Genomic DNA, 144,179 nt, shown 5'->3' with positions numbered 1-144,179 from the left:
CCATACAACTGAATCCAAGCAGAGAGCCAATGATGTTATCACCTTCATGCCTTCTACAGCTGGTGATGACATTGACTATGAAGCTGGTGGATCTGAAGAGTTTTTGGGATATGAAGATGATAATGAAGGAGAATCAATGAACATAGGGGGAGAAGAAGGCCCCGGCTTCAAATCTGGCCTGCCTTCCTGGGCATTTTCCAAGGACTGTGATGTTCAATACTTCAAGACCACTCTCATCCATCAAATTCAAGAGACACATAATGCTCTTCAATCCACTACAAATGCTAGCACCAAGAAGCTCTTACAGGAACATCTCAACTCTCTACAATTATATCAAATCCAAGCTCTTCAACACAATCAGGAAGTCACTTTTATCAAAACTGAGATTGACCAAGTAAAGAAGGATGTCTCTGAAAGATTGGAGCTAAACTTCTAGATGCAATAATGCCTGACATTAAAAGATAACTAAATAAGAATTCTGATCTTGTCACTAAAGTGAATTCCCTGGATGCAAGGCTAACTGTAATAGAAGCATCTCTCACAGGTATCCAGCTATATCAAGCACATCAAACTCAGTTGCTGCAAAAGCTGGTGGCTGTAAAAACTTCCACCTCCACTCTACTTGATGATAACAAAAAGGGGGAGAAAGATTCAACAATCCAAGTCAATCAAGCATAGCCAAACAGTGAGGGGGAGCATGTGGTAAATGTTCAAATCAATCAAGTAATTGTTCCAGAAATTACTCTGCCAAAGCCACCAGTATTGGACAACATTGATCTGATCCAAATAGCAGCTGCAAAACTTGATTCAAAGACAAATCCCAAGATGTTTGATGTTGCAGCTGTTGAGAAGGAACTAGATGAAAAATGGAAGAAGATTGATGCAGCTATTCAGGAGAAATTTGGTCATCTACAGAAGCCAGATAAGATCTTTCATCACCATTCTCAAGTCAAACAAATCTCAGGGCATGAAATGAGTCTGGGCAACTTGGAAAAAGGCCAAACCTCATGCATCAAATCTCCAAAAACAAATCTAATCTTGGAGCCTAAAAGAAACTACTCAAAGTTTTCAGACAAAAATCATGTGGATCTTGTGTTTGAGACACCTAGGCCAGATGAGAAGAAGCTGTTGGCTAGGTCAATTGCATTTTTCAAAGATCCAACTGATTCAGTACTTAAAAGAAGGATAGCCAAAACTTACAGAAATGGTAAGGAAATCTGTGTGGTGGTTGGACACCCTCACTTTGTAGAAGCTAAGAAGGAAGAGAAGGAAAGAATCAGGAAAGAAAAGAAGCAGGCTGCCTTAGATGCTAAGAAGCTTAAACAAAAGAAGGAGCAAGCTGCTATCTTGGCCAAACTTCAAGCTGTGAAGACTACAACTGAGATTTTTGCACAACCATCTGTGATTACTGAACCTCAAGATCAGAAAATGCATCAGGATCCACAACAGAAAAGAAGATTCAGATAGCTCCATTCCAAAAGAAAGTTGGACTTTAGTGATGAGGAAATGGAAGACTACATTCCCAAAAAGTCTACAACTTCAACTCAGACATCCAAGCCCTCAGTGGTATATGAAGAATTCAAGGTGGATTAAACAAAGAATTTTCATGGTGAGCCTATAATTCCAAAGGATGAGCCAATGGACTGGGATTGTTTGCCAAATCCTGAACTAAATATACCTATCTTTAATAAGCCAAAGAAAACAAAGATAAGAGCAACCAAGAAAAGCAAGCATGTAACTGTCAGAACCAATACCTTAACCAAATCTAAATCTATAGTCAACAAGGAAGAACTTTTATATATCTATGATATCAAGGAGTTTTTAGATCTAAACCTCTACTTGGATGAACTGGAAGAAGTAAGAGGAATTGATGCTCACAGAAATCTTCCTGAAAGATTGGTGTTTAAGTACAAGGCAGGGATAGAAATCTCATGGCCTCTTCACAGGATTCTAGAAAAAAGCTATTCTGTATTAATAAAGATCTACTCATCTTTTAAAAAGAACTTTGGATTTAATGTGACTGCAAGAAGATTGGTTCTAAAGAAGATTGAAGAGCTAAGGAGTAATAAAGCCAAAGATGTACTTCCAAAAACTCTTTCAATTCCCTTCACAGGAAAGAGAGTGCATTTGAGGCCTTATTGGCTGATGGAATTCATGGATGATAAGGGAGTTAGAAGATTCTTCAGACTGGATGACCAATTGAGTATCTCTAGCAATGAGACTCTATTAGAAATGCAAGAAATGTTGGATCTATCTGAAGCTGATGAACTTGAATTCCACAGACAACTCCAGAATCAAATAGAAGAAAATAACAGGAAGCTTGGGAAGAAATCAAGACAATCAAGGAAATAGAATTATCTACTCAGACTAGAGGAGCACCTTGATAATGATTGTGAGAACTCTTTGTACGCTTTGTTTTATTCAATTTTCAATAAAACTTGCAGCACTTATCAGTTTTATCTACTACTATTTAATCTGTATTTTTAGGGTATTTTGTTACCATCAAGTTTCTCTTAATTTATGGCTACAATTCCAGTATACATAAATTGGGGGAGATTGTTAGGAATATGTTATGAACTTGATGATAAGTTAAACAAAACACCTTAGTAGATTTAACTTAGTGAATTTTGTAGCACTCGACGGATGATCTAATATAGTCCCAACGGATGAACTTTATAGTCTCGACGGATGACAGATTAACATCCATCGAGTGAGTAGCTTATGTAACAAATAAGTTCTGTAGCACATTTCTGCAAACAACATGTTTTAGTCAAGTAGATTGTGTAGGGTTCTCTAAGTCATGTTGACTACTAGATTGATATTCAGAATAGGTTGACTAATTGTAAATATGAGATGTTTTATAATTTTATATAAGTGAAATAGAGTCAAATGGCAAATAGACTCCCGACGGATGATCTGCAAGACTCCCGACGGATGATCAACAAAGCTCCCGACGGATGACAAACATAGTCCCAACGGATGATCAAATTCAAATAGTTGTTGACAGTGACAACACAGTCACATGCATTAGGTGTTTGCAAAAGGAATGTGGTAGTCTGTTAAACAAGATTTCGAGAACATAGAAGCATTACAATTTCCATGCTAATGTGAAGATATTCAAAGATGCCGGAATAAAGTAGTGAAGTAGCATGGAGTTAGACTAGATATATTTTATTTTATTATCTTGTCTTACTGTCATGTAAACTTGGTGATATATAAACCAAGTATAGCAAGTAGAACGATTAACTAAGCAAATATAATTTTTCAGAGAAATATAGAGTATGATAAATTTTGGGTGGTAAGCATTTAGTTTTGTTTTGTGAGTTGATTATTCATTTTTTTTATATTGTTTCATTCACTATTATTATTCTGCTTCATTCAGATATTCAGTTTCTTAGCCTCGTCATCTTTTAATCTTTAAGCATTCTGGAAAGGTCTCGGAATTTCCTACGACTTTCGTGTTTCGTACTTTTTCAGTTGACTTCATCTTTAAGCAGTAATTTGACATTGTTTGAAACTGATCAGATTTGAGCTTATCAATAATTAATGATTTGTTATGTTATTTTGTTTTGTGATGTTGGGTTTTTAAAGTTTCCCATATCTTCCTATCTGAATTGATGATAACAGCTCATAATCCTACCTTTTCTGATTTTGTGTCAATTTCCGCATCCACAAAAAGTGCACCACCATGATTTTCTATTACCACAGAGCCCGTAAGAGATGTCTCCCCTGGAAAAAGTCACATTCTGATCATGTGCATTTTTTATTTCATCATGATACAATACTAACAATATTTTATTTGTAGGGGTTTTTTGTTTCTGCCCATGAGTCACCTTATTTTTTTTTCTATCCATAGTCCCCAAGCTATAATAAGAAGATTAGCGAATTCTTCTCTTATTAGAAGCTCAGATGTGTTTAACAGCACCCCTTTAAAAGATATATCTACTTTATTGCCCACTACAAAAGGGTAATCCATTAACTCTCATACCTTTTGTGAGATCGGACATCAAAACACTATGTGCATTGGAGTCTTCCCCGAAGCCATATAGCGGACAGTTACTATGGGAAGAAACATTTATGCGTTATATTCCTCTCAATGTAGGCAAAATTACATGGTATCCTCTCCATGCGAACATCAAAGTTTTCTTTGGGACATTAGTTTCCCAAAGGGCTTTCCACCATAATGAAATCACGTCAGATGACGTTGATGGGCCTGAAATCTCAATTTTCATTGCCAAGTTATATACACTTATGAGCAATCAAGTAAATACCATTGCCAAAGCCATGAACCAAAGTGATTGAAAGGACCTAAATGAATTGATAAAATGAGCTGGTAATTAGGAATTAGATAATTTTGTTGAATGAGTTCTTTATTCCACTTACCCGGTTGTTATATGAATCTGAAACCATCATACTTTGACTTAAACTTCGTGTATTGGGTTAAAAGAAGGTGGTCTTGGCAGCCAAGGATATTTAGTGCATTTGTATTTTGTCCGTTTCCAATTTGTCTTCTCAAACCCCCAACAAGCAAGCTTTTTCCCCAAACTATACTCCTCCAAGTCAGAGATGGACAACTCACCTCTTTTGCCTCTAGAAAATAATAATTTGTGAAATACTTGGCTCTTAGTACTTGTGAAAGAAGAGATGTCGGTATCATTAAAATTCTCCATGCTTGTTTGGCTAGTAAGGCTTGATTTTATCGGACTAAGTCACTAAAGCCTAATCCCCCTCATCTTTCGGTATGCTAATCTTCTTTCATGTCCTTCAATAGATTTTATGTTTTGAATTAATAGACCCCATCCAAAAACGTGCCATTAGTTTCTCAATTTCCTCAAATTGACCTTGAAGAATTTTAAAACAAGACATAAGGTATGTCGGCATGGCTTGGATTACATCTTTCAAAAGTATCTATTTTCCTCCCTGTGAGAAAAAATCAGGTCTCAACGAGTATAGTGTTCCCTATATCTTATCCTTTATAGAAAAGAATAATTCTTTCTTATCCCTCCTAACATTGGCAAACATAAGTAGGTCTCATAGCCTCAGTCTTTCTCATTTCCAAAATGCCCTCATACACCGATTTAATGTCTTCTGGAGTGTTCAGAGAGAATTATTGTTGTACAAAATATGCATGTACTTTAACAAGACTAAAACAATTTGTCAACCCTAGGTAAGTTGTATTGTTATCTTAATTTGTATTTTATACTTGTAACACTTAAAGTCTGTAAAAATGTCAAAAGAGCATACTTGACTCTATTTCTATAAACAGTATCAAGACTAAGAATTCTATCTGGAAGAAGATCAAGAAGATCATGCCTCAGAAGAATTATGAAGAAGTTTGGAGTTGAATAAATCTGTTTTAGGAAAAATATTCTAAGTCAAGATCTCTGTAAGTCACAGATTTATTGTTATAGAGAAGTCAGGAAAGGCACTAGAGAACTCACAGAGATATCGACAAGCCAAATTGAAGACATGGAGATATAAGATATCGACAAGTCATTTCTTCACTAGAGAACTCAGAGTTATCGACAAGTCAACATTCATTAGAGAATTCTGAGTTATCGATAAGTCAAATTCCACTAGAGAACTCAGAGATATCGAATAAGACAAAATTCACTAGAGAACTCTGAGTTATCGACAAGTCAAATTTGACTAGAGAACTCTGAGTTATCGATAAGTCAATAAACCATTAGAGAACTCAGAGATATCGATAAGTCAAAGTGAAGATATGAAAACTAGAGATCTCTACAAGCCAGATTCTCTTATAGAGAACTCAGAGACCTCTACAAGTCAAATTTACTATGGAGTATTAGAGATCTCGATAAGTCAATATACTTATCGAGAAGTCAAGTTCTCTATAGACCAAATGAAGATCTCGAGGTAAAATCTCAAAGTACAGAATTGCAGATCAGTTCAATATCCAAGATCAACAATCAACATACAATCCAAACAGCTGGATTGACAAGTCTACAAAAAGCAGCTTGAAGGATGTGCAAGATTAATGGTGAAGATTAACTGACAAAGGAAGATCAAGATGATCACAGGATGCTAAAGATATGCTAAGCCAGAAATAGAAGATATATTTTTCTATAAATGGAAATGACAAGTGACTATCTATAAAAGCTAATAGCATGTCTTAAGCTTTCGTGTAACAACCCAAATCCGGGGTCAAGATTTGGTGTCACAAAACAATCTTTACATAAAATAAAAGAATATTCAATTAACCCCTTGAATACGGATCGTTTACAGGTTATGGTATGAAATAAGAATCTAACCTTCTACAATTCACAACAACTACCATACCAGTGTAAAACTGTAAATGCCTTTATGTTAATGCTCTTGTCTCATTTTTCTACCATCTTCGTCCTCTCGCAGCGGAGATCTCTCTAACTTCTGCTATCTACCAAAGGCTATTTACTTTTATCATTATCTGCTTCTGGAAGAAATAAGAGTTATAAAGCAAGAGTGAGCCAAAAATGCCCAGCAAGTATATAATTTTGAGTTTCAAACATTAATATTAAAGGAAAATTTCCGGACAAAAGCTTTAAATAATTTTAAACAATTATATTTATTTAAGGGAGTTGAGCGAATAACATCGGCTGTTACCAACCTTTAATTAGAAATCCAAAAGTGACAAGCAATTCCCAAATTCTTCTCCAGAATCAGGGTTTTGTCCGGTTTTTGGAATCATAAAACTTTCGAGAAAGAATGTCGTTAATGGCGATCAACAACAAATTAGACTGGATACTAGTTCGCATCTATATCCTGCTGATCAGTCAGGATACAGTGCAGATCTATACCTACCTGTATAGATCCAGTCGGATATCTAGGCTCTACGGCCCATCTCAAGGCACCGGTTATGTCCCGGTCCTTAGGATTAAGTAAAACTTAATCCACAAAATATCACTATCCAGCCCATGGAGTATTTTGATGTCAAATCATTTTGAATTCAAAACATCCCAACTCAGGGTTCGCAAATAACCCAAAAGAATGGGTATTTGCTCAAGAGAGCAATCGAATTATAGGAACAATAATGAAAAGAATATGCATAATAAGAGTAATTACAGCGAAATGTAAAACATTTAACTGTTCTGAACTTAGAATAGGAACGAATAAATATTTGCAGTATTTTAAAAGAAAAACCAGGAATACTTGCCTTAATAAGCTTTAATCGTTATTATTGGTTGACTTTGGTTCGACTTGAACGTTCGGCTTTATCGTCAAACTAATATCCCATTTTGGATACGATCCCAACACTCAGGCCCTTCGATTGGAACTTCGTTGATCTCGACGTCTAATCACTAGATCATTCCTAGTCCGATGATGATACTCGGGTTTTTCGTCTAGGACCTACAGGGTTGAAATACCCTAATTCAGATAATCGCTTAAACTTAACATCAAATCGCTATCATTCCTACCCATATGATTTCATAACCCGATTCGTATTTATATGTATTACTGAAATACACATAGCAATTATGGTCCACATCTTTGAAACTTGGTTCGGTATTTATTTTCGGAAAATATGTATACTCTTCGTTTTGAAAACCAGGGCAATCGATTATTTATAAATTATTTTGTCTCAATCGTACTTAGGTTCATATAATATAATTATATATGGTTATTCGACGTCTCCGATAATTTCGGGTTACACTCCCATATTTTCGAAATCAATTTCCCGAAAATCGGGCAGCGTCTTCTTTGTTTATCGGCCTACCCGTCGAGCAATTCGACGTCAATCACAACAACAAACGCAATACAATACAATTCACAATCCACTTCATCAATCCCGTCCACCAATACGAATTTACTTTATTAATTATTATTATTCATTTTCATTCCAAAATTTATTTTACAACTAATTTTATTTCATTTATAAACGTAGGACTCAGATAAAAATTATCATTGTCCACCGTCGGCTCGCCGAGGTTCATCGCCGACGGCGGCAAAATTTATTGGTGCCCGATAATATTCGGGTTTCCAAATAAATTCCGTCGATTACTAAAATTTCCCGCAGAAAATGAATTTATTTATATCACTAAACATTAATCAATAAATCCTGCAGAGAATTAAAAATAATTTAAATTACTAAAATTTTCCATAAAAACTAAAAGTTCAGTTCGAGTGAAACAACCCGAATTAAACAATCAACACAACGATTACGCGCCAACGCGCTGCGGTACCAGAGGTCACCTCACCGGAAAATTCGGCGGCAACCAGAATAAATCGAAGCACAGAAACAACCCAGGATAAAACGCACACACGCACAGAGATATACACCATACACACACACGCCAACACATACAAACACACACACACCAACACACAAACACACACACACACACCGATTATAAGCAGGAACAGGTCGGAGAATACAGGGCGGCTCGCCGGAATTACGTGGTGACAGAAACACGGGAGGAGCAGAAGAAGAAAAAAAACGGAGAGAAAAGGGAAAGAGAAGAATAAAGAGAGGGAAGGCAGAGAGAGGTGAGAGAGGTAGAGAAGATCGAGAAAAGGAGATTGAGAGATTGCAGAGAAATTGAAAATAAGGCGGTGGTGAGGCGGCGTGTGTTTTTATTACTAAATAACTAATTCTTATTCTCATAACACGTGTCCAATAAAATCGTTTTATATCGTTTCCAGTTTATTAACAGTATAATATCGTAAATAAATATCAATCAAAATAATTGTAAAATAATCTTAAAATTCTCGAAATATTCAAAATTAATAAAATAAATTTTTTATGATTTTAGTAATATTTTGGAATTAAATAATAATTTTACAATTTAATGAAGTCAGAAAATCATTTAAAATTAAATAATTAATAAAATATTGATTTCTAAATTTTATAAACCCCTAAAAATAATAAATAAAATTATAGAACAACAAAAATAATTTTAGAAATAATTTTAGCATTTATAAGAATAAATATTCAATAAAATCTCTTTAAAAATGAATTCAGTTCATACAGCTCGATAATTAATTACAAAATTAATCTCCGCATCCAACAAATCATAAAAAATTAATACTGCAGCGACACATAGCTGACAGAACCAACACATATTTTATTTGTTTAATAATTCAATAATTATATTTACATATCAGGTCCGAAAATAGGTTACTTAGCCGCTAAGAAACTAAAAAGACGATACGATTTTAATACCAGATTTGGATAATTATCAAAACAGAGCTTCCTATAAAACACTTTATATGAAAACAAGGTAATAATATCTCGCCTTCTAAGAATACGAATTTTTATTGGTCTATAAAATGATTAGCGTATTGAAAATTTCACGCCGGGACTCGCACAGGTCAAACCGTACCCCGGATTGAAAAAGTCAAAACACGAAAAGTGTTCGGAATTATCAAATTCGGTTAGGAAAGAGTTTTCGGAAGAGTTTCGGGTTGTAAAAACGCAAAAACGGTTGAAGTGGGACGATTTCTGATTCTAAAAAAAAATTTATAATCACGTAAAAATAATCATTATTGATTCTATAAATCCTTATAAAACACATAACAGCTCCTAGTCCTACCTTTTCTGATTTTATGTCAATTTCCGCATCCACAAAAAGTGCACCACCATGATTTTCTATTACCACAGAGCCCGTACGAGATTTCTCCCCTGAAAAAAGTCACATTCTAATCATGTGCATTTTTTATTTCATCATCATACAATACTAACCAATTTATGAAATCGGACATCAAAAGATATATTTTCTTTATTGCCCACTACAAAAGGGTAATCCATTAACTCTCATACCTTTTGTGAGATCGGACATCAAAATACTATGTGCATTGGAGTCTTCCCCGAAGCCATATAGCGGACAGTTACTATGGGAAGAAACATTTATGCGTTATAGTCATCTCAATATGGGCAAAATTACATGGTATCATGCGAACATCAAAGTTTTCTTTGGGACATTAGTTTCCCAAAGGGATTTCCACCATAATAAAATCACGTCAAATGACGTTGATGGGCCTGAAATCTCAATTTTAATTGCCAAGTTATATACACTTGTAAGTAAGCAAGTAAATACCATTTCCAAACCCATGAATCAAAGTGATTGAAAGGACCTAAATGAATTGATAAAATGAGTTGGTAATCAGGAATTAGATAATTTTGCAGAATGAGTTCTTTATTCCACCTACCCGGTTGTAATATGAGATCTGAAACCATCATACTTTGACTTAAACCTCGTGTATTGGTTTAAAACAAGGTGGTCGTGGCAGCCAAGGATATTTAATGCATTTGTATTTTGTCCATTTCCAATTTGTCTTCTGAAACCCCCCAACAAGCAAGCTTTTTCCCCAAACTATACTCCTCTAAGTCAGAGATGGACAACTCACCTCTTTTGCCTCTAGAAAATCAGAATTTGTGAAATACTTGGCTCTTAGTACTTGTGAAAGAAGAGATGTCGGTATCATTAAAATTCTCCATGCCTGTTTGGCTAGTAAGGCTTGATTTTATCGGACTAAGTCACTAAAGCCTAATCCCTCCTCATCTTTCGGTATGCTAATCTTCTTCCATATCCTTCAATGGATTTTATGTTTTGAATTAATAGACCCCCCCCCGCGCCATAAACGTGCCATTAGTTTCTCAATTTCCTAGCATTGCCTTTGAAGAATTTTAAAACAAGACATAAGGTATGTCGGCATGGCTTGGATTACAGCTTTCAAAAGTATCTCTTTTCCTCCCTGTGAGAAAAAATCAGGTCTCAACGAGTACACTGTTCCCTATATCTTATCCTTTAAGTATATCTTATCCTTTATAGAAAAGAATAATTATTTCTTATCTCCCCTAACATTGGCAAACATTAGTAGGTCTCAATAGCCTTAGTCGTTCTCATTTTCAATCTGCCCTCATACACCGATTTTATGTCTTCTGGAGTGTTCAGAGAGAATTATAGAATGGATTTATTAAAGTTGATCATTTGAAAACAAAAATGTAAAACGTCATTAATTAATACTCTACTATCTTCATATAATTAACCAAACTTATTCTAACTAAATTAGTAGTCAAATAAATTCTACAAAAGCACCTTATTATTTTTGAAAATAAATAACTAGTGTGATTATATAAGATAAGCCATCTCTTAATTGGAGCTTAAAAACAACGAGAAATAAATATATTTACCTGCCCTGAACAAAGGGAGCCCCGGTCCCCGCCAACTCCGGAATAATCCTAAAATTTTAATATAAAATTTTCAAATTTACTAAGAATTTTTCGTTCGGTCCCCCTAAATGAAGGGTTTCGTGCACATAAACGCAACAGAAACAATGTAAGATTAAATTAAAATCAGAATAAAATTGAAACCCTACGCAGGATCCATGCAAAAATAGATATTTAATTCATAGTAAGAATCTTTAACTTAAAGAAGCTTTAAGAGTTCATTAATGGAAAATTAATGGAGTTCCAAACCTTGTCGAATCACCACGTATCCCGCTCTCGCGATCTACACTCTACGGTATCCACACGAACACTTTTTTTGAAGGATTGATGTGTACTAGCACCCAAAAACTCCATCTCTACCTCTCTTCCTCTTTCTCCTTGAACAGCTAGGGTTTTGTAAACCATGTATATTTTAAGATAAATCAGCTCTCAAAGAGTTCATATAGAGAGAATAATGAGTTTTCTAATTATAATCTAATTATAATTAATACTAATCTGAAATCTCAATTTATTATTTAATTAAGTCATACTTAATTAATTAATAACTTATTTCAAAATTAGTTTAAGTAATTTCTTATTTTTTTTATTTAATTAATTAAATCATACTTAATTAATATCATAAATAAAATATATTACTTATTTAATTTAAATTCATAATTTAAATTATTTCTCCATCAAGCGTTCTTTGTATGTTACCCTGTAAGTTATTATTACGTTGGCAATAATTTTATTATCGCATATTAAAATTATAAACAATGAGCGGCATCTAGTAATATATCATTGTTGCCCAAGTAATAATAATTAAATCGGTGATTTGATTAAACCTTTCGTGATAATTTACAATGTAATATAATCCCTTTAATCAAATATTATAGATTAAACTAGAGGCATGTAATGTCTCATCCTCATCATAGTTTAATCCAAGTTTTCTTGATCAATGAGTAGACTATCATATCAAATCAACATTTGAGCGGGGCCACGCATTTCATAGTCTAGCTCACACAAGAGGCCAATAATATCACTCCTAAAATATGAGGGTTAAATCCCATCTAGATCATTCATATTTCTCATACGATTCATAATATACCTAATGTCCACTTTTATCATTACCCGGTCAAGGATAACTTTTAATGGAATCAAAGTATATTAATTCTCGTATAGAAATATAATAACTTCAGGTCTAAGAACCATTACATCATTATCACTGTGAGAATAACTTATGACACTATAAACATGTAGTATCTCACAACGGGTCAATCCAGCACCATGTATCTAATACATGTGCCTGTGTTTTGACTTTAGTATCACCATACATATGATCAATAAGATGTGATCATCAGTCAACAAACATACTAGTATTAATGCTTTATTATTGTCCCCAATAATAATACTCGACTATGGACCTTTAGGAATATTGATACTATTCTCATGATCTCATTTCTAAGTCACGTACTTAGAGATATAGAATTGCATATCATATTCCAAGGATATTTACTAATCTAACATTTATATCGCATTAAATTAGGAATTAATAAATTAGAAAAGGAAAATTGATAGAACATAAATATTAATAATTCAAATGTCTTCAAACTAAAACATCATAGTGTTGTCTCTACGGCACAAACACTAACAACATCCCACTTGCACTAGAGACAATCACCCGTAGATCTAATACTCATGGAACTAGTATGACCATCGTCCTTACCATTCATGCCGGTTTTCTTCCTGAAAAACCTCTTGCACCCTATATGTGTTACCCATTCGGGGGGATCAACTAAAGTCAATACTTTATTTTGATACATGGATTCCATCTCGGATTTCATGGCCTCCAGCCATCTCTCAGAGTCTGGATTGTTCATAACATCTTGGAAGGTGAGATGCTCATCATTATCCGTAAGCATCACATCACCATCTTAAGTCAAGATAAATCAATAATTTCTCTCGGGCTTATGGTGAATCCTACTAGATCTACGAACAACCTGTGTTTTCTGAACATGATTACTTTCAACATTTTGATGTACATCCTGACTTGTTCCAACTCTAGTTCAATGTTATCATGTGGTTCTCGATCTTCATCGAGGTGTATCGTCAACCCACTGGTTTTCTGATAAAGTAGATCTCCCTCAAGAAATACAGCGGTCTGAACAATAAACACTTTATTCTCGGAAGGATTATAAAAACTATACCTTTTAGTTTCACTTGGGTATCCCACAAAATAGCATCCATCTAATTTTGGTCCAAGCTTGTTAAAGGCTAAACGTTTCACAAACGCTTCACGTCCCCAAATTTTCATAAATGACATGCTATGACATTTCCCAGTCCATATCTCATATGGAGCCTTTTGAACCACTTTTGTCGAAACTCGGTTAGGTGTATATGCAGCCATTTCTAGAGCATAACCCCAGAAACTGATTGAAAGATCTGCTTGACTCATCATCGATCGCACCATGTCCAACAAGTTATGGTTTCTCCTCTTAGAATCGCTATTCCGTTGAGGTGCTCCAGAAGGAGTAAGTTGTGATACAATATCACACTCTTTCAAGAAACTCTTGAATTTGAAACTTAAGTATTATCCTCCACGATCAGATCGTAAAACTTTTATAATTTTACCTGTTTGCTTTTCTAATTCGGACTTATATTCTTTAAATATTACAAAAGAACTGGTTTTGTTTTTCATAAGAACCACATATCCATATCTACTGAAATTATCAGTAAATGTTATGAAGTAGTATAAGCCACCCCTTGCCATAATACGCATTCAACCACATTCATTATTATGTATAAGTCCTAATTGTTCGGTGGCCCGTTCACCTGATCAGGTAAAAGAGGGTTTAGTCATTTTTCCAATGAGGCAAAGTTTGCATCTTTTGTATGATCAAAATCCAACTTATCCAAGTATCCATCTGTATGTAACTCAAAAATGCGTTTCTCATTAATATGGCCTAAATGACAATGCTGGAGGTAATGTTTGATTTGAGTCATCGTAGAACATATAAATTGTTAACTAATTGTGCAACATTACAAGTCTTATCATAGAAATAGAATAAATAATTATTGTTTATTTATTAAAATGAAATACATTTCTTGTCCTGACAAGAAATTGATATATGTTTCCGCTAAAAGAAGGTATGTAATAACAATTTACCAAGTTCTCAACTTCGCCTAATGAGCAAAATAAGGCACCGAGTTCCTCCAACTAGAGCAACAACTTTTGCTCCAATTCTAACCCGGATACATGAAGTTTGAACATCACTGGTCTTCTTCTCCAGATCTTCCAAACAAGCTCGACAATTTAACTTCCAATCATCCAGTTATTTCCACAGAAATGACAATTATCTCCTTTAGCAACACCACTATCAGGCTTCAAAATCCCTTTGGGATTAGACTTTAGTTTGGCACTGAATAATATCAAATATTCACCATGCATGTCCATTATCCTCTCTCATTTGCATTCCATGTGTACACCATCAATATGGACGTAGTTCATGCCTTTACCAGGTTATTTTCAGCAGTTCTAAAATGCCTAACAACTCAGTGGTATTTTATCTATCTCATTCATTTTGTTCACAACAAACTGGGAATAGAAGTTGTTCAAAGATTGTTTGATTAAATCAAACTGAGTCTCTAGATCAATCTTGAAACCCAAAATATCAAGGTACGTATACCTATCATCTTTAGAACATGTGGTCCAACCTGATATCATTCTCCCATTAATACAAAATTATAATGCCTTATTATTGTCAAAATATTTCTGACAAACCTATCCTTTAAACATCCTTTGAATGTGCTCAATCACATCATAAGCATCATTATGCTCTTGTTGCTTCTAAGGCTCAGCACTTATAATTGCAAGCATGAGATATGAAACATCAGTTGCATAATCAATTTGCTTCTGGTAAGCATTTTGTTCATTACATGTTTCAGTCTAAGCTAGAAGAACTTAGGGAGGGGATTGAGTGACATCCTTAAACCTGAGGACAATCCTCAAGTTCCCATGTCAGTCGAGGAAATTATTTCATGTCAGCTTGTTCTTCTCAAGGACTATTTCATAGAGAAGTTATATGTGTTATTTATCATTTGATATCTACAATATTAAAGTACATAAAATGAATTAGTCTACAAATGATCATTAAATTATGTTCAAGTGATTATTCATATATATTCATAATATATATCTCCCATTATTTTTATCAAATAAATAGTCCTAACTATTAATTCGGAAAGAATATCTTCTATATCCTTTCTAGTGAGCCAAGATCCATATTTCACCATGCATTAGGTCAGCTTTGGCTTTTCTCCTAAAACATGATTATTTAGGTAGACAACATTTGTTCATATTTATCTAATAAATCTCACCAAAATTTATGCGTCTAAGTTCACAATCCTATTGTCGTAACTTTAAGTCAAACCAAATAGTCAAAAAGTATCAATATACTTCAACACATCTCCCACGATAGATGGGATTACTTCGCTTTGGAGAACCCACTCCTTATCGATCTAGGAGTTAACGCATTAGACTCATTGGAAGGCATCTGATCAACTTAATATTAACTTTAGGATTTTGTTAATTTTAAAACGATCATGATCCCTTCATAAAGAGATTCCCAATTTTTCCTTGAATAAAATACTTCAAATATATATTCGTCAATGGTTTGATTTTCAGGTAGTGAGGGAGTCACAACGGTCTCGCTTAAAACCCACAACCTTACAAGTTCAATGAACTCGCTTTTAACAAAATCGCCCCATGTCGGAAATAAAGAAGATTAGTATTTTATTTCGTGTTTCATAAACACGAGAATCTCATAATCGTTTGTTCATTTTAAAATCTTGAATCATTACAGATGTTATCTTGTTTAGCAAGCATGACATGAGTGTTGTATCTAATACATACATCCTTAGTATAATTAAACATGCATCATTAAACTACTCTACACATACATTCATCATATGAGCATATATATGTAAAGTGCAATAAAGTAAACGTGGTTGGTTATGGATTTATCCTATGTGATCTTCATCAAGCTAATGACAGAGATCTATGTCAATCTAAGGTGGAAAATAAATACAAGCTAATATTACATGTCTTCTTTCTTGAGTTATCTCTTCCTTGGATGACCTTCATGTGAGATTCCCTTTCCTTGATATTAAATCTTCATGTCTTCATGTACATGTTAGGGCGAAAACACGCGCTAATATTCACGCAAGTATACGCGTTCGCAAGTAATATAGAATACTTTCTAGTTCGTTCCCACAGAGACTCAGACTAATTATGTTCAATTAAACTCACTCACCAATGTATGATTACTTCTCAATGTTAAGACAATAGCACTTTGATTTAAGTAACTAATTATTAACTACAATTAACTACTAAAATTTATCACTTAATTAACACTTCGAACTAACAATATTAAAACACTCATGAGATCACAACTTCATTACTACTTCCTTCAATAGTCATTGTTATTACCCTTAGCATGCAACAGTGATGATATTAATCAAATAACACGAAACTGATAAAAGCCAACTTTCATTGTACTAATACCATTCTACCAAATATCCACAATTAAGATAGAAGTTGAATAGGCATGTTGAGTCCTTATATGTCTACAGAAATTGACAACATAATGATTTAAGAACAAGTTATTCATTTTGATTACACAGGGCGAATAAAATGGTTAGAGTTACCCACTAATCATGCAGACTCGTACATGAACCTATGCTAGCATGGCAAGTTCTAAATCTTGAGATCCACCGTCGCTTCACAAGAGATTAACACCCTATCTTATATGTTCGTGACGCACATAAGACGAATACGCACAACCAATACTAGAAATCATACAATCATCACACACTAAGGTATTAAACAACTAACTAAAGAATTCCATAGTAAATCCGTTACGACCCCATGATCACGATTAGCCCATGCTAGTACTTATCGTCATCATGGGTTCATATGAAAACATGATAAATAAACACAAAAGAATAATAACTAAACTAATTATATTAAACCAGAGTACGTCACAAGAGTAAATAGGTTTAAGGCAAAGAAAACTAGCATCCAACGTTACAACAAAATAAAGAATCTCAAGAAAATATGCTTCCTCTTCATTGCGGTGTGCTAAAACGGTCTTCTTCCTTATCTCCTTCGCTCCTTGATTAATGCAATGATCCAACACACGTGAAACGTCTCTGAAATCTACTTATATAGGAGTCCCATAAAACTCAGATTACTTAGAAGTTGGAAGCCAAACATAAATAGGAGTCTAAAATAATAAATCTAATTTTCCGTCCCTGCGCGGCCGCTCAGCTGGCCGCTCAGCATAGCTGAGCGGGCGCTCAGCTTCCTGCGCGACCGCTCAGCATAGCTGAGTGGGCGCTCAGACCCCTACTGGAAAATGGTCTGTTTTTGCTCCGTTTCTTCGCTGTAATCTGCTCCTCTCTTCCCTCTTGCAATGTTAGACACATGCCAAGGCTTATTTTTGATGAATTCTCCCCCGAAATGCAACTAATACCCTGAAATGCACAAACACTAGAAAAATGCATCAAATACACAAAATATTTGATTTCAAGACACCAATTTAAGCTATTATAAGACGTTCTAAGTGGTATAAAATGCCACTTATCATACCCCTAAACTTAAATCGATGCTTGTCCTCAAGTGTCACAGACTCAAAAATAAAATAAAAACATGCATGAATGCAATCTATATGAAATGCAGCGATCCCCCTTACTACGACCAAACCAACCAACTTACGATATCTCAACAAATGCAATTAAGCGACTAAAGATCAATCAAATCATGCAAACTAACATACAGCCAGAAACGTGGTGTGTGCAGATGCTTAACAGATATACTTCGGAACTAGATCAATTATTATGACTCAACTATCATCAAGGCAATCACATGATTATACAAAGAATAAAAATTATAGGCACAAAGTGACTTATAACACTACAAGAATCCTGGAGCTTATTACGGAATCATGCTTTTTATTCATAACAATAATGCTTATTTGACTGTGCAATGAGTGAGGTCCACAAAAGACTTATACAATGGTATCCATGTAGCGAGCGTTAGGTTAGCGGATCCCAGACTCTAAAAGCCTTAGGTCACTAGGCACAAAGTCCCCTAAGAACTTAATAACTCGAATACCAAAGAGCCCACTCGTGATCAATTATGCATTAACTCTTTATCTTTCTTCTTTTTTTTTCTTCTTCTTTTTTTTTTCTTTTCTTCTTTTTTTCTCTTTTTTTTTCAAAATTTCCGAGCAAGTGCGTTTCGCTCCATCTTGCTCAACCCTAGACTACTCGCATAAACATACGAGCCGGCTACTAGCCATTTGACGCCTAGCCATAATTAGCAACGAATTCCATTTTTTACTCCATTTTTTTTTCTTTTCATGCCTTTATCACTAAGAACCTATTATAAATTTCTAAGCATAATAAATAGAATATCCTCGAAAATAATCAGACCATAACAACAATCCAGTCCTTAAGCATTCTCTAAGACTTAGTGAAAATACAAGTGTTTCTAGCATGCATATCAACCTACACGACTCAACATCACTTTAATGCTATCACTACACTCGCATCAACATCACAAATCAGTCGGCAAATCATCGCAAAAGGGATCATGGCATATGCATGAGCTACATGACATGATAAACAAATAAAGCTATAAATAAAAAAAAACTATATGGCAAAAATTATGCAATTATATGAACTAAACTATCATGAATATGCAACTATATGACACACACACAAAATATTCCTTAACTACCACCCCCAAACTTAAAATCTTCACTGTCCCCAGTGAAGGTAGTAGAAAAGAACACAGGGTATACCTACTCGGAGAGATCATCATCATCATAACCCTCAGTGGGTGGTGTATCAAGAGGCGGATATGCAGAGTCCTTACCAAAAACTGGCCACTGGATGTCAGCTTCAAGGCCTCGAAAAGCGGTCCCTAGCGCAAGGGTGAGCTCCTGAGAAAACCTGCTCTGCGTCTCGTACATAGCATCCATCCTCCGTGACAGCCTCCTATACTGGGCATCAGCCATCCCAGCACCCTCCTGAGCTTTAGAAGAACCAGCCTCATCACGCCTTGGCCTCGCCATAGTAGCACCTCGTGCTGGACGCCCTCGTGGAAGATGATAACCCATCCCATGCTCCTCGGGCTCACCACCGGTCCACTCCTGCATCGCATTCAGAGTCCCGCAATCAATAGGAGCGGCCAGCAACTGCAACTGCTCATGAGGCGGCCACTGAACTCCCACCGCTCGGCAAAGCTTAGTAACCGTGGATGCATAAGGGATGTTCATGTGCTTATCTCCCCTCAAAAACTTCAGAATTCCTTGGTAGATGAACTCACCAAGGTCTACATAGTACTCCTTATTCAAAATTCCCCACAACAACTGTGCTTTCTCAACTGTGATTTCATGTGCATGCGAAGAAGGCAGAATATTAGCACAAATAAATGCATTCCATGCACGGGCATACCTGTTTATCGCAATCGCCGGAAAGTGATGATACTCATTATGTCCAGTCTTGAAAGTCCATACTGTGCCCGGCCTACAGAGAGTAGCACAAATCAAATCCAAGTCAAAATCCTCAGCAGTCTTCTCGTTCTAGTTCTCCTCCGTGGGCTTCTTTTCGGCCTTCGCGTTCGCATAAAACTCGCGAACCACGCTCATCGGCACTACTTCAGGCGACTCACAAAAAGCTATCCACCCCTTCTCAGCAATCATAGGCAACAACTCACCATCCCTCCCCGATGGTAAAAATCCCCTCTCCTTCAGAATCGGCTTCCCCACAAGCCTAGTGTACTCCTCCTCAGCAGCCCTATCATTCAAACGAGGCCTCGCAGCGGTACCCCTCGAATAATCAGCAGTAGGGATAGTGCTGCTGCTATCAATAGTCCTTGCTCTCTTGGGTGCCATCGAATCTGAATAAAAGTGCTTGAGATTTGTGTTTTTGTGTTTGGGAGAGAGTTGAAGTGTAGAAAGTGTGTGGGAGATATATGGGATAGGTGTATGTATATATAGGATATGGATTAGGGTAGAATTTGATTAGGAGTGGGTTTAAGGGTTGAAATCATGGGATAATGGGGAATAGGTCGTGGGTTTATGGGCTGTATTTTTTTTTCTGATTTTTTTTTGGATTTTTATTGAACTAAAAAAAAATTTCTCCCAGCCGACCCCTGAGCGGTCGCTCAGCTTACTGAGCGAGCGCTCCAGAGGCTACTGAAAAAAAAAATTCTAGCCCGGTTTTTCTGACTTTTTTTGTGGTTTTGGATAGGTTATTAACTTCTAAGGGTTCCTGTAACAATAAATCATGGGTTTCCTCCCACGAAGCGCTTCTTTTTCGTCATTAGCTTGACGTTGCGTACCTTCCTCAAGTTGACAATAAAACGGCACTAACCACTTCTCGGTTTGCCGTGTCCCCATAGTAGTGCTTCAAACGCTGACCATTAACCTTGAATGCTTGGTCCGGATCATTCTCAAAAATCTCCACCGCTCCATGTGGAAACACATTTTTGACAATAAAAGGTCCAGACCACCTTGATTTCAACTTCCCAGGAAAAAGTCGGAGACGAGAGTTGAATAAGAGAACTTGTTGCCCCGGCACGAATAACTTAGGATGTAGCTTCCTATCGTGCCACCTTTTCACCTTTTCCTTGTACATTTTGTTGTTCCGTACGCTTGGAGTCGAAATTCATCAAGTTCATTAAGCTGAAGCATTCGCTTCTTTCCAGCTGCATCTAGATCTAGGTTCAACTTTTTCAACGCCCAATAGGCCTTATGCTCAAGCTCCGCAGGTAAATGACATCCCTTACCATACACCAGTTGAAACGGGGACATACCAAGTGGAGTTTTGTATGTTGTTCTGTAAGCCCAAACAGCTTCATCGAGCTTTAAAGACCAATCCTTCCTTGACGGACAAACAACCTTCTCTAGAATGCGCTTGATCTCTCTGTTAGACACTTCCGCTTGACCATTTGTTTGCGGATGATAGGAAGTAGCAACTCGATGATTCACATTATAATGCTGCATCATAGAAGTGAATTTACGGTTGCAGAAATGTGACCCTTCATCACTTATGATTACTCGTGGCGTTCCAAACCTTGTAAAAATCTGCTTATGAAGAAAATTCAACACTGCCTTTGCATCATTTATTGGTAGAGCTTTGACTTCTACCCATTTTGAGACATAATCGACTGCCAGCAAGATGTACTGATTGTTGCAGGACGAGACAAAAGGCCCCATGAAATCGATTCCCCAAACATCAAAGACCTAGACTTCAAGCATCACATTTAACGGCATCTCATCCTTTCTCGTCAAATTTCCCACTCTTTGGTAACGATCACACCTTAAAACAAACTGATGAGCATCCTTAAACAAAGTAGGCCAGAAAAAACTTGCTTACAGGATACGAGCTGATGTCTTCTCACCACCATAGTGTCCTCTATAAACTGTGGAGTGGCAGTCTCGTAATATCCCCTCCGTCTCACAGAATGGGATACATCTCCTGATGATCTGGTCAGCTCCCTGTCTAAACAAATACGGTTCATCCCACATATACCACTTCACCTCATGCAGAAACTTCTTCTTTTGAGCAGTGGTCAAATTAGGAGGCATTATATTGCTGACAAGATAATTCACAATATCTGCGAACCATGGCTCTTCCTCCTGAACTGCGAATAACTGCTCATCCAGAAAAGATTCCTTGATCAACGTCTTATCATGTGAAGTAGACTCGGGATTCTCCAATCTAGAGAGATGGTCAGCTACTTGATTCTTAGTACCTTTTCGATCCTTGATCTCTAACTCAAATTCCTATAGTAAGAGCACCCAACGAATGAGTCTCGGCTTCGAATCCTTCTTGGAAACCAAATAGCGAATGGCCGCATGATCAGTGAATACTGTCACTTTTGTCTCAAGCAGATAAGATCGAAATTTCTCGAAACCAAAGACTATAGCCAAGAGCTCCTTCTCAGTAGTGGTGTAGTTCATTTGGGCCCCATTTAAGGTCTTGCTAGCATAGTAGACCACATGAAAGAGATTATTCTTGCGCTGCCCAAGAACTGCGCCTACCGCATAATCACTCGCATCACACATCATCTCAAAAGGCTCTGTACAATCCGGTGCTGTAATAACTGGTGCAGTGATTAAACTCTTCTTAAGAGTCTCGAATGCCGTCAAACATTCATCATCAAATTTGAAAGGCACATCCTTCTCAAGCAAGTTGCACAGCGGCTTAGATATCTTCGAAAAGTCCTTGATGAAATGCTGATAAAAACCCGCATGACCAAGAAAACTACGGATTCCTTTCACAGAAATAGGTGGTGGAAGATTTTTAATGACTCCCACCTTGGCTTTATCCACCTCAAGACCCTTGCTAGAGACCTTATGCCCAAGAATAATGCCTTCACGCACCATAAAATGACATTTTTCCCAATTGAGCACCAAATTAGTTTCCACACACCTTTTGAGCACGGCACGAGGATTATTCAAACATTCATCATACGAATGTCCAAAGACGAAGAAGTCGTCCATGAACACCTCGACATTACTCCCAATCATGTCAGAGAATATAGCCATCATACATCTCTGAAAAGTAGCCGGTACACCACATAACCCAAACGAAACTCTGCGAAAAGCAAACGTGCCAAATGGACAAGTGAAGGTAGTCTTTTCTTGATCCTCTGGTGCAATACAAATCTGATTATACCCCGAGTAGCCATCCAGAAGACAATAATACTCATGACCAGCCAACTTGTCAAGCATCTGATCAATAAACGGAAGAGGGAAGTGATCCTTCCTCATGGCCTTGTTCAACTTTCGGTAGTTCATGCATACTCTCCATCATGTGACTGTTCGAGTGGGGATGAGCTCGTTCTTCTTATTTGCTACCACGGTAATACCTCCTTTCTTAGGCACACATTGCACGGGGCTCACCCAAAAACTGTCAGAAATAGGGTAAATGATTCCTGCATCCAGCCACTTCAGAATTTCTTTCTTCACCACCTCTTTCATGATAGGATTAAGTCTGCGATGTTGCTCAATAGTTGGCTTACTACCTTCCTCTAGCAGAATCTTATGCATGCAATATGAAGGGCTGATCCCCTTGATATCTGCTATGGTCCATCCAATAGCCGATTTAAATTCTCTCAAAATCCTTAAGAGTTTGTCCTCCTCACTACCTGAAAGGTCAGATGCAATAATAACAGGTAATATAGATGCATCACCTAAAAAAGCATACCTCAAGTGTTCAGGCAATGGCTTAAGCTCCAAGGTGGGTGCCTCCTCAATTGATGGTTTGAGCTTTCCATCAGCATTTTTGAGGTCAGAAGTACCAAGAGATTCAAACGGCATGTCCAGCTTTTGCCTCCAGGGAGAAGCATTAAGATATTGTAATTGCTCGTTGCCATCTTCATCATCACTGTCAAAATCTCCCACTAATGCATCAGACATTAGCATATGATCGAGTTCTGAAGTAACCGCGAAATCAATCGCATCCACTTTTAAGCACTCCTAGTCTTCTGTAGGGAATTTCATTGCTTTGAATACATTAAAGGTCACATCCTGATCCTGCACCCGCATTGTAAGTTCACATTTCTACACATCTATCAAGGTACGGCCAGTGGCCAAGAAAGGTCTTCCCAAGATTATGGGAATCTTCTTATCTTCCTCGAAATTCAGAATAACAAAGTCTGCAGGAAAGAAGAGCTTATCCACCTTGACTAGCACATCCTCCACTATGCCTCTTGGGTAAGTAATAGAACGATCAGCCAATTGTAGAGACATGTAGGTGGGCTTTGGATCAGGCAAATCCAACTTTTTAAAGATCGACAACGGCATCATATTTATGCTTGCTCCCAAATCGTAAAGGCACTTGTCAAAAGACAACTTGCCAATGGTGCAAGGAATAGTGAAGTTACCTGGATCTTTAAGCTTTGGAGGTAACTTTTGTCGCAGCACAGCACTGCATTCTTCGGTTAGAGCAATGGTCTCAAGGTCATCCAGTTTCACCTTCCTTGAAAGAATACTCTTCATAAACTTCGCATAATTAGGCATTTGCTCCAGAGCCTCAGCGAAAGGTATATTGATATGAAGTTTCTTGAACACCTCCAGAAACTTATCGAACTGCTTATCCAGCTTTTGTTGTTGCAATCTCTTAGGGAAAGGTGGAGGAGGATAGAGCTGTTTCTCCCCTGTATTACTCTCAGGCAGAGTGTGTTCAACAGTAGTCTTCCTTGGTTCCGCCGCTTTCTCCTTTTGCTTAGCTTCTTCATCTCCAACTTTAGCTTCTCCTTCTTTTGCCTTTTCAGCATCAGCAACTTTCCCAGACCTTAAGGTAATAGCCATAACTTGCTCTTTAGCTTCCTTCCTGCCTGGCACTTCCGTGTCACTGGGAAGTGTGCCAGGTTGACGATTGAGCACTACATTGGCTATTTGACCGATTTGATTTTCCAAGGTCTTGATCGACACCGCCCGACTCTTGCAAAACAGCTTAAGTTCTTCAAAATCAGCACTAGTGGGTGCAGCTGCACCTCCCTGTTGAGGATATGATTGCCTTTGAGCATATTGTTGTGGTTGCTGGAATCCAGGTGGATTGAACTGTTTACTCACACCTTGCTGATATGGTGGCTGAATAGCATTCTGATTATTACCCCAGCTGAAATTTGGATGATTTCTGTTGTTAGGATGATAAGTAGTTGGCACAGGCTGTTGTTGTCGCTGATAATTGTTCACATACTGAACAGATTCATTAACAAGAGAACACTGATCCGTAGCATGAGAACCTGCATAAAGCTCACAGACCATAGCTATTTGATTGACTCCATAGGTAGCTAGAGAATCGACCTTCATAGACAGCGCTTGGAGCTGCGCTGCAATAGCGGTGGCTGTATCGACTTCCAGAATACCTGCTACCTTCCCAAACATCATCCTTTGAGTTGGGTTTTGATGCTCATTTACAGCCATAGTCTCAATAAGATTATAAGCCTCAGTATAGCTTTTGGCCCACAAGGTGCCTCCAGCTGCTGAATCGAGCATGGGTCGAGATTGGGCCCCTAAACCATTATAGAAACCAGTGATCACCATCCAATCAGGCATTCCATGATGTGGACACTTTCTCAACATTTCCTTGTAGCACTCCCAAGCTTCGCACATAGATTCTGTAGGTTGCTGCGCAAATTGAGTAAGAGCACTCCTCATAGCAGCAGTCTTTGCCATTGGATAAAACTTCACCAGAAACTTTTGCGCAAGATCTTGCCAAGTAGTGATGGACCCAGCTGGTTCAGAATGTAACCAGTCCTTAGCTTTATCCCTCAGTGAGAATGGGAAAAGCCTCAGCTTGATAGCCTCATCAGTCACACCATTATATTTGAAAGTACTGCAGATCTCGACAAAATTCCTTATGTGCATGTTGGGGTCTTCAGTCGCAGCTCCTCCGAAAGAAACAGAGTTATGCACCATCTGAATAGTGCCCGGCTTGATTTCAAAGGTGTTAGCTTGGATAGCCGGATGAAGAATGCTTGACTGAATGTCATCAATTTTAGGCCGAGAAAAGTCCATAAGAGCTGGATCTGCCAGAACAATACGATCACCCATGATTACTGGCTCCTTCTGCTCACTTCCTGAATCCGAATCTTCAAAATCTATCTTCTCCGGAATATCAAGAACTTAGTCTGACTCCTCAGCTGTATCTAAAGTCCTCTTGCGAGTACGAGAACGAGTTTGCATAAACGCTCGCTAAAGTACCTGAAACACAACCGAAAACAATAAGTAACACGTCTTAATCACTGAGTCCTAACGACCAATGATGGTAAGTACATAAACTAAACAAATACGCTGAGTCCCTGGAAGCGGCGCCAAAAACTTGTTAGGGCAAAAACACACGCTAATATTCACGCAAGTATACGCGTTCACAAGTAATATAGAATACTTTCTAGTTCGTTCCCATAGAGACTCAGACTAATTATGTTCAATTAAACTCACTCACCAATGTATGATTACTTCTCAATGTTAAGACAATAACACTTAGATTTAAGTAACTAATTATTAACTACAATTAACTACTAAAATTTATCACTTAATTAACACTTCGAATTAACAATATTAAAACACTCATGAGATCACAACTTCATTACTATTTCCTTCAATAGTCATTGTTATTACCCTTAGCATGCAACAGTGATGATATTAATCGAATAACACGAAACTGATAAAAGCCAACTTTCATTGTACTAATACCATTCTACCAAATATCCACAATTAAGATAGAAGTTGAATAGGAATCAATTATGTTGAGTCCCTATATGTCTACAGAAATTGACAACATAATGATTTAAGAACAAGTTATTCTTTTTGATTACACGGGGCGAATAAAACGGTTAGAGTTACCCACTAATCATGCAGACTCGTACATGAACCTATGCTAGCATGGCAAGTTCTAAATCTCGAGATCCACCATCGCTTCACAAGAGATTAACACCCTATCTTATATGTTCGCGACGCACATAAGACGAATACGCACAACCAATACTAGATATCATACAATCATCACACACTAAGGTATTAAACAACTAACTAAAGAATTCCATAGTAAATCCGTTACGACCCCATGATCACGATTAGCCCATGCTAGCACTTATCGTCATCATGGGTTCATATGAAAACATGATAAATAAACACAAAAGAATAATAACTAAATTAATTATATTAAACCAGAGTACGTCACAAGAGTAAATAGGTTCAAAGCAAAGAAAACTAGCATCCAACGTTACAACGAAATAAAGAATCTCAAGAAAATATGCTTCCTCTTCGTTGCGGTGTGCTAAAACGGTCTTCTTCCTTATCTCCTTCGCTCCTTGATTAATACAACGATCCAACACACGTGAAACGTCTCTGAAATCTACTTATATAGGAGTCCCATAAAACTTAGATTACTCAGAAGTTGGAAGCCAAACAGAAATAGGAGTATAAAATAATAAATCTGATTTCCCGTCCCTGCGCGGCCGCTCAGCATAGCTGAGCGGGCGTTCAGCTTCCTGCGCGACCGCTCAGCATAGCTGAGCGGGCGCTCAGACCCCTACTGGAAAATGGTCTGTTTTTGCTCCGTTTCATCGCTGTAATCTGCTCCTCTCTTCCCTCTTGCAATGCTAGACACATGCCAAGGCTTATTTTTGATGAATTCTCCCCCGAAATGCAACTATTACCCTGAAATGCACAAACACTAGAAAAACGCATCAAATACACAAAATATTTGATTTCAAGACACCAATTTAAACTATTATAAGACATTCTAAGTGGTATAAAATGCCACTTATCAGTATATTACAAGAATAGAATATAAAAACTAATCTAATAAAATTACAAGAAGAACTCGAGTTACATTCGAGATTTATAATTACAAGATCAAACGACATGCAAGCTGTATTTAATGAGCCATAACCATTTACCATGCTCAATTAACACATAAGAACATGTTAGAACATATAATATGATCTTAACATATCATACCCATCATGATCTAATCATAAAAACAAAATATAAAAAAATCAGAAAAATCAGAATCAAATTATGAAAACATTAAATAGTTGTTTACATGCATTAAACGACATTAAACGCCAGACCCAGATTTCAGAGAATCTGCAACATCTGATTCAGAATTCGTATCTAATACGATTCTCATAAGAAAAATAAATATAAATCATGTATATATCAGTATACATACAGATTATATAATCATCGAATGATTATACAACTCACATGAATATCGTATATTCAAACCATACATATAAAAATATATTGTATCAACATCAAAACATGGCAAATCACGTACATATTTGTATATCAAAAATAGTTAAACACATAAATGAAATAAACACTTTCGCAAGTAGATTTGATGTCATTGAAGGGTTTCGTGGACATAAACGCAACGGAAATGATGTAAAATTAAATTAAAGTCATAATAAAATCGAAACCCTACGCAAGATCCATGCGAAAATAGATATTTAATTCGTAGTAAGAATCTTAACTTTAAAGAAACTTTAAGAGTTCATTAATGAAAAATTAATGGAGTTCCAAACCTTGTTGAATCACCACTTATCCCGCTCTCGCGATCTACGCTCTATGGTATCCACACAAACGCTTTTCTTGAAGGATTGATGTGTACTAACACCCGAAAACTCCATCTCTACCTCTCTTCCTCTTTCTCCTTGAACGGCCAGGGTCTTGTAAACCATGTATATTATTATATAAATCATCCCTCAAAGAGTTTATATATAGATAAGAATGACTTTTCTAATTATAATCTAATTATAATTAATACTAATCCGAAATTCCAATTTATTATTTAGTTAAGTCATACTTAATTAATTAATAACTTATTTCAGAATTAGCATAAGTAATTTCTTTATTTATTTATTTATTTAATTAAGTCATACTAAATTAATACCGTAAATAAAACAAATTACCTATTTAATTTAAATTCATAATTTAAATTATTTCTCTTTCAATCGTTCTTTGTGTGTGACCCTGTAGGTTATTATTATGTAGGCATAATTTTAATATCTCATATTAAAATTATAAACAATGAGCGACATCTAGTAATACATCATTGCTACCCAAGTAATAATAATTAAATCAGTGATTCGATTAAACCTTTCGTGATAATGACAATGTAATATAATCCATTTAACCAAATATTATATATTAAACTAGAGATATGTAATGTGTCATCCTCATTATAGTTTAATCCAAGTTTTCTTGATCAATGAGTAGACTATCATATAAAATCAGCATTTGAGCGTGGCCACACATTTCATAGTCTAGCTCACACAAGAGGCCAATAATATCACTCCTAAAATAGGAGAGTTAAATCTCATCTAGATCATTCATATTTCTCATACGATTCATAATATACCTAATGTCCACTTTTATCATTACCCGGTCAAGGATAACTTTTAATGACATAAAAGTATATTAATTTTCATACAGAAATATAATAACTTCAGGTATAAGGACCATTACATCATTATCACTGTGAGAATAACTTATGATACTATAAACATGTAGTATCTCACAACGGGTCAATCCAGCACCATGTATCTAATACATGTACCTGTGTTTTGACTTTAGTATCACCATACCTATGATCAATGAGATGTGATCATCAGTCAACAAACATACTAGTCTTGATGCAATTATTGTCCCCTATAATAATACTCGACTAGGGACATTTAGGAATATTGATACTATTCTCATAATCTCATTTCTAAGTCACGTACTTAGAGATATAGAATTACATATCATATTCCAAGGATAGTTATTAATCTAATATTTATATCGCAGTAAATTAAGAATTAATAAATTATAAGAGGAATAATCGATAGAACATAAATATTAATAATCCAAATGTCTTAAACTAAAATATCATAGTGTTGTCTCTAGGACACAAACATTTACACTAAATATAAAAAAAATTGAAATTGAGAATTGGCTAAATAAATTTTGTTGATTTTTTTAAATATTTTATCTAAAATGATATGGGTTAGATGAAAATTAGTGAATTTATTCATTTGATCTTAATTACTTAATAGTAAATAAAATAAACATGTAACATAGTACAATTTGAGACAAAAAAATATATCGATTAAGTATCAAAAATAAAACACCTGCTTTGAACCCAAAAATCCCTAATAGACACGTATTTACAATTCCTAATTTCACCTATGTATCTCTTCTCTCCCTTTGAATCTCATCAGTAAATATGAGCAACAGAAAAAAACACTTCATATTTTCAACCCAAGAAGAAGCAAACTATTTGCGAAAATGAAGCACAGCCTACTCCTACTGCTGTCTCGATTGAAGTCACTAGATATGGAGATCATGGAGTCGAGCCTCAAACTTTTGCTCGGACAAACAACAACTCTGAGTAATATGATGTTAATAAAGGTATTGATTCTAAGAATATTGATGAAAGTATTGATTTTAGTTCATTAATACGTGATCCTGGTTTGCGAAAACAAATTGAGACTTATGATCCAAATAAAAAAGCTTTAGTTAGGAGGGCATATATTGATCTTGGTCCATATCAACCTGTGCAAATTTATCCTTTCTCGGGTCCAGAACATCATCCCCGTCAATTTCAAAAATGTTGGTTTGAGAAATTTCCTTGGTCAGAGTACTCACCAAAAAAAGATGCATCGTATTGTTTTTATTATTTTCTTTTTGCTAAAAATCCATTAGGAAGGTGTGGTTCCAATACATTTACTGTCAAGGGGTTTAACACTTGGAGGAAAGTAAATAATGGAAAAAATTGTGCTTTTAGATGTCATGTTGGGAAATGAAATGGTTCTAATTCAGCTCATAATTTTGCGACCAAATGTTATTATAATCTCAAAAATCAGTCATGTCAGTTGGAGAAGATAGCGAAGAAAAAAAGTGCAGAAAAAATCAAACGAAATCGAATGTATCTTAAAACTTCAATAAATGCAATCAAGTGTTTGACATTCCAAGATTGTGCATTCAGAGGGCATGATGAAAGGTGCAACTCAAAGAATCAAGGTAATTTTCTTGAGATGTTAAAACTTTTGATGGCTTCTTATAATCCTCAAGTAGAAGAAATTATTTTAGACAAAGCCCTAAAAAATGCCAAATATACTTCATCAAAAATCCAAAAAGAACTTTTACATGTTTTTGACAGAAAAGTGCAAAGTTTAATTCGTGGAAAAATTGATGATGCCAAATATTGTTTGATTGTGGAAAGATATCTCTAAAAGGGAGCAAATGGCCATAATTGTTAGATTTGTTGATAAAAGTGATTTTGTGAGGGAGCGTTTTTTGGATTTAGTCCATGTTAAAGAGACAACTTCTTTAACATTAAAGACCGAAATTTGTGTTGTTTTGTCTCATCATAATCTTAGTGTCCAGAATATAAGAGGTCAGAGATATGACGGCGCCAGTAATATACATGGTGAGTGGAACAGGCTGTAAGCATTATTTCTTAAAGATTGCCCGGATGCCTATTACATTCATTGCCTGGCACACCAATTACAGTTAACACTTGTGGCTGCAACTAGAGAAGTATCTTACATTCATACTTTCTTTCAAAATCTGGTTTTTGTTATCAATGCAGTTACTAGTTATTCTAAACAACATGATGAGTTGCAAGCTAATCAAATTGTTGAAATTAAACATTTAAAGGAAATAGAAGAGATTCAAGCGGATAAAGGTCTCAATCAAATTTGAACATTGCAACGTCATGTAGATACTAGATGGAGTTCATATTTAACTAATATATGTAGTTTGATAAGAATGTACGGTGCTACTCAAATAGACCGGTATATTTTTTACTTTTAACAATTTGATCCCTCACGTTAGATTCGTGGTTCCGCCCCTGACCGTAACCGAACTGTTTAGACGGGTTTTTTCGGTTCGATTAACGGTAAATCGGTTTCGGAATTACTTCACCGTAAACATGTCCATTACTTTCAAAGGCAAAACACACGGAAGTGACACATTTTTATCGACTCATTTTTTTTAACTCGGTTTATTCCTCAAAATTTCTTTTGTTTATAAATTTGGTTTTAAAGGGACCTTACACTAGAGTTAACTTTATCCTTTTTTTTGAATTATCAAAAGAAAAAATTTATCCTCTTTTTTTTAGTGGTGTAATTTTTTTGTGCAATGCACAATTCTTTTTATTATTAACTAGTCAAATAATTAATCAAATAAATCGTGCCTTGTGGTAATCATATAAATTTTTAAAAAAAATCTATAAATTTATATAAATCGAATATATATATATAATAAATGAATTATTTACATATTTTAATTATATTAATTGATGTCTTTTTTGGACCGACACTTGTTGTAATATTATTAATATTGTTTTAATCTTTCTTTGGCCGACACGGATTAAAATATATAAATATTCATATTTTTGAATTATATATATATATACAAACAATAACCCTATTGATAGGGATAAATAAATTATGATTGTATAATACTGCATTAATTGTACAAGCTGTGGGCTGCTAGGCCCAATAAAAAGATATATGAAACTCAGACCAGAAAGGTTAAGCCTGATGGACCAGATCAGGCCTGATGGAATAAAAAAGGCCCAAAAGCCCTAATTATTAATTAATTTCGTAATTAATTAATAAGGGAAAAATCAGCTATTGAGAAGAGTCCCGATAAGGATATAAATCCTTATAGATTAGCCTCAAGGGGACCTAAAAGGATAAGGAATCAGCTTCCTACTTCCTAGGACTCCTAAGTCTATCCTAATTCAGAGGCTTGTCCACCAAGTCTCCTATACCAAGTCCAATTCAAGGACTCCCACATCTATATAAGGGGCCTCACCCCACAAATCAGAACTACGTTTTTTGGCTTGATTCTCTAATTCACAGAGATACGTAGGCATCTCGTAAAGGCAGATTGAGTCACGAAACACGAGAGCAGCCATTAAAGGCCTTGAGCTCCCGAATCTTAGTATTAAATACAGCAAGTAATAACCTTGATTTTTTATCCATAACATTTGGCGCCGTCTGTGGGAACGCAATAACAACCATGGCGAGAACACGGAGAACAATTGGAGCTCTAGAGAAAGGAACACCATCAGAGACAACCCAGGTGATTTCATCAACCGTGGAGGTTCCTCCCCATTCAACTTATGCATCTACTCAGGGGGAAGCCCAGACAGGGGCAACTCAACCTCAGCCACAAGGGACAACTCCCCCGACTATTCAAGGTACGAATCCTCAAGTTCAGCAAGTACATATACCTGTGAATTCTCGACCCGTCGGGTATGAATATTCAACTGTTGTTACTACTAACCCCCCTTATGGGATGCCCCTTCACCCTGAGGTTGGAGGAAGCGGATATGCTGGGCGAAGCGAAGCACGAGGGCGGTCGCCCCCCTATATACGAGGTTTGGATCCTATCCCTGAGGATCGGGAATTTTCTGGTCCATACACTGAGAGAGACTCCGAATCTTCGGATGATGAAGTGGCCCCGAGAAGGAGGCGCCCTGGAAAAGAGCCAATAGCCGATGGAAGGCAACGCCCCCAAAGCACCCCAGGGGCGAATCCCCAAGAAGTGCAGGAAAAGATCAGGGCTCATGAGGCTGAAATCCAAAGGCTGAGGCGTGATTTGGAGGCTCACCAAGCCACCAGACCCCACATACCTCCTAGGGGGAGAAATCCTCCCCCTATCATAGACCTGGATGGTCCGGTAAGAAGAAGGGCTGCTGTCCCAAGAACTGATCCGAGCAATCTCCTTCCCCTTGGAGATCCTGATGATCCAACTCCACCCTTCACAGAAGAGATAATGAATGCCCATGTCTCAAGGAAATTCAAGATGCCCACTATCAAAGCCTATGATGGCACGGGAGACCCCGCTAATCATGTTAGGACATTCTCTAATGCACTGCTGCTGCAACCCGTGAATGATGCTATAAAATGTCGGGCCTTCCCTCAAACCCTGTCGGGTATGGCTCAAAGATGGTACAGTCGCCTACCCCCAAATTCTATTGGATCATTCAGAGAACTAAGTCAGGCTTTTATTAAGCAATTCATCAGTGGAAGAGTCCATGAGAAAAGTTCAGCATCTCTTATGAGTCTTGTGCAAGGAGCTAAGGAATCCTTAAGAGATTACCTGAATCGTTTTACAAAGGAGGCTTTAAAAGTCCCAGATCTTGATGATAAGGTAGCCATGATAGCATTGCAACAAGGAACTAGGGATGAGTTTTTTAAGATGTCTTTGGCCAAATGACCCCCTGAGAGCATGTTGCAGCTCCAAGAGAGGGCAGGGAAGTATATCAAGGTTGAAGAAAGTATGAGGAAGACCGTAGTAAGTAATGAGCCCACTGGAGGCAAGAAACGAAAAACTGATTTGGAGTATATCGCTAAGGACAAATATCCTAGAACCGAACAAAACCCTGATTCAACCCCCAAGAAGGGAGGACCTGGGCAAAAGTTCACTGAATATGCTAAGCTGAATGCTCCCAGAAGTCAGATTTTGATGGAGATTGAGAAAGACAGAGATATTCGCTGGCCTAAGCCCTTGAAGGCTGATCCCGCCAAGCTAGATAGGGGCAAGTATTGCAGGTTTCACAAAGATATTGGCCATGACACCGATGAGTGTAGGCAATTGAAAGATGAAATTGAGTTTTTGATTCGAAAAGGAAGATTGAATAAGTATACTGGAGATGGAGGGGACAGAAATAATAATGGAAGGAAGAACTTTGAAGATCGTAGGAGGGACCAAGATGATCAGGGGCGGAATCCCCAACCTAGAGGACCAGTTATAAACACCATTTATGGAGGGCCGAGACCTCAAGGGCCTGTGATAAACACGATCTTTGGAGGTCCAACTGCTGCTGAATTGTCCAAAAATTCCAGAAAGGCATATACTAGAGAGGTTATGCATATTGTTGGAGAAGCCCCGAAGAGGGCCAGGACAGAAGTAACATTGGCTTTTGATGATTCCGACCTAGAGGGTGTGAAGTTTCCACATGACGACCCGCTGGTCATAACACCAATAATAGGAAATAGCCCGGTTAAGAGGGTCCTTGTGGATAATGGTGCTTCTGTGGATATCTTGCTCCACGACACCTTTCTAAGGATGGGGTATAACGACTCCCAGTTAACACCAACCGACATGCCGATATATGGATTTGCTGGAGTAGAATGTCCTGTGGAAGGGATAATCAAGTTGCCAACCACCATAGGTACGGAGCCAAGGCAAGCAACGCAGATGCTGGATTTCGTAGTGGTAAAGGCCAGTTCAACTTATAATGCTATCATGGGGAGAACAGGGATACATGCCTTCAAGGCAGTCCCCTCTTCCTACCATTCAGTCATGAAGTTTCCCACCCGAAACGGGATTGGAGAAGAGAGAGGAGATCAAAAAATGGCTAGAAGCTGTTATGTGGCCTCTTTGAGGGCAGATGGAGTCGGGGGGCAGGTTCTTTCTATTGAAGATATGGATGTTCGAGAAAATGATGAGAATAGAGGAAGGCCAGCAGAAGAATTGGTTTCGGTTCCTTTAGATCCCAAGAATCCTGAGAGGATGACTTTCATTGGAGCCACATTAGAGGAGCCCCTTAGAGGGAAGTTAGTGAAATTTTTGCAAGAAAATAGTGATGTGTTTGCATGGTCAGCAGCTGATATGCCAGGCATAGACCCGGAGTTAATTACTCACAAGCTAAACGTGGATCCAAGTCGGAAGACAGTGAAACAAAAGAAAAGAAATTTTGCCCCGGAAAGACAAGAGGCTATAAAGCAGGAAGTGGAAAAGCTCTTAGAGGCTGGTTTCATTGAGGAGATTCAATTTCCGGAGTGGTTAGCAAACCCTGTAATGGTGAAGAAGGCTAATGGAAAGTGGAGGATGTGTATAGACTTCACCGATCTGAATGATGCATGCCCCAAAGACTGTTTTCTGCTGCCTAGAATTGATACTTTGATTGATGCCACCGCTGGACATGAGATGCTGAGTTTCATGGATGGGTTTAGCGGATACAACCAGATCAAAATGCATAAGGATGACATTCCCAAGGTATCATTTATCACTGACTTTGGTGTTTATTGTTATCTTGTTATGGCGTTTGGTCTCAAGAATGCAGGAGCCACCTATCAAAGGTTGGTGAATAAAATTTTTAAGGATCTTATTGGGAAGACTATGGAAGTCTATGTTGATGACATGCTAGTCAAGAGTCTAGTAAAGACTGATCATATAACCCATTTGAGGGAAGCTTTTGAGGTCCTGAGGTACCACAAGATGATGTTGAATCTCACGAAGTGTGCTTTCGGAGTAGGATCTGGAAAATTCTTGGGATTGATGGTCTCAAAGAGGGGAATTGAGGCTAACCCCGATAAAATAAAGGCAATCCTGGACATGGAACCCCCAAAAACTGTCAAGGATGTTCAGAAACTCACAGGAAGGGTTGTTGCGCTAGGACGATTCATCTCCAAGTCAGGAGACAAGTGCTTGTCATTCTTCAAGTCATTAAAGAACATTAAAGACTTTGTATGGAGTGAGGAAAATCAGAAGGCATTTGAAGAGTTAAAGAAGTATATGGGCCAGGCCCCGTTGTTGGCCAAGCCAGTTCTGAGTGAAGTTTTATTCTTGTACTTGGCTGTTTCAGAAAGCGCCTTGAGCGCGGTGTTGGTTAAGGAGGAACTGAAAGTCCAGAAACCCGTATACTATGTCAGCAAAATTTTGCATGGTGCTGAGTTGAATTATTCAGCCATTGAGAAATTCGCTTTAGCCTTGGTAATGGCTTCAAGAAAGCTGCGTCCTTATTTTCAAGCTCACCAAATTGAAGTGCTAACAAATCAGCCACTGAGAAATATCATTCACAGTCCCAAGGCAAGTGGGAGACTGATTAAGTGGGCAATAGAGTTGGGAGAGTTCGATCTCAAGTATAAGCCACGTACGGCCATAAAAGCCCAGGCACTAGCTGACTTCGTGGTGGAATGTACCATACCCAACCAAGAAGTCGGGGGGCAGGAAGATACCATACCTCAAGACAAGGGAGTCGACAATGGGGACAAGGAGAAAGAATATTGGGTTCTCTATTTTGATGGAGCATCAAAAACAAATTCCAGTGGAGCAGGGTTGGTTTTACAAAGCCCTGATGGATTCTTAATTGAGTATGCCATGAAGCTAGACTTCCCAACCACAAACAATGAGGCAGAGTATGAAGCCCTGATTGCTGGCCTTGGTCTAGCTGGGACACTTAGAGTCAAAAACTTAAAGGTCCGTGGAGACTCGAAGCTGATCATATCCCAGGTAAAGGGAGAATTTGAGGCGAGAGATGATACGATGGCTAAATATGTTCGCCTAGTAAGGGCTGTGATGACCCAATTTAATGAATGCCATGTTGAACACATTCCAAGGGAAGAAAATGCTAAAGCAGATGCGCTATCAAAGTTTGCTTCATCTGAGATTAAAGAAAGTTCAGGGAGTGTGTACTTCCGTGTTTTGAAGACACGAAGCATAGATGTTAAGCTTGTGGCTCCCGTAGGCTTGGGGACGTCATGGATTGATCCCATCAAGGCTCACATTCAGACCGGTTGGTTGCCAAATGATGCAACTGAAGCACGGAAGTTAACTGTTCGGGCACTAAGGTACTCTTTGATAGATGGGATTCGTTACAAAAGATCTTTCGTGGTTCCCTACTTGAGGTGTCTCAGGCCCGATGAGGCACGCTTGGCTCTTGAAGAAGTGCATGAAGGTATTTGTGGACAACACTTGGGGGGCAGGGCCTTGGCTCATAAGATAACCCGTTTAGGCTTCTATTGGCCAGAAATGATGGCTGATGCCAAAGAATATGTAAAGAAGTGTGATCGCTGTCAGAAACATGCACCAGTGGCCAGACAACCCCCCGAGATGCTGACCTCTATCAACTCACCTATTCCCTTTGCTATGTGGGGGATGGATATTCTAGGGCCTTTTCCTATGGCCACAGCACAAAGGAAGTTTCTGATTGTAGCCATTGATTATTTCACTAAGTGGATTGAAGCCAAGCCCTTGGCCAAAATCACAACTAAACAGGTTACACAATTCCTGTGGGAAAACATTATGTGCCGATATGGAATTCCCCGTATCCTCGTCACTGACAATGGAACACAATTCAACAACGAGGAATTCAAGAAGTATTGCGAAGAAAATGAAATTGAGTTACGGTTCACCTCTGTGGCTCACCCGCAAGCCAATGGGCAAGCGGAGGTAGCAAATCGGATAATCCTGGATGGACTAAAGAAGAGAATCGAAAAGTCAAGAAATAATTGGGTGGATGAGATACTTCCCATATTATGGGCCTATAGGACTACCTGTAGAGTCACGACAAATGCAACTCCTTTCATGTTGGCATATGGGGCAGAAGCAGTAGTTCCCGTGGAGATATCACATTCCTCTCCAAGGATTCGGGCTTTTGATGAAAAAGAAAATGAGGAAGGGCAGAAGTTAGCCCTGGATTTAATCGATGAAGTGCGAGATAAAGCACACGCAAAGATAGTAGAATATCAGAAAAAGGCTTCATTCTACTACAACCTAAGGGTTAAAGAGAGGTTTTTCAAACAAGGTGACCTAGTCTTGAGAAAAATAGAGGCTTCTGGTGTCGGACAGAAAGGAAAGCTTGCCCCAAATTGGGAAGGGCCGTATAGAGTCAAGAGCGTTCAGGGTAGAGGAACCTACAAGCTGGAGACTATGGATGGTTTTGAAGTCCCGAGAACCTGGCACGCACAAAACCTGAAGGTTTACTACGTGTAAGATGGTCGAAGTACGATTCTCACTTGTCATTATGACAAGTAGGTTTAAAAGCACCTTGAAGCTTTGTTTGCATAGTATTTTTCTTTTTTAGCTATTATAGATCAGGGTCGAACCCATATTATGTAAGGTTTTGGAAAACCAGACTTGAAATTGAAGAGTTCGAAATTATTTCAACCTATGGATGTTTGAGTTGTGATAATACTTGTGTGGCCCATTAAGCCAAGTTTGAATATTAAAGTATCGGAAAAATGAAGGAGAGAATGCAAATAAGGAAAGTAGCATAGCCCCGCAGGGTAATAAGTTTTAATACAAACAAAAGTCCAGACATAAATTAAGGATAAAATTACAAAATAGAAAAACTACTCCTCCATGCGGGAGCCTTCATTCTCTTTCTCCTTATCAGCGCCTTCAGCGTCCTTCGCAGGGGAAGCGGGAGGAGAAGCAGTGTTAGGATCCAAGATGCGATCATCTGGCTGAGGAGAGTCGAAGAGGGCATCTATGCTGTCCTCTGACTCAGCCTGCTCAGGACTTATAAAGTCCTTAGGGTCGACTAAGCCCGGGTACTTCTCAGAAACAGCCTTCACGGCCGCATCCCATCCCTGAGTGAACTGTAGGGAGTAAAGACCCTCATCATGAATCTCCATGAGATTCTTAAACTTGTCAGAATCCATGTAGTCATCAATGAGCTTATCCTTATCGCTCCTAAGTTTCACCAGCTCGGAATGAGCCTTAGCCAGCTCCTCTTTCTTCGTGTCTAGCTTCTTCTCTAGGACCTTGGCTCTCTCCTCCCACTTCTTCATCTCCTTTTCAAAAACATCAGAGTTACCCTTCCAAGATCTAGCCTGATGTAGGGCCGCCTGGAAATAGGTATTACTCTGCAAAGAAATATGTATGAGTTGGCGCAAATTTATTGGGATACAAGAAAAGTTGAAATTCACAAAAGGAAGAGAAGAAAAAAGAAAATTACCGCAGCTTGGGCTTGAGAGCCCAGAAGCTCAATAGTCTCGACATCACTCCCCGTAACAATGTCAGTGAAATCATGGGGAGTGATGGAATGGTACGACCAATCCTTGGCATGTTTGGTGGATCCAACCACCGTATCGCTCCTCCTGAAGCCCCAGTTAGGCCTGAAGGAATGTGCCTTAAGTGGAGGATCCACATCGTCCCCCAGCTCGACCACCGGGACGTGGGGCTTAAGGAAAGTAGGACCGTCAGGTTTGCTCCTGGGATCCCTGTTTAACTTGGCCCTCTTCTGGCGGCCAGATTCCCCCTCCTTGGGCCTATTGACGTTATTAATAGCCTCACAAGCTGAAAGGAAAAGCAGAAGGAATATTAAAATCCAGAAAAAAGAAAAAGTACGGTTAAAGAGAAGGAAAAATAATTTCGCAGGTATAAGTTTACCCTTATCACTGGCCTGGGAGAGACCAACTTTCTTCAAGGAAAACTCCTCTAAAAGGGTCCAGGTGTCTGTTTTCCCATCGTCTGAAATTAAGGCTTGGTAGGCCACCTCCTCCTCATCAGTTAATCTGATGCTACCAGGACTACCATCTGATACTTTGCAAAATGGCCTACGGAAGAGTGTGGCCCAATCACCCCCAGCCCAGGTCAGCCTAACAAACTCATCCCTCCATTTAGGGTTGTTCTCGACTATAGAGTTACTATCAAAGATATGGGGAATTTTGGGCCGTTGGCGAATTAAAACCCAGCCCGGCTGACTCATGGAACTATTATAGAATTGGAAAACTTTCCTAAAGACTGCTACGGAAAGAGGAAAGCTATTCCTGAGACAAAGGACCATAAAACAGATAATGTTCCTCCAGGCGTTAGGAGGGAGTTGACAAGGGTTGATTCGTACATCGGCTAGTAAACGAGGAATAAATTCGTGAAATGGGAACCTAAGACCTGCGGTCAGGGCTCCTCGATAAATGAACAGGGTATCCCCCTCCCAATTACAAGTCCTATCCCCAGGGGCGGCTGGAGTGATCCTAAGGTGGGGTGGAAGTCTGTACAGGGTATTCATAGACTCTATCCTACCATCTAACTCATGAAAAGTGTTACCATGATTATACGAATCTAACTCAGACAGAGAAGGATATTCATCACCTCTCGAGTTAATCATATCAATGAGGGAAGTATATGGAGATTGAATTTGGATGTTTGTACCTCTCTTAGAGACATTCATCTTCTGCAAACGAGCTAGGTCACGGTCCGCCATTAATATGCTTCGGTTGAAGGCTTGAAACCCAGAAATACTTGAGAATGGAGGAGCTGCGGTGGCTTTGGTCGCCGGAAATCGCCTTCAAAAGGGAGAACTTTAGAGAAAAATGTGAGATGAAATGAGAAGTGGGAAGTGAAGTGAGGATTCTCACTCCACACTACACTTATATAGGCGAAAAGCTCGGAATACGAGGCGTTTTTAGGCCCATTTAGCCAGGCCCAACCTAAAGGCCCATCTACAAGAAGTATCAGGAACAATCTAGAAGCTCCTGTGGAATTTAAAAAGTCAAAAATCGACCAGAACCTTAATATGGTTCGATCAGAGTCCTGATCGATGCAAAAGAGAGTCCTGATCGATGCAAAAGAGAGTCCTGATCGATATCTTATTCGAACAGGAGGGAAGAAATCCCCTAAGATCGATCAGAGTCCTGATCGACAGAGAAGAGAGTCCTGATCGATATCTTATTCGAACAGGAGGGAAGAAATCTCCTAAGATCGATCAGAGTCCTGATCGACAGAGAAGAGAGTCCTGATTGATATGCTATTCGAACAGGAGGGAAGAAATCCCCTAAGATCGATCAGAGTCCTGATCGACACAGAAGAGAGTCTTGATCGATATCTTATTCGAACAGGAGGGAAGAAATCCCCTAAGATCGATCAGAGTCCTGATCGACGGAGAACAGAGTCCTGATCGATATTCCATTCGATCAGAATGGTCGAGAGCCATTTAATTCGTTCAGAGTCCTGATCGAAATCGATCAGGAATCCTGGTCGATTAAGCCCGTGTAGCAATCGACTAGGGTGTCACTTTGAAGGCCAATTCGGTCAGAATCCTGATCGAAATCGATCAGGAATCCTGTCGACCAGAGTGTAAGATCCTGAGCTAATTCGATCAGGATCCTGATCGATTTTGGCTGCATCCTGATCGATTTTGTCTGCATCCTGATCGATTTCGAATGCATTCTGATCGATTTTAAGCCAGAAAATTAAGGATAAGTCCCGGGAAATTAGGGAAAAATCCAGAAAATTAAGGATAAGTCCCGGGAAATTAGGGAAAAATCCAGAAAATTAAGGATAAGTCCCGGGAAATTAGGGAAAAATCCAGAAAATTAAGGATAAGTCCCGGGAAATTAGGGAAAAATCCAGAAAATTAAGGATAAGTCTCGGGAAATTAGGGAAAAATCCAGAAAATTAAGGATAAGTCCTGGGAAATTAGGGAAAAATCCAGAAAATTAAGGATAAGTCCCGGGAAATTAGGAAAAAATCCAGAAAATTAAGGATAAGTCCCGGGAAATTAGGGAAAAATCCAGAAAATTAAGGATAAGACCCGGGAAATAAGGGAAAAATCCCAGAAAATTAGGGAAAAATCCAGAAAATAAGGAAAAAATCCCGGAAATAAGGGAAAAATTCCTGGAAATTAAGATAATTCCTGAATAAAAGGAAAAATTCATTGTAAATGTGTAGGTCGCTCCACACTTTACGGAAAAACGAAACCCTGTAAGGGAACAAATAGACTTAACTTCTGCGAAACCTAATCAATGTTTCCCAAAAGTTGGGGGGCAAATGATAGGGATAAATAAATTATGATTGTATAATACTGCATTAATTGTACAAGCTGTGGGCTGCTAGGCCCAATAAAAAGATATATGAAACTCAGACCAGAAAGGTTAAGCCTGATGGACCAGATCAGGCCTGATGGAATAAAAAAGGCCCAAAAGCCCTAATTATTAATTAATTTTGTAATTAATTAATAAGGGAAAAATCAGCTATTGAGAAGAGTCCCGATAAGGATATAAATCCTTATAGATTAGCCTCAAGGGGACCTAAAAGGATAAGGAATCAGCTTCCTACTTCCTAGGACTCCTAAGTCTATCCTAATTCAGAGGCTTGTCCACCAAGTCTCCTATACCAAGTCCAATTCAAGGACTCCCACATCTATATAAGGGGCCTCACCCCACAAATCAGAACTACGTTTTTTGGCTTGATTCTCTAATTCACAGAGATACGTAGGCATCTCGTAAAGGCAGATTGAGTCACGAAACACGAGAGCAGCCATTAAAGGCCTTGAGCTCCCGAATCTTAGTATTAAATACAGCAAGTAATAACCTTGATTTCTTATCCATAACACCTATGTAATAAGCAATATTTATATGAAAATATGTTTAAGATCGATAGAAGAATTTTATTCAATTAATACGATTCGTTCTGATTCAATTATATTTCATCGAACCAAAACTTTTGAATTTTAATAATTTTTTAACCCGAAAGTAAGAAATTAAAAAATTAATATAACATATATCTGTCTATATTTTAGAAAAATATTCAGATGTTAAGTTGTATTAAGAAGCACTATATCATCGTTCTCGTGTTCTCCTTAACTTCAAAAAAAAATTAGCCAAATATATACCTGACAAAAAAAAATCGTCCAAATATATACCTGACAAAAAAAATCGGCCAAATATATACATCCAGATTAAAGTTAAAAATACCACTTGAAACTTTGAAGCTATTAAGTTGCAATTTTTGTTCCTAGTAACTTTATAAAATTTAATCACACGAGCATGGAAAATCTTATTCAGGTTATATTGTTTTTTTAAATAAATAACTGGTTATCACAATCAATCAAGATAATTTCATTTGAAAATTAGTTTTGAGATTTTAGCAACTATCTTCACCGTTCATTTGTACGAATACATATACAGCTAATTCTTTCAAAAATTAATATTTTGTAGCCTACTGGCTTTATGAGTTGAATTTTCGATTCAGTATCAAAGTTTGGAAGTACTAGTGTGTGCATGAAATCAGTTCAAAAAAAAGTATGCGGAAGGTATAATCATAATTGGACTGACAAATAAACACTCTCTTGAAGCATTCACAGGTTAATTATTCCATCCGTAATACATTTGGGGGACTAGCACCCAGTAAAAAAAAAAAAAAAAACTGAATACAGACCGAGACACTGTTGCCACTACAATCTCTTCCTCAACCCAAAGCATACATTAACTTGTTAACTTAAACACGTGAAATGATTCCCGGGAAAATCTTAATGCATGAATGGTTGGTGCTAAATGGTAAACTCAATCTGGCGCCACAAGTTCACATACAAAACGAATTACATAATGCACACAGATCATTTGATTAGAGCAATCTTTATAGACAGGCCTATATCCAGATGCATGAATTATCGATGAAAGGGTAAGGCCATTAGCATCTGTATGGAACATCGGTATATCTAATACACTGGTATCAGCAACAACATCGGCAAGATAAAATATTCAAGCATGTGTAGGGTCTTGACTTTTCTTCAAGTTCCTGTGCTGTTGGTAGTCGTTCCATTCCATATAGGTTGTTTCTACTGCAACAGAAATTGTACAAATTTCTGCAAATCCCTTTACTAAATGGGTACACCCTACCAGGAATTCCTCTGCAGATGATAGGAAACGTGTGGAACCCAAAATGGAGATTAAAATCGGAAAAGCATAGATATTTAATTTTTACTATATCATTGGCTACATTATGTCCCCCAGCCAGTTCGGTATATCAAAGTAATAATGCCCGCGGAGCAAATTATTTTCACCATTCCCAGCCTTGTTCTATTATTTAAAAATTCATCAGTATAAATGTCTCATGCACTGAGAACAGTTAACACACTACAGTGAAAGGACTTGTCGTTTAATAATTTCTTCGACTGAAACAAATTTTTTGGTGCATCTTACATTTTAATGTGATACATAAAATTTAGGGTCCACAGTCAATGCTATTTTTCATATACTTCAAACTTTAAAAACAGTACTGAAAAAATATAATAAAGGCTTTCAGGTTATTTAACATACTCGCATACATATGGAGCAATTACTCTCTACATGCATCACTTTTTAAACCATCAATCTCTTCAATATAAGGGCGAGGACGGCCATTGGCAGTTATCACACACCTACCTTTATATGTATAGTATGTACTGGAAAAGAAAATTCCTGTGTACCATATTTATATACACGCAAGACTTGCTGCATTTTAGAAGAAAGAGGAATTTTGGACATTTTACAGTGGTATACCGTATATTGCAAGGCACAATACAGCGAGTTAGTGACTAACCTCAAGTAAGCGATACGCCTTCGCCTAACAAGCTCGAAAGTAGTTTGATTTGTCAAGATAAGGTAGCTAGAGAAGAGGAAGAGAAAAATAAAAGGGGCAACCAAGAGATAAGAAGGTCAGTATAACTTGTTATAATGCAAGACATTCATGTTCCATTTACAAATTTACAATGGGAGAAGCATATCCACAAGAAATACAAGCACCACAAGAAATACAAGCACCACAAAAAACAAGACCATTCATAAAATACTTGGGAGTCTTGGACAAAAGGTTACTTCTTTTTCTGTAAACATAACTTAAAGCCACATACTCACAATATTAAGCACGAAATAGTTTTAAATCTGCTTAAATCATCATTAAAAAGCGATAATGTCCACACTATGATTGTAAGCGTCGGTAATGTATGTTGACTTCACTATACAAAGAGTTCATTTGGAAAGAACTACATTCCAAATTTGTATGCCATGGTAAATACGTTCATCTCATATACATATACACAATTTCCGAACCAAGTATGTGATCTTATACTGGAACCATGATGAGTCTTTCCCTTGATGAGCCGGAGATAGAAACCATGATTTTCCAAGATTATTGATGTCTTATGTCTTATTTTTATTTGATGAACTTGTGTATTTGACTATTTGGTTTAACTTTTTTTTTGAATGGTACTCTTGGTTTTGTTATTTAATTACATAATATATATATTAACGATATTTTTAATGTCGTGCCTGATGCGGAACGAAAGATTAGAATATTGATTTGTATTTATTTTATATTATTAGTTATAAATAGGTTTAATGGTAATTTAATATACAGTATGATATATATATATAAGTATTAGTAGGAATATTCTATATTATGGTAGAGAATAAGAAAAGGATTTGTGTCCTTTATTAAGAAGATTTTACTTGGTGGTCAAGGTTTAGGAGTTTATATAAACAATTGTAATCTGATTTATTGAATAGAATTGATTATTATTGAATTGAGATTGTTCTCTCTCTTGTTATGGGTTGCGATCCTAACAAACTTCTCTTCTGCGGTTGAGAAATCCTAGGGGTGGTGATTTTTCTTCGGTTGGATCAATTTAGGCGTGAGTTTTCTGCGGTTAATCGACAAACATCTATCCTTTTACTTGTTTTTAATACCTGTCCTGCATCAGTACCCCCCCCCCCCCCCCGGGCACCTGAATCCCATATTCATTTTTCCAAATTGTCGTATCCCCATTTTCTAGTTTAGGTGTTTCTAACTAAGAACTAAGAAGCCAATAATATTCTGCTATTTCATTAGTCAAAAATATATAAGTATTTAATAAAGACAGGCTTATTTGAAAACACTTATTATGATACCAAGAGGTATTTAGTTCACTAAGATCTCTTGTGCAGTAGAGACGCTAGCCAGTAGTGAAGCTAAATTCTTTGTAACATTGTTCAAGCTAAGATTCTAAATTCCTAATAGGGTTAGGACTTGGGAGTTTCAAGGGGGAATATAAATCTTTTCCTTTTCCAAATTGTATCAAGGACTTTTGAATAAAATATTATGCATTAATGTGCTAAAATAATAATCGTGAAAACTATACTCAATCTTTCACTTAATGTGTAGATAAAAAAAATTAAGAATTCTCTTAGCCCCCAAGGAAATGATGGTTCGTACCTATGGAAAAAAAGGAGGAGGAGCAGGAAAATGAGCAAAATCAACAAAATAGCTAGCAGCACAATCATGATTACATCTACCCACCTGAGAAAGAACCACATGTGAACCAATCTATTAGCTTGCAAGAAGGGTTAATGCTGAAGGGAAAACTAGACAACACTAGTCACACGATGAGAATTTGTCAATCAGGTCACATCCTGTTTGATTTCTCGTATTTTTGTATTCCTACCAATTAGTTACTCTCTAACAGTGTTTCTAACAGAATCAATATAATAACCTCCAAATCCCTATTAATTTAGTGAATGAACCCACATAATCAGGACAAAGGGCCCAATCTGTAAAAACCAAGCACATTGTAATTCAGGATCCTCTATATAAGGTAGGAAACATAGGAAGTAGACGTACCATGACTTTAAGATATTAGCTTGTAGACATTGAATGTACAAGATGCAAGTCCATAGACACAATGTCGTTTCTTCACATATGTACCACCTGGTAATGAAAAAGGATAACTCGAAAAATTATGACTTCTTTACATGATGAGGAATATGGATTTAAGCAAGAAAGGATGTAAATGATGACTTATCTACATCCCATGTATATAAGTCTGAGGGTAACATCATACTAAAAAGAGCAAGCATATTAAAAGAAAAAGAAAAAAACAACACAACTGGAACAACAAAAAATGAGATTATAAGGTAATATATACAAGAATGTCTATCTCAAAGTTACTTTTCTTCATTAATACGCTTATCTTAAACAACTGACAGATTTAGCTTAGACCCGGAGTCACGCATGAAAAAAAAAATTCACTAATTTCAACTCAATTTACGCTGCTAGTGATCATTCTATGCCTATATAACTCCAAAATATTAGAATATTACAAAGGATTTCATATATATACACACACACACACATAACTAGAAACTAATCTAGCTCACTCATTTTTAATATTACATTAAATCCTAACCACTAATATAACACATATTTATTTCTATTATTGAATCATTTTTTACACTACATCCTTCACTCCCGGATCTAGTTTCTTCCCATCTGATCCATTTGTCACTACTGATCTACTCTCTCTCCCCCCTCTTTCTCCCTCTCTTGCCCCCTTCCTCAACCCCATCCACTTCTTTCCTTATACCCCCATCCATGCCTGCATATACATAAAAACGTGTATGTATATCATTTGTACAAGTAGAAATCTTGATATCAAACATTATTAATTTAAAGCTATCACGATTTTTTCAATGGTGACTGTGTAAATTAGATGTGTTTACTGAATGAACTGTTTTATTTTTGATTTTTTTAATTTTAAGAATTAGAAGTTACAACTGGAGACCGTGATTTTAATTGAAGACGATTATTGTTGTTGATGCAATAGTGGCGGTAGTAGGAAATCAAAGGTCAATGATGGTGAGGCAGAAAGTGTTAGTGATTTTATTATTAGGAATTACTGAGTTTTGTAACATGTATTAGTGATTTTTGTAATACGAATTAGTAATTGAATTTAAAATTTAGTAACTTATTATGTATATTATTTGTAGGTATGTTTTTTATCGGAGGTGATGGTAGTGGTGACTATTAGTGGGTGGTGGTGGTGAAAGAAGTATGGATGCGAGTGAATAGATGCAGGGATGGCTTGAATCAAAGACGGAGTATATTTTGCATATAATTTTGTGTGGCTTATATAATTAACCTAATAATTCTATGCAAGTACAAAATTGCCTTTGGTTTCTAGTTTCTAGTTTCTAGTTTTAGGAGGTTTGTATTAGCGCAGCACCCTATATGTGTGTGTGTGTGTTCGCGCGTGTGTGTGCGTGCGCGCGTGGTCAAAATGAAATCAGAACTTTGGCCAGAATTAGAAATAGATGTTCGTATAATCTAGAGTTCATATTTACTCGTTTCACCGCACTACACAAGGTATTTTGTTGCTACAGGACAAAATGTTTTACTTTTTGTAAATTACATGACATTTTTAAAAATTAAACTATTTTACAGCATAACACACACTTTTCTCATTCTTTAGAAACTTTAAAAAAATACCCATGCAAGAAATTTCTTGGTAATAAAAAAATTATTTTATGCAAGAATAAAAAACATTAGTTCGAAGGCTCTATTTTCTGAAATAACTGAGTACTACTCCCTCCGTCCCATTCAATTCTATACTTTTTTTTCAATGTCCGGCACACATTTTAAGGTGAATATAAAGTATACTTCCATAATTTATTTTTAAAATTTTCTTTTTCTGTATTAAACTTCAAACATCAAATATTTATTTAGAACAAAAAAAAATTAAAATAATTTATGGAACTATGTTATAAAGGAGGGTTAAAATGTGTGCCGAATCCCCGTCCCCCAATGTATACTTCTTAAAGGGACAGAGGGAGTATATATTACTGATGCAAACATAATCCTTTGCAACAGAGATGGTGGTGTTCCTGGTTCTGATTCAGTCCCTTGCATAAGCTTTTATTTTTAAGAAAAAATTTCTTATTTCTCGTTTTTGAACCCTTCTCTATGCATTTTTTTTTCAATTTCCTTAATCTTTCTCTTTCTAGCAGTTCCAAACGTGCCATAAAAATAATTTCAGACTATAAAAACATAAGTGCCTTTATTACTAATAATTTTGGACCCCCCCTCAAATTTATGTCTGCATCAGTCACTGCGTCTGTGAAGCTTATATTCCCTACGAAGCTTATATTCACTACAATAATGATGAAATAAAAACAAACTTACGATAGAAACAATTTAGTAGTAATATAAAGAACTGCTGACAAAAATAATTGATTGCTACACAAAATAAAAAACACATGAATTTCTTGAAGTAAACGGACTTTCATATCTAGATCTACCTTACTACGAGGTTAATATTAACTTATTCAGGTAGAACTCTCTCAAATTCAGACATGTACAACCTTTTAACTTATAAGCAGACAAAATATGCAACTGACCAAGTTAATTTATATATTTTCTCAGCTCCTTTAAGTTAACGACAAATGAACCCCCAAGTCTTTCGAAAAAGAGAAAGCACAAGATGCTAATAAGAAATTATAAAGTTAAGTTTTTATTTTTATTATGTAATTATTCATACCTAAACTGTATGTAATTTGTAAAAAATATTTATAACTAATTAAAATATTCTACAATTAAGTATATTATTGTAGTCAATAAGTTATAGGTAGTTTACCTATTAGTATTAGTTTTCTTCTACTAGGATTTTACATATTCGGTGTTCCATGTTTAACTGATGTCCGAGTTTAATATTTTTATTTAAACAATTGTAATCTTCATAATTTGAAGATGATAAATATAAGAATTTATGAAACTATGATAAATTTAAAGATCTGTTTGTGTTTCTACCAATTTTTAGCGAAGAGAGGTATACATCCTTCATTCACCCAGTTCCAAAGCCTAACCTACATCAAGTGGTATTAAGAACCAAAATTCTTCGTGTTTTCTGATGTACCTATTTTCTTACTATCAAATGTTTTAGACTCACCCACTATTTGCAGTTCGTTAAAGAATTGGAAATTAAACAGATATGACATATGACAGCATGATATGCAGTATTGAATGTCTCCTTAAACAATAATATCCACGTGATGGTAAACGAAAAAGTAAATTCTAAAGATGCAATGTGAACAATTATACGATGAGTATAAAAATCTACAGATTATCTAAGAAGAATCAGGCTATTTGTAAACCTATGCACCAAGTTGACAAGAGCCCATAAAGCCTATTATTGTGGTTCAATGCCTTACTTTCAACCATTTTCTTTACCCCCCTTTCTTCCACCAATATAAATTTTGACTAAATCAACATCAAATGAGAAGTACGTTGAATAACCCAATACTTTATCACAAGCTATTCGAAAATGATTGGGGGACCAAAAAGTATCAAATAAGCACGGAGATACAAATACCATCTTAGTGATAAGACAGATGGTTGTCACTAACCAAAATCGACAATGATTGCCCTGCCCTATGCATGTTCCAAGCCAAACACAATGATGATCAAACTGAAGAACGCATTTGTCACAATCATGACAATGCTTCGCTCTTGGAGGCTGAAAAAAAATTACAAACATAAAAGAAAAGCAAAAAACAGAAACTTAAAGAAAATATTGAATTTGAAAAGAGTGGGGAGCACTGGAGCAGCATATGCTGCAACCGAAAGAAACATACATAGTGCATGGAGCTGAATCATCTAATTTCCTTAACTAGGATATGCAACAAAATGGGTGAACATGTGATTAGCATTGAATACATATATCTAACCAATCATTCAGATTTGTACGTTAAACCAGTCGCCAACACTCTGATTATCTAGCAAGTATCATTTTGGTTTTAGTGTGCTCCTAGTACTATCTTGTTTAGGCTTTTTCTTTCAGGCTAGTAGCTGTTGCATAAATTTACATAACATGATTAAAGTCATGCGTCAGTGGCAACTATAAGTTATGAATATTCAAGAATAATACCTGCAAAACATTACAGTAGGAACAAGTCCAAGCTCTGCAAAAGTAAAAGAAGCAGTCATGGTAGGACCAGCACATGATAACATGTAAGCTATGCACTAAAAAATAGTCTCTCTCTATCTCTCTCTCTCTCTCTCTCCCTCCCTCCCTCTCTCTCATTGTTCAAAAATTTAAAACAGAACTCCCGTTGTGCCCGGATGGACACTTCTAGTGATCATATTAGTGGATGTGCATGATATGAAAAACAGACATTGTATAGTGAACTTGGAAAAAATTCAATCCCATCAGATGAAGAAACCAGGAGCAATTTCAAACTGCGACTGCTCAAATAACAAATATTTGTTGTTTAAAAGACTATACAACAAAAAGGTTCAAAAGTAAATTCTTGCAACTGGAAAACCCCTTTTTACCATGTATAAGATATGCAAGAACCCTCTCCTGTCAACTTGAACCTTTACAATCCAATCATTAAGGAGCTTTATGGACTGGTCATGACTTGCATGTTTTGTTCCGACTCCAGTTAACCTCATTTGTGAACTTCCCAGAGATTTAAAGATCCCCAATTAGAGCAAATCTAAATTTCAATATTTTGTTTTTGGTAAATGTAAAATAGACAGTAGTACCTAGAAATTGAAACTAATTGGCTAGAGGTAATTCAAGAAGACATGTGTGCATAGGGTCTCACGTGAAAAAATGATTTTAGGCAACCTGCACACAACTATTGCCTGGCAACTTGAGTTGCAAGTTAGTACACTCGCATATTGTATGAGCTAGCACATGCAATTTCCCTTATACTGCAACTTCATCAGACAGTAAAATAATAATGGAGTTTAATTTGTTTAGTAAGTTTATTTATATAAGTTTCTACAGTCAATATTTTCACTACTACAGTACCCTTTGCGATTTTCCGCATAGTTTCGAAGTCGTCCTAAACTGTGCTATCACATGTAGCATTATCATTCTGCATAAGCAAGTGTCGTGAAACAAGTACAACTTCTATTCCAAACAAATGATGATTAAAAACTGGCTTGAAAAAACTATGAGCTACTGAACAAGTATTAAAGTCAGCTTTGAAAAGGCATTATAATGAACTTACTTTATTGCCACAAACACAGTGCTAAAAGCATTTTTACAAAAAAATTCGTACCTGCAAGAAGCTCCAGGTGGGTACATGTCCATCACCAGTTTTGTCCAATGTAATTCGTTACTTCCTAAAAGACTTCTCCCTGGTTCTCGATGATCAACAGTAATAACAACGTTGCCATTTTTGCTTGTAGCAGGTTGCCTTTGCTTGATCATTGTAACATCAATAAGCAATAAACGTAAGCAAATTAAATTCCATGTTTAGTTTAGAGTACAAAAATGTTTTCTTAATATCCAACTATAAGAAAGTAATACATTCTGACTTGAGGAGCAACTGAAAAGGTCATGCAGTACTTACTTTGAGGCCGCTAATGTCCTTGCTAAGGCATTTGTCTCATTAATCTTTCTCATTGTATCAAGAACATAGCTACATAATATTAAAACATACAGGCAACAAGTTAGATAGAATATAACATAACTTTACATATCAAAACCAAAGTCTGCACTATACTTCCAATAGCCTTCATATTCTATTAAGTTACCCGGGAGAAGAACCAGAGGTGAAAAAGTACTGTGCTATTGTAGCGACAAACAACAACAGATAGAGTGACATATACCTGAAGTAAAAAAATGTTGTAGATGTATTAGCAAGTTAAAAACATGTAAAAAACACAAGTCACTGTAGATAAATAAATCTGATAACCAAAGGTCATGTGCTTATTGTGTTCTTCTCGAGATGGCACATAATATATTTAAAAGAACTACACGGTGCAAATAGTATTAACCGGAATTATTTGTAATCCTTCCTTGATCATTGCTATCACATCACTAGGGTTCGTGTTAATGTGCTCGGTAATTCTAGGGCCATCCATCGTTTCTTACATTTTCACATTGCAGTTAACTTACCGAAAACATAAATAGAATAGATTCCATCACCACTTGTCTAAGTAGATTGCTATTTCCGTGTTGTTTGGAGACAAGTAGATTGCTATTTTGGATAAGTAGAAGTAATTCAGAATTGTTTGGATATGTAAAGGAGGAGTAGAAAATAGCATACCAAGGATTGACAGCAGCTTTGTGTCGAAAATCAGCATAGAAAACAAAAACAACACCAATAAAAACGAGATGAAGCATGACCAATGCAACTTTAAGATACAACGTAGATCTCCGAGCTGAAAATCAGTAGGCAATAATAATAATAAAAATAAATTCAATTAAATTCCTCGAATAAATATAATTTAATAAACTCTAAAATACGGACCAGGATCTAAGAGACACGGGAAGTAGTGGTAGCATCTGTTGTCGTCGTCGCCGGCGCGGCAGAAGAAACCCCCAAAAATCGTCATCGTCATACATACATAGATAGACCCGACCCGACACTGTGTATATGATGTTGTTATCTAATTCATATTATTATTTATTTATTTAAACATAAACAGTTATAATAATTATCGGAGACTAGTCGGTAGCAGTATATTAGCGAGTATTAACTACTGCTGCTGGATGTCATTTACCACCCCCATGTGTTTGAACATAACCCAGTTAGTTAGCCCTTGACATTTTTACTTATAGCACTCTGCGGTCGCCCGAGTAAAAATCGGCAATAATTCAATTGATCGGCCGAGTTTTTTAACAACCTTGACTTTAACAATTTAACTACCTTTATTTTTTATAAACTGCACCAACTTATTTATATTTTATTTATAATCTATCTATGTATCTATATCGATATCTATATATATTATAAATCCTCCATATTTTTTACATTAATCTATCAAAAATATTCTTAGATATTTCATTTTGTTCCTACATTATTTTAATCAGGATCATCTCTGGTAATTCTACCGATGATGAAAAAAATTAAAAAGAAAAAGTCGTGTTACGATTTGACGGAAAAAAAATTATGATTCACACTTATTGTCTAATTACGTACAAGTATATCAATTTTTTGAAATCTAAAACATATTTAGTATTATCTTGTCATTAGGGGAGATAGTCATTGATAATATGCGTCAATGATAATATTAGGGCGGTGGTAAGGACCGACTAAAAGAAAATTGATAATTTGATCTGCAAGATACAAATAATGTCTCAATCATCGTCACGTAAAAGGCATAGTACTTCAATATTCATACTGTCGGTTGAGAATACTGTATCGATACCATCTTCTCTATTATTTTTGGATGTTTTATCAAGAAGATTGGGAAATGAAAATTCAGAAGCATTAGTACAAAATCATGTGCATTCGAGCATTGTTAATGCTAAAAAGGGACAACCAAAAAAAGAAAGTGTTGTATCGAATTCAATTAATCGGGAGAGATTCAAGTCCACCAAGTTTTTTACACAGGACCATATAATATGTATTTTAATTATTTCAATAAAATTCTTCTCCTGTTCGATTTTTTGACAGAACTGATGTAAATGTATTGGCGATCTATAATGTTTTACATGGTAGATTCACGAATAGAGAAAAAGACAAGGAGAATGTCTTTCACAATTTTAACACTGCAAGTGAGTTCCATCCGATTACCATTAAATCTTAGGCAAATAATTTTTTTGTAAGTTTAGGCGATCAATATCACAGTTTTAGGCCTATATGTATTTAGTGTTTGACTTTAATTGACGAAACTCGGACAAGCATACAGCCAAACATTCGGAACCTACCAGTAAGTTCATTTATGAGTTTAACCATCAAAATTCAAGTACATTTCATCATAAATTATTTGACTTATTATTTGTTCTAGTTTACATTAATATGATATTCTTTCTAATTTAGGTACAAACACTATCCAGAATATATCAAGAAACTTAGGCTCATAATTTTCAGATATCAATGAGAATAACATTTACTATATAACATAGGCTTACGAGAATTTTGATATAAGACTTTCTTGAAATTTGTAGTCCAAATTAAGGTTCCTAGAATTTTTTTATTAAGATATTGGTCATGAATGCTGAATGTATCGAATTTTCAGATGGGGTACCTTACTCATAGCGAGGATATAAGAGTGATTTTAATGATGAGTTTCCATTTGTATCTCACTATGGTATAATAAAATTTTAATGATGAGTTTCCATATGAACCAAAATTTGGAATAAATTATCCGGCACCAGAACTTAATGGTATAATAAAAAAAATACATTGGATTTTATTTCAATTTTTATTATTTTCTAAAAGTACTGAATATATTAAATGCATATGACTTTTCAATGAACCATCCTGATACTGATACTGTGACGCCCTCCAAACCCGGGGTCTAGATTTGGGGGTCACTTGCCACTAAACTATAATAACATAATCACAGCGGAATAATATAATAAATATGACCCCTTGCATGCACTGGATCGATCACAGGTTAAAGTATGAAACAGGCACTAATACAGACCAAATGTTATTACAAACCATAAGTCTAATTAGTTTTATAACTTATTCAAATTTTATTACAAACCTCTAGACTATCCAAGCGTCCCCAAAACAGTCTACCTGGAATACACACCAAACTATCTACAAGCACTCGACTTCTGATCAAATCTGGATCTCGAACCTGCTCTGGCTTAGCTGAAAGATTAGATTGATAAACAAGTATGAGCGAAAGAAATGCTCAGCAAGCAATATAAAGTTTGTGAGTGAACAACAATAACAATATCTGAGTAAAATCAGAAGCTGATATAAACTTTAAAGTTTAAGCGACAGTAAAACACAATTATGCACTATGATGTTCCTGATGATCAGTCATGAAACAACACCGGTATCCCGCAGCCATACCGTAAATATAGGTATTGATATCCCGCAGCCATACTGTACCTATTGGATATCCATGAAGAAGACATATATTCGCCTAGCAAGATATTACACTTTCGTATAATAACTCACGCTGGACCGGTGCCTCGGCCTTTTACGCTAACCGATAAACAATTCATAAAATAATTTTGATTAAAGGAGTCAGATCAATGACATCCTTATCCATTCAATACCCATGTCACATGGTCCGGAGTTATCTCAACAACTGATGGCGAAATAACTAGAACAATTAGTTATTCGCTAAACTCAATTCAATGTTTCACTGTATAGAGTATATCTGGATAGTATAGTTATTCACTATCTATCGAATCAAAAGATTGGTTCTAGCAGAATGATTGCTAGAATACGAGAATGTCAATAAATATAGGAATATTGATATTCAATATGCTATCAGAGTATTTATAAACAGTTCTTATATTTAAATATGTAAAACGATAAGCTATTCTGAATTTAGAATAGGGGAGAATACTTGCCTGGTATGCTCAATAACTTTTCACTAAAATCCTGGCTTATAACTGTTGGCTATCAACTTCGTCTACCACTTGACCACACTCTTTGCTACTCGATTTTATAAACAAAAGAACTATCTTAATTGACAGAACCAAACTCAATCGACGTAACTATACGACTTGACATCTACCCGGTCGTTTATAACTAGCATGGCATTTTAAAACTGTAACAGATAGCATGTATATCACGTAACACGTAATCATGGCATTCGTATAACACGTACTCACATATTTCATGTAACACATAAGTCAGATCATTAAAAGGTACGTCTCCAGTACGTTCAGAATGAAAATTAGATCAATATTAGCATTTATCGATCAAATACCGACTCAAACTGATCCACAAATCAAATGACATTGCAATACAAAAGAAATTAGGACTCAAATGTATTTTTATTGGAAGCGCAATATTTTTCTGAGTCTGTACGCGTTCGTTTCGTATTAAACGGACGAACGGTTTAATTATTATGAATAAAATAAGAAATTAATAGATTTAAATCAATTAATAATAATATTAATTGATTTTTAAATACCAAAATATAATTTTTAAAACCTAAAAATAATTTTCAGGAATTATTTGAATTAATTATAAATAATTTATATTTATTTAACTAGTTATAAATAAAATTAATTGATTAATTGATTTTTAATCAATTAATAAAATTCATAAATAATTAACTAAAATAAATTATAAATAATTAAATCAAATTGTATTTATTTTTTGAAAATAATAAAAGAAAATATTTTTTAGGAATTTAAAATAATTAAGAAGATAATTTTTAGAATTAAAAATAATAAGTAAATGATTTTTAAATACAAATTAAATGATTTTTTTGGAATTTAGAAAAATGATTTTAAAATAAATTATAAAAGCAATTGGAGAAACAGATTTCCTGTTCTAAACTTCGGGTAACACATATCAAAGGGGGTTTATTGGGGTGGGGGTCTCGCCAGAGTTTTGGAGAAGGTGACCGGTTTCTCGCCGGTTTCTGGAATTTCCAGATTCCGGTCGGGATTCCGGCCGACCTCCCTGAGTTCCGGCGATCCAAATCATAATCAGAATTCTCCGACTTTCAGCCCAAACAATTTGTTAACACTCCAGGAATACACCCTCACACACAGCATCAACAACAAGTATTCGAAATAAGAACTCCGGCCAAAAGCTTCAATTTTCCAGTGACTAAATCGGAAAATTCGAAGTTCGTCCATACTTGACGAAAATCTATGTTCTTGGTACCAAAACGAACCTCAGGATTTATACAATCTCATACAATCATAATAATCAACAACCCATTAGAAATAATTCCAGGAAACCGAAATTAACGAACGAAAAGAAAATAAAATGTAAAAACTCGACTTATCAATTCCAGCAACAAAACAACACAAATTTGTACTCAAACCGACTCTAATCATCATGGTAAGGCTTATTATAACATCCAAATCAATCAACAATCATTGAAAATCAAAAACGATTTTAACATCAAGAACATGAACCCAGAATCAATTTTTCAAATTACTATACCTCAGATATTGAAATTGGTCTGGTTAGAAAGGGCTTGAAACGAGGATCAGATTGATATGCAAAGCGTTTGATTTGGCTTCCTGGTTTGTTCAAAATCATCAATTGAAAACCTGAGAAAGAATCTCACCCCCAATTTGTTCATGTATTTCTGAATTTTTATAAAAAAAATGAAAAAAATAAATAATTGGCCGGTATTTATATTTTTACAGAATTTATCTCCCAAAATAAATTAAGGGTGTTTTTATCCCCTAATTATAATAATTAGGGCCCCAAAATAATAATTACGGGGAATAATTTTAAAAACGATAAAATACAAAATTAATGTCAAAAATTCCCAAAAATTGCGAATAATTCAAAAATACAAAAATAAAGGGTATTTGAAGTACGAATAATTTTATAAAAATAAAAACATCGATTTTGTGGGGTTTGTCATCCCGGTGGGGTCCCGGCCCGTTGATTTTTGAAAAACGGAAATGATCCCTAAATTACCAGAAAATCCCGATAACACGTAAAATACATTCAAACGCGCATAAATCGAAATAAAACGAGTATCTTAATAAAGACGCTGATAAATACGCGTCCCGATTGCAGATAGGTTCATATAATTGTAGTTTAAACATATATTAATCAATCGAAAAAAAATTTGGCCCGCACAGAAACACACACAACAGTTATAACATCTCATATCATGGCAATAATCACTTTAAATTTATAAAACACACAATATTTATTTATTTAACATATAATATTCACATACTTTTCCCGGATATTACATTATTCCCCCTTAACAGGATTCTGTCCTCAGAATCAGCCTAAGAAAACAAGTGAGAATACTTGGATCGCATTTCGCTTTCCAACTCCCAAGTCGACTCTTCAACCTTGGGATTCCTCCACAAGACTCGCACTAAAGATATAGACTTATTCCTAAGCACTCTTTCTTTCTTATCTAAAATCTGTACTGGTTGCTCTATAAAAGATAAATCTGGTTGAATCTCGATTGGCTCATATTCTATCACATGGTTCGAATCAGGCAAATAACGCTTCAATATTGACACGTGGAACACGTTATGGATATGCTGCATGTGAGGTGGTAACGCTAACTCGTAAGCAACCTTTCCTACATGCCTCAAAATCTCAAAAGGACCAACATAACGCGGACTCGACTTTCCTTTCTTTCCAAATCTTGATAAACCTTTCCAAGGTGAAACCTTCAGTAGCACTATTTCACCAACTTCAAATTCCATATCCTTTCTGGTAGGATCAGCATATCTGCGTTGACGATCTTAAGCTGCTGTTAACCTTTTCCGAATGAGTTCTATTTTCTCCTTTGTTTGCTGGATCAATTCTGGACCCAAAATCTTTCTCTCACCAACTTCTTCCCAACATATTGGAGATCTGCATCTTCTCCCATACAAAGCTTCATAAGGCGGCATTCCAATACTAGCAAGTAAACAGTTGTTGTAGGAGAATTCAACTAATGGCAAATGCTCATCCCAACTTCCTTCAAAATCTAGTGCACATACCCTTAGCAAATCTTTAATAGTCTGAATCGTCCTTTCACTTTGACCATCTGTCTGCGGATGATACGCGGTACTCATGTTCAGCTTCGTTCCGAGACAATCTTGAAAACTTCTCCAAAATCTTGAGTTAAATCGAGGATCTCTGTCTGAAATTATGGATACTGGAACTCCATGTCGGGTCACAATTTCCTTAAGATATAACCGTACCAATTTATCCATTGAGAATCTCTCGTTGATAGGAAGAAAATGCGCTGACTTCGTCAATCTGTCGATAATAACCCAAATAGCATCATGATTTGCCCTGGTCCTCGGTAATCCAACTACGAAATCCATTGCGATATGCTCCCACTTCCATTCTGGAATGTCCAATGGTTGTATCAGTCCACTGGGCCTTTGATGTTCTGCTTTGACTCGCTGGCAAGTGTAACATTTACTTACCCATTCTGTAATTTCCTTCTTCATGCTTGGCCACCAAAAGTTTTCTCTTAAGTCTCTGTACATCTTCGTACTTCCGGGATGAATTGAATATCTAGAGTTGTGAGCGTCTCGGAGAATTTCATCTTTCAGCTCGGCTACGTTGGGTATCCATATTCTGGAAGAAAATCTTAATATTCCTTTATCATCCTTTTGACTCCCTATTTCTTCTCCTGTCAAACTGTCTCGTTCATGGCTCATGACTTCTTCCTGACATCTTCTTATCTTCTCTAATAGTTCTGGTTGAAAAGACATTGCACATAACACCTCTGTAGACATACTTGGGATACTGACCTATATTTCCAGTTTCTCAAATTCCTTGTTCAACTCCTCGGATGAAGTTATCATATTCAACCTTTCTTTTCTGCTCAGCGCGTCGGCCACCACATTTGCTTTGTCTGGATGATAGTTGATAGTACAGTCATAGTCCTTGATTAGTTCTGGCCATCTTCATTGTCTCATGTTTAATTCCTTCTGGGTAAAGATATATTTCAAACTCTTGTGGTCCGTGTAGATCTCGCACTTTTCCCCATAAAGATAATGTCTCCAAATCTTCAATGCAAATACTATAGTTGTTAATTCAAGATCATGAGTTGGATACTTCTCTTCATGTGGTTTCAACTGTCTTGAAGCGTAGGTTATCACCTTGTCATGCTGCATCAAAACGCATCCTAATCCTTTGTAAGACGCGTCACTGTAGATCACAAAATTTCCTTGTTCATCTGGCAAGACTAGTACTGGAGAAGATACTAATCTATTCTTTAATTCTTGGAAACTCTCCTCGCATTTCTCATCTCATTCGAACTTCTGGTTCTTCCTGGTGAGCTTTGTCAACGGCGTAGCTATCTTTGCAAAATCTTGTACGAATCTTCTATAGTAACCTGCTAATCCCATGAAACTTAGTACTTCTGTTGGGGTCTTCGGCCTCTCCCAGTTGATTATGGCTTCAATCTTTGCTGGATCCACTTCCACTCCTTTATTGCTAATCACGTGCCCAAGAAATCGTACTTCTTTTAACCAAAATTCACACTTGGAAAACTTCGCGTACAATTTCTCTTGTCGCAGTATTTCCAAAACTATCCTCAAATGCTCTGCATGCTCTTCTTCTGTCTTGGAATAGATCAAAATGTCGTCTATAAATACGATCACGAATTTATCCAAATACTTCTTGAATACTCGATTCATCAGATCCATGAAAGCCGCTGGTGCGTTGGTTAATCCAAATGTCATCACTAGAAACTCATAATGCCCATATCTGGTTCTAAATGCGGTCTTTGGAATATCTTCTGGCTTGATCTTCAGTTGATGATATCCGAATCTTAAATCAATTTTAGAGAACCATACAGCGCCTCTTAATTTGTCAAACAAATCATCGGTCCTCGGCAACGGGTACTTATTCTTAATGGTAAGCTTATTCAGTTCTCGATAGTCAATACACAGTCGCATACTCCCGTCCTTCTTCTTAACAAACAGTGCTGGTGCGCCCCATGGGGATACACTGGGTCTTATAACTCCTTTCTCCAAAAGATCTTGCAGCTGACTTGCCAATTCCTTCATCTCCACTGGTGCCATCCGGTACGGAGCTTTAGAAACTGGTTATGTTCTGAATGTTAGATCAATCGCAAATTCAATTTCTCTATCGGGAGGTAATCTTGGGAGATCATTTGGAAAGACATCTGAAAATTCGTTGACAACTGGAATCGCTTCTAGTGCTGGAACTTCTTTGCTGGTGTCTATCACATGGGCCAAATACGCTTCACAATTCTGGCGCAATAACTTCTTCACTTGAGCGATCGTTAAGAACTTTTTCTCTTGCTTTTTCCCCCGGAATATCACCTTCTTCTTACTATCCAAGGTCTGAAGTCTTACTTTCCTATTCTTACAATCAATCTGAGCATTATTTTCTGACAACCAATCCATTCCTAAAATAACATCAAATTCTCCTAACTTAAAAGGTATCAAGTTGGCATATAAATGATGTCCTCCTATCTCAATGTCACAATTCGGGCACACTCGGTCGACGGAAACTTGATTCTTATTAGCTAACTCTATCATTAATGCTTGTTCTAACAACTTAACTTCGCAATGCAGCTTATCGACAAAATCTTGAGAAATAAATGACCTTGTAGCTCCAGAATCAAATAAAACTTTAGCATCTACGGAGTTGACTGGAAGCGTACCTGCAACCACGTCTGAATCTGAACAGCATCCTTCATAGTCATGTTGAATGTCCTGACCTTGGGCTGATTCTTTACTGGTGCTCCCTCAATCCTTGGCACACCATGAGAGGATGGTCCTGCAATCCGTGGTATATTTTCACCTTGAGCTTGCTCTTTACAATTGTTGGCGTAATGAATGTCTTCCCGCACCGGAAACATGTAACTTCTGGCATCTGATTACGGCACTCATACGCATGATGTCCCTTCATATTGCACTTGTAGCACACAGAATTAGCTTTGCAAATCCCAGAATGTTTTATGCCACAAAACTTGCAATCTGGCATTGGTGGACGATTGGGCCTCTGCCGATTTGAATTCTGAAAACGGTTGCCTTGTCCTCCATTTCCTGATTGTGGTCTCTTGAATCCCACATTCCGATTACCCTAAAATCCTGGCCTTTTGTTGAAACGGCCCATAAAATTACTTGACCGATGACCTCCTTCTGAGGTTTCTATCTTCCTTTTCTTCCCATCCTTTCCTTTCCGAGACATGTCACTCCTACTTTCGATCACCATTGCTTTCTGAACCACTGCCACATATGAAGTCAATTCAAACATGGCCACTATGTTCTGAATCCTAAATTTTAACCCCTGTTCAAACCTTCTGGCTTTTTTTCATCCGTATCAACCTGGTCTGGCACGAACCTTGCTAACTCAGTAAACTTAGCCTCGTACTCAGCCACAGTAAGATCATCCTGGGTCAGGTTCAAGAATTTGATCTCCATTTGGTTCTTCATATACCTCGGGAAATACTTCTCCAGGAACAACTCTATGAATCTCTCCCAAGTTATAAACTCACCCCCTTCCAATGCTCGCGTGGATTCCCACCAATAGTTCGCCTCGCGCTTTAGAAAGTAGCTTGCAAATTTGATCTTCTGTGTAGTTCTCGCTCCGACTAATTCAAAAGCTTTTTCCATCTCTTTGAGCCATGCATTGGCTTCCACAGGATCAGCACTTCCCTTGAACTCAGGTGGTTTCACGGCTTGAAACTGCTTAAAAGTCACTGCAGGTGGTGTTGTTGCTTGCTGTTGCTGTTGCTGTTGCTGATGTTGTTGCTGCTGCGTAAGATGTAACATATGCTGCTGCATCAGTCCCAACATCTGGATAATTACTGGATCTGTACGGCTCTCGGTACTATCCTCTCCTGCATTATTCCTTCTTTTCGGTGCCATTATTCTGGTAAGAAACAAGCAACATATATAATAATATGTCAAACATTGTGTCAAATATGTAGCAATTCCTTAGCATATCAAAATTCTCAAACATTATATCTTCTCAAAATATCATAAACTTGCTACCATATTAACACAAGTGACATGATTATCACATAATCCTGTTTATCATCTCGAGAATAATAACACAAAGAAAATTTACTCAGAATTATCCAAACCTTTTAAGTCCTTGCTTGAAATCTCAAATAACCAACAAAATAGCAGGGCAATGGCACAAGGCCTAAGGCTAAACGCAAAACAAGGAACCTAAACAACCTAACTAAAACCCAGCCCAATAACCTAAATTTAATCCTATAACAGCTAAACTACATGCACCTATCTTATGTGATCTTCCTTTGACTCATCTATGACAATCCTACGCCTGTTTCAGTGACCATAACCTGTAGCTCTGATACCAACTTGTGACGCCCTCTAAACCCGGGGTCTAGATTTGGGGGTCACTTGCCACTAAACTATAATAACATAATCACAACGGAATAATATAATAAATATGACCCCTTGCATGCACTGGATCGATCACAGGTTAAGGTATGAAACAAGCACTAATACAGACCAAATGTTATTACAAACCATAAGTCTAATTAGTTTTACAACTTATTCAAATTTTATTACAAACCTCTACACTATTCAAGCGTCCCCAAAACAGTCTACCTGGAATACACACCAAACCATCTACAAGCACTCGACTTCTGATCAAATCTGGATCTCAAACCTGCTATGGCTTAGCTGAAAGATTAGATTGATAAAAAAGTATGAGCGAAAGGAATGCTCAGCAAGCAATATAAAGCTTATGAGTGAACAACAATAACAATATCTGAGTAAAATCAGAAGCTGATATAAACTTTAAAGTTTAAGCGACAGTAAAACACAATTATGCACTATGTTATTCCTGATGATCAGTCATGAAACAACACCGGTATCCCGCAGCCATACCGTAAATATAGGTATTGATATCCCGCAGCCATACCGTATCTATTGGATATCCTTGAAGAAGGCATATATTCGCCTAGCAAGATATTACACTTTCGTATAATAACTCACGCTGGACCGGTGCCTCGGCCTTTTACGCTAACCGATAAACAATTCACAAAATAATTTTGATTAAAGGAGTCAGATCAATGACATCCTTATCCATTCAACTCCCCATGTCACATGGTCCGGAATTATCTCAACAACTGATGGCGAAATAACTAGAACAATTAGTTATTCGTTAATCTCAATTCAATGTTTCACTGTATAAAGTATATCTGGATAGTATAGTTATTCACTATCTATCGAATTAAAAGATTGGTTCTAGCAGAATGATTGTTAGAATACGAGAATGTCAATAAATATAGGAATATTGATATTCAATATGCTATCAGAGTATTTACAAACAGTTCTTATATTTAAATATGTAAAACGATAAGCTATTCTGAATTTAGAATATGGGAGAATACTTGTCTGGTATGCCCAATAACTTTTCACTAAAATCCTGGCTTATAACTGCTGGCTATCAACTTCATCTAGCACTTGACCACACTCTTTGCTACTCGATTCTATAAACAAAAGAACTATCTTAATTGACAAAACCTAACTCAATCGACGTAACTATACGTCTTGACATCTACCCGGTCGTTTATAACTAGCATGACATTTTAAAACTGTAACAGATAGCATGTATATCACGTAACACGTAATCATGGCATTCTTATAACACGTACTCACATATTTCATGTAACACATAAGTCAGATCATTAAAAGGTACGTCTCAGTGCGTTCAGAATGAAAATTAGATCAATATTAGCATTTATCGATCAAATACCGACTCAAACTGATCCACAAATCAAATGACATTACAATACAAAAGAAATTAGGAGTCAAATGTATTTTTATTGGAAGCGCAATATTTTTCCGAGTCGGTACGCGTTCGTTTCGTATTAAACGGACGAACGTTTTAATTATTATGAATAATAAATAAATAGATTTAAATCAATTAATAATAATATTAATTAATTTTTAAATACCAAAATATAATTTTTAAAACCTAAAAATAATTTTTAGGAATTATTTGAATTAATTATAAATAATTTATATTTATTTAACTAGTTATAAATAAAATTAATTGATTAATTGATTTTTAATCAATTAATAAAATTCATAAATAATTAACTAAAATAAATTATAAATAATTAAATCAAATTGTATTTTTTTTAAATAATAAAAGAAAATTATTTTTAGGAATTTAAAATAATTAAGAAGATAATTTTTAGAATTAAAAATAATAAGTAAATGGTTTTTAAATACAAATTAAATGATTTTTTTGGAATTTAGAAAAATGATTTTAAAATAAATTATATAAGCAATTGGAGAAACAGATTTCATGTTCTAAACTTCGGGTAACACATATCAAAGGGGGTTTATTGGGGTGGGGGTCTCGCCGATTTCTGGAATTTCCAGATTCCGGTCGGGATTCCGGCCGACCTCCCTGAGTTCCGGCGATCCAAATCATAATCAGAATTCTCCGATTTTCAGCCCAAACAATTCGTTAACACTCCAGGAATACACCCTCACACGCAGCATCAACAACAAGTGTTCGAAACAATAACTCCGGCCAAAAGCTTCAATTTTCCGGTGACTAAATCGGAAAATTCGAAGTTTGTCCATACTTGATGATAATCTACGTTCTTGGTACCAAAACGAACCTCAGGATTTATACAATCTCATATAATCATAATAATCAACAACCCATTAGAAATAATTCCAGGATACCGAAATTAACGAACGAAAAGAAAATAAAATGTAAAAACTCGACTTATCAATTCCAACAACAAAACAACACAAATTTGTACTCAAACCGACTCTAATCATCTTGGTAAGGCTTATTATAACATCCAAATCAATCAACAATCACTGAAAATCAAAAACGATTTTTAACATCAAGAATATGAACCCAGAATCGATTTTTCAAATTACTATACCTCAGATATTGAAATTGGTATAGTTAGAAAGGGCTTGAAACGAGGATCAGATTGATATGCAGAGCGTTTTATTTGGCTTCCTGGTATGTTCAAAATCATCAATTGAAAATCTGAGAAAGAATCTCACCCCCAATTTGTTCATGAATTTCTGAATTTTTATAAAAAAGTGAAAAAAATAAATAATTGGCTGGTATTTATATTTTTATAGAATTTATCTCCCAAAATAAATTAAGGGTGTTTTTATCCCCTAATTATAATAATTAGGGCCCCAAAATAATAATTACGGGGAATAATTTTAAAAACGATAAAATACAAAATTAATGTCAAAATTTCCCAAAAATTGCGAATAATTCAAAAATACAAAAATAAAGGGTATTTGAAGTACGAATAATTTTATAAAAATAAAAACATCGATTTTGTGGGGTTTGTCGTCCCGGTGGGGTCCCGGTCCGTTGATTTTTGAAAAACGGAAACGATTCCTAAATTACCAGAAAATCCCGATAACACATAAAATACATTCAAACGCACATAAATCGAAATAAAACGAATATCTTAATAAAGACGCTAATAAATACGCGTCCCGATTGCAGATAGGTTCATATAATTGTAGTTTAAACATATATTAATCAATCGAAAAATTTTCTGGCCCGCACAGAAACACACATAATAGTTATAACATCTCATATCATGGTAATAATCACTTTAAATTTATAAAACACACAATATTTATTTATTTAACATATAATATTCACATACTTTTCCCGGATATTACAGATACGGATGGTGATGATTTTTTCAGTGATGGTCATTCAGACTATTTATTTTTTTATGGTTCCGATGGTGATACAGACCTTGAAAATGAAGACATTAATGAAAATCTAAATCCAAAAGCAGGCATTGTCAATAGAACAGACACACTTTCAACATCAAATACACTAAAGCATACAGTTCCTGAATGCACGAGCTCATTCAAGAGACATATTGTAATTTTTTCAGAATATCATACTCTTGGTGCACCAACATCAACCTGTAAATATAGTAAAGTCGTCATGTGGGACGAGGAACATGTTAACAAAAATAATAGAAACAGTGCTCCTATATTTTTTTGTACTGTTAAAAAGGCAATATCAAGCTTCCAAAAGTTAAACCAACACCCAGATTCCTTATAGAGCTACACGCTAATAAATATCGTGGCAAATTTTTTTTGCAGAATATTAGGTTTTTTAATGCAATGCTGAAATTTTCTTCCCTTGGAGGCAAGATTGACAATAACATTTATAAAGGGCGTGGTTCAAATATATTTTGAATGTATAGTATTAATCATCACAAAATTTGAAGCTTAGTACCAAATGATGGTGAAACACCTAAATTATGTCAGCTATACATATATGATACTAAAAATAAATTGGAGGATAAAATGAAATCCATAAATGTATAAAAATCCTCAAATCTTGAACCCGAAACTCTTGAAGGTTTGATTAAAATGTTAGAAGAGAATAATCATTTGGTCAGAACTTTTCGAATGGCTAGTGATCGATTCAAATATGATAATGTGGTTTATATATGAATCAAAATAAAAGTTTTGAGATCCACGAGTGGGGTAGAGAATCATATAACTTCTTCTGATAAAATACCAGTTCTAATGGTGGGTGCTGACGATCCAAAATGTGAAGATGGTGATACTATTGCGAGTAGCAGGACTTAAGGTTTAAAGCGAATAACTATACTTCATTCATTGATGATGGCACTCCAATACCATGCACTATTCCCACGTGGTGAAGATAGTTTTCATAAGAAATTAAAATACCAAAAATTGTCTGGTAATCGTCAAAAGAAAAGAGAGAATGTTACCATGAAGTAGTATTTTTCCTACACATTCATGGTCAGACTTGAACAAGGTATGGCATTTTTGCTTTGAGGCATATATAGGTAAATGTGAGACCATAAACAGTATACTCACCAAAATAGTTTTCTAAAATGAGAATAAATTTCTAAATTAGTTATACCTGCATTGTGAATAACCAAATCATCCTCACCCTTGAAAATTATTGTGCACACCTCATTTTCTTGCATCAAAGGACATTTGTACATTACCAGGGTGTCACCAGGCTCAACCTTTATTTCATTATTGAATTCAAGTCATCCCTTGCCGAGAAGACACATCTCTCCCTCCCAAATTATTTCAACTATATATTTTCTCTGGCCAATTGACAGCAATATCGTTGAGAAATTACCTCATCCTTTGTACAGTCCTTCTAGTCGAGTTCGAAAACCCAAAAACATTAAGTGGCATAGTTAATAAAAAACTTGAACTAATATATAAATTCTAAAAATTACAAAAATAGAGGACTACATACCATATTAAAACCTTTAGGATCAATTTCGAACCTATAAACTTTCATTATGTAGAATTCTGCACAATTCCTATATGCATTAAATGCCCATAAACTAATCGATTTCTCATACTCTAATGTAGTATCACCAAACATATAATCATCAATATTCCATTTATAAAGCTCAATATTTTTCTTAAATTCTCTAACATTGTAATTTGGATAATTGCACTCAACATCATTTGGTTTGAATACATTGACCTTCAACAGTCCATCCCCATAATAATCAAATTTTACCAAACTGAAAAATCGCTATTGTGTAATATCTCATAAACATTCTCAACCCATAGAAAATTTCCATACTTAAATCGTGCTTACCCTTTCACACATTTTTCTCTTGCCTAGATTTTAATTCTAATGGAAATTCAAAACAAAATTTCGTGGTAAACGATTTTGGAATACACTGCATTTTAGTAAATAATTCTACAATATCAGGTTTGGTGCTTGGTGCTGAGTAACCCCATTAGTGAAGTTAAATAGAATATTTACAATATTCCCAAATGTATTTGAGTTATTGTTAGCAGTTATGAAAGTGGAGATAAGCCTCCTTCGGCCTTTATCGATGTAATCCCATTTTCTTGCAAAAATATGTTCGGACCTCTTTACATAATTTGAATAACTATATTTGGTCAGAGGGCAGACATTTAGATGGTATTATACAAGATATCAACTTTAGTGTTCAATTAACTCAGCAAATCTGTACTTACACGAAATTTACATTACTGACTTCCAAAATATTACACATATGTACCTATTTTATTTACATTAACTTTGAACTTAGACACTAAACAACAAATTCTTTAATCTGAGCTATATAGTTGCATCCATCTATGAATATTAACGATACATAACATAAATACACGCAAAATTAATTGATAACTAACAATAAGCAATTTAATCTTCTATTTGGACCGATTTATGTAAGATCATACACATATGTTTCTCAATTACAATGAATACTATAAGCACTTATATATAAACTTAATTGATAGAGTACATGAGAGAAGATGATACCTTCATTACAGAGAATATTATACACTCTTGCTTTGGCTTCGATTTAGTCGGGATTACTCATTCAATAAGAGGGTTTAAGAGTCCATCTGTGTCTAAAAAATAATTATAGTTTTACAAAAATATTATTTTAATTACAATACTTAATGTATTTATGAAATTTAAATATTTGTTTAGATAGATGAATATAGATTATCTTTTTACAGCAATCGGAAATTTTGCAAAAAAATATACCCTTTTTCACTCTACTGATGTCGATGTGTTGTGCAAGACAAGCCTTTACATAACAAGACTAAGTCACTTGAGAACCCTAAAATTTAGTTGTATGATAATCTTTTTGTATTTTGTAATTGTATTTCTTGAGTCTGTAAAAGTGTTAAGGAGATTGGACTGGGAGATTTTTCTATGAACAACCATCAAGCTACGGAATAAACTCTGGAAGAAAATCAATCTTGATCACGCTTCAGAGAAAAGTGTAGAAGCTTGGAATTGAATAATGTTATTTTTGAAAAAAAATTCTAAGTCGCATATCGACATGTCACGGATCAAGATGTATATAGATGTCTATCGAGAAGTCAGAGTAATTTGTAGAGAAGTCAAAATTGCATGTAGAGAAGTGGAGAGGTTGACAAGTCAAAACTGCATGAAGAGAAGTGAAGATGTCGACAAGTCAAAACTACATGTAGAAAAGTGGAGATGTTGACAAGTCAAAGCTACATGTAGAGAAGTGGAGATATCAACAAGTTAAAATTGAACGTGGAGAAGTGGAGATGTCGACAAGTCAAAACTGCATGTAGAGAAGTAGAGATATCGATAAGTCATTCTACATATCGACATGAGACATCTCTACATAGTAAAGAAGATCTCTATAACAACTCAAATATACAGAATACAACCAAGTTGAAGATTCAAGATTATCAATCAACAAACCATTTTATCACTAAAATGGAAAGTCTACAAATACAGCCTGAAGAGTGCAAGATCAAGGGCCAAGATGAATCGGACAAAGGAGGGTCACAGACCTAGTAGATTCTACACAGATATATTGTACTAGAAATAGAAATAGACAAATTAGTTTTATAAAATGTGCTATTTTATTTTAGTACAAGTTCTGTAAACCGTGCATGTTGATCTATAAAACATGTCACGGATCCTTAGTTCAAAGTAACAAAAACGGAACTAGAAATCTTGTATTCTCTCAAGAGAAGTAGCTGAGTTCTTTTTAGTCCCAAGGTATTGTAAAGGGGGGTTGAATACGATACCTACAATCTTTTTCGATTCGTTTCAAGTTCCTCGTTAAATGTATGGAATCAAAATAGACACAAAACAATTCGAGAAATATATTATTTTATTAAGAGTAAATGACAGAGGTGTGGCTAACGTATACACTCATTTCCAAAATATTGGCCGAATTTTCAAATTCACAAAACGGTGGCTAAATTTATATTCCGCCTTTAAAAAATGTGTCTGCCGTTAAATGTAGCCTAACAGCTCCACGGAGCTAAGGGTATTTTCGAATTTTTATATCTTTAATAATTATATTCTTTATACATTTAATTTATCACCATCTTCTTCATCTTTTTTTCTCCTCTGCTCTTCGTCCTTGCTGCATCTTTTAATTATCATCATCATATTCTTCTTCTTTAGTTAGCACCACCGCCATCACCACAGTGGTGGCTTCACCCTTCTTCCTGCCATGAACACACACAGCATACACACACCCACTTCACACACTCACCCTTATCTCTAATATCTCATCATACGCCTCTCAATATCCCTCTTTTTTTCGATCAACACACATAATAAACACACACACAGAATACACACACAACATACACACAACACCGTCCATCTCCCTCCTTCATTGTCTTCGATCATTAAAATCCATCAAACCCAACAAAGATATAGCTTATTTCTCCCTAGTTCACAAATAACCCAAACCCCCTTCTCTCCCCCGCCAATAACCACCACCTGCCACCATCTCCGTTGCCTCTGTTTCCGTTTTCGGCCGGTGGTGGCCTCCTTCGAGATCCCCAAATTATCCGGTTAACATAAATATCTCAAATCCCCAATTTTTGGATCAAATTTATAGTATATATAATTGTATGTATTATTGTTGTTCAAGTTTAGTTATTTATGTTTTTGAATTTATGAATGATAAATAGTGAGATTATCAATGGGGATAGAGCAGGGAATTGGGGGGTTTCAAGGTGGGTCTGGGGACGATATTAGAAAGTAGAAAGTATAAATTATTGTATATATTCTTTTTATTTATTTTTATTAAACACATATATATTTTTATCTTTATACTCCTTTAATTTACGTTTTTTAATTAATTTAATGTATAAAACTTAACGGTCGTGACGGAAGACAAATTTTTGAAAGACGAAAAGCAAATTTGGCCACTATTTTGTAAATGTGAAAATTCGGCCAATATTTTGAAAATGAGTGTAAACATTAGCCACATTCTTGTTATTTACTCTTTTATTAATATAAACCTTGAGGTTGCTCCACTCTAATCAAATTAATGTTTAGCTACAATAAATTCAACATCGTAACGATATATTTACAAGCTTAAATAGAGCCTTCAATGGAGCTTCGAAAAGACAAAGTTGGTTGCTGAGGAAGATAACTGATATGAATTGAATTCATTCTGCTTATTTTATATGTAGGCTTTTCAAAATCAATTGTGTGGCTTAATTACAGCCATACTAATTTAATTTGTGTTTCTATAACAGTGAATAACCAAAGTCACAAGTTGCGCATAGAGTGTGTAAAAGTGAAGTCCTAGAGGATAACAGATTTCTTGTCTTAGTATTTTCATTCACTTGCGCCATGAGGGAACAGCTTCTGTTCCTTAGGCTATGATCCCAGTTACGCCAATGGTGATCTTTCAACCACTTGCGCAAAATGAGGATGTGTTCCTACCTTAGAATCACACTTCACTTGCGCCAAAGAGTGCAAACTATCCCATGCCTTATAATTTTCTTCAGTGGCGCCGACAAGGGAAATTGTTCCATGCCTTAGAGTTTTTTCCAATGGCGCTTAGAAGGGAAATTGTTCCATGCCTTAGAATTTTCTCCAGTGGCGCCTAATGCGGAAATTATTCCATGTCTTAGAATTTTCTCCAGTGGCGCCTAGAAAGCAAATTATAGGACTTAGAAGCATTTTTCTAATCTTCTCAATTCAGCTTAATTTCTTTAACTCTTTGATCCACTCTAAGTTATATCAGCCTGATTTCTTTTAAATGATTAAGTATGTGACACCCTTATAATAAAATAAGCGAATATCCTCGTGTACATGTCATTTTCTCAAAATCGTTTTAAGGAATAATAAAACCCTGAATAAAAATATTCTTTTAATAAGAGTATATATTGACCCTTTCAAATTCTTTTGTAATGTCGAAGATGAAAACTTTAAAAAATATAACTCACTATACACATAACAATTAGCAGTCAAAACATGCTTGCAACTATTGGAATTTATTATATAATATAGACTTTGATATAGAGGAATTTTAGAAAATTTCGCCATGTAGTATTCGTAAATCGGACTATCCATCTGTAATCCAAATCCATCCCAATCCATTTAACAGCAAATCAACAAATCTAACTTTTAAAAAGATACACAAGTTCAACCTGTCCTAACCGATTAGGTGAACAACTACTACAAATATAAATAAGTTCAATATGTCCTAACCGATCAGGTGAACAACTAGACAATACAACATGATAACTCAACATTAAATATTAATAGCGGAAATAAAAATACAACCATATTATATATATGTGCAAATGCCGAGGAGGAGAGATTTTGAAGATCCAGTTGGCCGACCATGCAACTTAACCTGAAAACATGAGCGATTTTAATGAGTTGCAACCCAGTGAACTTATATCATCATATAATATACTCTAGTAAAATTTACATATTTCTAAAGCGATAATCTAGTATTTCACATTCTATAAAGACACTTGTATAGGTACATGTTAACTCGTAAAACTCATAATATCATATAAATATACCTTTAATTCACATAATAATCATTTCAGATAATCATCCAATAAAGCTAATTAATCATTAACTATGAATGCAACATATGCCTGTGATTCCATTTTCTTTCACTTTGTTGTGACTGGCCAACTTGACTTTAGCATCTCCCGGGACTCCTTTCCTTGGCCTCACGTATTAGGTCTAATAGACTTTTAGGGTCTTGGTCCATCATATGATGGCCTCACGTATTAGGTCTATAGACTGTTAGGATCTTGGTCCAAGGCTTTTCCTTTAATACACATTCTCGATGACCTCACGTATTAGGTCTATAGACTTTTGGGATCTTGGTTCATCATTAGATGACCTCACGTATTAGGTCTATAAACTTTTAGGATCTTGGTCTCAGTGTTTTCTTGTTTATAGTCTCGAAGGACTTTCCCTTGTTTTCACGTTTATGGCTAGCTAGGCCATTAATTCTCATTTATGATACTCAAGTAATGATAGTCACAACTCTTTTATTTAGTCGGTATGCAAATGCATGACATGTATATTACATATCAACTATCAATTCACATACTTGTATCCGATAATCTGAAATTCATGTCATCTATCTTTTAATCACATATGATTCCCGATAACGATCGACTCCATATAATTTACATACTATAATATTCCGATAACTATCAAGGTCATATAGTATATTAACCTTTGTACATAAAAATGTGTTAACTACATTTAACCATTTCCAAGTGATCATCTCAAATCTATAGATTAAGAGAAATATATAATCTAGCACATATATGTAGGAGAGATCTCAAATTTATACTTATCTTGGCCTCTGCAATACTTTTATTGATGTTTACATGATTATTACTACAGATGTTTACTCGTCTCGAATCTTGCTAAACCTTTGAGATCCTATAATTCATATTTGAATTAGTACATAATCATACACATTGCTTGACAATCTATATTCTGAACCAAATGCAAATATTATATGCATTCCAACTTTGTTTATTGACTAACTTAATCAAAATCTATTTACCGGATAGTTAACTTACATCAACACATCTTTGTTTCGAGATTATAGACAAACACTTTTAAACAACACTTATTTAACTTCTTCTAGTCTTAAAATTTATTCATATTCCCTACCCACGTACTAGTTTATTCGGATCAAATACCTACTTTTACAACATTTTAAATCGGTCCAGATGAATTTACAAACTAAATCATTCAACACCGTTTATTCTTGATATTATTAGTTCCACCCATCCCCGCTCCAGAGCCAATAACTCCAGCTGAGTTTATTCAATTTAATGAACTCCTTTGCCTGAGTAAACTAAACATTCAGGGTTATGACATATCATAAATTCACCTTATAATATGAATTTTTTGATTTACAACATAATTTTAAAGTTTGGCTTGCAGCATTTTCAAAAACAGCAGTACGTACTTATGATAATTCAGCTATAAAAAATATCTAGGGGTCTGATGGCAACCAACATTTGTAGGAATATACTTGACGCATAAACATACAACTTTTATCTTTTGACCGATATGAAAATAAGGCTTCTAACCCTTTCAAAACAATTTCCCAAAACAGGACAGATAATTTGGAAATCAAGACGTTGCTTCTCGCACTTTACTCAAGCATTTCTAATAAATTGAAAAATTATATTTTTAATACCAAATTATTCAAATTGTATCTTGATTCTTTGATACAGCTTCCATAAAAATTTCAGAACAAAAACAGTTTATTAACCCCAAAAACGAAATATAAACATAGTAAGCTATCACACACAAATTTCTGCATCGATCTTCTTTCACTAAAATTGAGATAACATTTTACTCGTAACCTCAAACGACGCAAGGTTAGCGTGTAAATAAACTAGAAAGCAATTAGAACAATTATAGCATAAAGGCACTTTCTAGAACAGCGCTCAACTGGCCCAGAACAGAAAAGTAAAATAGGGCAGTCGTTCGACAAATTAACAATTTCTTCTGACGCACTCAACTAAGCCCTCTTTTATACTCCTTTTACACTAACCAACCATTATCAATCAATAAAATCAGATGAACCCTCGAAAAATATATAAACAAAAATAAAATTGAAGAACAATCCTTAAACATAAAGAAACAAGGACCAAACCTTAAGGATTATACCTCACAACAAGCTATAAGCTACTCCCATAACTCAACCCAAGATCAGACAACCCTAATAACAATCTTTTTCCAAATTCTCTGCATAACCCCAGCTTCCCTTTATCTCCAAAACTCAAGTAAACTGCATAATCATCCATACACACCCACATACACACATATACACACAAGCGATGGCAAGAGTATTGGAGTAAGAATTGAAGAAGAAAAATCATATGAATATGTATGTATGTGTATTATACGAGAGAGACGAGAGAGAGATATGAGAGGAGGGGTCTTTTTCTACACTCATCCTTTTCCCCACCTCTTAGGGGGTGTATTCAATTGGAATTTTGAAGGATTATTATGGATTTTAAAAATTATGGGGTATTCAATTTAGATTTTAAATAATCCTTTAAAATCTGAAGGTATTCAACAAGGATTGGAAAAAGTCTTTTAAAATCTTAGTGTATTCAATTTGGATTTTAAAAAATCAATCAAAATTTGGTGGTATTCAATTGGGATTTTAAAAAGTCCATCAAAATATGATGGTATTCAAAAGTTCATGGATTTTCTTTTATTTAAAAAAATTGTGGATTTTGATGGATTTGCTAGTACATTTTTACTATCTTGAAATCTCTTCAAAATACATGAGATTTTGATGGATTTCTAAAAAACTCCACAAAATCCACAAGACTCTACAAGATTTTGGATCAACTCTATCAAAATCTACGAAGAATTAAAATCAACGAAAATCAAGGAAAATCTTTTAAAATCTATAGATTATTAACAATCCATTAAAATCTGAAATGAATACACCCCCTTTAATTTGTTTTCTTTTTATCTATTTTATTGTTTTTAACTTAAATTTACTAAATAAGCTTTATTAAAAATTAAATAAAATCTATTTATGACCTTTACTAAAATAATAATTCAAATTCTAAAAATCTTTTCTTCTTTTTTTCTAATTATAAACCCGTATAAAAAATACAATTTAAATCTCGGAAATATATATTCCACCCGATTTAATAATACAATTAAAAACACATTCTACAAATAAATAATATATGAAACACTTAAATATTAAAAATATATTTACGTGTATTTTTTGGGCATGAAGGTTACAAAGTAAACTTTTTTCTGATGTGCTGACGCTTAGCACTGGTCTGGTGCACAAACAACTCGCACTGAATTGGATTTACTCAATCCTCTTTTTAATTCTGAGCTGATACGACATGTTGGTCATTCATTACTTCAATCACTGAAACCCTTGATCTTCAATATTTCAAACCAATATATTTCATTATCACTAGAAATCCTTTGACATTTTATTCTTTATGGAGGCTTGAACATATTAATGACCTTCTTTCTATGACCTGATTACAAACTGGAAGCTTTAATTTTATTTATTGATTTTTTGTATTTATCCAGTCTTCATCTTTAGGGTTCTTGTGCTTCACAGTTAATATTTGTTTCTGTTTCATATTGAATTATATTTCCTCGATTACATATTATATTACATTATACTTTACAATCTCCCCCTATTTGTTTGTAAAGTTCGACAAGCAAATCCCTAAAGGATTACTGAACTGACAATAAGAAAAAGTACATAATGAAAATAGAGAATAATAATAAATGCATAGTGGATCACATATACAATTCCTGATTTTTTTAAAGAGAATCATGTACCTGAGGATGACCTCAGGTAGTAGCCTGAGGTTATAACATTTTCTCATACAAATGTACTACGGTAAATTTGTAAAATCATAATAAAAAATTGGTATTTACAAAAATACCATTAAAATATATAGAAGGATCTTCTAACCTCAGGGGAGTTGCCTTAGGTCATTCTCAGACCCATTTTTCTCTTTTTAAATTATAAGTTACAAAGATAAGATTTGTTCATCTAGCCTGAACAGACAAACTATGTCTTCTTGGTCTTTATTTTCTTCAGCTTCTTACCTTGACTGCTTTTTCCTTCCTGAGTAGATTCAGTCTGAACAGACTTTCTTTTGGTAGCTTTCTTCTTAGGATCTGATGCATGTGTAGAATCAGGATGAGATGTTTCCTTCTTCTTTTCTTTCTATCTATTCAGAAGTTCATCCAGTCTTACTTGAACAGAATCACGAGCTTCAATTTCAAGTGCGTTCTTAGATGGTGGATTGTTCAGCTCTTTGAGCATCAGTTGAAGATACCTGATGTTGGAAACTCTGTGAAGAAGACTGAACAATTATGTAGATTTTCTTGTCAGTACGAAGATAGTTATCCTTTTAGAAAAGTCTTGTACTCTTTTAGTGTTGTTGACGGTCTCTCCTTCTAACACTTCCTTAAGTATGTCCATGATTAGAATCAAGGCACGCTTGTCATCTTTGCATGTTGAAATTTTGACATCCAACAAGGCCTTCCTGATTAAATCTGATCCGCTCACTCTGCAATTTTTGATTTTAATCTTCTTTTTATTGATCTTGAAGACTAGATCACCTTCATCATCCTCGCTGATAATAGGTTCACTATCTTTCAGGAGATCAATTTCTGCCACCCCATTGACGAATACCATCTCATGATATGCTTTGTTTAAATTCCTCATATTTTTCTCTAAATGTCTGATCATCCTATCATTCAACCTGTAAGCATATACAGCTTCAGCAGCTTTGAGGCCTGCTTCTGATCTTTTCACTCAAAGAGCTCCTAACTTTGTTCTTTTGCTTCTAAGTTGACTTTCTCGAAAAGTGAGTTGAAGATATCGAATGAGTCTCAAATGTTCATCAGATAAAGTCAAGTTCTGCATTCTTCCATTTGCAAACCTCTTGATCACAAATGGTTCAAGGAATGATTGAGGAGATAAATTCATTATCATTTTGTGAGACTTGTCTCTAGAGTATTCATTTTCTAATAACGTCAACCATGGGATTTTTATATTTAGGAAAAACTGTTCAACCATGTTTAACTTCCTTAGCACACTAATGTATATTTTCATTTAATCCCGTCTATATGATTAAAATAAATTCTCCACCCATTATTCAAAGTATTCACTATAACACCAGTGATTATTTGACTGAACTCATGATTGAAGACATGAATATTCACATAGTGTTCCCTAAATTTTTCCACAACATTTAAGAGCTTCCTGTTGTTAGTGTCTGTCTTAAGGTAAGTTTTTGGTTTGTCCATTTTTTCTCCTTATTTCCTCCCACTTGCTTCCTCTTCTGGACCTTTAAAGATATGACTACATTGCCTCTCTAGCTTCGTTTCTTTGAACAGCTCTTTGGATTCTTGCTCTTGATCTAGCTATTTCATCTTGAATTGCTTCATATGATAATTTAAACTCTTCAGTAGCTCCGTAGAATAAGCAGTCATCCGTGAAGGCATCTTCATCCTCATATTCTTCATCTTCAGAGCTCTAGTGGTTGTAGGAATTGGACCTTACTTGCTAACTGAGATCTTTGGCCCAGTGTTGGAAATTGCCTTTACCTTTTCTGAGTGAGAGAGTGATTTCTCCACGAGTTCCCGTAAGCTAGCAAGATATGCTTGTTGAACTTAAAGTTGTTCGGAAAGACGCGCAATCGTGTGCTCCCTGACAGAAAATTCAACTTTAAGTAGTTGATCTTTTAGCGCTAGTTGTTCTTTGAGATATTCATCTTTGAATGTCAACTACTCTTCAAGATAAGCTTTAGTAACATACTGAGACATGTCTATATGTGTAGTTTGGATGGTGGGTATCTCACTAGGCTCTCGCAGTGTTTCACTCAACATTCATTCACTCGGTTCAGGGTTAAGTGTTTCACTAGTCCTCATGGATACACTCCACTCAAAGCTTCGAGATCAATATGTACCTGCAGAAAATACAGGAGCCATCCTTGAGGAGGTCAGCAGTGGTGCAATGAGAGTTCATAATTTCGTTCCTTGTACAAGACAAGTTGCCTGTCATCCTGAGATGACTATTTCAGAGTTCAAATCTCTGGGAGAATAACTGAAGCCGTCATATAGGGCGTCTGATCCTCAGTGTTCTCAAGTGTCTGTGAAGTTACTTTCCCCATAGGCTCACCAGGTGAATCTGGTTCATGGTCAATGGGTTACCGATCTGCACCTATGTCGGATCCCCTATTCTCAGATGCATCCAGGTTTATTAATCCTGAGGAGGTAAGTGTTGTGCTAGATTTGGCAACGATTACAACACTCTCGTCTAACACCTGTGAAGGCAACATGAAATGACTCAAGATCAAATAAATCAGGAACATTTGCATAAATAACACTGTCTGAAAACACATTCATAACTTTATCCAGACCTGAGAAGTCTAGCCTGTAGACATTTTTTCTGATTGTTCTGGCACATATTCTTCTTGTTGTTCAGCAGTGATTGGTTCCTGATCAACATCCATTGGTTGAGCTTCAGCTTCAGGTTGTGGATCACTTTGATGTCCTGCTGCTTCTTCAACTTGAGGTACAGTTACATCTTGTTGAGCAAGAGTAGCAAGGTACTCTTTGATGTGGTGTGTGATTGATACTTGAGCCCTTTTCTTGTTATCATTGCCATAAAATTTTTTCTTGATAAGCTTGACAACTATAGTTTCTGACAGCGTGTGGGGTTCTTTCAGGTTATCACTCTGTACTAAAGCTTTTTGCTCTTCCGTTAGCTTGCCATCTAGCATTATCTGAAGGAACATGGGATACAAGCTGTGATCCTGATGTTGAGCCTGATTTTCTAAGATCTCTTTCATGAACAAATGTCCAAATTTAATTCTAAGATTCTCAGCAACAACTACTCCAATGATTTGATTGAACTTGATAATCCCATGGAATCTACCGGTCTTTGGGGCCAGACAGCATGACAAAATATTGAAACACATATGTCATTCCTTCGGTAAATGACTCTTGTTAAATTTGCGAGGGATATTGTCATTTTCCAATGCAATTTATGGCATGGAAGAAGTTCAGGAGTTGTAAGTCATCAAAATGATCACGAGAAAGTTGAAGATGTTTATTTAAATCATCCTCGGTGATTCTGATTGTTTCGTCACCAATTAGGATAGAAAATCCAAGCTGATTGTCGTCAGATGTGTCTTCAGTTGTTGTGTGAATATGCTTGAGAAGCTCAATATTCAGCTTGACATTAGTAGTTAATACATAGTGCACAACTAAATGTTTAGTTAGAAAATGAATCCATTTTTCAAAAATTCCCATTTTTACCAGATCGCGTTCTACAATAGAAACACAATTTATTTTCAAAATCTTAAAATTATCCGTCATTTAAAAATGAGAATAAATTTTTGATTTAAAACAAATTAAATTGTGCACAAAAATTAAATCTCGAATGTAACACACACAAAAATATGAGGACAAGTTAACCAATTAAATCAATTTACAGAATGACCAAACAGTGTCTTAACCAAGAACTCAACTAAATTTTGATTTAGTTCAAATCTGGATGAAATTAAACAAAAATATAATCAAAATGAATCTTATGACCTGGATAATAATAATATATAATATTTTATATATTTGGACAGGGTTTGGTTACGTTTTGATCAATAAAAAAAATTGGTTCTCAATAACCTCGACTTGCGCCTATATTTGTTTGTGTGTGTATATGAGAGAAATGACAAAGTGTATATATATACGCAACAAAACAAAGAAAAACTCCAAGTGGCAACTGGCGCCTACAGTGGAGACTTCCCACTTGCGCTTACAGTGGAGAAATCCACTTGCGCTTATAGTGGGGGTTCTCCACTTGCGCCTACTACAGGGGCAACAAATGACTTAGAATAAAAACTAAGTTGCGCTCATTGTACAAACAGGAGAGCCACTTAGAATTTATTCTAAGTTGCGCCCACTAGGTCTCCCGGTTGCGCTTATAGGGAGCCTCTTTGATAATTAGAAATAAATTTCTAAGCAACAATTATTATTATTACATTTCTATAGAAATTTTTTTTCGAGAAATTATAGAAATGTCATTAAATAAATTTTAATATATATTAATAAAAAAATATATTATTGATTAATATATGTCAATAGATTAATAAAATTTATTTATGCTTCTATATTACAATTTTATTCACAAGTATACAATAATTACCATTAATTTGATAATATCATATATTTGTTGAGATTAAATTATGCTGCTTATTCATTTTAATTTTAGTGAATCCCTTTAAATATTAAATTATTTAAAGTCCACCAAAATTAATAAATCACAAATTTATTCACAGATACAATAGTTATCATTAAATGGATAATATTATAATTTTATGTACCAAAATTATGCTGCATATATTTTACTCATAATTTAATCAATAATGATAAAATTATTTTCAAATAAATTGATAATATGAGTATGCTTAAATATTTATCAATTACATACAAGCACACCAATATTTGATTTTTGAAAATTAAATAATGATAAATAAATCCACATATCCTAAAAATATTGACATTAATTAACAAGTAAATTTATTTGAACCAAGATGCAGTTATTGGCTTCTAATTAGGTCAATTAGAAATATTTAACATGCCAAGTTCACTAACCATCTTAGAGAAAGTGGATTCATCAAGCAATTTTGTGAAGATGTCTGTAATTTGATCCTCTGTGGGTACAAAATATAATTCCGCAGTACCATTTGTGACATGCTCTCTGATAAAGTGATACATGATATCAATGTGTTTAGTTCTCGAGTGTTGAACCGGGTTGTTGGAGATTGCTATGGCACTAGTATTGCCACTAAATATTGGAATCTTTGATATCAATAGACCATAATCCCGGAGTTGGTTCCTAATCCAAAAGATTTGAGCACAACAGCTTCCAGCAGCTATGAATTCGGCTTCGTAGTTGATCTGGATACTGAGTGTTGTTTCTTGCTATGCCAGGATACCAACCTTCTTCCAAGACACTGACAGCTTCCTGAAGTACTTTTCTGATCAATCTTAAACCCTAAAAAATCTGAATTTGTATAGCCAACAAGGTCAAAACTTGTACCTTTAGGGTACTAAACACCAAGATTTGGAGTGCCATTAAGATACCTAAAAATTTGTTTAACAGCTATAAGATGAGACTCTTTAGGATCAGCTTGAAACCTAGCACATAAGCATGTTGCAAATATAATATCTGGTCTACTCGCTATAAGATACAATAATGAGCCGATCATACCTCTATAGCTTATGATGTCAACCTTCTTACCAGTTTTGTCATGATCAAGCTTAGAGGATGTTGGTGTTGGAGTCTTTATCGGAGTTGAATCTTCCATATTGTACTTCTTGAAAAGTTCTCTGATATAATTGGATTGATAAATGAATATTCCATCTTTCCTTTGACTCACTTGTAATCTAAGAAAGTAGTACAACTCTCCCATCATGCTCATTTTATAGTTACTCTGCATTAGCTTAAAAAATCTCTTGTAAAGATCATCATTAGTAAAACCAAATATAATGTCATCAACATATACTTGCCCTAATATCATATCAGTTTTATACATTTTATGAAACATAGTTTTATCTATAATACCACAAGTGAAACCATTTTTAAGTAAAAATTCCGAGAGAGTGTCATACCATGTCCTCGGTGCTTGCATGAGTCTATAGAGAGCTTTGAATATAAAGTATACAAAGTTCACCAGATTTGGATCTTCAATACCCGGAGGTTGTTCCACATACACTTTCTCTTCTAATTCCCCATTTAGGAATGCACTCTTCACATCCATTCGATCAACTTTAAAGTCTGAATGTGCTGCGAATGCCAGAAACATCCCTATTGCCTCAAGCCTAGCTACTGGAGCATAGGTTTCATCAAAATCTATACCCTCTTCTTGAGAGTAACCTTTAGTTACTACTATGGCCTTCTTTCTCATTACAATGTCATCTTCATCCAATTTTTTTCTTAATACCAACTTAGTGCCAATCACTATTTTTCCTTTTGGTCGGGGTACCAGCTTCCAAATTTTCTGCCTTTTAAACTGATTGAGTTCTTCTTGCATATCAATAACCCAGTCTGGATCTTCAAGTGCCTCATCCACTTTCTTAGGTTCCATTTCTGAGAGAAAACCTAAAAAGTGACATTCATTCGGTGTGGCACGTCTAGTTCTCACTCTTGTGTCAGGATTACCAATGATCAGCTCAAAAGAATGGTCTTTATTCCTTACACTTTGTCTAGGCAGATAAGATCCGATCTTTCCCCTTGTTCAATATTATGTTGAGTGTGAACTGTAGATCCTCTTCCTGCTCCCCCTGAGTTACTGCCACCATGGCTTGATGATTCTTATCTGTGTGTAATGGTTCTTGTAGAGATTTCTGTATGATATGCATTACCACTACTGCCACCACTTGATTCAGGACCATTATTTCCATGTATAGTAGGTATAACACGAGCAATCTCAGGTTCATCTTCATATAAAGGATCGTCTGAAAGATTCTTAAATTCAGAGATTCAGAATCATTTTCTCTTTGCAGGCATGCCAATTTGGTGTCGTCGAAAGTTACATTAAGGCTTTCAATCTCCTTCTGATCAGCAATCACATAAACCCTGTATGTTTTAGATTCCAGAGAGTAGCCAAGAAATATGCCTTCTTCTTCTTTAGCATCAAACTTTCCCAAATGCTCATTTTCTTCTTTATGCACAAAGCATTTAGCTCCAAATACATGAAAGTATTTCAGTGTTGGTCTTTTGTAAGCCATGATCTCATAAGGAGTCTTGTCATGATCTTTATTACTCAGGGTATGATTCTGAGTGTAACACGCTGTGTTGACTTTTTCAGCCCAGAAGAAGGTAAGAAGTCTTAATTCACTTAGCATAGTCCTTGCTCCTTCAACCAAGGTATCATTCTTCTTTTCTACTGCTCCATTTTGTTGTGGAGTTCTTGGTATTAAATATTGTCTCAAAATACCTTTTTATGTACAGAATTATTAAGAAATGCATTCTTGAATTCTATTTCATTGTATGATCTGATCTTCCTGACAGGTAGTTTCACTTCCGTCTCAATCTTCTTTATATGATCAACAATCATATATGGTGCTTCATCCTTTTATTGTAAGAACAACACTCATATGTACTTTGAGTAGTCATCGACTATCACTAAAGCATATTTCTTTCTTGATAGTGACAGCACATTCACTGGACCAAATAAATCCATGTGAATTAACTATGAGGTTCAGTTATGCTTTTCATTTCCTTGCTTCTGTATGATGTTTTATTTGAAGTCCCTCTTTCACATGCTTCACAGAGTCCTTCTTGACATAATTTCATCTATGGTAAACCTCTCACCAACTCCCTCTTTACGAGTGAGTTCATTGTCTTAGAATTCAAGTGTAAGAGCTTCTCGTACCAAACCAACTTTGTTTCGATGAAGCTTTGTTATGGAAACACCTCATCGCCCCATCACAGGTAGAACTCAAGTCAGCTATGAACATATTATCTTTTCTTACACCCTACAAAGCAAGCTTCTCATCTTTTCTGTGAGAGATCAAACACCTTTCTTATCTGAAATCAACATTGTATCCTTTGTCACAAAATATACTGACGCTCAGAAGATTATACTTTAATCCTTCCACAAGAGAGATGCTTTCAATGATGACATTCCTAATTTCCAAATTATCATATCCCATAGTAAATCCTTTGATTTCATCTCCAAAGATAACTATAGGGTTAGCTTTCTCAACCACACCTGTGAGTAGGGACTTTTCACCCGTCATATGTCTAGAACACTCACTTTTCAGAATCTACGTGCTTTTTTCCTTTCGTACCTTACCATGCAAACACAGATTGATTAAGAAGACTTTGGTACCCAAGCTTTCTTGGGTCCTGAAGGCTTATGAGTAGAAACATGATCAATATTTGATGTAACCTTAACATGCTTAGCTTTCACTTTGAATATTTCATTCTCAATGCTAGTGTTGGCATCTATGTTGTCAGACTAAGAGACATGGGGTACTACAATCTTTTCATGGGAGTGCTCATCACTCATGCTTGTCTTAGTGTCAGTGCAAGTGCTATTAGTTGCATGAAAGGCTTTAAAATACCCATACATGGTAATAAATGCACATGACATACAACCAGCTACACCACAGGCTCATGAAAACTAGGCATTGAAGGCATACTAGAAGATGCAACAGATTCTACTTTAACCTTAGTACATGCATATGTAAGGTGCGCATCAAAATTACATTTATTACAAAATTTTCTAGATGTAGATGAGGAAGATGCAAAATTAGACTTCTTATTCACACCTACCTTGCCATTCATGTTCTTCTTAGACTTAACCTTAACACTCTCATCAGTCTTAGAGTCATCTATGGTATCTGATTTCTTAAGTGTGTCTGGTCCTTGTTTATCCACCTTGTTACCTTGGTCAGTTTTGGGTTTTACCTTACTAACTGAAACCCTTAGATACCTCTACTTTCTCCTTCTTATATCCTCAGCAATCAATTCCTCATTGATTAACAAACTTACTTCATCTAAAGGTTCTGAAACAGGTTCAATGAATAACGAAGATACAACATCCTTATTAACATATGGTACCTTCTCATGGACAAACATATTTGCTCTGATGCACCAACATGTTTCTTACCTTCTAACTTAGAATAGTCAAGTCCTATTGATGTTTTAGACTTAAACCTCTGAATATCTATTATCTCCTTATAAGTCAAAGCTGCATTCTTAAAGTCCTGTAACTTCTTTTCTAAATCAGCAATTTGGATTTTAAGAATGGCTTCTATGTCTGTGTTGCACTAAACCTTATTCTCTAGGAACTCATTTTTCTGCTTAAGGTCTTTTAAGGAAACTATAAGCAATTCTAGTTCTTCATTCCTAGAGTTCAGACTTTCAACTTTAAAACTAAATTATCATTTTCAAGTTTATATGCAAGCATGCTTGTATGAACATTATACAATTCTAAAGTAAGTTCATGCACAGTAGATTTTTATTTAGATTCAGACATATCAATAGTGGTAAGTTCAGGAACCTGAGATGATTGCGGTGATTCCTCTGCAGAGTTTGCCATAAAAGCTAGATTTACATACTCTTCCTCTTCATCTGAATCAGTATCATCCCAGCTTTTTCCTTCAACAATGTATGTTCATCCTTTATTCTTAACCACATATGCATTCAACTTTTATTTTAACTTCTCATTATGTCTCTTCAGATCTTCGTAAGTTTCTTCTTTTTATAGAAATCATTTCTTTTTGCTGCCTTGGGCTTTCTGCATTTAGATGCGAAGTGCCCCAATTCATTGTAGTTGTAACATCTTGTTTTGCTTTTGTCTACCCAGCTTGACTTATACCCTCCTCTGGAGCTTGACCCTGATGAGTAGCTTCCTTTATGAAATCTGCCAGATGAACCCCTTGACTTGAAGTTGGGCTTTCTTCTAATCTAACATGACTAAATTTTGAAGCCATGTAAGTCATTGATTTATCTTCCAACTCTTCAAGTTCCTCCTGAGTATAAAAGTCACTTTCATCTTCCGGCTCACCTTGAGCAATTTAAGCTACAACAATTTTCTGGATTGTCGAGGAGAGTGCAACCTTAGCTTCCGAAGTTTCAAGTTCACGAGTAACAAGTGCAGTAGTTTTTGCAAGTGTCGTACTCTTGCTGTCAACAGAACCAGGGCCATAAATTATAGTTATCTGCTCTTGTTCTAATTCATGGGTTCTCAATTTTCCATAAATCACATCCAGGGGCATAGTAATGAAGTCAAGCCTTTCTCTGATGGATGTGTTCTTCTGTTCCAAGTGAATTGGTAGAGTCAGCATGAACTTCCTGTTAGACTCTCGTATCAGATAACTTTCCCTTGTAACTTCAATTCGCTCAGCAGTCTTGCATATCTTTCAAAGAGAGAAGACAGTGTTTATTCGGGTTGTAGTTTAAACACTTCATATTGAGTTGTCAGGATATCCATTTTGTTTTCTTTGACTTTAGTAGTACCTTTCATTAACAGCTCAATAGTTTCCCACATTTACTTTGCACTATTACATCCTAAGAGTTGATGACTCATATCTTTGTCAATCGATTCCACTATTATTAGTTGAAGACTTGTGTCCAGATTTATCAGCTCATTGTCGGTCTCCGTATATTTGGACGGATCCCTGGGAGTGGATGTTGAAGGAATTCTTACACCGGTAGTAGTAGTCGATTCGGCAACCACTTCCGTTGGAACATTAAGGACCATTCAGTAATATCGCAATATGGATCTGAAGCTTTAATGAACAACATCATCTTTTTCTTTCATAAGTTATAATTTTCTCGATCTAATGGGGGACCTTGATACTTCCAATTCTTTGGTTGTTCATCATCTTGGCGGAATACAATTATTTAAGATTCAAAAATTTCAAGATTGAGAATTTTTAAAAATTCAAAAAATTTAAGAAATTTGTTCAAGAACTTGTTTGATTTGGTTTCTTTCTCCGGATCTTGATTTGTATGTCAAACAACAAGCTCCGATACCAATTGTTAGTCCCAAAGTATCGTAGAAGAGGGGTTAAATACGATACCTACGTTTCAAGTTCTTCGTTAAATGTGCGAAATTAAAATAGACCAAAATAATTCGAGGAATATATTACTTTATTAATATAAACCTTGAGGTTGTTACAGTCTAATCAAATAAATTATTAGTTACAATAAATTCAACATCGTAACAGCATATTTACAAGCTTAATAGATAGAGCCTTCAATGGAGCTTCATTAAAACACAGCTGGTTGTGAGGAAGATAACTGATATGAATTGAACACATTATATTTCATTTTTGTGTAGACTTTTTACGATCAATTACGTGGCTTAATTACAGCCATACTAATTGAATTTGTGTTTATGTAACAATGGATAACCAAAGTCGCCAGTTGTTCCTAGAGTATGTAAAAGCGAAGTCAAGTTGCGCCGGGAGGATAACATATTTCTTGCCTTAAAATTTCCATTCACTTGCGCCATGAGGGAACAACTTCTGTTCCTTGGATATGATCCCAATTGCGTCAAGGGTGATCTTTCAACCACTTGCGCCAAGGGAGGATGTGTTCCTGCCTTAGAATCACACTTCACTTGCGCTAAAGAGTGCAAATTATCCCATACCTTAAAATTTTCTTTAGTGGTGCCTACAAGGGAAATTTTTCCATGCCTAAGAGTTTTCTCCAGTGGCGCTTAGTAGGGAAATTGTTCCATGCCTTAGAATTTTCTCCAGTGACGCCTAGAAGGAAAATTATTCCAGGCCTTAGAATTTTCTCCGGTGGCGCCTATAAGGGAAATTATAGGACTTAAAAGCCTTTTTCTAATCTTCTCAATTCAGCTTAATTCAGACTACTCTTTGATCGACTCTAAGTTATATCATCCTGATTCCTTTTAAATGATTAAGTAAACTCTTTTCTAATGTGCAGATGCTTAGTGCACTGGTCTGGTTCACAAACGACTTGCACTGAATTAGATTTACTCAATCCTTTTTAGAATTCTGGGTCATTCATTGTTCCAATCACCAAAACCCTTGATCTTCAATACTTCAAACCAATACATTTCATTGTCACTGGAAGTCCTTTGATATTTTATTCTTCACGGTGGCTTGAACATATTAATGAACTTTTTTCCATGATCCGGTTACGGACTTGAAGCTTTAATTCCATTTTTTGATTCTTTGTATCTATCTAGTCTTCATCTTTAGGGTTCTTGTGCTTTACAATTAATATTATTTATCTATTTCTGTTTCATGTTGAGTTATAATTCATCGGTATATATTACGTTACATTATGCTTTACGGTTCTTATTATTCAAGAACATAGATTTCTAGCACGACTAATTTGATCTAATATAAATGAAGTGAGTTTTGATAAATGCTTGTGTCTTTTACATTGAATTATTTATTACTAAAAATATATATATATTTGTTTAAGTTCCATAGCAAAAACACAACTCGATTTTCAAGATAGTAAAAATATCAAGAAAATCAAGAAAACACGTTCACCCCTCGGTGTTGCACTCCATACCTAACACGATGTATATTTCAAGTATTTTTATAATTTATATTTATTATATATTATTAAATAATATTTAAAATAATATAAAGTATACCTCCGAACTGTAAAACATCAACATATAAAAAACAATATTTTATTTTTTAAAAATTCAAAAATTTGCATTAAAATTAACATAAAATTTAATATTCTTGACGTTGACTTCATGCATATAATACAATTTTTTATATGAATATTCTAACAAAAAAATTGTTCGACGCCCGTGCGGGGAGCGTGGTCAAAAACTACTAATTTGTATTTAATTTTATAGTCTGTATGCATTGTTATTATGAACATTTTAACTATATCAGAATTTTAGAAGTAGCTGTACCCGTTTAAGCAGATCTTAAAATGAGTAGTTTGTAACAATTTGTTTAAATAAAAATAAGAGTAAAAAAATTTTTGTGTACTTACTCTTTAGGTGTCAGACCACTTCAAATACTATAATTCACTTAAGCTTGTCGTCTATTTTATTTAACTCCGTTACTTTTTTTTTTGAAAAAATAAGTCTTCTTCATTTTATCTTCTTCATGTCTTCTTCCCAGCCCCATTTTCACCATTAACACATATTTGATAAATTAAAACTTGAATATCTCATTCGTTTTTTAACGAAATCATGCATTATAGTAATCAAATTGAATCATATATTATCCTTTATCCATTTATATCATCAAAATCATTAAAGGGTGATATTTTAAATTTCTCGATTTCTTATAAATTTTCATCGAATTTGGGGGTTTCATTTTCAATCATTTTTCATGAAAGATGATGTTATGAATAGCTTTATCTCGTTGTTTACTATCGATTCATGTATATATATGTGTTTTTGGATTGCGAAATCGATAATCGGGGTTGAGGATTTTCTTCGAGATATGTTTAGATTTTTGGTCGATTGGTTTGACGTATGTTGCTAATAATGGGTTTAATAGATTGGCAGGATTCATAGTTTTATTTTTTGACATCAATCATAATATTTTGTTGTATTTTGATTAATTCAAGTTTTGACCAGAAAAAAGTTTGATTTTAACCGGGGATTGAGCGGAGTTGATTGAACGTTCATTCGTAGTTATCGGAGTAGTTACATGTGAGTGTAAAGTGTGTTCTGATTATGTTTGGTGTGAAAAAACGTGATGAACCATATTGTTTTGGTTGGATTGAAGGTCGTTGGCGGTGGCCGAAATCCAGGCTTCTCATATTACGGTGAACCTTGTTCTTCAAATGAAGATGATGAAGTGCAAGTTATTGTTTTACCCAAGTTATTGTTTTACCCCTGCAAATATTAACGGAGTTTGACGGAACAGACGAGAAGCAACACTTTATAAATAAATAGTACTCATGAATTGTAGTATCTCAAGTGATCTAACACCTAAACTGTACGTACACAAAGTGCTTTATACTCTAAAATAATTATTTGTGTTTTATTTCAAAGAACTTGATGTTTCAAAGCATAATTACAAAAATAGGCCAATTTTTTTAAAATTGCCGATAAATTAGTAAAAATATTTATACGATTTTTTAAAAATCACCCGATAAATCGTAAATCGATATTTCAGCCGAATAGTTTCGATTTTTTCTTATCCAAAAGACTTGAGGTGACTCAAGCCTTTTTAAGATATTCACTTGATTAAAAATTTACTAATTCTATAACTAACATACAATACATACTCATATAACTCCCGTATAGACAATTTTTTCTTATCCCAAAATGTGTTTTCACTAACCTCCGTAATGCGCAAATTAGAAATACAGAGAAGTACTCTTATTTAAAACATTCAATCGTAGTGGGAATATAACACTGCTGGTAATTCTTTACTGCAAGGCCGCAATTTTTTTTTTGTAGAATATAGAAATTTACACTGGAAAAAGTGATGGAGAAAAAAAGAGACAACCTTAAGATGGGAAAAAAAAAATATAAAGCAACTAACTTTAATCTAGATCACATCTATAAATTATCATTGTCCTTGTACATGGTACCGGTCACCATAAGATTCAATATTCAGAAAGGGAACGTAAGAAAGTTCCAACTCGTATGATAGGTACTTCAGATGATATATGGAGAACAATAATAGGTGTAACTTGTAGCTACTTGCGGTCTACTCTACATAGTTTCAGAGCAACCGTGATAGATGTTTGTTGCAGTTGAAGATGCGCTGGTGTGCTTTGCTGATAAACGATATGTTCATCAGCATGCGAGTCCTCAAGTAAGCATAATCTAAATCCAGTTACGCAAAAGTGAATAGAGGTAACGAAAGTCTGATAGTCCGTCCTGAAAATATTATAAGCCATCACACTAATGAGTCGAGCTTTCTATCAGATAAACTTTGCCGCTTGGGAAGCAATTTAAGCAACTTGATCAGCTCATATGTACGTGTATCTTGACCAGAGTAGAGGCAAAGTTCAAGTGGGGTTAAACCTTCCTGAAAAGAAAATAAGTACATATTTTAACATTTAGAAATTAGTTTACACCAGTTGCTTCCACTTTAGCAGGCTCGCAGCAACTAATAAATTTCAACAATAATAATAGAATATGATGCAACTGCACTATACCAAAGTCACAAGCTATGTACAAGTAATATGTGGTGCTTTACCATTATAGGTGATACTTGCTCTACTATGACAGGTCCATTAAAAAATTATACAAAGTTCTGATTAATATAAACAGCACATGTTCAGAAATGGCAGCATAAGGGAGCTTCGAGAAAAAAAATAGAGAGCCAGACACCATTGAAGAGAAAATTTTAAGAGCCAGAAACTCTAATTAACTGCTCCAAACAACAAATGAAACAGACAAGTACCCGGTTCTTTAACGTCTTGTCAGCTCCCTTTTTTAACAAAAGCCTCACAATATCTGTCCTGCGGGACTGTACAGCCAGATGTAATGGCGTCCAACCATACTGCAAAGATCGCAAGAAGGCACTCATTAAATCACAGGTATGTTCATGCACATATTACTTAACGGTGGATATAGAAAAGCTATCGATAGTTACATTGTCCTGGAGGTTAATATCAACATTGTATAGGATCAGAATTTTTATCATCTGGCTTGATGCAGTGCGTACAGCATAATGCATAAGTGTAGCCCCCTCCTGACCAACCATGAAATCGTAAGTTTGAAACAATAATAGCTAAACAAAAACAAGGCTATGCAAACAATTCTAGTCAATCGATGCAGAACCAGTATGGTTTGTATTCTATTCCACATTCAATGAGTACTATTAGTGATTAACTTGATTTACAATAGTGTAGTTTCTAAAATTATAAAATATAGAGTCTCTATCAAAAGATAATAGTCGATGAAGAACTAACACTATGTCAAGTAGAGCATAAATTTGACCAGTAGAAAGATAAAAGAGCCTCACATGTAATTATTACACTAGTTTTTATGAGTCAAATGCGATAACAAAACAGCTAACCTTTGGGGTGAACAAAATAATGGGAAAAATATTTACAGAGAAAAACTATAAAACCAAATCCTGGTATAAATATATTCAAGGTGACCACTCCTTCAAACAGTTCAACACTATGAAATCAAAATGCAAGTATATGACTTAGTATTATTCAGCAGAGGCAAACAATGAAAGTATTTAGTCAGTACGCACTCACTTCATCTCGAACAAAAGGATTAGCTGATTCTCTGAGAAGAATATTAAATATAGCTTGCTTTTTGCCAAGTATTGCTCTGTGGATCGCAGTCAAACCAGTCTGTGACAAGATAATAAATCAGGGCTTAGAACATGCAGTAAAATCCTGAAATTTAATATCCAGTATTTTGATAGTGTCTGTGAAAACACAAAGCATAAGGTAATGATGTAGAAAATAAAATATGTACAATAATGAAATCTTGATTCCTACAGACCTTGTCAGGAACATTGATCTCAACGTTATGCTTCAACAACTCAGTTAGAAGGTAAAATTCTCCAGATGCGGCAAGTGTATGTAGAGGCTGCCATTTCCCCTGAAACAATTCCATAAACTCATAAAGTACAATGCAAGCCTGGATACCAGATTGGCAAGTAAAAGTCCTTAATTTATATTCCACAATTAAAAAATGAGGTAAAAAGGGGCTAGTTGTCTATCGACTTTCAGATATGTGTTTGTCGTTCTACTGGGAGGAGAAGGGGGAAAAAGTCCAGAAGTCACACAACATCTAAACAGTCAACAGGTAGCAGTAACCCCTTAAAAGCCAATTATATCACATATTTACTAGAAAGTGTTTAATAACAAAGTAGCAATAACTCTGACTGTGAGAGAACACATTTTGAGTTGCACTTACAGAAGTAGCAGATGCCAAATCAGGAACCCGCCTATTCAGTAGGAATCTTTCCTCCTTTGTGAAAAGCTTACGAGGACCTACTCGTTTTGAAGAAATAAATAACAAAAATAAGCCTCAGAGCCTATACAAACTATAGGTTAAGAGAAGAAAAGTAAGTGATAAAGCAAATCAACCAAGTAAAATGATAATGGCTAAAAAAAGTAGAAACCGTTTCGGTTTTTAAGGGATGTAGTCTAGCTTAAAAGTCTACAACTACATTTATGTATACCATGCTTATTACGATATTTAATGTAAAATAACAAAGAAACACACATAACATTAAGAACCTGAAGGTAAAAGCATCACTTGCTAATTTTCAAATGATATAATTACATCAAAGTGGCTCAATTGCCAGTTTACAAAATCTAACACTTAGGAGTTGACAAGTAAATTAATATTTCCTTTTAAAGTTTAAACTAGTACGGGTTTCAGGTATGAACTAAATGTTGCTAAAATCCCATACATAGGACCAAACAACGAAGCTTAAAGATAAGATATCCAAATTTGCCAATTTGGAACAGGGTGAACAACATGGGCTCTTTTAGCATATGAAGCTAAACCTGCAGTTGCAACTTCTTTTGTGCCCTCACAACTTGAACCTAGATGCCTAGCTGTTAGGAAAACCGCAACCTAATGAATCATAGCTTCTATAGCAATGGACCAAGAAACAACACAAAATGAAGATGCAAAAGTATCCTCTTTGGCTGAAACAACACAAATGAAGATGCAAAAGTAATATCTTTAGCTAAGCCCTGTTTATTCACAGAAGATGCAAGACACTTCAAGATTGATTGAATGCTTCATTATTTACAGCATACGTTTATAAGTAGCAAAAAGTTATTGTCCTTCAACGAAACGAACATTACATGCATCAGATTTAAGACTTATGCTTGGGAAATAGACATTGTCTGATGCAGAATGAAGGACAAGATACAGCTACAATATTGGATACTGCCATGGTTTAACTGGTGTCAGGTTAAGATGGTAAATAAAGCCCATGGACAAAATCATGTAATCGGAGACTAAAACACGTAGAAGACATGGTAATTTTTTTCATACATTAAACAAAGAATTAGCAAAAAGTATTGAAATATTATAAGCTGCAGCAAAATTACCATCTGGATTCTTGGGAGCAGAATCAGGATCATAATCCCTGCTTTTCAAAAACTCGGAAACATCATCCAAGTTGCCACGATACACATCCATCCTAGGATTCCTCGGCTTAGCTCTTCCGCCAGTCACAACCAACCTATCATCTCTCTCCCTACTCAATTTCTCATCATCACTCCCATCACCCACAATATCATTATCCAAAACATTACCATTATCCGAAAAAGTAGGATTATCCAGAACCACCGGCCTCAACTGAGCAAGCTTAGCATTCCTATAAACCACATACTCATTCTCCAACTCATCATTACTTTTAATAGGCTTAAGCAAATCTTTCCTCTTCCCCAATTTACTACCAAATTGAAGTTGTTGTGCTAGCTTTCTTCTTTGTTGCTTAGTAATATTATAAGCTTGTTGGGCATCTTTCCAATCCTCAGGAATTAAATTTTGAGGTTCAATTTGGGGTTTAACAAGATGGGTATTTTTAGTAAGGGGTTTATCAAGAAAAGAAGAGGGGTTATGAAGATTAGGGTCTTCGAAAATACCCTCTTCGAAAACAAGACAATCTCCAATGACATGTTCTTCTTCATCTTCGTAATCTTCTTGGTAATTGTAGGGTGAATCTTGACATTGATGAAGAGATTGAGATAGAGAAATGGAGAATCTTGATAAATGGGTTGGAGAGAAAAGTGAAATGTTGGGAAAGAAAGTGGGGGGTAATTGTGGAAAAGAAGTTTTGGGGTTGAGTGGTTGTAGGAGAAAGAGAGGACTGAGCAAGGAGGAGGAGCAAGAGGACATTGACATTGTATGTATATGTGTATGTACCAGTACTACCAGTAGTATACTTTTTATTACCTTTATCTAGTCTAGACCAGTCTTTTTAGGGTGAGCGCCTTTGATCCCGTGTAAGTGAGAATAAACTCTTAACCACCATAGTCTAGATTAGTCTAAAAAACATATAATATGCTTTTTTATTAATAAAATTGGATTGGATTGCATAAATAAATAGAGTAATGCCCCTTTTGTAGTTCTGTTTGTCACACAAAAAGATGCACAAACTGACGTCTAGAGAAGAGACAATGATGAACTTGAGTGACCAGAATGGTGGCAGCAACAGCGTTAAGCTTCCACAAGTGACTGCAGTGAAGTTCAGGCGGATGACAGCGGTGATTCCAGGTGCTTTTTCTGCTTTCTTTCTTTCTTGATCCGATCCTTTCCTTGTTATTGTTAATGATTGAGGCTCCAATTTTTTGTGATCATTTGCGTTTTGTAGTGCTCAGTTGATTGTGTTTAGGGTTCTTACTTGAAAATTAGGTTTCCCAAACGGGTCGGGTATGTAATTAGGGTTTAGAATTTGTGAATTTAGGTTGTGAATTGTGATTGGTTAATTGGGCAGTTTTTTTTTGTTAGTGACTTTTCTGGTGGGCATTGATAGTGATAGTTATTAAGAGATGACAGCGGCATGAAAAATCGGGGAATAAATAGGGGAAAACGGCTATAAATAGTGACAGTTAAAACCAAGAAATCGGCCAATTTGATGCAGGACAATAATTTATAATGCTATAAATTGCATAGAGAACAATCCATATTATTATTCTTAAGAAAAAATGTATAGCAGGCTAATAAGAAAATCCCCGTGATATAAGTCTAACAGTAAAACAAATCAATAATATAATGTCTAGAAATAAAAAAACTACTACTGATCCCTATCCATTACAACACTCATTTTTTCAATCTTCCTGGAATTGTTTTTTAAAACTTCAATTGTTTCGGTCCTCGCCTTCTTTGTCCTATTAGTTGTCGGGGCAGTTTGATGAGTATGTGGATTAGGAGTGCTCTCGTCTTCCGTGCTTAAATCATGGACTTTCTCCTCTTCTAAGTCCTTGTCTTCCTCTTTATTTCTTCCAATTAATCTACAATTTTTATTAATAAGGAAAACACAATAGTAATTGGAACCAAATTTTAGTTATCACTAGATTTAATTAATTGATTTCGTCGAGTTCCATTTCCTGCAACTACATAATTTTACAATATTTATATTTTTCATTTCACTTCTTTGAATTCACCCCGGTTAGATTCCATTTTTTTTGCCAAAATGAAACTGATTTCATTAAATCAAGTCGTTCATCAATACATCAATGAACCCCGGGTTGTTATCAGACACCCGCCAAATACGATCAGCTATAGAATAGGTAGCCTTAGCTAAGAAATCAGCTACAAAATTAACACACACATTCCTATCACCTAGCTCGTCCAGAAGTCTCATACACTTAATTAGCAAAAAATAAAAGGTCTCTTACACTCCGTAATCAGCCTCCCAAAATAAGACAGGGGAATTTCGTTGCTCCTCAACGCCTGCACTCCGACTAAGCAATCTGTTTCCACTACTACATTACTGTATTGGATGCGTCTTGATCCAGCTTAGTGCTTCTCGCACTCCTATGGCCTCTGAGTTTTTCGGAGTTATATTTCCCATGGAGCACTTCGATCTAGCATGAATCACTTCACCTTCATGGTTTCTTGCTACTAGGGAATAGCTATATCAATTTGAAGATTGAAAAATTGCAGCGTCAGAATTAATCTTAACCATATTCACCTGTGGTATCGTCCAGTGCTCAAGTCCATCCGCTTTGGTCATATGACCAAGGAAATTATCGAATGTATTATCTTGAGCATGTTGCCATTGGTTAAGAGCCACTTTTGCTGAGACTGCAACTTCTGCTGCTTCTGCACCACGTTGATTCCATACCAAATCATTCCTACATTTCCAGAAAGCAAAACTTTCGCCCGCAAAGCATTGCTGCTTCCTGTCTCTTTTTGATGTCCCAATTGTTATATGTGCTTGAAAACCAGTCACCGAAAGAAATTTGAGAATCACCAGTATTGACTCCTTGTGACTGAATCCAGCAATTTCTAGCAAAAGAACGGGTTAGAAGGGCATGGGTAATTGTTTCTGGTTCCAGTAGATATTGTGGGCACATCGAGTCTATATTGACACGTTTAGACTGTAATTGAACTTTAGTAGGTAAACAACCCGTTGCTGCACGCCAGAACAGATGTTTCACCTTGGGAGGAATCTTCAATGTCCAAAGTCTTTTCCAGCATCTTTCACCAGCATTGACATCAGCCAAGTTCTTCTGTTCTTGCAACATCACATAAGCCGATTCAACTGAGTAATTACCCAGCCTTTCTCGTTTCCAAAACCACACATCCTGCTCATTGTGACTTAGAGGGATCGATAGAATAAAATTAACATCTCTTTGATAAAAATGTCATGCAATTAATCCACATCCCATTCATTCGCGCTTGTAACTGAAAGAGATGAGACAGATCCGCCTTCAATAGCTTGGTGCACAGTAGTTATATAGGCATTGTGAGTATCTGGAAGCCAAGGGTCATCCGAGATACTGATAGTTTCACTTGAACCCACCCTGCAAATAACCCCCTCTGATCAAGTGCTGGGCTTCCTACACGCCCCTCCAAATAAAACTCAGACTACCTCCTAGTTTAGCATTCAGGAAGTTAGTCTGGGGATAGTAGCGAGTCTGGGGTTAGATTCCCTTAGTTACATAATTAAATAATATTTATTTTTTCTATAATTGCATCCTATTTTCAAGTTCAATTTTCTACAACTACATATTTAAATAAGATTTATTAACTAAACTTATTTTAATATTTATATTTAATCTCAGCCCGTGCAAAGCATAAGTAGTTGCATACCAAACAACCTCTTAATATTTAATTCCGTCCTAGTTTTTGACAAGGGGCCCTAAACCGTTTTTCAAGTGAATGAGAGTTGAAAATAATTCTACTTCAGTCTCGTATATGCATCTTCATATTGGTCTCCATAGATAACTCATCATTTTAGGATTTAGTAAAGCAACTAGCAGTTGTAACTTGATAGATCTGTTAATTTATGCAGATACAGAACCAAAAAATCCTGTATATTCTTTGCTCTCTCATCCCGTGCATGAGAATTTGGTATCAACAATTGTTGAGGTAATTTCTATACTTGTTTGGTTACGATTGTGATGTTGTGATTGTAACTTAATTTTCTTCATTCTGTTGTGGCGAATTTTTTGGCAGTCAGCTTTTTAATTATACTTCATTGCTATGCAGATTTCAGATAGAAATGGGATTGTACCTGATAAAATTCTGCATGAAATTCTTCGAAATGGTGATGCAGCCCAGAAATATAATCAGGAATTAAAAATTAAAATGATTGACAATTGGATTCTTCTTGATAATGTAGACAAAGGGAGCGGTGCATATGATAGAGCCCCTATAAAAGCTCTGAATAAAAACTTTAAGAGATCTAAGAAGCACATGTCTATGAAGCAACATAAAATATTTGGATCACTCGCCTTGCCTGATGATTCATCCAAGTATGTTCCATTTATTTCGCCAAGTACATGATTACCCCACCTATGTTGATATTTGTGAACAGTAGTAGTATTATTCTTTTCAGTATTTAATGGTTTCACGAGTCCTATCACTATCAGCTTAGATGTATTATACCACGTAGGTTTCTACTTGCTACTGCATATCTTTGATATGTTTTAACAAATAATTATGTAATGTATTATTTTCTAAAACAAGGTTTTTTAAGAAGCTATGAATACATCAAATTTCCATATCTTTTCTCTATACATATGTATCACTATGTATACATGTGTGTGAGTACATAGTATTACGATATTAGGCATTCTAGAATTCGGCATTGATAATTTGATACTCAAAGTTTTTTTGTAGTTTGACTTTTGGCTTTCTTTTTTGGTTGCAGCTGTGAGATCTGTAAACCAATGCATGATATGTGGAAAGGTTACATAACTCAACTTCTTAAAAATGCCGAGTAATTGTTGTTGCCTTCTGTACTTGTTCAGCGATGCTTGTGCAGTTTTACCTCTGTGATATCATAGCTACTGTATCTGTCATCTTGCAGGAATAATCAGTTTGCACAATGTCTTCTCAGGGCAGACCTGCATGGTGCAAGTATTATGGGTAAGATGCACACGCTTTTAGTATTTGGAACTGAAATATTATGTTATAACATTCCCAACACTACTAGTTAACCTTGTAGCCATACGACAAAGGTGACTTTGTCACCAGATTAAATATTCCCTGTAATTTCCTGATACGCACACAGGTTAGTCGTATAGACATACATATGTATATCTTGATGATTTTTTTTTCTTTTGATCTTTGGCAGTTGTTCAGAGTAAAATAGTCTCTGTCATTGGAGTAAGTGGTATTATGATTCAGGAAACTGCAGAAACATTTTCATTAATTTCAGCAGACAGCAAGTTACACAGTAATACGTCTCTGCATCAATGATAAGCATCAATTCATCAAATTGAGCACCCTGCCACTTTGCATTCACTACAATTCATGACTCGTTGATGAGGTAGAAAATGAACACAATGTTGATGCCTGGTTAGATGCTAAAAGACATAGTTCACATTAAAAATGACATAGCTTTGTTTAAAGAAGAAGAAGAATATCTCACTTCTTTAGTGTCAAATGCTAAATATATTTTTTGCTCAAAAGGTCTGGAAGTCATGAATCATGTCCTACAGTGCGAAAGCTATCACTTCTGCGTTGGGAACTCATAAAACCACCTCCAAGACATGAATCCAAATGCCTGATACTTCTATCTAATAACATGCCTGTCATCTGTAGCAATGCAATCTCATTACTTACAGGACCTAATGAATTCTTTAACCAGGATTTTTATATTCCTATATATTTTATTTGAAAATTCATCTCAGAGCAATTTTTTTAATTTTATGTAATATTAAGTTATTCACTCTACAAATAAGTCAAAAATTAAACATTTGTAGAATTTCAAGCTGATAACGCAATGAAAAAAGTCTCAAAATAATGGAGTTGCCTCAATTAGAAATTGTTTTAAATAGAAGTTTAGGAAATTTATATCTAGAGATTAAAATAGGAAAAATGCTAATTGAAATCAAAACAATTTCAAGATATCACGTGACATATGTTGTGATTGATCATCATACAATTAATAAGATGGACTTTCGTTCATGTCAATCTCATGAATTAAAATAATCTAAAATTATACATAACTCATGTTATATCATTTTAAAATTATTTTCTATAAGTAATTTTAAATCTACGTCAATCTTAATTATTAAAATAGTCCAAAATTACATATAACTCATGTCACATCATTTTAAAATTATTTTACCTTTGTTTTATGTGTTGTACTTAGGGCTGTACAAATAAACCGCTCAACCGCATCCAACCACTTAACCGCTCGCAACCGAACCGTATTTACGGATAATCGCGAAACGCGGGTTGGTTGTGGATTTAAATTTTAAAAACCGCTCATTTGCGGTTTGGATGCGGTTTTAAATTTTTAAAAATCGCAAAAATCGCAACCGCAACCGCAACTCGCAACATATATTTATAATACAATATATTTCCAAAAATGTAGTTGATATCATATAAATTAACAAGTATACACATTTATCAACTAATCTTAGGTTAATGTTAAGACTTCATTCATCAAAATCACAATCATTATAAGATATATAACCAAACAAATGAAAAATATAATCAACATGTAATTTTTTTTATCATTTTCTTTTTTTTTTCTCTCGCATCCACATTTTTGTATGTTTTTAATATCCTTACTCCACACGGAGCATTAGTTTATATTTTATTTTTGAATGTAATTTATCACGTAACTTAAACTTCAATTTATTAATATTCCAAATTTATTTTTTTGCATTTGCGGTTACGGATGACAATTTTTTAAAACCGCTCTTCGCGGTTTGGTTCGACTTTTACCCCAAAACCGATCTGATCCGAACCGCGTACAGCCCAAGTTGTACTAAACATTGAGACTCATAATGTTGAGTTATATAAAGGCTGGGACCCTTGAGAAGTTATTGTAACTGATTAAAACAGTTGACGAAAGAGAGGAAGCAAAGGATGGAAAATATTCTTAGTGTGGCGGACTCTAAAAGTTTTGGAAAATGTAATTTCTATATTTGTGGAAATGTTGTTTGCCACTATGGTTTACGAATCATTAGCACGTGGGAGATATTTTCATTAGTGAGGCATCAACACCGGAATGATTGGGTTTGGAATATACACCCTGTTTTTATTTTATTTAGATTCTTTCGTAAAAAAAGTAGCTGTAGCAGGAGTAGTGTAAAATAAGTTTAAAAAGATCGCCAACATGTAAAGTTGAAGCTACAATTGAATTAACCTCCACCCAAATCAACAACACCGGAATGACTGGGATTGGAAACTTATTATATCTATTTTATTTTGCTATTTGAAATCTTTTTTTTGTCTTGTATCCATTTTTCACCAAATCTATATAAGATATACTTTCGAGGGGAATGATGAATGTTACTTCTATAATCAAAGAAATCGATTAAAAAATTATGAACTCTCCCACTAAAATACACTACATAGTTTATAAAGAATACACTACGTATTATAGGAAATACGAATTTTCTTTTTAAATAATGATTCTTAATCATTTATGGTATAAATATATATATTTTGTCAAGTGATCCCACTAACAAATGTTGAAGGGTCCTATATTATTATATTTAGTGCGATAACTCAAACTGAAAGGTATAATATAAACTTAAACCATACAAGTTTGTTTGGGGTGTTTGGTTAACAAATCGTGAAATTAGGTATGAGTATAAATAAATTTAAAAGCTCTGTTTGAGAGTATTGTGAAAATTGATGTGCTATGAGAAAAAGTGTTGGTGAAAAAAGTGATGTGAGGAAAATTAGATAAATGTTTGATAATTTTTTTTTAATTTATGCATATTTTGAGATATAATATAGAGATAAATGCACTTTGCACCCTCAAACAAAGTTGAAAAAACAATTTTGTACCAGAACTTTCGGAAATACAACTTGCACCCCTCAACTTCAACTTACTAATTCAGTATGCATCCTTTTGCAGATTATAATTAAAATAATAAGGGGTAAAAAGGGAACTTTATTTTAAAATGTAAATAAATTTTAATTGGAATTTCAAAAATAAGTATAAATATTTATAAAAATGATTTCTTGTATATTAAATATTAATATTGATCAGAATATTTTCATTAAATGCACTTTAAAATCATAACGACGTCAAATACTTTAAAATGAAATAATTACATTAAATTAAATATATATAAATATATATAAAAAAATTATTTTGAATTTAATTTTGGTAGAATTATATAATTTTTGGCATTAATAATATTACTAAAATTCAAAACTCAACTATATAATATTATTCAAAAAATTTAAAGATATTATTTATAGCTATAATAATAAATTCAATTTTTAATATAATCTGAAAAATAAAAAAATTAGTTTAGTTAATATTTTACTGAAATTCTCATTCTACCCCTTACTTTTTTAATAATAACCGTCGAAGGGGTGCTTTATGAATTGACAGGTTGAAGTTGAGGGGTGCAAATTTAGTTTCCAATACTATTGATACACATTTGTTTTTGAAACAAAATAAGAGGGTGCAAAGTGCAATTTTCTCTAAAATATATAAAAATAATATTGTTGAGAAAGTTTGATGGTGAAATTGATAGTTATTTTCAGCAAAAGCTGAAAACAGTTTTTCCCAAAAGTATGGGGGACATGATTTTGCTAACATCAGCTTTTAGACCAAAAACATTTTTCGGACAACAGCTTTTAAAATTTAACAAACACATTTTTTATAGCTTTTCAGCAAAAAGCTGCTATAACTGTCTGTAACAACAATATCAAACGGAGTCTAAGTGTTTGACCGCAGAATTTTTAATTTTGATACTCATACTCTGTATCCACCCACTAATGAGTTTTGACTTTTTATTTATTTTTTCATTGTGTGCCTTCAACTGTATAAATTTAATTTGGAAATAATGCCTCAAAATACACCACTTTCCAGTTTTATGTGCCTAAAATACCCACCGGCGAGGTAGAGTGTCCAAAATACCCACGAACTACGCATGCTACAGATATGGATTCAGATTTTTTAAATTTTACAAAGAATACGCATTTTGAATATGCCCACAGTTACTGTTATGGATAAAAAATTAGGGTATATTAATTGTTGTATTTAATATTAGGGTTCGGGAGCTCAAGGCCTTTAATGGCTGCTCTCGTGTTTCGTAGCTTAACTCTGCCTTTACGAGATGTCTATGTATATCTGTGAGTTAGAGAATCAAGCCAAAAAACGTAGTTCTGATTGATGGGATAAGACCCTTTATATAGGTGTACAATACCTTGAATTAGAATAGGTCTAGGAGACTTGGTGGGCAAGTCTCAGAATTAGAATGGACTTTGGAGTCCTAAGAAGTAGGAAACTGATTCCTTATCTTATGAGATTTTTTGGAGGCCAATCTCCAAGGAATTGTGTCCTTATTTGGACTTTATTTATCAGCTGATTTATCCCTTATTAATTAATTATGAAATTAATTAATATCCAGGGTTTGGGCCCTTTCTAAAGGGCTTTATTGTAAGCCCAATTCTAATATAATTAATGCAACAAAGTCAATGTTTATTTTATCCCTATCATTTGCCCCCCAACTTTCGGGAAATTGTATTAGATTTCGCTGAAGTTAAATTCATTTGTTCCCTTACATGATATCGTTTTTGCGTAAAGTGTGGAGCGACCTACACATTTATAACGATTTTCCTTGCACATGGCTTCAGGGTTGTTTTTTTAAACCTCCCTATTACTTTCCTTACCCCATTCCTTCTTTTTAGGAACATTCTGTTATTTTTTTAGGAATTTTCACTTAATTTCTGAGATTTTTTCCCTAATTTATAGGAATTTTTCCTTAGTGTCTGGGATTTTTTTTCCTAATTTACAGGAATTTTCCCTTAGTTTATGGGATTTTTTCATAATTTACAGGAATTTTCCCTTAGTTTCTGGGATTTTTTCCTAATTTTTCAAGAATATTTTATCAAAAATAATTTTTGAAGATTATTTTTTCTAATTTTCCCTAATTTCTGACTTTAAATCGACCAGAAGTCATGCAAAATCGACCAGGAATCCTAATCAAAATCGATCAGGATCCTGATCGAATTAATTGCCAATTTGTCACTCTAGTCGATAGAACTTCGATCATAATTCCTGATCGAAATCGATCAGGATCCTGATCGAATTATCTTAGATTTTGTTAATGTGTTCTGAGAGAAAATCGACCAGGAATCGTGACCAAAATCGATCAGGATTCTGATTGACTTAAACGTATTTTTTACACTAAGGTCTAAGGTAAAATCGACCAGGAATCCTGATCGAAATCGATCGGGATTCTAATCGATTTGGACTTGTTATTGACACCGTGGTCTTTCTGAAATTCGATCAGAATTATTCTCATTGTCGATCAGGACTCTGATCGAATTAAGTGATTTTTTACCCCTTTAATCGAATTAAAATTCGATCAGGGTTTTTCTTTTTTCGATCAGGACTCTGATCGACTTAAGTGATTTTTTACCCCTTTAATTTAATTAAAATTCGATCAGGGTTTTTTTCTTTTTCGATCAGGACTCTGATCGACTTAAGTGATTTTTTACCCCTTTAATCGAATTAAAATTCGATTAGGGTTTCATTCACCATCGATCAGGACTCTGATCGATTACTTTTTTCGAAATTCTGGTCGATTTTTGACCTTTCAGTTTCTTTTTCTATTCCTAGAATGTCCCTGAAACATCCCTTTTAGTGGGCTTTTCTCAGATTGGGCCTTGCCTCTATGGGCTTTAGCCGATTCAAATTCATGATTTTCCGGCTATATAAGTGTGGTGAGAAGTGAGAATTCTCATTTCACTTCTCACTCTCCAAATCTCTCAAATTTCTCTCTAGTTTCTTTTCTAAGAAAGGCGATTTTCGGTGATTTCAGCCACCGCAGCTCCACCATCTTCAAACTTTTTCTGGGTTACAAGCCTTCTTCCCAAGAATACCAATGGTGGATCGCGATCTAGCTCAGCTGGCAAAGATGAATACTTCAAAGAGAGGTACCGACATTCAGATATACTCTCCTTATACTTCTCTTATAGATATGATAAACTCTAGAGGTGATGAATATCCCTCCTTGTCTGATTTAGATTCTTACAACCATGGTAATACATTTCATGAGTTAGGTGGTAGGATAAAAGCTTTTAACACCATGTACAAACTCCGTCCTCACCTTAGGATTACTCCGGCCGCCCCTAGGGATAGGACATGTAATTATGAGGGGGGATACACTCTTTATTTATTGAGGATCCTTAACCGCAGGTCTTAGGTTCCCTTTCCATGAGTTTATTCCTCGTCTGCTTGCGGATGTGAAAATAAACCCATGTCAGCTTTCTCCTAACGCATGGAGGAATATTATTTGTTTTATGGTATTATGCCTTAGGAATAAATTCCCCCTTTCTGTCGCCGTTTTTAGAAAAATCTTTTAGTTTTATAACTGTGCTTTAACTCAACCGGGCTGGGTTTTATTACGTCAAAGGCCCAAAATTCCCCACATTTTTATGGTAATTCCATAGTTGAAAATAACCCAAAGTGGAGGGACGAGTTTGTTAGATTGACATGGGCTGGAGGCAATTGGGCTACCCTTTTTCGTAGGCCCTTTTGCAAGGTAGTAGATGGCAACCCTGCTAGTATTAGGCTGACCGACGAGGAGGAGGTTGCTTATAAAGCCCTCATTTCGGATGATGGCAAAACAGATACCTGAACTCTCTTAGAGGAGTTCTCTTTGTAGAAAGTGGGCCTTTCTCAAGCCGGTGATAGGGGTAATCTTAACCTGTTTTTTCCTTTTCTTTCTTTTTATTGAAACTCAATCATTTCCTGATTTTAATGATTTTCTTCCTTTTTCATTTCAGCTTGCGAGGCCATTAACAACATAAACAGGCCTAAGGAGGGGAAAACGGGCCGCCAGAAGAGGGCCAAGCTAAACAAGGACCCCTAGGAGCAAGCCTGATGCTCCTTCTTTCCTTAGGCCCCATGTTCCAGTAGTGGAATTGGGGGATGATGTGGATCCTCCATTCAAGGCACACTCCTTTAGGCCCGACTGGGGTTTTAAGAGAAGTGACACAGTGGTTGGGTCCACCAAGCATGCTAAGGATTGGTCATATCATTCCATAACTCCCCACGACTTCACTGACATTATCAAGGGGAGTGACATCGAGTCTATTGAGCTTCTGGGTTCTCAAGCCCAAGTTGCGGTAACATTTCTGCCTTATCTTTTAATTTCTGCTTCTATTTTTTTATAAATCTGTGTTAACTCATATTTCTTTGTGCAGAGCAACACCTACTTCCAGGCGGCCCTTCATCAAGCGAGGTCCTAGAAGGGGAACTCAGATGAGTTTGAGAGGGAGATGAAGAAGTGGAAGGAGAGGGCTGAGGTTTTGGAGAAGAAGCTAACGACCAAGGGGGGGAGCTGTCCAAGGCCCATGTTGAGCTGGTAGAGCTTTGGAGTGATAAAGAAACTATCATTGATGACTACATGGATTCTGCGAAATTTAAGAATCTCATGAAAATTCACGATGAGGGTCTTTATCCTCTTCAGTTTACCCAGGGGTGGGATGCAGCTGTAAAAGTAATTTCTGAGAAGCATCCGGGTTTAATAGATCCCAAGGACTTTATAAGTCCTGAGCAGCCAGAGACAGAGGATAGCTTGGATTCTCTCTTCAACTCTCCTCAGACTGATGATCGTATCCTGGATCCCAGCACTACCTCTCCTCATGCTTCTCCCGCGAAGGATGCCGAGCCTTCTGCTGATGCTGAGAAGGGAGATGCTGAAAAGGAGCAGGGGATGAAGGCTCCCACATGGAGGAGTAGTGTTTTCAGTTTTTATGTTTTTTGTTCTTTTTAACTTGTTGTAATTTTAACTCATTTCCCTTCGGGGATTATTTATGTTTTATCGTAGTGGTTTGTTTGCTTGTTTACCTTAGTTGTTTGCTTGCTTTTTTTGCTATTTGTCCTGAGTACTCGGACTATTATGTGGGAGTTAGATAGTTTACTCGCCTTTCCATAGCTTTCCCTTTCATTTTTCCGTACTTGTACTAATATAGATAAGCAAATTCAACCATGCATAAAGAACCAAAAAATTCTAGGATAAGTTTATGTAAACTTCATAACTTGTAATCTCTTGGGATCCATCCCTTACACAATTCTTCGTAGAACTAGAATTTGAAATAATAGTCTTATAAAACTAACATGTGAAATCCTAAGCAAGCAAAGCTTCAAGGTGCTTTTCAACCTTGTTACAACTATAGTATGTATAAGCTATAGGTAGTAAACCTTCAGATTTTGTGCATGCCAAGTCCGGGTTATTTCTTCTCCATCCATGGTTTCCAACTTGTAAGTACCTCTCCTTTGAACGCTCTTAACTTTATAAGTCCCTTCCCAATTTGGGGAGATCTTACCTTTCTGCCCGACTCAGAGGCTTCCACCTTTCTTAGAACTAGATCCCCTTGTTTAAAGAATCTTTCTTTCACCCTTAGGTTGTAATAAAAAGAGGCTTTTTTATGATATTCCACGATCTTTACGTGTGTTGCATCCCGTACTTCATCTATTAAATCCAAGGCTAACCTTTGCCCTTCCTCATTTTCCTCAGCGTTGTACGCTTGAATTCTGGGAGACGAATATGATATTTCTAAAGGAACTACTGCTTCCGCCCCATATGTCAACATGAATAGTGTTGCTCCTGTAGTAACTCTACTTGTGGTTCTGTAAGCCCATGTTAGATATATTTGATAATGTCATGAGTAATATGATTTGTATTTAGTTTTCAGATCTTACTTAACAGGACAAATCAGTACTTAACTGGAAATCAGCACTTATACTGAAGACAAAACTTAAGATATCAGAACTTAAGTTATCAGAACTTAAGTGATCAGAAGATATTTATCAGGAGATAATACCAGGACTTAAGATGACTTTCAGATAAGGCAGGCGGCTTATTGAAAGGAAAGAAGATCGAGACTAAGACAGAAAGAATTATGCATGAAGAAGGAATTCTATGAAGAATAGAATACTTGGAAGAAAAGATAACTAGTTGATATATTTTAGGAAGCAGAATTATATTCCATATCAATTAGAATTTATCTTGTAACTGTGTAGTATATAAACAGAGGCATATGGTTTACCCTATAAGTGTTACGATTATCGAAGTTATTATTCTTTGTAATTCTAGCAGCTCTCGTAATAATTTGTTCATCACTGAGAGAGGATAGTTCCATATTGTAACAGAGTTTATTGTGTTGAATAAATGTTAGGGCGAAATCACGCACTAATATTCACGCAAGTATACATGTTCGCAAGTAATATAGAATACTTTCTAGTTCATTCCCTCAGAGACTCAGACTAAGTTATTGTCTAATTAAACTCACTCACCAATGTATGATTACTTCTCAATGTTAAGATAACACTTAAAATTGTTGATTAAATATTAACTATAATTAACTACTTAATTAACCACTTAACTAACACTTCAATTTATCAATAATAAAACACTCATGAGATCACAACTTCATTATTACTTCCTTCTATAGCCATTATTATTACCTTTAGCATGTGACAGTGATGATATTAATCGAATAACACGAAACTGATAAAAGCCAACTTTCATTGTACTAATACCATTCTACCAAACATCCACAATTAAGATAGAAGTTGAATAGTCATCAATTATGTTGAGTTCCTATATGTCTACAGAAATTGACAACACAACGATTTAAGCACAAGTTATTCCTTTTTGATTACATAGGGCAAATAAAACTGTTAGAGTTACCCACTAATCATGCACAACGTACATGAACCTATGCTAGCATGGCAAGTTCTAAATCTCAAGATCCACCGTCGCTTCATAAGAGATTAACACCCTATCTTATATGTTCGCGACGCACATAAGACGAATACGCACAACCAATACTAGATATCATGCAATCATCACATACTAAAGTATTAAACAATTAACTAAAGAATTCCATAATAAATCCGTTACAACCCCATGATCACGATTAGCCCATAATAGAACTTATCGCCATCATGGGTTCATATGAAATCATGATAAATAAACACAAGAAAATAACAACTAAACTAATTATATTTAAACAGAGTACGTCACAAGAGTAAATAAGTCAAAGCAAGAAAACTAGCATCCAACGTTACAACGAAACAAGAATCACAAGAATATATGCTTCCTCTTCGTTGCGGTGTGCTAAATCGGTCTTCTTCCTTATCTCCTTCGCTTCTTGCAAAACATAATCTAAAACATAATCTCCTCTTAATACTCTGTGAAAAACGTCTCAAATCTACCTATATAATAGTCCCATAAAACTCAGATTACATAGAAGTTGGAAGCCAAACAGAAGTAGAAGTCTAAAATAATTCAGTTTTTCCCCGAACCTGCGCGGCCGCTCAGCATTTCTGCGCGGGCGCGCAAGGCTGCTGCGCGGCCGCTCAACATTGCTGCGCGGGCGCGCAGGACCCTACTGGAAAATTTCCAGGTTTGCTCCGTTTCTTCGCCGTAATCTGCCCGTTCTTTTCCTCTCGCAATGGTGAACACATGCCAAGGCTTATTCTTGATGATTCCTTCTCCGAAATGCAACTAATACCCTGAAATGCATAAACACTAGAAAAACGCATCAAATACACAAAATACTTGATTTCAAGACACCAATTTAAGCCATTTTAAGACGTTCTAAGTGGTATAAAATGCCACTTATCAATAAAATCTGTATTTTGTTACTTGAGTTCTTATATTCGATTTGATTGTGCTAAACACTGTATACCGGAGATAGACCCTGATGAGGAGATGATGAAGCTGCGTGCTCTTATGGTGAAAGGGATCACAAAGATTGCATACAGGAAATTCAGGAGAGGAAAAAAGTTTTCCAGGAAAGGTGCAATTTCTGATAAGAAAGGTTTCAGAAAATCTGAAGGCAAAGGAGGAAATCTGACAGAGGAGATTACTCAAATGTTAAATGCTACAACTGTGGTGAGAAAGGCCACATATCTCCAGATTGCAGAAAAGGGAAAAGTGACAAAGGCAAGGCTCTTGTCACAAAGAAGAAAAGCTGGTCAGATGCTTCAGATTCTGAGGATGAGGAAAACTATGCCTTGATGGCAAATGCTGATAGCAGTTCTGATACTGCTGACTTAAAGGTACCTCAAACTACTTATGCCTTTCATACTAATGATATTACTGAGTTGAGAAGATATCTTAAGACCATGTTCATTAATTATAAAGATCAAACTCTAACATGTGAAAGATTAACTTCTGAAAATCTTGCTTATAAAAAAAGGAACGATTATTTAGAAAAAGAGTTAGTCATGTGACATCAAACTCAGAAAGATAGAGATGATGCATTTTATGTTAGGGATGAAGTGCTAAAAATGAATGAATCTCTAAAAACTGAGTTAGAAAAGGAAAGAGAGATTATCAGGACTTGGACTAACTGTGGTAAAACAACTCAGGATATTCTTAGTAGTGGAAACTGGAATGAGGGCTTAGGTTATGGAGATGATAAGAACAGTAAGGGAACTGTAGAAACTGAGCGTATAGTTATTAAACAAAAACCAAAGGTAAATCCTGTTAAGTTTGTAACTGCAAAGTCTGATACTGAGAAATCAGAAGTTAAGGAGGAATTAACTTCTGACAAACCTAATCAGGATAAGCCAACTGAAGTTAACATAGGCTTAATGACTAAGAAGCAGCTTAAGCATAAGCTGAAAGATGTTAAGAATGTAAACAAGGTAAAGCCACCTAGGAAAAATAGGAATGGAAAGGAAGGTGTGAACAAAAGTAACAATTATAAGCCTGTTCCTAATGCTCCTAGAAAAACATGTCATAACTGTGGAAATTCTAACCATCTGGCTTCTTTTTGCAGGAAGAATAAGAATATAAACTCCTTACCTTCAAAATCAGGAGTTAAGAGTCAGTATGTTAGATATAAGCCACAAAATCCTTGTTTTCATTGTGGTAGTTTATGGAATTCCATTTATACTTGTAAGGAATATTATAGTTTGTACTATGGTTACTATCAAATAAAACCTTCTTTAAAGAAAGTTAGCATTATTCCTTCTAGTGTAAGTTCTGATGCAAAGTCTGATATTGCAAATTCTGTGTAGAAAACTGTTAACATAAACTCTGATGCTAAATCCGCTGCAAATGTTAACAAACTTAATAAGGCCAAAGGATCCAAGCAAGTCTTGGTCCTTAAAACTAATCATTAGTGGTCTTTGTGATTGCAGGGCAATAGGAATAACATCCTAGTTCTGGACAGTGGATGTTCAGGACATATGACAGGAAATAAAGCCCTGCTATCAGACTTTGTGGAGAAAGCTGGCCCATGTGTTTCTTATGGAGATGACAACATTGGAAAAACTCTAGGATTTGGCAATATCAATCTTGGGAATGTCATCATTGAAAAAGTAGCTCTGGTCTCAGGACTTAAACACAATCTGCTGAGTGTGAGTCAAATCTGTGATAGAGGTTATCATGTGGATTTTTTTGAAGAACACTGTGAAGTTGTAAGCAAATCTGCAGGCAAAGTTGTTCTGAAAGGATACATGCATGGTAACATTTATGAAGCCAAGCTTTCAATAAGTACTGATGGTTCTGCAATCTATCTGTTGAGTAGAACATCAATTGAAGAAAGCTGGGATTGGCACAAGAAACTCTCTCATTTAAATTTTAACAATATAAATGAACTAGTCAAGAAAGATCTTGTGAGAAGACTACCAAAATCAGTATTTGCTCCTGATGACCTTTGTGATTCATGTCAGAAGGCAAAACAAAGAAAATCTTCATTCAAGAGCAAGACTGAATCATCAATTCTTGAGCCTTATCACCTACTACATGTTGATCTATTTAGTCCAGTGAATGTCATGTCTATTGCAAAGAAGAAATATGCTATGGTCATAGTGGATGAGTTCACCAGATACACATGGGTGTATTTCTTGCACACAAAAAGTGAAACTGCATCTATCTTGATTGATCATGTCAAGCAACTGGATAAATTAGTCAAAGATTCTGTGAAGATCATAAGAAGTGATAATGGCACTGAGTTCAAGAACTTGATCATGGAAGAGTTCTGCAAAAACCATGGAATAAAAGAGGAATTTTCTGCTCCTGAAACTCCTCAGCAAAATGGAGTTGTTAAAAGAAAGAATAGAACTCTTATTAAAGCTACACGAACTATGCTTGATGAAGCAAAGTTGCCAACCTACATTTGGGCTGAAGCTGTGCAAACTGCTTGTTTTACTCCGAATTCAACACTTATCAACAAGCATAAAAAACCACCATATAAGATGGTGAAGAAAAAGAAGCCAAATTTGAAGTATTTTCATGTATTTGGATGCAAGTGTGTTGTTTTTAAGACTCATCCCGAACAGCTGTCCAAATTTGATCTAAAAGCTGATGAAGGAATTTTTGTTGGATATCCACTTTCTACAAAAGCCTTCAGAGTCTATAATTTAAGAACAAGGGTTGTCATGGAATCTATCAATGTCTCTTTTGATGATAAGAAGATTACTGGACTTGAAGATTTCAATGATCATGATCAGCTGAGATTCAAAAATGAAGTTTTTCATTCTGATTCTGTAAATCCTGACAATCTAAATCCTGATACTGCAAACTGTGATGATGTTATTGAAACTGTGATGACCACGCCTAAGGAAAATGCACTTGTGCAGGGGGAGCATACTGAAGATAAAACCACATCTCAAGAAGCATCAGAATCCACAACAGGCTCTTCAACTTCTGATTCGTTAAGTTCTGAAGGGCCAATTTCTGATAATTCTGGAAACTCATGTTCTGATATTTCTGGAAACTCAAATTCTGAAGGATCCAACTCAGACAGCATAATTTCAGGGGGAGCATCAGAAAATGTTGATGGAGACATCATGGATCATGGGGGATCATCCAGTTCTAGAGAAAACCTTCCATCTGCAAGGAAGTGGACTAAAGCACATACACCTGACTTAATTATTGGAAATCCAGATGCAGGTGTCAGAACTAGAACAACTACATCAAATGAATGTCTTTATCATTCGTTTCTTTCTCAGACTGAACTAAAGAAAGTGGAAGAAGCTCTTCAAGATGCTGATTGGGTGCAAGCAATGCACGAAGAGTTAAATGAATTTGAAAGAAATAAAGTCTGGACCCTAGTGCCAAGACCAAAGAACAGGTCTGTTGTTGGCACAAAGTGGTTGTTCAGAAACAAAACTGACAGTGATGGCATAATTACAAGGAACAAAGCAAGGCTGTTTGCAAAAGGATACTCTCAACAGGAGGGAATTGATTATGATGAAACATTTGCACCAGTTGCTAGATTGGAAGCCATAAGGATATTTTTGGCTTATGCTGCTCACAAAAAGTTTAAAGTCTTTCAAATGGATGTGAAAAGTGCTTTTCTAAATGGAGAATTGGGAGAGGAAGTATATGTTGAACAGCCTCCAGGCTTTGTAGATCCCAAATTTCCAAATCATGTCTACAGGCTTGATAAAGCACTTTATGGCCTTAAGCAAGCTCCAAGAGCATGGTATGAGACTTTAGCTCATTTTCTTCTGGAAAGTGGATTTAACAGAGGAACTATTGATAAAACACTGTTCTACCTCAACCATGGAAATGACTTACTTTTGGTGCAAATATATGTTGATGATATCATTTTTGGTTCTACAAATGACAGACTTTGTAAGAAGTTTGCCAAGCTGATGCAGTCAAGATATCAAATCAGTATAATGGGGGAACTTAGCTATTTTCCGGGCCTTCAAGTCAAGTAGAATGAAGAAGAAACTTTTATTTGTCAATCTAAGTACACCAGAAATTTGTTGAAGAAATTTGGAATGCAAGATTGTTCAAGTGCATCCACTCCTATGGTCACTAGAACAAAATTGGATAAAGATACTGGTAAATCAGTAGATATTACTGATTATAGAGGTATGATTGGCTCTCTACTCTATCTACAGTAGACCTGATATCATGTATGCTACCTGTCTTTGTGCAAGATTTCAAGCAGATCCAAGAGAACCTCACTTAACAACTGTGAAAAGAATTTTCAAGTACCTTAAGGGTACAGCTGATCTGGTATTGTGGTATCCTAGAGAATCAGACTTTAAGCTAATAGGTTACTTAGATGCAGATTTTGCAGGATGCAAAATTGACAGAAAAAGCACAAGTGGAAGCTTCCAATTTCTTGGAGGCAGATTGGTTTCTTGGTTTAGCAAGAAACATAAGTCAATTTCCACATCAACTGCAGAAGCAGAATACATTGCTGCAGGAAGCTGTTGTGCACAGATTCTTTGGATGAAGAATCATTTACTGGATTATGGGTTAGAATTTTTTTTAAATCCCTATTAACTGTGATAATCAAAGTGCTATTGCTATGACAGGTAATCCAGTTCAACACTCAATGACAAAGCACATCAGCATTAGGTACCACTTCATAAGGGAACATGTGGATGAAGGTACAGTGGAATTGCATTTTGTTCCAACAGATCAACTACTAGCAGATATCTTCACAAAACCACTATGTGAAGCTACTTTTACAAGATTGGTAAATGAACTTGGAATGGTTTCAGGTTCTTTCTCTAAATCTGCTTAGTTTATGTTCTGATACATCAGAATTTATTATCAGTATTTACAGATTTTACTATCTTTGTGTGTTATGTGCTTAATTAGAAATTTTCTAAGTGTTGATTGTTGTCTGATGTGAATTTCTAAACTCTGATAGTGATATGCATGTTTCTGTGACTATTCAATCCAATGAGGATAACTGTGCTAGATGCTGACCTAGTAGTCTTTAATATACTAAAGATCCCATATTTGAAGTAATTGTTTATGTGGAAAACTTTTAACACAAGCAAATTTTGATATTGCGCTTAGTTAAGTTTACTTTGTGTATCTTATTACTAAGTCAAAAACTAGAATAATGCTTCTTATCTGTTAAAGTTCTGATGTTACTAAATCTGGTGGATGTACTAAGTGCTGATAAGCCTCACTTATCAAAAGAAAAAGAAAAGAAAAGAAATAAAAATCAGGTACTCCTTTGAGATCTAGAGTAAAAATGTGGAAGGGAAGACCTAAGTGCATTGCTGGTATTAAGTAATATGCATTAGAAAAGCAAAATAAATATTTTCTTGGTGACTTTTCACACTCTATGATTACTGGAGAAATACTCTGATAACAGCATAAATTCTGATAAGCAGTCGTAACTCACTTACACTGAGAAGCCACTGTAAAATAGAATTTCAAAAGATGCATAAAATGAGCACAAAATAGTTGAGGTGGACTCATGCATAAAATCATTCAATAGTAGGCTTCAGAATAATGACAGATATTGAGCAAAGTTCTTAGTTATGCCTTATTTCTAAGATGTACTGAAGTGAATCATACTTTAATCTTTGTCTGATATTTAGCTTAATGCATACACTTACACTCCATATGAATGATGAAAATTACTGTGGTGATCAATGTTATTTTAGATGAACAGTCTATGTGTCAGATTGCATAAATTCTGAGGACAAGTTCTGATGGAAGTTTTGATGATTACGTTCTGATGAAAACATATCAGTATTTGTGTGAAGAATTACAGGAATACACATTCACTTTTCGAGTTACGGAGCCATATTCTGATGACTTTTTAATCCTGATAATAATCAAGTTTTGAAGCTGACGTGGCAGTATTTATTTACTTGGTTTATTTTTGGTCATTATTGGAAAGATAATATTTTTACAGAATATTGGTTAATGTGAGATAAAATAGTCATAATCATTATGGGTTAGTGGTTAACGTGTATGTTCTGAAAAACTGCATGTGCACGGTAATTATTGCTTATTTTACGTGCCCATTAACTCTCATTCTAACCATTTACTGACTGTTCAAATGGTGCCAGGTGTAAAGTGTATCCCATGCTTCAAAAATATGACTGTTGAGTAGAGAGAGTATATATATGAGAGATAAAAGATTTTCTACTCTTTTACTTACTTTTCTATTCTAAATCTCTTTTACTTTCTCTCTCTCTCTTTTATTTTCTGAAGTTGTTTTTCTCTCAGGAATTTTTACAAACACTTTGCAAACATACTCTTACTCACTTAATTTCTTACATAAATGGCACCAAAAGACGTAATTTTTGATGGAGCTAAGTTTGTTCCAAATAACTTCTCCGCTATTCTTAGCAAGTCAGAAGCCCCATCAGAACTTCACTTCATTCAGGACTTTCTTGCTAGTTCTGATATTGGGTACACTCTGACCGAACCTGATGCAGTCTCTAGTACTCAAGTACTGGAGTTCTGGAGAAGCAGAGTATATGATGATGGTGGTGCTCAAGGGTCCCCAAGTATTATTTTTTCATCAGGGGAGGATGAGCATGTCGTGATATTGGCTACGGTTCGCCAAGTACTGCAGCTGCCTGAGAACTGTGTTTATTCTACTGTTGAAGAGCCAATTCTTCAAAACATGATGGACGGTCTGGGGTATGAGAGGACATTGGCTAAGCTGGGTCAGTTGAAGAGATCCTACATAAGGAGGGAATAGAGTTTCTTCTTTGACTGCATAACCAAGGCTTTTGCAAACAAATGTTTTAATTTTGATGCAATTCCCATATTCAGCCAACAAATCGGGTATGCTCTCATAAATCAAACTGATTTTGATTATGTAAGTGCTGTCTTAGGTTTTATTGGGGATAGAATGACAGAAGATAGAAATACTGTTTATTTTGCTAGATTCTGTCAGCTTATCTATAGTTTTTGTTATGATAATAAGCCCCAATCTGCTAGTGAATTAATTTCATCATTCAGACTAGCTAAAAGAACTTTTAATGACTTATTATCTACTGATAATAAGAAGGCTGTGTTAAGACCCCTCCTAGTTCCTTTATTTGTCAAACAAGCCTTAATAACCTACGATCCAGTTAAATACACTGAACTATATCCTGATGTTCAACCATCCAAACCTCATCCATCAGCACCTACCACCTCTACACAAACACCTCAAACTTCTCAACCTCAACCTTCAGATCCTACAGTGCAGCCTTCATCTTCCAAACCCAAGAGGACTAAGAAAGTACCTCAAACTCAATAGAAGAGAAGGAGAATTATTCTGCGAGATGAATCAGATACTGAGGAACATGTTCCTATATTAGAGCCTGTTGTTGTAGAAGCTGAGAAGGTTTCTTCTCAGAAAGATACTATAACTGGGAGCTCTAGGCCCCTCAAAAGGCTTAGAAAGTTAAATTCTGATGATAAAGCTCCTACAGTGTCTGCACCTTTGAAGAAGTTAAAGAAACAGAGAGCTCACAGGGACATAGTTGAGTCAGATTCAGATGTAGTGGAAGCAACTAAGGAAGAGGATCAGGAATCTCTGATCTCAACAGAACCTATTGTTATTGAATCACTTCCTTCTGCACAACATGAAACTGCTCAAGACAAAATTTCTACACCTCCTATGTCACCTATAGTTGATCCAGTAAATACTGAAGAACCAGGTACAAGTGCTGAAATTGATATTCATAACTTAATTGTACCTGAAGTTTTGTACTTAGAAGCTCCACCAATTCAACTCACTCCACCAACAACATCAATTTTGGATGTTGATCAGAACCTGACCGTAGATCAGAATTTAGAGGATGATGATGAAGCCTCTATAGCCTCTCATACTGCTGTTTTGTCCGAGGATGCTGATACTGCATGCACTACAAGTTCTGATGCTGCTAATGAAGAAATTACTGGTGAAGCTGCTGCTAATTTAGATGTTGATACAGCTGGTCCATCAGGACATGCACCTCAACAAATAATTACTAAAGCTGATTTAGTTAAGAAGTTTGTTATAAGGGAAGCACCGGTACCTTGGAGTGAAACTCCTAGAGGAAAGGAGTGGACTAAAGAATGGAACTCAGTTAGTTTTGTTCCTTCTGAAAAGATTCTTGCTGAGCATCTGGCAAAAGCTGATGAAATGCTGATAAATGATGATTTCAAGGCACAGCTGAGAGTTACTACATTGAGTACTAGGCAACTTCAGGGTCAACACTCAATAACTCATGCCAAGGTGAATAAAATTCAAGAAACTTTGATCCATAAGATATGAATATGAAACTTGAAAAGAACAGATTTTTCAAGCCAGCCTTTGACATAATTGCCTACATTGAGAAAACTCAGGAGAAGCAACAAACTCAAATTGAAGAAATTCTGAAGAATCAAGCTTCTCACCAAAATCAACTCAATGAGATCCAATCCTCAGTGGAATTGCTTGTCTTTCTTCTTTTACCTGCTGATGCCAAAAAGGGGGAGAAAGTGATTAAGTCCAAATGCAAATCTATTCAGACACTGAAAGGAAAGAATGATGGAAATGATGACCTGGGAAACTCTAACAAGGGTAGAGGTCAAGGTCAAGGCAAAGTATTTTCATCAAGTAAAGCTAGAATTACAAGTCAAGGAACAAGTTTTGATACTGGGAGAAGAATAAGTTCTGATACTGGTAAAAGGATAAGTTCTGGTGAACATCTGGAACTTGATGAAGAAATTTCAAGGGAGTTATTTCTTAAAGAAAATCCAGGAATGGACTTTGAGAGTCTAAAGGAAGAAGAAGCTAGACTCAAAGTAGAAGGTGTCAAGACAAAATCTAAAACTTCTGTTGTTGAAAAGAAATTTCCAAAACCTAAGGGTATTGTGATAAAGGAAAGAACAAATTCTAAGGCAATCAAAGCCAAATCACAAATGGAAATTGATCCAAGGTCCAAGGGCAAAGAAAAAGTTGATGAACCTGTAAAGGTTTATATGCCAGTCATGGATGAAGAAATAACTGATAATGAAGAAGATGTTAATCTTACTCTGATGCATAAGAAGATTTTTCAAACAACCTCTGACATGGCTCATGTTGTTCAGAGTCAAGATGTAGTAAGTTCTGATATGATAGTGAAACAAGCAACCTCTGACATAGCTCAAGTTGGCTTGATATCAGAAGATAAGGAAAAGGAAACCTCTGACATTGCTCATGTTAAACCTTCAAAGATAATCCTACCAGGATTTACCAAAGCTAAACAGACTCAACCTTTGAAGACTGCAACTAGTGGTTTTAAAGCAAGAGTTGTTACAGGAAAGGAAGCAAGAGATAAATCTGGATTGGGTAGTTCTGATAAAAGAAGAGTACATAACACTACCAATGATCCAACTTTCTTAAGTGAACCAGGTGTTGGAGCAACTCCTGAAAGATTGAATCGACTTGAATCTGTACAAATGGTTTACCATACCTTTCTGAAAGAACATATCTTGTTATATTTTATGACAGATGGAAGGGTATACCAGATTAAGCAGAATGCTATACCACTGAAGTATTTTGAGGAACTGGAACATGTTCTATTCCTACTTCAAGTGAAAGACAGATTAACAGATAGTGCTGCAGGATATTTAAAGTCTCAAATTCAAAGACAGAAGAAGCTTTATTCTGTAAAGTATGACAGCACATACTGTCCCAAGTACAGAGATCACAAGGGTGATATTGTCGAAATGAAGCCTAACTCTGTTAAGATTATAACTACTTTTCTGGGTTATAAAGCTGTGGAATTCAATCTAGAGTCTGACAAGGCATATCTGATTAGACTAGATCAGAAGATAAGAAAAGCTAAGATAAATGATCTCAGAGCAGCTATTTTTCAAACTGGAGAAGATACAGCTGAATTGATAAATGCTAAATGGAGGATGGTTAATGAACTTGAATATGCTGAGAGATGTTTGTTGAAGAACTATCTCAGAACAACTCCTGATATCAAAGAGATCAGAAATTGAAGCCAAGTCAAAGATCTACAACTGCTTAAATTCTGAAGTGCATACAGACTGAAGCTGTTATCAGAAGTTAAAGATGGTAAAGCTGAAAGGACTGTAAGTTGTAGTTATCTAGTCAAATTCTCATGCATTTGTACTTAATGTTTTTGACATCATCAAATATCTGTTGAACTTGTATATTATGCTAATTTACAAGTTGAGGGAGATTGTTAGATATATTTGATAATGTCATGTGTAATATGATTTGTGTTTAGTTTTCAGATCTTACTTAACAGGACAAATCAGTACTTAACTGGAAATCAACACTTATACTGAAGACAGAACTTAAGATATCAGAACTTAAGTTATCAGAACTTAAGTGATCAGAAGATATTTATCAGGAGATAATATCAGGACTTAAGATGACTTTCAGATTAGGCAGGCGGCTGATTGAAAGGAAAGAAGATCGAGACTAAGACAGAAAGAATTATGCATGAAGAAGGAATTCTATGAAAAATAGAATACTTGGAAGAAAAGATAAGTAATTGATATATTTTAGGAAGCATAATTATATTCCATATCAATTAGAATTTATCTTATAACTGTGTAGTATATAAACACATGCATAGGGTTTACACTATAAGTGTTATGATTGTCGAAGTTATTATTCTTTGTAACTCTAGCAGCTCTCGTAATAATTTGTTCATCACTGAGAGAGGACAGTTCCATATTATAACAGAGTTTATTGTGTTGAATAAAATATATTTTCTGTTACTTGAGTTCTTATATTCGATTTGATTGTGCTAAACACTGTATTCAACCCCCTTCTACAGTGTGTGTGACCTAACAGCCCAGAGTATTGGTAGTACTTCATCCACCCAATTGTTTCTGGATTTCTCAATCCTCTTCTTTAAAGCATTTAAAATGATGCGATTTGCTACCTCTGCTTGCCCATTGGCTTGAGGGTGAGCAACGGAGGTGAACCTCAAATCAATTTCGTTCTCTTCATAATACTTTCTGAACTCTTCATTATTGAATTGTGTTCCATTGCCGGTTACCAAGATTTGAGGAATTCCGTATCTGCACATGATATTTTCCCACAGGAATTGTGCAACCTGCTTGGTTGTGATCTTGGCTAAAGATTTAGCTTCAATCCACTTAGTAAAATAATCAATAGTTACAATCAGCAACTTCCTTTGTGCCGTGACCATGGGAAAGGCCCAAGTATATCCATCCCCCACATAAAAAAGGGGATGGTAGAGTTGATGGAAGTCAGCATCTCGGGAGGTTGTCGAACAACCGGTGCATGCATATGACAACGATCATACTTTTTCACATATTTTTTGGCATCGGCCATCATCTTTGGCCAATAAAAGCTTAAACGGGTTATCTTATGAGCCAGTTCTCTGCCCCCCCCAAGTGTCGCCCACATATACCTTCATGTACTTCTTCGAGAGCCATGTGTGCCTCATCAGGCCTGAGACATCTTAAGTAGGGAACCACATAAGATCTTTTGTACAGAATTCCAACAATCAAGGAATATCTCAGTGCTCGAACAGTCAATTTCCGTGCTTTAGTTACATCATTTGGCAGCCAACCAGTTTGAATATGGGCCTTAATGGGATCTATCCATGATGTTCCCAGCCTTATAGGGGCTACAAGCTTAACATCAATGCTCCACATTTTAAAACGTGGAAGTATATGCTTCCAAAATTTTTCTCTATCTCTGATGAAGCAAACTTAGACAACGCATCTGCCTTAGCATTTTCCTCCCTTGGAATGTGCTCAACATGACATTCATCGAGCTGGGTCATCACAACCCTTACCAAGCGGACATACTTAACCATTGTATCATCTCTTGCCTCAAACTCTCCCTTAACTAGGATATGACCAGTTTTGAGTCCCCACAGACTTTCAAGTTCTTGAACCTCAATGTTCCTGCTAGGCCGAGGCCAGCTATCAGAGCTTCATATTCTGCTTCATTATTTGTAGTTGGGAAGTCTAGCTTCATAGCATATTCAATCAGGAACCCATCTGGGCTTTGTAAAACTAGCCCTGCTCTGCGTGAATTTGTTTTTGATGCTCCATCAAAATAGAGGACCCAATATTCCTTCTCTTTAATGCCCTTTTCTTTGTCTCCTTTATCATCCTCTATTTCTTGAGGTATAGTATCTTCCTGCCCCCGACTTCTTGGTGAGGTATGGTATATTCTACCACGAAGTCAGCCAATGTTTGTGCTTTTATTACAGTTCAGGGCTTGTACTTGATGTCGAATTCTCCCAATTATATTGCCCATTTAATCAGGCTCCCACTAGCTTTGGGACTATGAATGATATTTCTTAAAGGCTGATTTGTTAACACTTCAATTTTATGAGCCTGAAAGTAAGGACGCAATTTCCTTGAAGCCATAACCAAGGCTAAAGCAAACTTCTCAACAGTTGAATAATTCAACTCAGCTCCATGCAGAATTTTACTAACATAGTATACGGGTTTCTGGACTTTAAGTTCCTCCTTAACCAATACAGCACTCAAGGTATTTTCTAAAATGACCAAGTATAAGTACAAAGTTTCATTCAGAGCTGGTTTGGCCAACAACAGGGCTTGAGCCATATATCTCTTTAATTCTTCAAATGCCTCCTGAACTTCCTCCATCCACACAAAATCCTTAACCTTCTTCAGGGATTTAAAGAATGGCAATCACCTGTCTCCGGATTTGGAGATGAAACATCCCAGAGATGCAACTCTTCCAGTGAGTTTCTGAATGTCCTTTATGGAACGTAGTGGTTCCAAATCCAGGATAACCTTTATTTTATCAGGATTGGCTCCGATTCCCCTCTTGGAGACCATCAGACCTAAAAAATTTCCAGACCCCACTCCGAAAGCACACTTTGCAGGATTTATCATCATTTTGTTATATCTCAACACATCAAAGGCTTCCCTCAAATGGGTTATGTGATCATCTTTTAACAAACTCTTGACTAACATGTCATCAACATAAACTTCCATAGTTTTTCCAATAAGGTCCTTGAAAATCTTATTTACCAACCTCTAATAGGTGGCTCCTGCATTCTTGAGACCAAACGCCATAACAAGATAACAAAAAACACCAAAGTCAGTAATGAATGATACCTTTGGGATGTCATCCTTATGCATTTTGATCTGATTGTATCCACTAAATCCATCCATAAAAATCAACATCTCATGACCAGCAGTAGCATCTATCAATGTATCTATTCTCGGTAATGGGAAACAATCCTTTGGACATGCATTATTTAGATCAGTGAAGTCCACACACTTTCTCCATTTTCCATTAGCCTTCTTCACCATTACAGGTTTTTCTAACCATTCCGGAAATTGTATCTCTTCCACGAAACCGGCCTCTAAGAGCTTCTCTACTTCTTGCTTAACGGCTTCCTGCCTCTCAGGAGAAAAACTTCTTTTCTTTTGTTTCACAATATTCCTATTTGGATCCACGTTCAGTTTGTGAGTAATCAGCCCCGGGTCTATGCCAGACATATCAGCTGTTGAACATGCAAATACATAACTATTCTCTGGTAAAAACTTCACCAACTTCCCTCTAAGGGGCTCCTCTAGTGATGCTCCAATGAAAGTTACTTTCTCAGGATCCTCGGGAGCCAAAGGAATCAGAACCAAATCTTTTGTTGGATTTCCTCTTTTCTCATCGTTTTCACGAATATCTAGATCTTCGATAGGCAGAACCTGCCCCCAACTCCATTTGCCCTAAGAGATGCCACATAACAACTCCTTGCCATCTTTTGATCTCCTCTCTCTTCTCCAATTCCATTCCGGGTGGGAAACTTCATCACTGAATGGTAAGAAGAAGGGACCGCCTTAAAAGCATGTAATCCCATTCTTCCCATGATTGCATTGTAAGTTGATCCGACCTTTACCACTACGAAGTCTAACATCTGTGTTGCTTGTCATGGTTCCTGACCTATGGTCATAGGCAACTTAATTATCCCTTCCACGGGGCATTCCACTTCAGCAAATCCATAAATCGGCATATCAGTTGGGGTTAATTGAGAATCATTATAACCCATCCTTATGAAGGTATCATGAAGCAAAATGTCCACCGAGGCACCATTGTCTACAAGGACCCTCTTCACTGGGTTGTTCCCTATTATTGGTGTTATGACCAGAGGATAGTCATGTGGAAATTTAACACCTTCCAAATCAGAATCATCGAACGTTATTATGACTCCTGTCCTAGCCCTCTTTGGGGCTTCCCCGATAATATGCATAACTTCTCTAGTATAGGCTTTTCTCGAGTTTCTGGATGAGCCCGCAGCAGTTGGTCCTCCAAAAATTATATTAATCACTGGCCCTCGGGGTCGTGGTCCTCCAAAGATTGCATTTATTACTGGTCCCCTGGGCTGGGGATTTCTCCCCTGATCGTCTTGATCCCTCCTACGATCATCAAAATTCTTTCTTCCATTGTTATTTCTATCTCCTCCATCTCCAGTATACTTGCTCAGCCTTCTTTTTCGAATGAGGAACTCTATTTCATCTTTCAATTGCCTACACTCATCGGTGTCATGACCAGCATCCTTGTGAAACCTGCAATATTTGCTTTTATCCAACTTGGTAGGATCAGCCTTCAGGGGCTTCGGCCAACGAACATCTCTATCTTTCTCGATTTCCATCAAGATCTAATTTCTAGGAGCGTTCAACTTAGCATATTCAGTGAACTTTTGTCCAGGTCCTCCCTTCTTCGGGGTTGAATCATTGCTTTGCTCAGTTCTAGGATACTTGTCCTTAGCAATATATTCCAGATCAGTCTTTCACTTCTTGCCACCACCAGGCTCGTTATTCACTACCGTCTTCCTCATGCTTTCCTCCACTTTGATGTACTTCCCAGCCCTGTCTTGGAGCTGTAATATGCTTTCAGGGGGGCGCTTGGCTAATGACATCTTGAAGAACCCATCCTAGTTTCCTGCTGCAGTGCTATCATAGCTACTTTGTCATCAAGGCCTGGGACTTTCAAAGCCTCTTTAGTGAAACGGTTCAGATAGTCTCTCAAGGACTCTTTTGCTCCTTGTACAATGCTCATGAGGGATGCTGAGCTTTTCTCATGCATTCTCCCATTGATGAATTGCTTAATAAAAGCTTGACTTAGCTCTCTGAAGGACCAAATAGAATTTGGAGGCAAACGGCTATACCATCTTTGAGCCATTCCCGACAGGGTTTGAGGAAAGGCCCAACACTTAATGGCGTTGTTCACGGGCTGCAACAACAGTGCATTAGAGAATGTCTAGACATGATTAGCGGGATCTCCAGTGCCATCATAAGCTTTGACGGTGGGCATCTTAAACTTCCTTGAGATATGGGCATTCATTATCTCTTCAGTGAACGGTGGATTGGGATCATCAGGATCTCCTAGGGGCAGAAGATCACTTGGATCAGCTCTTGGGATGACATTCCTTCTTCGCAGCGGACCATCCAGGTCTATAATAGGACGATATCTCCTCCTTGGAGGTAGTGGGGGTCTTGGGGTCAAGTGCGCCTCCAGGTCACGCTTTAGCCTTTGGATCTCAGCCTCATGAGCCCTGATTCTTTCCTGCACTTCTTGAGGATTCATCCCTCGGGTGCTTCTAGGACGCTAATTACCATCAGGCATCGGCTCTTTACCAGCATGCCTCCTCCTTGGAGCCACATCATCATCCGAATATTCGGAGTCTCTCTCAGTATAAGGTCCAGAGAATTCTTGATCCTCTGGAATAGGAGCCAAACCACATACATATAGGGGCATCCGCTATTGTGCTTCATTCCGATTTGTATGTCCACTTCCTCCAACCTTGGAGTATAGGGGCATCCCATAAGGGGGGTTAGTGGTCACAATAGTGGAATATTCATACCCAACGGGTCGAGGATTCACAGGAGCATATAGCTGCTGAAATTGGGAATTCGCCCCTTGAGAAGCCGGGGGATTCGTCCCTTGTAGAGCTGGGAGATTCGTCCCTTGTGGCTGAGGCTCAGTTGCCCCTATTGGGGTTCCCCCTTGGGTAGAGGCATATGATGAGTGTGAGGGTATCTCCACCATTGACAAAATTGTTTGAGTTGTCCCAGCTGGTGTTCCTTCAAGGGCGTTCTTTCCACTCCGTGTTCTTGCCATGGTTGTTGTTATGCTTTCCCACCGCCAAATGTTATGGATAAAAAACTAGGGTATATTAATTATTGTATTTAATATTAGGGTTCAGGAGCTCAAGGTATTTAATGGCTGCTCTCGTGTTTCATAGCTTAACTCTACCTTTACGAGATGCCTACGTATCTCTGTGAGTTAGAGAATCAAGCCAAAAGACGTAGTTCTGATTGATGGGATAAGACCCTTTATATAGGTGTAGAATACCTTGAATTAGAATAGGTCTAGGAGACTTGGTGGACAAGTCTCAGAATTAGAATGGACTTTAGAGTCCTAGGAAGTAGAAAACTGATTCCTTATCTTATGAGATTTTTTGGAGGCCAATCTCCAAGGAATTGTGTCCTTCTTTGGACTTTATTTATTAGCTGATTTAGCCCTTATTAATTAATTACGAAATTAATTAATATCCAGGCTTTTGGTCCCTTTCTAATGGGCTTTACTGTCAGCCAAATTCGGATATAATTAATGCAACAAAGTCAAGGTTTATTTTATCCCTATCAGTTACTGTAACAGGAATACACATGTTGGAAATGCGTATCCCTGTTTTTGTAGCAGTGAATACGCATGTCAGGCATGCGTATTCTTTGTAAAAAAAATTTAAAAAAGGAATAAACATGTTAGACATGCGTATTCAGTGGGTATTTTGGACACTCCCTCCCGCCAAATGATATTTTGGGCACTAACCCCCCAAATGGTGGGTATTTTGTTTTTTAACCGTTTAATTTATTATACTCATTAATTAAAACTTAGATTTATTCTCATTAATAATAAATTTATTTTTTCATGATATGTATGACATGAATATTATTTTTTCTTAGTCAATGAAAATGAAATTAGAAAAGACAACTACATTTAAATATGTTAAAAATATAAAAAAATAAAAAAATTATGTTTAAAATATTTTTTATATACATTATTAAATTAACAATTTTTACTTCAAATGTATGTTAATTTAATTATTAAGAAAAATATTTCTAAATCCGCCACTACTCGTATAACTCCGGTATGTATGCAGTGACATTCTTTTCTTTAATTATTATGGCAAACTACATGTTGTATTTTAATATAATTTTCATTTTTCTGGAGATATTACATTTTTCTAAATGTGTAAGTATATTTAGTATTTTTCTAGGACACACATTAATACGTTTTAATATAATTAAAAAGTTGAAATTGTTTTTGAAAAAGAAAGTTAATGGTTGATGATAAGTACCCATTTTTCCCAAATAGAAAAATTATCATACACGACGTGACCTTCGTTCTTTCTCGATATCTCAGCCCAAACTAGGTCATTGCCGTAGTAAGCCTAGTAAGTCGTTGTTATGGGCTCCGTTGGATTTCTGGGCTGCTTGAACATAAGTTTTGTTAAGTAGCCCACTTGAACAGAAACTTGCAAAAATAGTCCACTACACTACTTCTAGTGGCGTTGGACCCCTCTACGCCACTTGAAATGGCGTGAAATTGTTAGTTTTTATTTGTTTTTCTTTTTTTTTTGTTACGCTGTTAGTCCAAGTAAATCATGTTCAACAAGGGTTTTGAGAGGATTATTAGGCATAATATATCTTTATAATCTAAATTTTTTTTGCCTAATATTGCAGTAAAAGAACAAGACTTCTATTTGACAAAAAAAATCAGGAAAAAAATTACTGAAGATATATTTATATGCACCCGAACATGCTTCGTTAGAAGGAAATGTGAACTAGTATAACAAAGAGTGTTTTTTAAATTTTCTGAAAATATAGTTATTTACTTCAAAATTTAAATTTTGTAACTTTATATAGTAATATTTCTACAATACTTCGATAGAAAAATATGAATTTAAGAAAAAAATATTTAGATAAATGGTTTTTAGTCATCCGAAAATGGTATGGAAGCATAAGCAAAAGGTTTGGATGGTTGATGAGACATACATCGATAATTCAAAATATTTTGTTCCCGAAAGATATTTTTATGGATGACTAAAAAATTATCACAATTAATACATGATAGCTTAATAACACTTGCAAATCTGAATATCCAAACAGATTTCCCGAATGGTAGCTTAATAACAGTATTGTCATCAAGTTTGGGAATATTATCACAATTAGTAATTTTTTTTTTATAATGTTGTAGAAAAATAAATGTGATGATGAGTGCGTTGTTTATTGAAATGGGGAACAAAGTACACTTCAAGGGAACATCGAATAAGTAAATATAAAATGAGAAAAATACATTGAAACTAAAAATGGGAAAATGAAAGAAGCTCTCAAATGTATTAGTCATTCGCAAGATTAACTACGTACTGATCAAACTCTGGATCCTCAATCTTGTTAGCAATATCATCATCTACATCTTCATCCTCTTGTATCTGAGTGGATGTATGCATATGACCTCCCTCCCCATATCCGTGGGTCGAGGCATACCTATGTTAGGACAAAAACATGCGCTAAAATTTCACGCAAGTATACGCGTTCGTAAGTAATATAGAATATTTTCTAGTTCATTCCCACAAAGACTGGTTTAGGTTAAATTCAGAATGTGCACCTATGCATCAATGTATGATTATCGTTTAATGATAAGACAAGTAACAAATTGAGATGTTTTATAACTACAATTAAACTAACATGTAAATAACTAAGAGATTTAGAGTGATTTAACCATATAAGACAAATATGGGATTCTAACTTCATTAAATACTTCATTCAAAGTCATTGTTCTTAACCTTAGCATGCAATGATGATGACAACTAATCAGATAACACGAAACTAGTAAACGCCAACTTTCATTGTACGAATACCCTACTACCAGACATCCACAAAAAAGATAAAAGCTGAATAGACACAAATTATGTTGAGACGCTATAAGTCTATAGAATTTGACAACATAAAGGTTTAATGTGCAAGTTATCTATCGTGATTACATAGGGCAAGTAAGATGGTTAAAATTACCTACTAATCATGCATAACAAATACATGAACCTATGCTAGCATGACAAGTTCTAAATCCCTATATCCACTGTCGCTTCAATAGAGATTAACACGTTATCTTATAAGTTTGCGATGCTCATAAGATGAATAAACATAACCAATACTAGAATATCATACAATCACCACACACTTAGGTATCGAAACAGATTAACTATTGAAATCCATAAGTAAATCTGTTAGAACCCCACGATAACGATTAGTTCATAACCGAACTCATCGTCACTATGGGTTCAAATGAAAGCATGGTAAATAAACTAAGATAAACTAGGTCTTTATAAACTGAATAATAATCAAAGTACGTTAACAAGAGTATTGGGTTTAAACAATAAAGAAAATAAGCATCCAAGATTACAACTTAAGCAAAGAATCACAAGTAAAAACTAGATCTTCTTCTCCTCCGTTGTATTGTGCTATTAGGTCTTCTTTTGCTCTCTCCTTGCTCTCGTATATGAGAAACGTCTTTTGTGGAGTCTTTAAATACCAGCCCATCCAATCAGGAGTCCAATAGATCAGTCTTCTATTCAAATCAGGATTCAAAAAATTTGACATAGCGCGACCGCTCTGTGATCCCGCGCGACCGCCCTGTATTTCTGCCAAACCAGCGCGACCGCTCCTAACTGTAGCGCGGGCGCCCTGGCCTCCTAGAGAATCTGAATTTTTCTCATTTTCTTGCCTTCTCACGCTGGTTTTTTCGCACAATCGACCGAGGCTCTATCATAACACTCTTCTAGCATAAAAATAATGTAAAATCTATTCTTCTTCCAAATATGCCCTGAAATGCAAAATACTACAAAAACATATCAAAAACACAAATAACTTGAGTACAAAACACCAATTCGAGCCTTTACGAAGAGTTCTAAGTGGATATAAATGCCACTTATCACATCCCCAAACTTGAATCAATGATTGTTCTCAAGCATAACAATCTCAAAAATAAGAAATAAAAATGCATGAATGCAATGATCCCCTTAGCATAACTAAACCTACAAATGAGTAACATCTCAAAGAATGCAACTATTCGCACAAAGTTCAATCAAATCCCATAAATCAACTCACAAGCCAAAAACGTGCGTGTGTGCAATTTCTTAACTGATATACTCTCGAAACTAGATCAATAACCATAACTCACCACTCATCAAGACAATCACAAGGTTATAAACAGAATAAACGATAAACTCAAAATGACTGATAACACTTCAATTTTATCAGAGTTATACAAGGATTCATGCTTTTATTGACAACACATAACAACACACATATATGCTTATTTGATCGTGCAATGAGTGAGGTCCACAAAAGACTTATGCAATAATACCCATGTAGCGAGCGTTAGGTTAGAGGATCCCAGACTATAAAAGCCATAGGTCACTAGGCACAAAGTCCCCTAGAACTTAATAACTCGAGTATTAAAGAGCCCACTCGGGATCCATTATGCATAACACATATATATTTTTTTCTTTTTTTTCAACAATTTCTCAACGAGTGCGTTTCACTTCATCTCGCTCAACCCTAGACTACTCATATAAATATGAGCCGGCTACTAGCCATTTGACGCCTAGCCACAACAACTAGCAACGAAATCCAATATTTTTCTCCAATTTTAAAAATCCATGTTACTTCGTCACTAAGAGAATATCATAAATTCTAGACATAAACAAGTGATTAACCCTTGACAAACAAACAAGCCATGATCATGATCTAACACTCAAGCAACCTATAAGACTTAGTGGAAAAAAAAATTAGCATGCAAATCAATTCGTCAGGACTTAACATTCCTCTATACGATATCACTACACTCAAATCAACATCACAAATTAATCGGAAAAGCCACCTAAGGGATCATGATATAAGGTCAATGCAACTATATGCAACATACTAACATGATAACAATACGCAAACAAAAACAAAAAACTACCTGACAAATACGCAAACTATATGAACTAAACTATCATGAATATGCATCTATACAGACTCACACACAAATATTCCTTAACTACCACCCCCAAACTTAAAATTTTCACTGTCCACAGTGAAGGTAATAACAAGAAATCAAGGCATACCTACTCGGAATCAGAATGATCATCACCCTCCATGGGTAGAGTGTTAGGAGGCGGGTACATAGAATCATTTCCAAAAATTTGCCATTGAATGTCTACCCCCGTGGCTCTAAAATCTGTTCCCAATGCTTGAGTAAGATCCTGTGCAAACCTGTTATGGATGTCATACATCGCATCCATCCGCCTCAACAAATGCCTATACTGCGCCAAGCCCAAACCAGCACTATCCTCTGCCTCCTGCTGCTGCTGCTACGAAGAACCGACCTCACCCATCTGATGTCTCCACACTGCTCTACGTGCCTGAGTCGAACCACCAGCATACGTCTGATCGGCTGGATGGCCACCCGACAAATGATCATAGGTGTACCCAGGCCCTTCTCGTCATCCTTCCCACCAAACCACTCCTGCATGCCCAAGATCGTCGAACTATCAATGGGGGCGCTCGGTAACTGAAGCTGCTCGTGTGCGGGCCAATGAACTCCCACCGCCACATAAAGCTTAGTCACAATAAAGGCATAAGGAATAGACCCCGTAGTGCTCCCACGTAAAAACCACAAAATACCCTGATAAATAACAGACCCGAGATCCACATAATCTCCCTGCAAAATCCCCCATAACAACTTTGCACGATCCACAGTTACATCATGCACATGAGAAGAAGGCATGATGTTCGCATAAATAAAGGCATTCCAAGAACGAGCAAACCTGTTCATGCATGAGGCAGGGAAATTGAGATACTCGTTCGATCCTCTCTTGATCTTCCAGTGAGTGTTCGGGATACACAGAATAACAATAATAAAATCCAAATCAAAATTCTCCCTCGTCTTAGTAACTCATTCCTCCTGAGTTGACCGTCTCTCGGGTTGGTTGATAACCCTACGAATAGCCTCCGGGCTATAGTCCACCATCAACCCCCACACCACTATATACCCACTCTTATCAGCTTTTGTGTTCGCATAGAACTCGCGAACAATACTCATAGGCACAACAGCGGGTGCCTCATAAAATGAAACCCATACCATCTCCAAGATCATATCAAGAAGCTTACCATCCTTACCTGAAGGTAAAAAAACCCTCTCCTTTGCTATCTACTTAGTTAAAAACTGTTAGGAATATGTGTATTAGTTTCATGATAAGTTAAACAAAACATTTAAGTAGAAATCTAGTATTTGTAGCCTCAACGGATAAGACCATCTTGGCTATCCGTTGATGGAGTAGCTTTACTTAGAAATAAGTTTAGTATTGTAGCACATTTCAGTCTCTGCATTTAAGTTATAATTCTTAGAAGTTGTGGGAAATTATAAGTCATGTTGACTACTAGTGGATATGCAAATAGGAGGGCTAATTGTAAATATTTCATGCCTTGTAATTTTGTATAAATGAAGTAGTATCAACTGATAGATTAAAGGCCTTCAACGGATGAGAAACAAAGCTTCAACGGATGTCTCTAAAGCTTCAACGGATAACATCCATCAACGGATGAGTGCATCAACTGATAAAGCTTCAACTGTTAAAGCATGAACGGATGTCACTAAACCATCAATGGATAAAGCCATCAACGGATTAAAGCTTTAACGGATGCTTAGTTCCATAGCAGTTGATAGTGACAATTCATAAGCTGACAGAGGCACATGGGTTGACAGAGACAATTAGAATGTGGTAGCCTCTTGGAGGAATCAAGAAAAAGCAGCATTTCCATTCCGGTGCAAACAAGGAAGTATTTAAAGATTCACAGATTATCTTATATTGCACTGGATAGAGAAATGGAGAAGAAATATGTGAAGAACTATTTTATAATTGCATTTTATCTTTGTCTTCACTTGTAAACTTGGTGATATATAAACCACGTAGCAGCTAGTAATTAGATGTGAATTTTCCAGAGCTGTTTGGAAAAACTTAGAGATAAAATTATCTAGTTTGTACTAGGAAGCAGCTGTGATCAATTCTTTGTGTCACAGATTTTCTGAAATACACATCTCTGGTGGAACAAAAAATCCACCAGAAAAGTTTTTGAAGCCTTTGTGTTCTTTACATTTGTGTCTTGAATATACATCTGTTTGCACCTGCTCAAAGCAACTCACACACATCTGTTCATCATAACACTTTGCTTTATAAACTGCTCGAAACTTGAAAAAGTTTTGAGATTTACATTCAACCCCCCCTTCTGTAAATCTCATTGTTAGTTCCTTGGGAATAACAATTGGTATCAGAGTGAGCTCTTGACATACAAAGAGTTTAAAGATCTATTCTACTAATATCATAAGTAAGAAGGATATTGGAGTGAAGATTCCAATTCTGGAAAGAGATAATTATCATCACTGGAAAGTGAAGATGCATCTACATCTTCTCTCTTAAGATGAAAGCTACATCAACTGCATTGAGAATGGTCCTCACATCCCTCACAAAGTGGCCACAGCTGCCACTGCCATAGTTGCTGTTGGACAGTCTATTCCCAAGCCAAAAGTAGAATGGACTAATGAAGATATTGAAGAGGTTAACAAGGACAAGAAGGCCATGAACATTCTGTTTAATGGCCTAGACAAAGATATGTTTGATAATGTCATTAACAGCCAAACTGATAAGGAAATTTGGGATACTGTGCAACTTATCTGTGAAGGTACTGAACAAGTTAGAGAAAATAAAATGGAGCTCCTCATTCAACAATATGAATATTTCCATTCTGAAGAAGGAGAATCATTGAATGATACCTTCAATAGATTTCAGAAACCGTTGAATGTATTGGAGCTGTATGGCAGAGTGTACCAAGTCAAGGATTCCAACCTAAAATTTCTGAGGTCTCTACCAAAGGAATGGAAGCCTATGACTGTTTCACTAAGGAATTTTCAAGATTATAAGGACTTCACTCTTGTTAGATTATATGAAATTTTGAAGACCTATGAACTTGAGATGGAGCAAGATGAGCTGTTGGAGAAGGGAAAGAGAAAAGGTGGATCAGTTGCACTTATAGCTGACAATGAGAGAACTTAATCCAGCAATGAAGAAAAGACAATGCCAAGTCTCAAAACTGGCACAAGCAAATCAGAATCAAGCAAGGGAAAGGAGCAAGCTGCTGAGGTTGAAGATAATTCCAGTCAAGATGACTCTGATGATGTTGATGAACATCTGGCTTTTCTGTCTAGAAGGTTTGCAAAGATGAAATTCAAGAAAAACATTAGAGCCACTAAGCCAAACAAGAACATGGTGGACAAATCTAAGTTCAAGTGTTATAACTGTGGCATAAGTGGACACTTTGCAAGTGAGTGCAGAAAGCCAAGTTCTGAAAAGAAGAAATTTGAGCAAGTAGATTACAAAAATAAATATTTCGAATTGCTCAAACAAAAGGAAAGGGCTTTTCTGACTCAGGAAAATGACTGGACAGCTGATGGAGCCAATGAAGATGATGATATGGAATATGTCAACTTAGCCCTGATGGCTAATTCTAATGAAAATGAAACTAGTTCATCAAGCAACCAGGTAATTACTACTGACCTCTCTCAGCTTTCTAAAAATGAATGCAATGAAGCTATAAATGATATGTCCAATGAATTATATCATTTACATGTTTCCCTTAAATCACTGGCTAAAGAGAACACAAGAATTAAATAGAATAATTTGTTTTTAAGTGATATGAATGCTGTGTTAGAGGGTAAGGTAATTGAGCTTGAAAAGATTAAAATCAAATGTTTATCTGTTGAGAGTGAACTAGAAGAGTCTGTTAAGAAAGTAGAAGTTCTTTCCAGACAACTAGAATGTGAGCAAGAGGTAATCAAGGCCTGGAAAACATCTAGGGATGTTAGTGCTCAAATTGTCAAGGTTCAAGGAATTGAATCACTCTGTGAGAATGCCTGAAAGAAAAACAAAAAGGAAATAGAGTTAATTGATGGACTGTCAACGGATGTGGAATCAACGGATGATGAAAGTCATCCATTGAAGGAAGAAAAAGAGCATCCGTTGAAGGCTCATCAATTGAAATAGGCAAATGATTCTAAAAGGAATAATTTGAAAAATCTCAGTAAGAAGTTTGGTTCAACTTCCAAGAACTTTGTCAAAGAAGAAGCTAGCATATCCAAAGATGCCAGTAAGGTGAATATAGGACATATGACTTTAGATCAGTTGAAAAATAGGCTTAATTTGGTTGAGGATAAAAAGGAAACTAAAAGAAAATCTAATAGAAATGGGAAGGTAGTGATTAACAAACACAATAATTACACACCTGATAAGTATGCTCCTAGAAAAAGTTATGTGCATTGTAGTAGTGTTAATCATCTATCTGCTAACTGCAAATCTGTTAAGAATGCTCCCATGCCTTTAACTCCTTCCATGCCTAACATGTCTATGTCACCACTGCATGCTATGCCTGTTATGTCTCAATAGAATTCACATGCACATTTTGCAAACATGCCATATATTAATAATCCTTATTTTGCTGCATTTAGTATGCCTCAAATGCCATTCAACATGCCTATGTGGAATAATATGTTTGCACAATCTATGCCTTATCAAATTCAATCAAATGTGCTAAATGATTCTGTGACTAACCCTACACTTCAACCAACTACATCTGAGATCAAGGTTGACTCAAAGTTACCTAAGTCAAAAGATGCAGGAAGTGTGAAGTCTAGGAAAAAGACTAACAAGGCTGGACCCAAGGAAACTTGGGTACCAAAATCAACTTGATTTGATTTTGTTGTGTGCAGGGAAAAAGAAGGAATCTATGGTACTTGGACAGTGGTTGTTCAAGGCACATGACAGGAGATTTCACCCTATTAACAGAGTTCAAGGAGAGAGCTGACCCTAGCATAACCTTTGGAGATGACAGCAAAGGGTTCACTATGGGATATGGCTTAATTTCAAAAGAAAATGTCATCATTGATGAAGTTACATTAGTTGATGGTCTCAAATACAATCTATTGAGCATCAGCCAACCATGTGACATAGGCAATACTATTTCCTTCAATTCTGAAGCCTGTGTTGTCACCAGTAAAAAGGACAACAAAGTGGTTCTAACTGGAGTTAGAAAAGGGAATGTGTACTTGGCTGACTTTAACTCTACAAATGCAGAATCAATTACTTGTCTTTTCAGCAAAGCAAGTCAAGATGAAAGTTGGCTATGGCACAAGAGGCTGTCCCATTTGAATTTCAAAATAATGAATGATCTAGTCAAAAAGGACCTAGTTAGAGGAATGCCTCTAGTGGAATTCTCAAGGGATGGACTGTGTGATGTTTGTCAGAAAGGAAAGCAAAAGAGAGCCTCATTCAGTAAGAAGCTTGAATCAGCAATTGATGAACCATTACAACTGCCACGCATGGATCTTTTGGACCAGTCAATGTATTGTCAATTTCAAGGAAAAGATATTGCCTAGTGATTGTAGATGATTTCTCAAAGTTTTCATGGACCTATTTTCTTGGATCAAAGGATGAAGCTAGTGAAATCATTATCAATCATATCAAGCAAGTCAACAACCATCCAGATTTCAAAGTAAGCAATATCAGGAGTGACAATGGAACTGAGTTCAGGAATTCAACCATGAGGCTGTTCTGTGAAGAAAATGGGATCATGCATGAGTTTTCAGCTCCAAGGACTCCACAACAGAGTGGTGTGGTGGAAAGGAAGAACAGATCACTAATTGAAGCTGCAAGAACAATGCTTGAAGAGTCAAAACTCCCAACATACTTTTGGGCTGAGGCTGTTAACTGTGCATGTTACACTCAGAATATTTCTCTAATCAATCAGGAAAAAGGCATGACTCCCTATCAATTGTTCAAGAGAAAAAAACCAACCTTAAACTTTCTTCATGTCTTTGGTTGCAAATGCTACATTCTATGGAACCAACCTGATCACAAAGGAAAGTTTGATGCAAAGGCTGATGAAGGGATCTTTGTTGGTTATTCTGCTGGAAAATCATATAGGGTCTACAATCTAAGAACCAACATTGTTATGGAATCTGTGCATGTTGTGTTTGATGATAAAAAGATTGATGGACTAACAGATGAGGGACATCATGAAGGACTCAAATTTGACAACATTGAGATATATTGTGATGATAGTGAAGATGAGAATGATGGAGAAGACACTTCAAAAAGGATTCAAAATATGCATTTGGATAATGCACAAAATGCTGCATCAGTTGAAAGTCATAATTCAGCATCCGTTGACAGAAGTAATGCAGCATCCATTGAAAGACAAAGTGCATCATCCGTTGAAGTACATAATGGAGCATCTGTTGATCATAGTTCATCAACGGATAATCAATTTACATCATCAGTTGATAGAACTCCCAGTTCCTTACAAAGGCCCAATAACTCAGGGGGAGTTTCAACCAATCAATACTCTATCTCACATCATGACAATACTGAGGCAACCTCATCTAGAGCTAATCTACCACCTCAAAGGAAATGGACCAAGAATCATCCGTTTAAACTAATAATTGGTGATGCAACATCTAAGGTGCAAACTAGAAGGGCTACTCAAGATAAATGTCTATACAGTAGTTTTCTATCACAGGAGGAACCTAAGAGAGTGGAAGAAGCTCTATTGGATCCAGATTGGATTTTAGCAATGTAAGAGGAGCTAAACCAATTTGAGAGGAACAAAGTATGGAAGCTGGTACCCAAGCCAAAGAACAAAAGTTCTATTGACACAAAATGGGTATTCAGAAACAAGATGGATGAAAATGGCATTGTCATAAGGAATAAAGCTAGATTGGTTGCCAAGGGCTACTTTCAACAAGAGGGAATAGATTTTGATGAGACATTTGCTCCTGTTGCAAGACTTAAAGCCATCAGAATTTTCTAGCCTATGCAGCCCATGCCAATTTCAAAGTCTATCAAATGGATGTCAAGAGTGCATTTCTGAATGGAGAATTGAAGGAAGAAGTTTATGTGAGTCAACCTCCAGGGTTTGAAGATCCAAACTTTCCAGACCATGTGTACTATCTGTTAAAAGCACTCTATGGACTAAAGCAAGCATCTAGATCCTGGTATGAGACTTTGTCAAAATATCTCCTAGATAATTACTTCACAAGAGGTACTGTTGACAAAACTCTTTTCTTTAGAAATGTTAATGGCTCTACAATACTTGTTCAAATTTATGTATATGATATTATATTTGGCTCTACAGATGATAAACTTTGTAAAAAGTTTGCTAAGTTAATGCAAAGTAAATATGAAATGAGCATGATGGGAGAACTAACTTATTTTCTTGGTTTACAAGTTAAACAAGTTAGTGGTGGAATTTTCATTAGTCAAACTAAATATATTTATGATCTTTTAAAGAAGTTTGACTTAATGGAATGTTCATCTGCAAAAACTCCCATGACCACTATCACCAAGCTTGAATTAAACAAGGCTGAAAAGTTTGTGAACATTACAAGCTATAGAGGCATGGTTGGTTCACTTCTATATTTAACTGCTAGTAGACCTGATATAATGTTTTCTACATGTCTTTGTGCTAGATTCCAAGATGATCCTAGAGAATCTCACCTAGTTGCTATTAAAATAATTTTCAGATATCTCAAAGGGACTCCAAATCTAGGAATTTGGTACCCTAGAGAGTCTGGTTTTGATCTAATTGGCTACTCAGATATAGATTATGCAGGTTGCAAAATAGACATGAAAAGTACAACTGGCACCTGTCAATTTCTAGGGAATAAGCTTGTGTCATGGTTCAGTAAGAAGCAAAATTCTATTTCTACATCAACAGCTGAGGCTGAGTACATTGCTGCTGGTAGTTGCTGTGCACAGATATTATGGATGAGGAATCAACTATTTGACTATGGGATAAATGTTGACAAAATACCAATATTCTGTGACAACACAAGTGCCATTGCCATTACTGAAATTCCAGTGCAACATTCAAGAATCAAGTACATTGACATCAAGTACCACTTCATAAGGGAACATGTGATGAATGGTACAGTGGAACTTCATTTTGTTCCCAGTGAAAAACAAATTGCAGACATATTCACCAAGCCACTTGATGAATCAACATTCACAAGATTAGTAAGTGAGCTAGGTATGCTTAATTATTCCAAAATTCATGTTCTAATTATTATTTGTTTTGTAGCCTGAAATGAATTTGTTGCAAGAACAAAGTTGGCTTTTAGTAAAGTTTATTCTATCAATGGATATTCCCTATCTATTGAAAGCCAAAATTATTCTATCAACGGATGTCCATTATCCATTGAAAGACAAATACATTATCCTTCAACGGATAAAATTGTGCTAATCTTCAACGGATAACTGTTTACCTCATCCGTTGAAGTGTCACATCAGTCGTTTTGAGTGAGTCACAGCCGTTGATTCTATTTACTTAACCGTTGATACATACATATATACACAGTTGTATGTATTTGTATTAAAGGCAGTTTTAGAATACTTACAGTTTTTTTATTATTCTCAAACGGATGTAATTCACTTAAAAATATTGTTTAATCATTCTCTTTATGTTTTAATTTGAGAAAGTATAAAAGCCCCTTTGAATTCTTATTTTAACTTTACGTTTTCTTGCAATTTTCAAAAGCTTTTACTCTATTTCTCTCCCAAAACTCTCAACCTTTCTCTGCAACTTCTACTCACAACAATGGCACCAGTAGTAAAGATTATGTCCCAATCTGGGTTTGTCTATGAGAAAAACAATTTCGTAGCTTTGGTGGAAAATAAATGAAGCCCACTCAGATTATCACAAGATGATGGACTTCATCAAAAACTCTAAACTAAGCTATACAATGCTGGAAGCCCCAGTGATTTATTGTGAGGTAGTTGAGGAAATGTGGACAACTGCAGAGTTCAACCCCACTGATATGACCATCACTTTCTCTCTCAAAGGTAAGGATTACTGTATTAACTGTGATGATATACAATCCTGTTTTAAATTACTTGAAAATAATACCATGACACCACACACTGATAATGATGTATCTAGCATGTTAGATTCCATAGGCTATTCCTTTGATTCTGCTAGTTTAGGCAGTATTAGGAGAAAAGGCCTTAGGAAAGAATGGAGTTTTCTTGGTGATGCCTTTATCAAGGTTTTCTCTGGGAAAATTAGTAATTTTGATGCAATAACTTCATCTCTTGTTAATATGCTCTATATGCTGGTTTCTGATAGGTATTTTAATTTTAGAAATTATGTTATGCTAGAATTTGGTACTAGGTTAGGTAACAAGGCTAATAGACCTCATAACATCTAATATGCTAGATTCTTTATGTTATTGGCTAACCATGTTGCTAAAGGTTTGGTCATAACTAATGAGAATAATAAACTCAAATGCTAGGCATAAGAGAAGAGGGTCCTTGCAGACCTTTTGATAATTAACATCAACAGTCAAGTGCCATTGGTATACTTACCAATCATGAATGCACCTCAGGTACGTGAGGTAAATACTTCTTCAACTCTTACTTCTTCCAACCCCTTCACTTCTTTGCCTTCAAGTGTGGCCATGGAATCTGTGTCAATGCTCCAACAGATTCCTACCAAGGCCACCAAACCTAAAGCTTCAAAAACCAAGTCAAAGAAAGCCACCTTTGTTGCCTCTCAAAAGACAACAGTTGTAACACCTACCATGAACCTTGAGGGGAGTGTACAGGGTGTTAGTGGTGAGGGAAGGGGTGAACATCAAGAAAACCCCCAGAATAAGGTAGGAGAGGTGAGTGGTACCTAAGCTAGCCAAGCCACAGTTTCTCAAAAGACTGTGGTGGTTGAGAAGGATTCAAACTCATCCCTAGTTGCATCCTCCCAAAAGGGTGCAACTATTGAAAATAGTCCCCAACCAGGGACACAGAACAAAAGAGGGAGGGACACTGAAGCCACACACTCACCTGTAAAAGCCTTCACAAGAAGAAAGAGGGTCAAAACCCTAGTTTCCACACAGGGTGCACACACTGCACATATACAACCACCTGTATCCATGCCTTCTCAAATTCAGCTTGATGTGACTCCAACAAATGTGGAGTCACAACCCCATTCTCTCAAAATTGACACACATCAATCACAAAATTCTCCATCACCATCTCTGGATGTGGACATGATATTCACATCAATTCCTGATTCTCCCTCTTTACAACTCAGGGAGGAGCCCCACTCAAATACTGATGATCATCATCTTTTAGATGATTTGTTGGATCATCAGCCAATTCTTTCAGACTTAGTTGAAGAATCTGTGTCACCTAAATTAAAATCAATCCACACAGATTCAACAATTATGTCACTTTCAATTTCTACTTCTTTTCCTTCTTCAACGGATATTCCTCATCCGTTGACAAGTGGTTGTTCTTCAACGGATAAGCTTTACAACAATTATCCGTTGATACCATCAGTTTCAACTTCAACAGATACTCCTTATCCGTTGATGGTCTCTACACAAACAACTGAATTAATTCCAAGTGTAGAAGACATGGTTACTGTAAAATCACTTCTAGGATTGAGGGAAGGGAGTGAAAACTTGAGTGAGAGGCTGGGTTGCTCCCAGGCAAAAGGAGAGCTTGAGAGTCTAAATATGCATGCTATTTCTTCCAGCATGGCAAAAGAAAGTGAGAGGAGTACCACCTTAGTAGGTGAAGGTGATGGTATGAGGAGTGTGAGCCAGGGGGAGCCCCTGATGCAAGAAAAGAGAGAAATTGAGAGAAAAGCAGGTACAGGAGGTATAAGGGTGGATCCAGCCATTGCTAGTGAGTCAATGATTGTGGATGATGCTGAAAAGGAAAGACAATTTCAGCAACATTACTCATCTGTAATTGATAACATTTCCTTGGATGCTGAAATTTTACTCATCCTGTGTCAACCTATCAACTGTTGGCTATTCAGGGCAATGAGGAGGCGGAAAAGACTTTAAATCTAGTACATACTTCAAAATCTCTACAAAGGGATAAAGCTGCTGTCAATAGGATGCCTTCTACAGCTGGTGAGCCATCTGAAGAATTTGGGGTAAATTCTAATGATGATGACTCTGATTCTTTTGATGGAAGCATGAACTTAGGGGGAGCTGAAGGCCCAAGTTCTATTCCAGAATTACCTGAATGGGCATTGACAAAAGAGTCTACACCGGGGCATTTCAATGTATCCTTAGTCAAACAAGTCATGTCTATCCAAAAGGCCATTCAGGAAACTTCAAATGTTGGTACCAAGGCTATTCTTCAAGCCCACCTAGATTCTCTACATCTCATGAAGCTACAACAAGTAAGACAGAATCTAAGTATGGATGAACTCAAAAAGGATATAGTTGACTTAAAGTCCTACAATTCTGAGAAGCTGGATTCAATCATGCCCTTTGGTACCATGCAGGAACTATTACTGAGACTGAGAAGAGAATCAGATGCTGAAAAGAAGATGGCCAAATTGGAGGAAAGAGTTCAAGCCATTAAAAACTCTGTGGTCACCATTCTTCAAAATCAATAGTCTCAGACTAGTCTTCTAATACAATTGGCTAAAGCACATGGCTTGACCCCTCTCCTTGATGATAACAAAAAGGGGGAGAATAAAGGGGAAGGGGAAGGGGAACCATCTACACATATACAAATATCAAAAGTGCTAGTTCCAGCCATCACTACTTCTCCAACACTTCAAATCAAAGGAAAGCTTGATGGAATTGATCTAATCCAGCTAGCAGCAGCTGAGATGAAGGTGAAAGAGCAAAGGAGAAAAATTGATGAAAGGATGCAACAAGTGTTTGGCTCTTCAACTACAAAATCCTTATCTGTGAAACATAGCACAAAAGTTGAGCCAATCACAATGGAGCACAATCCAGTAAGGACGAATAAGGTTGGAGAAACTTCTTTCAGGAACCTGAAGCCTATGGTACTCAAGCCAACCACTAGATTCAACAAGGACTCTACAAAGAACCCTCTAAGCTTTGCTCAACTAAAAGATGTGGATTTTCCTCTTCCAAAGCCTGATGAAGACAAAGTTTTAGGTGGTAACATCTTAAAGCACAAAGAGACCAAGGATGTAGTGGAAATAATGAATATGGCTATCATCTATAGAGAGGGAAAGAGCATCTGTGTGATGCAAGGACATCCCAAATTCTCAATAGCCAAGAGGGAAGAGACCAAGAGGCTAAAGGAAGAAGCTAAAAAGCTAAAGGCTGACAAAAGAGCACAAGCAAAGCTTGAAAAATAGCT

The 144,179-nt window shown here is 35.9% G+C and overlaps 3 protein-coding genes, 1 long non-coding RNA gene and 1 other non-coding gene across 6 annotated transcripts; 2 read left to right on the top strand and 3 right to left on the bottom strand.

Annotated features, from left to right (window-relative positions):
• Nucleotides 1–25,282: 25,282 nt before the first annotated feature.
• On the top strand, nucleotides 25,283–25,389 carry LOC141715561 (small nucleolar RNA R71). The gene has a single exon (XR_012572318.1). It is a non-coding gene; the product is annotated as a small nucleolar RNA R71 (small nucleolar RNA).
• Nucleotides 25,390–43,497: 18,108 nt separating this feature from the next.
• LOC141713077 (protein S-acyltransferase 10) lies at nucleotides 43,498–53,532 on the bottom strand. Of its 2 annotated transcripts, XM_074516310.1 has the most exons (11): nucleotides 53,244–53,527; nucleotides 53,040–53,154; nucleotides 52,525–52,599; nucleotides 52,341–52,409; nucleotides 52,047–52,184; nucleotides 50,903–50,936; nucleotides 50,382–50,491; nucleotides 46,825–46,911; nucleotides 46,420–46,503; nucleotides 44,770–44,835; nucleotides 43,498–44,098 (listed from the first exon to the last, which is right to left on the bottom strand). In XM_074516310.1, exons 1-11 carry the CDS (start codon nucleotides 53,332–53,334, stop codon nucleotides 43,921–43,923), a joined length of 1,047 nt encoding a protein of 348 aa, XP_074372411.1. In that variant the 5' UTR covers nucleotides 53,335–53,527; the 3' UTR covers nucleotides 43,498–43,920. The 2 variants fall into 2 exon arrangements, with proteins under 2 accessions (XP_074372411.1, XP_074372412.1); XM_074516311.1 differs by lacking the exon at nucleotides 46,420–46,503 and having other exon boundaries at nucleotides 53,244–53,532.
• A 19,678-nt stretch (nucleotides 53,533–73,210) lies between these two features.
• LOC141710959 (uncharacterized) lies at nucleotides 73,211–76,084 on the bottom strand. Its single transcript, XR_012571158.1, has 2 exons — nucleotides 75,780–76,084; nucleotides 73,211–73,470 (listed from the first exon to the last, which is right to left on the bottom strand). It is a non-coding gene; the product is annotated as an uncharacterized LOC141710959 (long non-coding RNA).
• Nucleotides 76,085–91,634: 15,550 nt separating this feature from the next.
• LOC141713075 (ankyrin repeat domain-containing protein, chloroplastic) lies at nucleotides 91,635–95,950 on the bottom strand. The gene is made up of 7 exons (XM_074516308.1): nucleotides 95,152–95,950; nucleotides 93,998–94,074; nucleotides 93,581–93,679; nucleotides 93,328–93,426; nucleotides 92,712–92,810; nucleotides 92,520–92,618; nucleotides 91,635–92,141 (listed from the first exon to the last, which is right to left on the bottom strand). The coding sequence occupies exons 1-7, from the start codon at nucleotides 95,948–95,950 to the stop codon at nucleotides 92,010–92,012; spliced, it is 1,404 nt and encodes a 467-aa protein (XP_074372409.1). The 3' UTR covers nucleotides 91,635–92,009.
• Nucleotides 95,951–96,187: 237 nt separating this feature from the next.
• On the top strand, nucleotides 96,188–100,910 carry LOC141713076 (ribonuclease MRP protein subunit POP4-like). The gene is made up of 6 exons (XM_074516309.1): nucleotides 96,188–96,322; nucleotides 99,069–99,145; nucleotides 99,266–99,531; nucleotides 99,930–99,998; nucleotides 100,089–100,147; nucleotides 100,356–100,910. The coding sequence occupies exons 1-6, from the start codon at nucleotides 96,196–96,198 to the stop codon at nucleotides 100,478–100,480; spliced, it is 723 nt and encodes a 240-aa protein (XP_074372410.1). The 5' UTR covers nucleotides 96,188–96,195; the 3' UTR covers nucleotides 100,481–100,910.
• The last annotated feature ends 43,269 nt before the right edge of the window (nucleotides 100,911–144,179 follow it).

Source organism: Apium graveolens, chromosome 3 (genome assembly GCF_009905375.1).
Source record: "Apium graveolens cultivar Ventura chromosome 3, ASM990537v1, whole genome shotgun sequence".
In the NCBI taxonomy this organism is placed as follows: Eukaryota; Viridiplantae; Streptophyta; class Magnoliopsida; order Apiales; family Apiaceae; genus Apium; species Apium graveolens.
The sequence above is the reverse complement of the archived record's forward strand: the minus strand, read 5'-3'. Positions and strand labels throughout refer to the sequence as shown.

Coding starts and splice junctions, on each gene's coding strand:
- LOC141713075 (XM_074516308.1), bottom strand. CDS start 95,950: ATGTCAATGTCCTCTTGCTCCTCCTCCTTGCTCAGTCCTCTCTTTCTC. Junction 93,680..93,997: donor ATTTGGCATCTGCTACTTCT/GTAAGTGCAACT, acceptor GAATTGTTTCAG/GGGAAATGGCAGCCTCTACA. Junction 93,427..93,580: donor AGATCAATGTTCCTGACAAG/GTCTGTAGGAAT, acceptor ATCTTGTCACAG/ACTGGTTTGACTGCGATCCA.
- LOC141713076 (XM_074516309.1), top strand. CDS start 96,196: ATGCACAAACTGACGTCTAGAGAAGAGACAATGATGAACTTGAGTGAC. Junction 99,146..99,265: donor TGGTATCAACAATTGTTGAG/GTAATTTCTATA, acceptor ATTGCTATGCAG/ATTTCAGATAGAAATGGGAT. Junction 99,999..100,088: donor CAACTTCTTAAAAATGCCGA/GTAATTGTTGTT, acceptor GTCATCTTGCAG/GAATAATCAGTTTGCACAAT.
- LOC141713077 (XM_074516310.1), bottom strand. CDS start 53,334: ATGACGATGACGATTTTTGGGGGTTTCTTCTGCCGCGCCGGCGACGAC. Junction 50,937..52,046: donor CCACCTGGAGCTTCTTGCAG/GTACGAATTTTT, acceptor TTACTTTTGCAG/AGCTTGGACTTGTTCCTACT. Junction 44,836..46,419: donor CTCCTCCTTTTTTTCCATAG/GTACGAACCATC, acceptor CCTCTTCTCTAG/CTACCTTATCTTGACAAATC.